Source organism: Hyaena hyaena, unplaced genomic scaffold (assembly GCF_003009895.1).
Source record: "Hyaena hyaena isolate Hyena2069 unplaced genomic scaffold, ASM300989v1 scaffold_199, whole genome shotgun sequence".
Classification (NCBI taxonomy): Eukaryota; Metazoa; Chordata; class Mammalia; order Carnivora; family Hyaenidae; genus Hyaena; species Hyaena hyaena.
Genome location: NW_024080831.1, coordinates 2,222,273 through 2,356,377, shown reverse-complemented (window position 1 = coordinate 2,356,377; position 134,105 = coordinate 2,222,273). Strand labels below are relative to the sequence as shown.

The following is a 134,105-nucleotide window of genomic DNA, read 5'->3' as shown; positions in this document are numbered from 1 at the left end:
ACAGCTCCGGAGTGCCGGGCGGCGGCGGCAGCGACTCCAACCCGGAGTCGGCGCGGCCCTGCAGCCCCCGCCCGCGGGCGCCTGGGCCGGGGCGGGGGGCGCCGGCAGCCGCATCGCCGGCCCGCGCTCCTGGCCGCTGCGGGGCTGGGCCCGGAGCCCGCCGCCCGAGCCGGCGCGTCTACACTCCGGACGGCGGCTTCTCCCCCATCCCCTTCAGCACGTCGTCTATCCGGTCATCCTCGATCACCACTGCGCAGGGAGAAAGCGCGTCAGCCGCGCGGCCTCGGGGGGCGGCGGCGAGAATGGGCCCCGTGTCCTCGCGCCCCGCTCAGCTACTTCGCGTGGCCCAGCGACGCCCCTCGGACGCCCGTGCCACCGTGCCCTCCCGATCCGAATCCTCCTGCCGACTCGACCCACTGCCGAGCCCAGCCCCCTTGGACCCTCGCTCTCTCCCCGTGGAGGAACGCCCCCCTCTTCCAACCAGTTGTTCTAGCTCCCGGTCCGAACCCTCCCGCCTCTGGAGCTCTCCTCCATCCGAGCTGATCCTTCTTTTGCTAGTGGGAGCCCCCTCTTCAACAGACCCTCTTCTCCAACAGAATTTTCGCCTAGTCCAACCCTCTCCTCACCCTAACCTCGCCGCCTGAAGCCCTCTTAAGGTCCTGGCACCAACAGAGCCCCCTCCCCATGCAGACAACGAGGACAACCGACTCCCCAGCCCCGCCGTCCTCTCTGCAATCGGACGTCCCTTCGCACCCGAGGGTTCTTCCGTAGCATCCACCGCCTCAGCTTTGGATCCTGAAGAAACGGCCCGTAGCCCCACGTTCCCACTTCAGGCAGCCCCCAAATGCCCCGGACGGCCCCTCCCCCTCGCCCGGGTGTCAGGGCTCTGCTTCCAGAGGTGGAGAGCATCGAATCCGGGGCACCGCGTTCCCGGGAGAGGGGAGGAGAGGGACACGAGACTGCAGCGGGGACACCCCCCCCCCCGAAACCCTGGCCGGCGAGCGGCTGGCTGCGCTGGTCTGCGGCAAGAGCTGCGGGCGCTCGGCGGGGAACCGCAGCCGGGGGGCGCCGGCGAAGGGTTTCTGGGTCAGGCGGCGACTCCGGGCCCCGGCCGCATACCTCTCTTGGCTCGGCCGATCTGGCCCAGCTTGGGGGGTCGCTTGGCTTGATTGCCCGCGAAGAAGGAGTTGGTGTCCTGCAGGCGGCAGCTGAACGAGAGGTCGGAGCCCTCGGGGTCGGCGGCGAAGCGGCCCATCTTGTCCTCACTGTAGGGCAGGATCTCGGACATGGCGGGCGCGGGGCGGGCGCGGGGCGGGCGCGGGACTGCGGCGGGGCGCGGGCGGCGGGCTGGCTGCCGGACCGGCCCTAGCTCAGCGGGGTAGCCGGCGGAAGGATGAAGTCATGCAGCATCCGGGGCTGCGGAGCCGAGCGGGGCCTCCTCCCCCGCGCCTCCGCCTCCCGGGCCGCTGGGCAGGCGGCGGCGGCGGAGGTGGTGACGGGGACCGGGCGGGGGCGGGGGGCGGGGGCGGCGGCGGCGGCAGGAGCGGAATGACGATGAGCGCCCGGCTGCCGCAGAGCGCGGCAGGCGGGGCGCGGTGGAGGCGGGGCGGGCACCGGCCCGGGGAGAGAGGCGGGGCGGGAGGCACCGGAGCGCGCCCAGCGCTCAAACGAGGGCAGAGAGCGTTAGTGGGAGGGTTCTGCACAAAGGCGGGAGTGGCGGCTGGGAATCGTACCGGCCAACGGGTGCAGGGTCTGGTCGGGAGAGGCGGGACTGGGGAGGCGCGGGGCGGGAGCGAGCCCCGCAACCGAGGAGAGGGAGGAGGGTCTGGCCAAGAGTCTAGGGAGGCGAGCTAGGGGGACTGGGAATTGGGGGGCAGGTCGGGGCCTGGAGCCTGGAGCCTGCGCGGCGTTTGAAAGAGGGGGCCTGGGCAACTCGCTGGGAGGGGCGGCTGGGTCCTGTACTGAGGGCTGGACCGGGAGAGAACCCGCGGATTGGGGAAGAGCTCAAGCGGGCGGGTGAGTGGTGTCACCGCCGTTGGCGCGTTTGCGTCGGGTTGGTCTTTGGGTCTTAAACTGTTTATCTGGAGTATTTCTCTGCCCTCCTCTGTCTGTCTCTGCCTATCTGTATATCACTCTCTCTGTGTGTGTCTGTATCTGTCTCTGCGCCCCGTATCGCTTTGTGTCATGGTCTACATCTGTCTCTTAGGTGTCTCTGCCCTTCCGTCTGTCTCCACGCTTGGCCTCCGTACCGACGTGCCACGGTTTCCCCTCCTGAGTCTCTGTGTATTTCGGTCTCTCCTAGGAGGAATCTCGCTACTGGACCCACGGGCCCTCACCGGGGTAGACCCTCAACCCTGCTGCGCTCAAGCCGAACTCCAACTCCAAGCGCCTGCCGCGCCCCGCAGATCTCCCGGCTCTGGAGGCTCAGGCTGCGCGCGCTGTGCAGGAGGAAATGAATGGCGGCGACGCGGGGCGCGCCTTGGCTGCAGGTGGCTCGGGGAAGCCCGGAGCGCCTGAGGACGCGGCGCAAGCCTGTGGGTATCCAGAGGCAGATGGGGAGGGACAGAGGGTACGTCTGCCGTCGGTGCGGGGAATCACATGGCAGTTCTCGCTGCACCGACGGGAAGGCTCCCTCGTCTCTCCCTTACCCCCAGCTGGCCGTCAGCGGCAGCGTCACCTTCTTGCTAGTGCGCAGGGGCTCTGGCGCAATCACTGGCCTTGAGGGGGCGGGGTGACGACAGCAATGATCAGGGTAATAATCATCTCGTACATTCTGTCCATACCCCAGGCGGAGGGGTCTCCACTTGCTGGGATCCACTGTCTCCGAAGCGCTTTACTTCCTTCCCTTCAAATTACAGTTAGTGAAGCTGCCTGGTGATGGGTCTCCTTCTTCCCACAACTCCTCACCAAGTGCTACCCCTAGGGATGCAGAGGTTAATGCAATTTTGGCTGCCTTCAAGGACCAAGATTGGGGGTGGGAGTAGTCTCAGAGAATACCTCTCTGGGTGTTCATTCAGGACCCCAGACCTGGAGTCCCATCCCTATCAAGTCCTCCTCAGCTGCCTCCTGCTCTCTGGGATGAGGGCCAAAGCTGGAGGTGGAGGCCCAGCTGGAATGAAAGGAGCCCTGAGACCTGGAAGGGCAAGACCCTGGAGCTCAGGGTCACTAGGAGAGAGTCCAGAAAATTCTAACCCCATTGGAAGTTGTCTAGCAATAGGTTCCAGTCTGGCTCTGCCACTTTCTTGTGACCTTCAACTTAAGGCTTTACAATTATAGTTTTAAAAAATACATTCATAGGACCCTGAATTGTTTTCATAATGTAATAGAGCATTAACACTGAATATGTAAAACAAAAATCTTTCAATTATTTTAATCTAAAAAAATACATTCATTTTGGGGCATCTGGCTCAGTTGGTGGAGTGTGAGACTCTTGATCTTAGGGTTGTAGGTTCAAGCCCCACTTTGGGTGTAGAGATTACTTAAAAATAAAATGTTTTTTTAAAATTCGTTGATTTGTACTAGTAACATTTCAGGAAAACACAGAAAATCACATGAAACTTTAATATATATCCTTCTAAGCTTCTCATGTGTTTGCATACTATGTATATCTCTGAGCCTCTGAAACATTAGAGATGATAGAAGCTACATTAAGGACAATTTTGTAGATGAAATTGTTGTCCTGATGTGAGGTGGGTTGTCTCAGGGGGTAATGAGCTTCCACTCACCAAAAGTGCTAAAAGGACCATGAAAGTTCTTGCTAAGTATGAGATGAGAGTGCTGTTGGGGAATTGCAGTTATTCTCTTGTCTGCCTCCAGAATGAAAAGATTGGAAGAATAACAATTTAACTTGGAATTTATTTGGTTAACTCCTTCTTAAATAATCTTATTCCAGGCCCTGCTGTGTGTGCTAGGTCATGATTAAAGCAAAAGACCTAAGTGCAAAATCTGAATGATACAGCATTATATAAGCTACAGTTATGTTGTAAAAATGTTGGACGGGGGTCCTTTTTAAAAATTTTTTAATGTTTATTTATTTTTGAGAGATAGAGACAGAGCACAAGCAGGGGAGGAGCAGAGACAAAGAATTTGAAGCCAACTCCAGGCTCTGAGCTGTCAGCACAGAGACAGAAGTGGGGCTCGAAGTCACAAACTAGAAGATCATAACCTGAGCTGAAGTTGGGCACTTAACTTACTGAGCCACCCAGGCAGAGGGAGGTCTTTAAATTATTATCCTCTACTTAGAATTCTAAAGTTTTGCATCCCTACCATTGCGATGAAATTCATTTTCACAGCTAATATGAAATTAAGTTTGTTTGAACTTTTGTGACAGTGCATTGAATTTCTCAACTGGAAGTTCCTCAAAGCCTAGTGGACTTGATCCATATGTTCTAAACAGAATACTATGCTTTTTGTCAATTGAGTAATATTGCCACCTTTATTAAGGTGGAAACTTTAGACCTGTGTAGCAAGTTGAATAGGAGGCCCCTAAAATTCCTGTCCACCTAGAACCTCAGAATGTAACCTTATTTGGAAACAGGGTCTTTGCTGATGTAGTTAGTTCAACTAAGATGAGGTCATACTGGATTAGGGTAGGTCCTAAATCCAGTCACTGATGTTTTTATAAGAAGATAGATGCACAAAGACATACACACAGGGTGAAAGGTTATGTGAGGAAGGGGAGCCAAGACAAGGAGCACTGACGATTGCTAGCAGCAAGATGGAGCTGGAAGAGGCAAAGAGTCTTCCATAGAGCCTTCCCGGGGTGTATGGTCCTGCCACTACTTTGATTTTGGATTTTTCACCTCCAGAACTGTGAGAGAATAATTTTCTGTTGTTTTAAGCCACCCAGTTTGTGGTACTTTGTTACTGCAATCTGTTACAGAATACAATCTGTTACAAATAGGTTTGGGTCATCTTTTTACATCTCTCATGACTATGTTTCTCTTTTCTTAAACTCTCTCTGGGGGCTGTTTGCTCCCAGACTATCAAAGGAAGTCCATACCATGAGAGTATTTCTGGGACTCATTTTATTTAGCAGAAGCTGATAAATCACACAAAAAAGAATAAGGCAGATTTGTGTAGATTGACATGGTAAGGTCTCCAACGCCTGCCAAATGTCACCAAATAATGAGGGTAGAGTGTAATTTCATATATGAGGAAAAAGTATACACACACATAGATGCATACCCACACATACACACAGTGTGTTTAGGTATGTAATTGCATATAAATTATAGAAAGATCTTTTTTATTACTTTTGCAATAAAAAGGTTTTGATGATTTTTAAAGGTTTAAAACCAATGATATAGTCCATTTACCAAACACTACACTCTGGTCCCAGACAAATCACTTGACTTAGAAGAAAGAATAATAGTTAAAAGAGCATAGAGTTTAGAATCAAATCAAGGATCTGCCTTCTACCTGATGTGTGACTTTGGGTATGTTAGTAAGCTTCCCTGTGTCTTAGGTTCCTCATCTGTAAAATAGGGACAATGATACTGATAGACTATATCTTATTGGGTCATTGTGAGGAATAAATTAACATATGTGAAGTGCTTAGGTTAAGTGCAGGACAATAGAATTGTTAACTGTATACAGGAAAGCATAAGGAAGAAGTTAAAAGTACTCTCATCATTAGCTATATTAACATTTTATTGCTGTCCTTCCCATCTCTTTTTTAAAAATTTCTTTTAACATTTATTTATTTTTGAGAGATAGAGAGAGACAGATCAGGAGCAGGGGAGGGGCAGAGAGAGAGGGACACATAGGATTCGAAGCAGGCTCCAGGCTCTGAGCTGTCAGCACAGAGCCCGATGCAGGGCTGAAACCCACAAACTGTGAGATCATGACCTGAGCCAAAGTCGGATGCTCAACCGACTGAGCCACCCAGGCGCCCCATCCAATCTCTTTTTAAAATCTGTGCTTTTTAGGGGCACCTGCATAACTCAGTCAATTAAGCAACTGACTTGATTTCGGCTCAGGTCAGGATCTCATGGTTCACTTGGTGAGATCAAGCCCTGCTCAGGCTCTGTGCTGACAGCTCAGAGCCTGCCTGGGATTCTCTCTCTGCTCCTCTCCACTTGTACTTGAGAGATGTTCTCTCTCTCTCTCTGAAAACAAATAAACAAAAAAAAGTAAATAAAATCTGTGCTTTATACTTTTTTTGCTTCACAAAAATAAGATTTTGTAACCCTTTTACTCTCGCACTTAATTCTATATGGAGAAGATTTCCCCATAGAATTAACTCTTCCTTTCAGTCGTTTGTAAATGTTGCATGGTTATCCCATTGTATGGATGTTTGATTAATTCAAAAAGACCTATAATTTTTTTTGTTCCCTTTCTACTTGTTTTTGTTGTTATTACGGACAGTGCTGTGATGGACAAATGTTTTAGGAAAAAAATGTTCCCAGTCAAGTAGTAAATTCTGTTTCTCCCTTCCTGAATCTGGGCTTGACCATCTTACTTGCTTTGCCCTGTAGGGACATTAGCAAGTGTCGGGCAGGCAGAGGCTTGAAAACTGTTTATGTACTGAGGCTTGCCCTATTTTTTGTTACTGGGAAGCCTGACACCACCATATGAAGGAGCCTGGTTTTTCCTACTGGAGAAGGAGACACCATATAGAGATGGGGTCTAGTCATCCCGACAGAGGCTCAAACATGTCAGTGAAGCCATCCAGATAGGCCATCCAGCTCTAGCTGAGCTGAACTGAACTAAACAACCACCCAATTGACCTGCAGAACATAAGAAATAATAAATGTTTGCTATTTAAACCCACAAAGTTTGGAGAGGGTTGTTATGCAGCAAAAGCTAATTGATAGAAAGATCATATGGACGATGATTATTTCCTGGAACAATTTCCCAGAATTAGACTCTCTGGTTCAAAGAGTTTATACACTTACATATTTTGATTCATATTGCTGAAAAAGTTATATCAATTTATAAGCTACCAGCAATGTGGAGAGTGCCTTCCCATTTTTGTCAACACTAGACATTAATGTGTCTTATTATCTTCATCACTACATTGTTCTTGTAAATTTAGCACATAAACCATTGTCCATTCCCTCTCAATTCAGTCAATTTAGAGGGAAAAAAGACCAAAAGAAAGATTGTTCCTATAGGTAAAGAAGAGCAGAAAAGAGAAAGAGAAAAAAATAATAGAATGAGAGAAGAACAAGAGTCAAGGGTGATAAACACAGAGGAAAGAAAATAGAATTATAGATTAGAGCAACCCCTGAGCCTCTCATAGTAGAGTATTTAACATGGAATCCAGACTAGTTATGAACCTAATAAGTGATTTGAATCATGAAAGAGGCATGGATAGCAAATGATCATTTAGGCCAAGCCTAGTGAAACTGAGAACACTGTAAAACTAGGTACCAGTCTTTCTCATATGTGGCTGCATTTAATTCTCACAGCAACCCTCTGAGACACTGACCAATGTTCCCATTTTACAGATAAAGAAAGTTAAGGGTCAGAACTTTCAAGTAACTTGATAAAGATCATACAACTGATAATAAAGAATTGAGCCCAGATTCACGTTCAGATCTGTCTGGCTTGAAAACTGATGTGTTTTCCCTTCCCCTTCCAGAGAAAATGTGGCAGAAGACAAGCAACTAATGTTGGAAGGAAGTATAACCTCCTTATGATTCATCTTGCCAAAGTGCTCTCCAGAAAGGAGCCAGACTGCCTGGGTTTAAATCCCAGCTCTGCTACTTATGAGTTGTGTGACCCTTAGCTTTTCTATGCCTCAGTTTCTCACCTGTAAAATGGTTTCATAAGTGCCATAAGGGTAAAAGAGTACATAGATGTAAAGCACTTAGAACAGTGGCTGGCATATACTAAAGTGCTATATAGGCTTGCTATTTCCATTATGGCATTGCAGTAGGCATGGAACTATTTCTTTCTTTTTTTTTTTTTAATGTTTTATTTATTTCTAGGAGAGAGAGAGAGAGAGACAGCGTGAGCAGGGGAGGGTCAGAGAGAGAGGGAGTCACAGACTCTGAAACAGGCTCCAGGCTCTGAGCTGACAGTCAGCACAGAGCCCGACGCCGGGCTCAAACCCACAAACCGCAAGATCATGACCATGACTAAGTCGACTAAGCCACCCAGGCGCCCCGGCATGGAACTATTTCTAATGAGGCTGTTACCAGATGCGCTTATATAGTAGCTTTGGTTACACTCACATAGTCATACCATGGTGGAATATCCCATGGGCCAAGACTGCCTCTGCTACATGTTTCCCTTCATCCAGCCTTGGGGGAGATAAAGGGAAGAAGCAAGTGCTGCTGCGATGCTGCACTGTCATCAGAGTGAACGTGAACAACTCCAGAAACTTGTTGCGAGTGGATATCCCAAGGCCTTGCTGCTGCAGACCCCACTATGGCTAGATGTGAAAGATTCTTGCTCAGGGAACCCATAAACAACCTAGAACCCATCTACCTACTCTACCATCTGGGAAATAGAACAGGCTTCCTCCAGCCTTACAGTTCTCATTTCTACCTACAGAATTTTAACAACAATGACACAAAAATAGCAGCTAACACATTGAGTGCCCTTTATGTGCCAGACACTGTCCTTTGAAGTAGGTACTATTCTTATTTCAGTTTTACAAGTGAGGACATTGAGTCTGATTCCAGAATCTTTCATCCTGCCTATGACACGACTGTCTCTTATGTCTCCTACTTGAGAACATGCAATTGGGGGAGAGGGGAGGGCAAGGAGGTGGAAATGGCAAAGAAAGCAATCCAACATTCTCAACCTGATCTCTTCATCATCCACCCTTTCTCAGCCCCAAGAGCAACCCATGTTAGAACCTTAGGCAGCAAGCTGAGGACTGATGTGAGTGTTGAGAACTGATAATGCATTGCCCCCATTCTAAGCCTTCTCAGGTCAAATTCATGTCCTCTGCTGGGGAAGACAGAGACGAGAATGAGGCACTTAAAAAAAAAAAAAAAAAAAAAAACTGTGGCAGAAAACCTGGGCACTCTTCAGTGCAGCAGACTGCAACACCACCAGGCCTGATTAAGGAATGACAATATGGAAGGCAGATGGCAGATGCGTAGATGCCACACTACTGCCTCTCAGTTAAATATTGCTTGGTGTTTTTTTTTTTTTTCCTTGTAAACTTCCCAAATAAAATGGTTTGCTTTCCTCAAGTTAGAAGTGTTAGCACGTCTTTTCTTTAAATATCTGTACATGGCTGTTTTTTTCCCTGCCAATTTGTCACCATCTGTAACCCTCCCTTTGTGAGATGATCTGATGACAACAATTATCTTGGGGAGTAAAAGTGCAGTCTTGAAGCAACATGTAAGAGTGAAGTCAGAGTGTGGGTGTGTGGGTTATGTGTGTGTGTGCTGCCCATGCACTTTGTGTGTGCACTATATATGCGTGCTGCATGTGTAGAGAGGACTGTGTAGTTTGTGTGCTGGCTCTGGGTGCCTTATAGAGGTATACGTGGTGAGTGTGCAGTGGGTACACTGTGTGTGTGCAGACATGTGCTGGGCTGAGTGCCTGCCTGTGTTACTTTGGGTCTGTGTGCTCTCTGGGTAGATGCTGTGTGGACTCCCTGAATGTGGGTCGACCCCCATGTTCTGCTCTGCCTGTGCTGACCGAGGAGGGGCTGTGTGAATTGCTGGGGGGCAGATGTTCCTCCTGAGAGCGTAATTTTCCAAAGGTGTTTAAAGGGGGTTGGGGAGGGCCTGCAATTTGTGGAATTGGGCCAAGAAATACTACCAGGGGTTGAGACTGGGTCAAAGGCATGGAAATTAAGGGTGGCTTGCGGGAGGGTGTTGCTAGGAGGGGGTAGGCCGATCCTGAAGAGGAGAGGGGTCCTGGCATTGCCGTCGGCACCCGAGCGAGGTCCGGGCGCGCAGGAAGGGTGGCGGGCAGCGGCGGGCGCGCTCCTCCCCCCTCGTTACCCCCACCCCGGGCGCTGCGCCGCAGCGGGAGGGGGCTCGGGCAGGCCGGGGCGGCGGCGGCGGCGGAGCGAGGGGCTGCGGCAGCGGCCTTGATGGCGTGCGGCGGTGAGGGCTGGGGGCCCGGGACTGAGGCCGAGGCCTGGGCGAGGGCCAGCCGCCGGGAGCCCTAAGGTGCCGCCCGCCCCGACTCCACCATGAACGTTGCGCTGCAGGAGCTGGGCGGCGGTAGCAATGTGAGTGGGGGCCCCGGGCTCCGGGGAGACGACTGGGTGGAGCGGGTGAGGCCGAGGGAGCAGGGGCTCGGGCGACTGCGAAGGAGCCAGAGCGGGGGGCGCGGGTCGGGAGGGCCCCAGGCGGGCGAGCCCGGCAGGAGAGAGGGGGCCCTCACTGCAGACAGGAGGGGACCTGGCCAGGCCGGGCCCTGGGGCAGGGCCGGGGGCAAAGAGCCCTCTCTGCCTGACCTCGGTTGACGCCCCCGACTGTCTGGCAGATGGTGGAGTACAAACGGACCACGCTGCGGGAGGAAGACGCACCGGAGACCCCCGTAGAGGGCGGGGCCTCCCCGGACGCTGTGGAGGTGGGCAAGGGGGTTCCCCCTTTCTCACCAGGCCCCAGCCCTGACAGGACGCCTAGCAGACCCAGGAGCTCTGGGCTGTCCTGGAGGGTCACCTGCCCCCACCTCCCCTCCATCTCTGGCCTCTGCGCCAGGACTATGGTGAGGCGATTGTAAGCCGTGACTTTGCACTAAACAGGCTCAGGGCTCAACTCAGACTGCCTCATTGCCCCTGTGCCCAAAGTTAACCCCTTTAGCGTCTTTGCTCCGTGGCTCTGGAAACTGGCCGTGTCTTCACCCTTTGGGAGGACTTCTGTGATCTTGGATCCCAGCCTGCAGCTTGGTAGCTCACTGTCACCCTGTGTTCCCAGGTGGGATTCCAGAAGAGGACAAGAGACCTCTTGGGCTCGCACACCCGATTGGAGTTGGTCTTAGCAGCTGTCTCTCTACTGCTGGGTGCACTGCTTCTGGGCTGCTTCGTGGCCCTGGGGGTCCAGTACCACAGAGGTAGGTGGGCCCACACCTGTCGCCGGCTCTCCTAGCTGTGGGGGCTTTGAAGGCTCAGGGGCCACTAAGGTTTTCTCTGGTTGGGGGGGGGGCAGTCTTCCCCCAGCTTTTTTCTCTTCTCTCAACCTTCTTGAGGTCATGGCCCCTCCCAAAGCATTGCCGTTCCCAGACCCACCGACCGTCCCCTGCCCCTCCCCCCCCCATGTCCCCTGCCACAGACCCATCCCACAGCACCTGCCTGACAGAGGCTTGCATTCGAGTGGCTGGAAAAATCCTGGAGTCCCTGGACCGTGGGGTGAGTCCCTGTGAGGACTTTTATCAGTTTTCCTGTGGAGGCTGGATTCAGAGAAATCCCCTGCCTGATGGACGTTCTCGCTGGAACACCTTCAACAGCCTCTGGGACCAGAACCAGGCCATACTGAAACACCTGCTTGGTGAGTAGGGCTGTCAGGGAGCCGTTCTGCCAAGTACAACTCATGCCTGGAACAGGGATTCACATTTAGGTACTCAGTAAATGTCCATGACTGAATGACTAAGTGGATGACTGCAAATGCTCCTGGGTAGGGGATGCAGAGAGCAGGGGGTCCTGAGAGGTGGAGACGGCTTTGAGGGGACAGACCTCTGAGTATGATGAAAGGACTCTTCTCTGCACTCTGCTTGGACCACTGTTGAGACATGGCAGGCACGAGGGGGGTCTGTGGTGCTTAGAGATCTATGAGGGTTTCCAGGGACAGGGGAGAGGAAGTCATGCTTTGCTGTTCCAGATGGTCTTCCCGAGTCTACGTTAGAAGGACTGCCCCTTAACAAGGCAAGGAGAGAGACCAAGCAAGGGCTTAGGACCCCTCTCAGCAGTTAACACAGTTGCCAACCACCCCACAGAAAAATGTGGTCTAGGGGCACCTGGGTGGCTTGGTCGGTTAAGCGTCCGACATTCGCTTAGGTCATGATCTCGCGGTTCGTGGGTTCGAGCCCCGCGTCGGGCTCTGTGCTGACTGCCAGCCCAGAGCCTGAAGCCTGTTTCAGAGTCTGTGACTCCCTCTCTCTCTGACCCTTCCCTGCTCACACTGTCTCTCTCTCTCTCCTAGAAATAAATAAAACATTAAAAAAATTTTTTTTAAATAAAAAAAAAGAAAAAGAAAAATGTGGTCTACCCCACAGAAAACACCACCTTCAACTCCAGCAGCGAGGCCGAGCGGAAGACACAGCGCTTCTACCTATCGTGTCTGCAGGTGGAGCGCATTGAGGAGCTGGGAGCCCAGCCTCTGAGAGACCTCATTGACAAGGTAGGAGCCCTGGGGGAGGTCAGGAGAGGTCCTGGGAGAGGACAAGCCTTGGGAGCCCCTATGCCACAGCTTCTGCTATGGTCTCTACCCAGATTGGTGGTTGGAACATCACAGGGCCCTGGGACCAGAGCAACTTCATGGAAGTGCTGAAGGCAGTAGCAGGGACCTACAGGGCCACCCCTTTCTTCACTGTCTATGTCAGTGCCGACTCCAAGAGTTCTAACAGCAATGTTATCCAGGTACCAGTCTGGGGAAGGATTGAGAGGGACTGATGGACCATTTGCTGAGCCCAGATTCCCCTTCCCTATGACAGGCAGGCTGGGGTGGTCCCACCCCCCACCCCTGCACAAGAGTCCAGGTGTGTGAGAGGGGAAGGCTCACTCCCTTGACTTGCTATTGCAGGTGGACCAATCTGGGCTCTTTCTCCCCTCTCGAGATTACTACCTAAACAGGACCGCCAATGAGAAAGTAAGGAGCATCCCCAGAACACCCCACCCCACCCCTCTGTTGAGCTGGGCTGATTCTTGTTTACTTTCCCCTTTGCTGAGGGTCGTAATGGGGAAGGTGAACCTGTCCTGTCACCTAGTGGGCCTGCTACCCTGCCTTCCGTCTTTCTCCCTTCACGCTTCCCTCATTTTTTTCCTTCCTCCCTTCCATCTTTCCTTCCCTCCCTCCTCTCTTTCCCGTCCTCTTTTCTTTCTTTCCTTCTTTTCCCTCTTCCCTCTTTCCTTCCTCCCCTTTATTCTTCTAGGAAAACATTGTATTGGCATCTACCGTGTGCCAGGTGCAATGAGAGAATTCTGAGATATACCTCCAGAACCACTGTCACACAAAGCTTTCAATGTAGATGGCTTCATGGGCTTAGATAGCTGAGGACAGGCTCAAGAGAGGGTCTCTAGGTCTCAGGAGAGACTCAGGTAGTCAGAGCTTTCCTAATAGGATTGGATTTGAGCCGGGCTCTGTAGAATATCTAAGAGTGGGCAAGGTCATGTTGGGTAATGAGAACAGTTTAAACAAAGTCTTGAGGAAGGAAAGGCTAAGGCATGTTTGAACCATGAGAAGAGGTCCAGTTTGGCAAAATGTGGAGCTCAAAGCAGATGAGGGGCTGGACAGGTGAATAAGAACTAGTTGCAGAGGAGACCTGGAGTGCCACACTGAGTTCATCGTATAGGTATCAGAGAGCTGCTGTGTGCTCCAGAGCAGGAAGGGAGCAACCCTTTAGTGAGCAGTGCTTTAGGAAGCCAGTCTGGCTGAGGTGTGACAAGTAGATGCAAGAGACGGAGCCTGGGAGGTGAGTTAAGAGTCAGCCGTACTCTGGGGCGCCTGGATGGCTCAGTCAGTTAAGCATCTGACTTAGGCTCAGGTCATGATATCACAGTTTGGGGGTTTGAGCCCCATGTTGGGCTCTGTGCTGACTCAGAGCCTGGAGCCTGCTTCGGATTCTGTGTCTCCCTCTCTCTCTGACCCTCCCCTGCTCATGCTGCCTCTCTCTCTCTCTCTCTCTTTCTCTCTCAGAAATAAATAAAACATTAAAAATTTTTTTAAAAAAGAGCCATAGTCCAGGCTCTGAGTCTGTAAGGGCCCAGATGTGGCCAGTGGCAGAGGGAATGAATGTTAAGAAGGGGAGGATGCAAGGGACATGACCAAGTGCAAATCATGAATTGCTGGTGGCTGGGTGTTTGAAGAGAGGAGTAGAAGGAGGAAGAGATAAAGACAGATGAAGCTGTAAGCCTAAGTGATGGTGGAATGGAGCTGTCTTTGGAGAACCAGGGGTGCCTGTAGGAAGAACCAGCTGAGGGCACATTAGGGAAGAGGAGACAGTGTGATGTCCCAGGAAAAAGGAAACTTTGAGGTCAGACCTTGATTTTGATCCCAGCCCTGCAGCTTGGTTCAGGTTGATTAAGCTCTCTTTACATCTGTAAAGTGGGGATCATAGCATTTACCTCATATGGTGCTTGTTTGGTGGAGGGATACAAGCTTATGCAGACACTCAGGGAGTGGGAGCGACTTGCTTTAGATGTGTGGTTGTGAGGGACCTGGGCACTGTCTAGAGGTCTAGTCGGGAAGGTCAGCAGGCAGCTGTGGAAGCTGGATGGCATCCTGGAGAGAGGATGAGGCTGGAGGGAGCTTCAGGGGCATCTCCTTCAGTAGGACTTCAGAAGCATCTCCTTAAAAACCTACACAAAGGCTTAGGAGAAGTGAGAGGCAGGGTAGAATACAGAAGGGAAAGAAGAAGGTCCCTGTATTTTAAGGGCAGTGGGAGAAAGACAGCCAGCAAAGTAGGCTGCTGTGGAGTAAAACAACTGCTTGAGTCACTTGTCCGTTCAATGGTTTTCAAATACCGAGCATTCCTCAGCCAGGCCCTTCTCCCGCCATGTGGTCCACAAGACATTGCCTTTGACCTCTAGGTCTGGGAGAAGACAGGAAGTGGCTCATTGCCCAGTTGTCCCGTGTGAAGTTGTTGGGACTGCCACAGAGGAGAAGTGCAGTATTCTAGACTGAGCATCACAGGGACCCACCCTAGTCCTAGGGTAACAGCAGGCTGCAGTGAAGGGAGAGGGTTCAGGCAAAGGGAAAAGCTTGTGCAAAGGCTCTGAGGTGGGGAGGCATATAACCTATTGATGGACCAGAAAGGGGAGTAGGAGGGAAGTGGAGCAAGTCCTTCCAGGCAGGTATGTAGATTCATATTATGCATGACCAGTGTGGGTCAGATTTAGCATTTATCCCAAAGAAATGGAAAAAGAAAACTCATCAAAACTGAGATTGGTGGGGCACCTGGTGGCTCAGTCCGTTGGGTGTCAGACTCTTGGTTTTGACTCAGGTCATGATCTCACAGTTCATAGGATTGAACCTCACATTGGGCTCTGTGCTGACAGCATGGAGACTACTTGGAATTCTCTCTCTCCCTGTCTTTCTGCCCCTCCCTCACTCATGCTCTCTCTTGCTCTGTGTCCCTGAAACTAATTTAATATACATTTTAAAAATATCAAATTGGGAGTGGCATGAACAGATGTGTGGTTTGATATCACCTGAGTCGGGAGAGGAGAGAATTTTGAGAATTCAGGAGAGAACCACATGGTTCAACAACCAGGAACTGGCAAGAGAAAGCTCCAATTTGGCTCTCAGTGTGTTGCTGGGTTGTCTGTGCCAGCATCTAGTGGAAGCTGTAGCATAAAAGGTTCACATAGGATAAAAACAGGGTTCGGGAAAGTCTCAGTGTAAGTCTTCAGCTAAAGTAGGGAGACAAAGGGTAAGTGAAGTGGGTGGGGGCATGGTCAGGGCGACTGGCTGAGTCAACCATTCCCCTCAGGACCTGGGATGACTGGTCCTCAAATCTCTTCCTCTGATACCAGCAGCAAGCGAGAGGAGAGGTAGGAGAAAGACATTTTGAAGTACAGGGAATGGATCTAAAACTTTTCAGCAGAGTGGAAGAGGAGATGGCTTTTGGAGGTTAAAGGAGCTTAGGGTGGGGCTAAAGGGCCAGAGTGAGGAGTGGTCCCTGGGAGGAGGGCCACAGGGAGTTGGTGCTCAGCAATGATGCGGGTCTGTTTGCAGGTTCTCAGCTTTTCATTCATATTTATTGAGCATCTATTATGTGCCAGATGCTTGGCTAGAGCCTGAGACTACAGAGAAAATAGCCCCTACCTCATTCAGCTCAAGTGCCAGCAGGGGCTGGAGCGACATAAGCCCCTCCTGGGCCTGAGTAGTGCTGGGGCGCCAGCCCTGGAACTGTCAGGCCTGAGCTACATTCAGATTCTCCCCTCTGCTAGCTTGTGCTATGAGTCAAGTCATGTAGCCTTCCCAACCTTGTTTCCTCATCTGGAAAATGAGACTAATACCCACTTTATGGAGTTGCTGTGAGAGGGAGGCAAGATACATTACCTATAAAGCCCCAGCAGAGTCTGATATATGTGTTTATATGTGGTCACTATGTATTTCTCTTCTGCTCTCCTACCCCCTCCTTCCCCCTTGGAGACTAGGGGGAGCTGAGAAAGCAACAAGGTGGAGGCCTGACTGGATGGGAGATGGAAGGCTATTTATTTATTTATTTATTTTAATGTTTTTATTTATTTCTAGGAGAGAGAAAGAGACAGCATGAGCAGGGGAGGGTCAGAGAGAGAGAGGGAGTCACAGACTGAAACAGGCTCCAGGCTCTGAGCTGGCAGTCAGCACAGAGCCCAACGCGGGGCTCGAACCCACGAACCGCGAGATCACGACCTAAGCGAAAGTCAGACGCTTAACCGACTAAGCCACCCAGGCGCCCCGATGGAAGGCTATTTAAATTACTGTGATCAAATTCCACTTGGGGTCCACTCAACTGTTAAGTGAAGGCATGTGGTCACTGATGTGCTGGAAAACTAGAAGGGCTTTAGGAAATGAGAAGGCAGAGCAGTGTGGGAAGCAGGTCTACCTACTGGATGAATATTTACAGAGCACCTATTTTGTGCTAGGCCCCATTCTAGGCCCTAGGGGTAGAGGGGGGACTAAGCTGCTGTAGCTTGGAACAGTGCTCTCTTGCACTAACCTTCTCATTTTGGAAATAAATGATCAACAAGTGTACAAATAAACAAACAAGATCCTAGCAGGTGTTGGTAAGCAGTATGACTGAAACAAAACACGATCATCCAAGGAAGCTTCTGTGAGGAGAGGCATCAGAAGAGTTGGTGAACAGAGGTGGAGGCCAGAGCAGACCCTCCCAGCCTTGGGCAGGACCTGTTGCTGGGCTCTGGGGATGACCCAGGGCCTTGACAGGTGCTCACTGCCTACCTGGACTACATGGAGGAGCTGGGGATGCTGCTGGGTGGACAGCCAGCCTCTACGCGGGAGCAGATGCGGCAGGTGCTGGAGCTGGAGATACAATTGGCCAACATCACAGTGCCCCAAGACCAGCGGCGGGATGAGGAGAAGATCTATCATAAGATGAGCATTGCGGAGCTGCAGGTGGGGCTGGTGAGAACAGAGACAGCTGGGAGGGGCCAGCCCAATCTGTTCCTCATTTGCTTGCTTTTGTGAGCTTCCCAGCCGCACTGTTACTATCCTGGAAAGAAAAGTGGTGTCCATTGTAGGCTACCTCTCCCTAGGCCATCTCTTGGTCCTCCTTCATGTTGCCTGGGGATGCATAGAGGGATCATGTTAAAAAATCTGTAACAATTTGTACAAGATGTCCACAAAACAATCAGAAGAAATTTGAAAGCATCTCCTTTAGTTGCCAGGAATCAACACTTTAGTTGGATTATGGAGTGGTTGGATAAGATGTGGATCTGGAAGGAGAGACCAGTTATATAGGGACTCTGGGTGGTGTCAGGAGAGTAGTATTTTATCAATGGTTATGAAAATATTTGAATATCTATGCCCCAGGTGAGTATTACATAGGATGCTTTTTCTTGTATAATAAGTTACTGGGCTCCCAGACTGAGGAGCACTTAGGCCAGGGGGAAAAGGGTTTATTGCAGGAAGGGGCTACCAAGAAGCTGATAATGTTGCCATGGCAATGGGAAGGGCTCCCAGGCTTCAGCATATCAATGGGGGGGAGGGAGGTCTGCTGGAAGCCAGGAGGGTAGGCAAGGAGGCTTGAGATTTGTTTTGTTTTGTTTTGTTTTGTTTTGTTTTGTTTTTTGACTTGTAGGTCCTGGCGCCCTCTGTGGACTGGTTGGAGTTTCTGTCTTTCTTGCTGTCACCACTGGAGCTGGGTGACTCTGAGCCCGTGGTGGTGTATGGAACGGATTATTTGCAGCAGGTGTCAGAGCTCATCAACCACACAGAGCCAAGGTTGGGGGGAGCCCAGAGTGTGGGAGGTGGGGCTCAGAGCTCCATGCAGGTCCAGGCAGGGACTGGGCATGGGGGACTGGCACAGCCAAACACATAGCAGCATTTGACAAGGTCCTGAGGTTTCCAAACATCAAAAGAGGATATCTGCAGGCTATTCCCCTAGGCTGGGGCTTCAGGGAGCCCATTTGCGCTCTTTATTCCCACACCTTCTCCAAAGTGACTTCTGCAGGCAGGTGTGTGGTCCCAGGGGCGAGAGGGGAATTCTGGGACAGGTCCTCCATATGCCTCTCAGGGCTTCTGCTGTCTGGGTATTCATGGAGCTTGGGGGTGAAAATAGTACCCCACTTGCCCTTCCCTTATGTTCTGGTCTGGATGCCAGCATCCTGAACAATTACCTGATTTGGAACCTGGTGCAGAAGACAACCTCGAGCCTGGACCACCGCTTTGAGTCTGCGCAAGAGAAGCTGCTGGAGACCCTCTATGGCACCAAGAAGGTGAGCTTTCTGACTCTATCCCCACCTTCCAGTCCAGTCTAACTGTCAGCAGGCACCATTTGCCTCGTGGTATAGTATGGAGCACAGGAGTAGGAATCAAGATGACGGGTTTCAATCCCAACTCCTTCGTTGTTTAGCCTATGGGACCTTGGGCATGTCACCCAACCTCTCTGACTCTCCATTTCCTGGCGTGTGAAGCAAAAGTATCTTGTAGGGTTGTCTTTAGGACTGACTTCATGTAAGTGAAGCACCTACCCAGTACATGCTATGTAGAGGTGCTCAGCTTTGATGATGATGGTTAAGACGACGAATAAATGCAGTTTTTAGTTTCAAGATGCCCCATTAAGTGGGGAAAATGGATATGTAAACAAACATTGTATTTTGTGGGGGTAAGTGCTCACACTGTGTGAAAGACCTTTATGCTATAGAACAAAGGAAGGGATAGCACCCCCTACCTGGTGGAGGAGGCTTCATCAAGAAAGACTTTTATGAAGAGGTGACATTTGAAGTAGTTCACCAAGGGAGCAAGGGAGAAGGGCATTCTAAGCAGAAAGAACAGCATGTGCAAATTCTCAGAGGCCAGGAGCATTGTGGGGTTGCACGTGCTCTGGTATGAGCTCGCAAACAGGGCAACTGAGAGGCTGAGGGTGGTGAGGTGGGCCTGGGGCAGTCCATGAAGGGATCTGAATGCTCTGTTAAGAAGTCAGGCCTTTAAAAAAAAAAAAGTCAGGCCTTGATTGTTTCAGTTATGCAGAACCATGAGATGATTTTAAGCAGAAGCATAACCCAGTTAGATTTGTGTATTGGATACTCTTTCTGGCAGCTAAATGGAAGATGGAGGGGAGTGTCACGGGAAGGGGAGGGGGATGAGAATGGAATCAGAGTGTCTAGTTAGGAGGTGACTGCAATCTTTGGGCCAGAGATGAGAGTGTTGTAGGGCAGGGAAGTGGTAATGGGGTGGACAGGGGAGATTACTAAGAAGTAGAGGTAGGAGACACTGGTGATAGATAGATTGAATGTAGGGGTAGGGAGATGGAGAATTTGATGACTTGCAGATTTCTGACATGAGGGACTGACTGGATATAAGGCTGGTATATGGAGCTGAGCTAAGAAGCTTCAGGACTGAAGTGGGCCTCTTAGAAACTTAAGAGGAGGAGAGTACTGAGCACAGAGTAGGCAGCACACGTATTCCTCCTGCAGTTTTGGTGCTGGAATTGGCACACTTTTCTACTCTGCCCTTTATTTTCCCTGGAGTCTGAGGGAGAGACGACAGCACCCCAAACCCAGGCTTCCATTGTTCATAGCTGAGAGGGCTGGCCCCAGAGACAGAGAGGAGAGCGGCCCAGACGGAGAGCACAGTCATCTCTGGGAGGCCTGGCTCTTTGTCCCTTACAGTCCTGCACGCCAAGGTGGCAGACCTGCATCTCCAACACTGATGACGCACTTGGCTTCGCTTTGGGCTCCCTCTTTGTGAAGGCCACATTTGACCGGCAAAGCAAGGAAATTGTGAGTCTTCAAGGTTCTTCCAATAATACCCCTTGTTTTAGTTAAAATTCACTGTTCGTTCATGTGTGTACATGGACGGTGTGAAAAACTGAAAGGAAATTCATCAATAAATGAACAGTAATTACTTTGGGTGATGGGATTTTGAGGTGTTCTTTTTGTTCTTTAAAGTTCTCTGTATTTTCCAAATGTTCTGCAATGAGTTTATGTTGCCTCTCCAGTTACAAAAATAATACTTATTATTTATGAGAAGGTGATAATGAATGTGCTTAAAGAATTGTCTACAAGAATGTTTATTGTAGGATAGTTTATAATAGGTGAAAATGAAAACTTAAATGTCTAATCATAGGGGACTGGAAGAAAGATTGTGGTTAGAGTGGGTTGTGAGGCAGCCTTAAAACTCATGATATATTGTTAAGTGAAAAGAAGTAGCTTACAAAATATATGTATGTTATACAGCATAATTCTGGGTTATATATGCATATCTGGGCAGGGAAAGACACTCAAAGTATATAATCGAAATGTTAAAAGGACTTATCTCTGAGTGATGGGCTTATTAAGTGGTCTGTTTTCTTCTTCAACTTTTCTCAATTTCCTAAATTTTCTTTTTTCTTTTTTTTTAAGTTTTATTTGTTTGTTTATAGAACACACACTCATGAGTGTGTAGGGAGGGGCAGTGAGAGAGGGAGAGAGAGGCTCCCAAGTGGGCTCTGTGCTGTCAGTGCAGAGCCAGACGTGGGGCTCAATCCCATGAACCGTGAGATTGTGACCCAAACCAAGATCAAGAATTAGCCACTTAACCAACTGAGCCACATGAGTGCCCTTAATTTTCTACTATTAATGCCTTCCTTTCACAATCAGTTAAAAATCAATGTACTCTATTAAATTATATTTATTCAATTAACTTATTGTCAGTTAAAATTCTTGATTAATTGGAAAAAGAGCCACCCACCATCTCAGCAGCTTCACAAGAATGGTGTTTGCTTTTCATCTTCCCAAGATGCTTGGTCTTATTTCAAGAGTTTGGGCACTCCCCTGAAAGAAGGGGATGAGACACCAGGGTGCATGGGGAGAAAGAATGTATCAGTGTGAGTGGAAGCCGACTGGTGCCTGCTCTCTCCCAGGCTGAGGGGATGATCAGCGAGATCCGGACTGCCTTTGAGGATGCCCTGGGGCAGCTGGTTTGGATGGATGAGAAAACCCGCCAGGCAGCCAAGGAAAAAGTGAGCCGTGGCAAGGGTTGGGGCGCCATCTTCAGGTGGGGATGGAGGATACAGTTTTTTGGGGGGAGCCTGGGAAGGGAAACCCTTTAACCTGGTCTCTTCAGGCAGATGCCATCTATGATATGATTGGTTTCCCGGACTTCATCCTGGAGCCCAAAGAGCTGGATGATGTTTATGATGGGGTGAGTACCTCTGCTCACCAGCGCTGAATTTCATCCCGGGGAGAGGGGGCCTCTATTCTTGGCTCAGTAATTGGGGCTCAAGCACTGGGAGGGAAGGAGGTGGTTGCTGGTTCCTTTCAGAGGCAAGTGTGGGCAACTGACGTTATTCAAATGCTGGCTCTGTGCCAGACTACAGGCATTGGTAGAATGCAGTGTTCACAAATCCTGTTTCTACTTCTACCTGACTGTGTAACCTTGGACAAGTTATATAACTTCTCTGGGCCTCGGTGTCTTCATTTGTAAAATGGGGATCCTAGTAGTACCTACCTCATAGGGTTGTTGTGAGACTAGAAGGAGGTGGTATGTAAATATTGGCAATTATTATTTCTTAAATATTTTACTCTTACTTTGCAGTTGAAGAAACAAACTGAGGCTTAGAGAGGTGCTAATTAGTAGCCAAACTGGGACTATTATCTTCTCCAACATGTTGTCTTGCTTGCTTTCTGCTTCTCACCACTCCCACAGTATGAAGTCTCTGAAGATTCCTTTTTCCAGAACATGCTGAATTTGTACAATTTCTCTGCGAAGGTGATGGCTGACCAACTCCGCAAGCCTCCCAACCGGGACCAGTGAGAATGGGGGGCTGTAGAGGCTTGGGGCAGCAGGGGAGATAAAGGGGATTTCCAGGGCTGGGGAAGGGGGTGGCAAGACATTTCAACCAGAGGTGCAAGGACTTTGCAGGAGATAGGTCAGGGCTGCTGGGCTGGGCATCAGGAGAGCCTCAGCCTCTCCCTTTTGCTCTGCCAGGTGGAGCATGACCCCACAGACAGTGAATGCCTACTACCTTCCAACCAAGAATGAAATCGTCTTCCCTGCTGGCATCCTGCAAGCCCCCTTCTATACCCGTAACCATCCCAAGTGTGTCTGAGGCAGGAGGAGCTGGGTGCTGGGGCCTGGGCCTGCTGATGAGCTGGGCACAGGGCTGGCGGTGGGGTCCAGAAGTTCCCCTACCATGTCCTCATGCAGCATTCCTCACCTCCCAGGGCCCTGAACTTTGGTGGCATCGGTGTGGTGATGGGCCATGAGTTGACACATGCCTTTGATGACCAAGGTAGAGGAGGCCCACGGAGTCGCCCCCTCCAGCCTAGAATTCCTGGTAGTTCTTTCAAGGCCTCGGGATTTTGGGAACAGGCCACAGGGGCCCTGGAGTCTGTGCACTAGGGCTGGTGGAGGGCTGCTCTGGTCTGAGTGTGGTGCAAAGGTTAGCTCTCCTCAGGGCGCGAATATGACAAGGAAGGGAACCTGCGGCCCTGGTGGCAGAATGAGTCACTGGCAGCCTTCCGGAATCACACAGCCTGCATGGAGGAGCAGTACAGCCAGTACCAGGTCAACGGGGAGAGGCTCAACGGCCGCCAGACACTGGGGGAGAACATTGCTGACAACGGGGGACTTAAGGCTGCCTATAATGTGAGTGGCCTGGTGGGCCTCCAGTGGACGAGGCCCATCCACCCTGGGGGCACGGGCAGTGGTGGGCAAGCCCTGATGGACTTGCCCGCCCTGTGCCTGACCCCAGGCTTACAAAGCGTGGCTGAGGAAGCACGGGGAGGAGCAGCGGTTGCCGGCCGTAGGGCTCACCAATCACCAGCTCTTCTTTGTGGGATTTGCCCAGGTATCGCCCTCCTAGGAGGCTTGGGGCCTGCCCCTCTCTCCCGCTCCCTCCTGGGCATGTCGTTAGAAGTCTGGGGCATGCAAGAAAGGAACTGGGAAATGAGGCCGAAGCTGGAGTATGAAAGTTGGTCTGGGAGGGCCTCTTGCCCAGAGCTTCTCAGCTGGGGCTTGTGAGAGCATGCATAGGGGAGGCCTGTGGAAGGAGACCCCTTCAGGCTTTTGCAGATCTCTAAGGACAGGGCTGTCCGGCTTGAGGGGTGGCCGGTAGGGAGCAGGGTTGATCCCTGCCATGTTCCTATAAGGTAGCTATGGAGGAGGCAGCTGAAGCTTGGGGACAAAGTGGGTCATCCAGGGCTACCCAGGAATAAAGGAAATGGCAGAGCAAGTCCTCAGGCAGGGTCTCCTGAAGTACTTCGCACTCCGGCAGGCAGCCTCCAGGAGCCATGCTTCTTCCCCTCAGATGCATCCAATCTGGGTAACCCAGTGTCCAGGGCACCTCTGAAAGGCCTTCAAGGAGTTTAGGAGGGAGGGCACGGTTCCCTCCCTTGGTGCTGATGGGGGGGTGTGGGTAGGGCAGTAGCTGAGACGATGGCTGTGTCCCGGACACCACTTGAGCAGAGGGGCTGGGGTAGAGGTTGTTTGTGTCCCTGGGATGGCTCAGCTGCGGCCAAGTCTGTGGCCCTGCCTGCACTAGACACCATATGTCCCTGTGTCTGTCCTGGCCCGCAGGTGTGGTGCTCAGTCCGCACACCCGAGAGCTCTCACGAGGGGCTTGTGACCGACCCCCACAGCCCTGCCCGCTTCCGCGTGCTGGGTACTCTCTCCAACTCCCGTGACTTCCTGCGGCACTTCGGCTGCCCTGTCGGCTCTCCCATGAACCCAGGGCAGCTGTGTGAGGTGTGGTAGACCTGGGACTGGGGAGGAGGGCCTGGCTGTTGCCGGGGCCTGGGGCAGCTTGCCCAGCAAGGCTGTTTGCTCCAGGTTTAGAGAGGTCAAATGCCAGGTCTACACCACAGGTGACGTGAGTCCCGGTCCTCCCTCAAACACCACATTGTGCCTCTGCTTTGGGGGTATCCCTGCCTCCAGCGGAGCCCCCACCATTCACTGTGACATCCTTCCATGTCACCCTGACTGTAAGAGGCCTGGGTGGGGGGAACTGGTTCCCACAGGAAGGAGTCTGCTTCTTCTGGTCCTAAGATCACTTGATTGGTGGCCTTGGGACCTGCTGTGCCTGCTGTACTCTGACCACACAGGGCCTGGGTGGTGTGCCTCCCATACTTCTCCCAGAGGCTCACTCAGTGTCCGCTTGGGGGTGGATTCAGCTCCTTACAGCCCACCCTTGGGGGCTGCTGCCCACCCATGTTCTTCATGCTGCTGTTCCCAGTACTCCTGCCAACCCTCCCTGACAGACCAACTATACTCAGCTCTTAGTGGAAGCCTGAGGGCCTTTATGAGCCCTCCTGCTGCCTCCTGGTTTCCCTGGGCTCAGAGGGGAAGTATGTACGGTGTGTATGTATGGGGATGCTGGTTCCTGTGTCTTGGGTCACTAGTCTTAGGGGATGGCTAATCTTCCCTAGCCCAAGCAGAAAAGCAGATAGAACAGAGATAGAGAGAGAAGGATAGAGTTTATTTTTACAGGGGAGAGGGTGGGGAGGGAGGGGTCTTGGCCCTGTAGGACCCTGTGCCAATAAATAGACATTAGTCAGCCTGTCTCTTCCTTCAGTCCTGTTTTCATTTATTCATTTACTCATTCCACCAACATTTATCGAGTACCTACTACATGCCAGGCACTCTTCTAGACACTCATTTACTCAGTCACCAGACACCGGGGACAGAAATATGAAGCCCAAGAAGTCAGAGAAGGAGAGTCAGGATGAAGGAATGGAATGAAGTTGAGTTTTGCTGGGTGGAGTACCTTCTCTGGTGGTCATATCCCCATCACTGGAAGGATTTGCCACTGTCCTCCGCTGGTGCATGAAGCCAGGCCTAACACTGAGTCTGGGTAACCAGGGGCCAAGGTCAGCTTGGAAGATGGGTGGCCCTTACTCTACAGTGGAGGAAAGCCCTGGCCAAGGTAGCATGCCATTCCCTGGAGCTCAGAACACCTGTTTCTGCCTGTGGCTGAGAAGACATGCATTTCTCCATAGCCTTGAAGGCTCAGTACTCCCAAGAGTCACTTATCCACCACACACCCTCATCGATGCCTACCAAGAGCCGGGCAGAGACCGCAGCTCTGCCTTACACTCCCGAGCAAGGGAGGGGAAAAGGAACATTTGTTGAATACCTCTTGTGTTCCAGGCACTTCTGTTAGATGCCTCATTTTTTTTATTCATTCATTCATCTATTAATGTATGCATTCATGGTTTATTATTATTTTAAGCATATTTATTACCAACAGTGTGCCAGGAACGGGAGACACAGAGATGAATACGATGGTTCTTTCCCTCAGGTTGTTCTTCTATTGGCGATTTCACCTTCATGAGCTCATCTGATCCCCATAGCAACCATGTTTTATAAGTGCTCTAGTTTCCATTTCACAGATCTAACCCTAAGTACTTCACTACCGTTAAAGAGGCCTGGATTGAAATTGAAGCTCGGATAGCTGTATGAGCTTAAGCTTGTTCCCTCTAACCTCTATGAGCCCCAGTTTCTTTATCTGAAAAATGAGAACCAGAGCAAGACAGTGGAAAGAGTTATCACAGTTGTCTTGAAAACTCAGCATTCTCCAAAGTCTAAGCAGAGGTGTGTCTGTTGAGTTTGGAAGCATAAGTGAAGCTCTGGCAGTGATTACTGCTGAGGCTATGATCCCCGGGTATTGGCACATGCGTCCCACAGTCTGTATCCTGCCCCTGTGTCCTGTCCCCATAAAGAGCTGTATGTGGGCCCCTGTCATGTTACATGGAGGTGCTGGCTGCTCAGAAAGGAAGACAGTAGTGGCTTCAGGATCTCTAAGACTAAGGGAAAACATGGCTGAGCCTCTGAAAGCAGGACTCTGGGGAGAGACAGCAAAGTGTATTGAAGAGGGCCATTATGCTTGGAGACCTGGTTCTGCCTCCAGCTCTGTCACTTCTTAGCTGTGTGACACTAGGCATGGCTCATCCCCTCTTCAGGGCTCCGTTTCCTTAGCAGTCTGTAAAACAAGGGGCTTGGACGAGATGATCTGTGAGGACCAGTTCAGCATTAGTGTTTTAAGCAGTGAGTTCATGGGCTTCACAAATATCCAGAAATATTAAGACATGCATGTGAAGTTTGGCTGTTGTACAGAGAATGAGATTTCTAATGTCAGAGATCATAATAGGTGAAGAGAGAGGCTTGGCAGCTCTTCCCTTTACATCTGATTTCAGAGGCCAGTTTAGGGTGCTGGCTAGTGAGCCACTGTGGCACTGAAGCGCCACATGTGCAAAAAGGTCAAAGGTCAGCTTTCATTTACGGAGTCCCTGTTTTGCTAAGCCAGTGCTTTAAGATCATCTTGTTAAATTCCCACAACAACTTACAAGAAGGTTCTGTAATTGTCTCTATTTTACAAGTGGAGAAACTAAGAAAAAAAATCACATAATTTCCAATGTCAGATAAGACAGACTGTGTTAAAGTCAGACTTGGAGCTCAGATGCTCTTAATCACCACCATTTAGTCTTCTAGGTCATGACGGAGTTTAGACTCATGCATAGACATCTGTCTTCTGGTCAGTGTCATTGCACTTTGATGTCAGACCATCACCAGCAGGTGCATTTCCGTGACACTTAGCTACCCCGGGCCAGGCATATGTGACAACCAGGCAACTGCAGGGAACCTAAACACGTGTCGAGCTGAAATTAAGCCAGGTAGCACCTGCTTGTTTAACACTCTGCAGGTGCTTGGTTCCAGAGGCAAGGCAAGGTGAACATCAGGTGACAGATGTAATCTTCACCCTTAGTGGCCCTGCCAAACTGATGAATATGCATCTGTGATATGCTCCGATGTGTTAAGGCAGAAGGGGAAATAAAGGATACTTCTCCCAGGTGGACACGTGAGAACAGTTGTTGGTAAGGTGTTGGGCCATACCCTACACTGTCCCATTGAGAAGTCTAATTCCCATGCATGATGAGGCACATATGCCAAACAATATGATTTCACACTAGGAAGCACTCTGGAAATTTTAGGTTGGAAGAGAGTCCCTCATAAAATAAGTACAGTTTCAGTGGGCCTATCTATCATGATGCACAAATGGAAAATCCAAAGTTTCTTTTTTTTTTTTTAATTTTTAAAATGTTTAGTCTTAGAGCAAGCATGCACACATGAGCGGGGGAGGGGCAGAGAGAAGGAGACACGGACTCTGAAGCAGGCTCTGAGCTGTCAGCACAGAACCCAACGTGGGGCTTGAACTCACAAACTGTGAGATCATGAACTGAGCCAAAGTCGGATGCTTAACTGATTGAGCCACCCAGGTGCCCCACAGAATGGTTTCTTGATGCCCAGCTCTGAGCTCCAAAGAGACTCCTGATGGGCCATTATTTTACATAAAGATGACCTGACTGAATGCAAAATGAATTCATTCATTCAATAAATATTTGTTAAGGCTTACCACAAGCCAGGCATTAGGTTGGTGCTAGGGGCAAAAGATGAATAAGAAGCAGTTCTTGTCTTCTAACAGCTCAGAATCTAGGGAAAGAGAGACATCTATCAAGCATGGTGGGAGCACAGAAAAGAAATGAGTAACTTGAAGAGTAGAACAGGAAAATCTTCTTAGGTGACACTGAGCTGGAGTGCAGAGAATGGGAGAATTTGGTAGCTAAAAAACAGTGAAGGGCATTCTATACAGAAAGAATAGCAACGTGAAAAGGTCAATCATCTTGAAGGGACAGGGCATGTTCAGAAATGAAAGGTTTAGGATGATCAGGTGAAAGAGGCATGATGAAAGGTGAGAGTCTGGAAAAGGGAAGTTGTAACAGTACTTATGAAAAGAGGAGACTGTAACATCCACTGTCAGTACTGGGAATTAAAAGTCAGAAGGGCCACAGTGCAATCTATTTGAGAAATATCACACAAAGAAAGTAGCAACCCAGTGGAAACAGTGCAATGCTGTGTCCTGCCGGGAGCACTTCCAGTGTTATGTAAATCATGCTTTGTGTTAAATGGTTCTCAAAGGAGTGGAGCCATCCACAAGATGTGTAGCTCTATAGCTCAAGCCAAGAGTTTGGGTGGCTTATGAACTCAATGTGAAGGAAGGTAGTAGGAAGGGCCAGGTGATGAGATGCCCTTAATTAGAGAGTAATATGGCCACAAGGCTGGGAGTTTGGCCAAATGGTAGGAAGGACTGCTTCTAGGAGGGCAATTTGACTGAAAAGAAGCTTGAGGCAGGACATCAGTATTATCATGGGGCCTTGGAAATAATTGCCAGACATTTGTATTTGGCTAAAGAGGATTGGGGCTTGCGTACTTGGAAGTGGGGAGCAGGGGACAAGCATGTTTATCTCAGCCCTGAATATTTGAGGTAGTTGGAAAATGACAACTGGCTCCTTTCCAGTTGCCAGGCACCCAACTAGGCACTTTATATATATTGTCTTATTTCATTTTCTTTTTTCTTAAAAAAATTTTTTTTAACATTTATTCATTTTTGAGAGAGAGTTAGAGTGCAAGTAGGGGAGGGGCAGAAAGAGAGGGAGACACAGAATCCAAAGAAGGCTCTAGGCTCTGAGCTGTCAGCACAGAGCCTGACACAGTGCTTGAACCCACGAATGGTGAGATCATGACTTGAACCAAAATCAGATGCTTAACCCACTGAGCCACCCAGGCGCCCAGTCTTATTTCATTTTCAACACACAACTTATAAGAGATACTTTATTACCCACGTTTCATAGAGACAGAAACCTGGCTGAGAGAGGTTAGGGAGCCTGCTTAAGTATTATAGCTAGTGAAGGGCAGAATGTGGTTTTAAACACCAGGTCTGTTGCTCTCTAAAGCTTATGTTCTCCTCCTCCTCCTCCCCCAGCCCTCCACAACTTTTCATTGTGAAACATTTCAAACCTACAAAAAAGTTGAAACATAGTACAATAAACATTCACTTACTTTTCATCCGGAGGCACCAGCCATTAATGGCCTGTGCGCTGTGCCACATCAACCCATCTCCTCTAAGATACTTGATTGGGATATGACTGGTATAAAAGACAAAATCTGAGATCTGATAGAAGGAAGTAATGGAAAAAGGAGAGACTTAGAAGAAATACCTCTACAAATGACTGAAGAAAGCATGACAATGTGTGGATATCTTGGGAGCCACAGATAGACTAGGCAGAACAGCTATGGACTGCCCAACTTCTTTTCAGCAGACCAGAGCTAGCCATTGGTGAGGGAAATGGAAGGTCATCCCCAAAATCCAACACTGAGTGAAAAAAGCAATAGGTTTTAAAATGGGCTTCAGACCTTTTACATGTATATCTATACAAATATTTAGCCAACACTCATTCAGTGCTAGCCACACTGTTCTAGATGCTTAAAAAAAAAAAAAGACAAACATTTTCTGCATTCTTTAATGCCTCAGAACCCATAATAAAGATCCCAGGCCAAAGTAAGTGTTCCTACCAGACAAAGGGGAGTTGTTACTTCCTCTTTTTTCACTTTCTAGATGCATACACATAGTCCAAACTGAAGAAGAAACTTGGAAGTTTGCTTAAGCGATTGTGAGCTTGGAAGACTGAATGATCAAGGTTCAAATCCTGATTCTACTACTTACTACGATTTCCTCTGCAAAACGGACACAACCTTACCACATTCAAAAGGCTGTGAGAACATCATGTATCATTCATAACCAGTCCTGATATAAACAGTGTTCTTCACACCTCTTCTAAATCATAACAAAGAGAGGAAGACCAAAAGACAGATTGAAGGCAAAGACCTTGTCTTAATCTGATTTTGGTTCCAGAATTTAGCATTGGAGTATAGGACTATTTTATTCTACTCGAAATGGCACTACGGGTGGATTTAAGAATCACGGTATCCTTAAGGTAATAGTAGAGCACTCTCCTTCAGTTGGGATAATGTTATGACGTTAATATTCCACCGTGGTGTGGGTGTGTAGGGAGGCAGTAGATGTAGATTACAGATTTCACACAGTGCGGGATTTGAAGAATCTCGTCCGTATGTCCCACTACGGAGCCAACTGGAGTGTCAATGTGTGTACTATTCACACCTCTATGAGGAAACCTATGGGCGGTCTCTTCGGCTCGTTCAGCTCCAACCACAGCTAGCTGACCCGGATCGAAGACTGCGCGATCGCGTGGCGTTCAGGAAACTCCTTGCCCAAGCCCAGGCCGCGCCTAAAGCGCGCTGGGGGTTGGAAATTGTAGTTTTCGAGCGACTTCCGTGGGCGGGGTGCGAAGGCTGGGACTCCCACGCCGCGGGAGTGGGTGGGTTGCAGCGGCGTTTCCGGTCGCCTGCTGGCTGGGGAGGAAGAGCTCCGTGGGCCACCCGCGCAAGGCCGTGTGGGAAACGGGGCGGTGCGAGCGGTGCGCGCGCAGCTGGCCGGCAGTGGCTGTGGAGATGGAGGAGGGTGGACGGGATAAGGCTCCGGTGCAGCCTCAGCAGCCCCCAGCGACCGCACCGGGCTTAGCGGACGAGAAGCCGGGGGGCAAGGAGCGGCGGGATGCCGGCGACAAGGACAAAGAGCAGGAGTTGGTGAGGCGCGGCCCTGGGAGCAGGCGGAGGAGGCCGCGGGGCTGAGTCACGGCGGCTCCGCAGGCCCTGCGCCCGACTCCCTACGGCCCCGCAGCGTCTGGGAGAGGGCGGATGGGGCGACCCTCGGGACTCCTGGCACTCAGCTTCTCTGCCCCCATGCTCCATTCCGCGCTGTGTTGCCTCCGCCGAGGCCACCAGTACTCACCACCGACTCCTGAGGTGGGCCCTGGGAGGTCCTGTCACCCAATTTATTAGTACTGTATTCAGGCAGCCTGGCCCAGAAGCCAGGTTGCCTTCCCTCCTGCCTTGCAGCCAGGGTGCCATTCCTGCTCTCTTTTCGTGTCCACCTGGTCCCTCCTAAGAAGGCAGCAGGTTCACTCTCTACCTGCCCCAGGGTGAATGGGAGGAGGATATTTTTGGGATTCTTTCACTTGATGAAATTCTTCCCCCAACCCTTCAGTCTGAGGAGGACAAACAACTTCAGGATGAACTGGAGATGCTCGTGGAACGACTGGGGGTGAGTCATGATGTTGACACGAGTGGGTACATGTTTGGCTCTTTCCTGCATGTTGCTTCATTCCATTTTAGGGCAGCAATTCCTATGTGAGGTATAGGGAAAGATGGGCTGTTTAGGGTTACCATTATGGTGATATTGTGAGAGAAGAGAATTACAAAGGATATTTGAAAGATTTTGTAGTTTACTCTAAACTGTCACTCAACTGGGATCATTTGTTTTTTGTACCAGGCAGTGAGCAGGGAGTTGGGGAATCACAGATGAATAAGACAGTTACTTTCCTAGTTGAGTTGTTAAACACCTGTGTTATGACTTGAGAGATGTGGCTTCTTTTTGTCTGAGCCCTAACATCTCCTGATCAGGAGAAGGACACTTCTCTGTACCGACCAGCCCTCGAGGAACTGCGGAGGCAAATCCGATCTTCTACAACTTCCATGACATCAGTGCCCAAGCCTCTCAAATTTCTGCGTCCACACTATGGCAAACTGAAGGAAATCTATGAGAACATGGCCCCTGGGGAGAATAAGGTAAAACTGTCTCAAGCTGGTGGAGGTCTAGCTTAGGAATTCCTTTTCATCTAGACCATGGGGCTCATGGTTAGTCACAGGAAGCTTAAGAGACTTGACATCTGAGCTAGTTGAACAGAGCTGATGATGCCAGTATGTTTTTTACTGACATAAAGGCTGACAGGAGGGTTGCCTTCTCAGAATACACTTTTTCTCTCATTTATGATGGATCTTGGGATTTCTTTTACATGATCTATTTTTTTTTCTTTGAAGTAATCTCTGTCCAGTGTGGGTCTTAAACTCACAACTCCGAGATCAAGAGTCACGTGCTCTACTACTGATTGAGAGGCACCCCTCATGGTCTATTTTTAACTTATATTTAACCTTGATCTTTCTGTTTCCTTCATATCCCATGTACATTCACTTGTTTTATTTCTTTTTTTTTTTCCCCACTTGTTTTATTTCTAAAATAAACCCCTCGTTCAATCACTTCTCTGTCTAATGGTACAACCCTAATGCAGGAAATCTTCAGTTCTCACCTAGACACCTGCAGCAGTCTAACTGGCTGGCTTCCTTTTGTTCTTGACTTACACAGTTTGTCTTTCTTATAGCAGCCACAATGATCTTTCTAGATGTGAAAGTCTTTTCTTCTTAAAACCTTTTAATAGTTTAATATTGCAACTAGAATAAACTTCAGAGTCTCCATCTTTCTCCATTCTCCCCTTGTTATTCTTTGGCCATGTTGGTTTCAAAGGGAGATAGCAGCACTTAACCTTAGGATTATTTTGAGTCTTAGCTTAGATAAAGTATGTAAATTTCTAATACAGAGATTGGAGAAGAGTTACAACCTAATTTGAGGAATAGTGACCTTAGTCTTGACTTCATAATGTCCCGCTACCCTTACCCCGGATTTGACTTTAAAGCACTGGTTTCTTTATAGCGTTTTGCTGCTGACATCATCTCTGTTTTGGCCATGACCATGAGTGGGGAACGTGAGTGCCTCAAGTATCGGCTGGTGGGTTCCCAAGAGGAATTGGCATCATGGGGTCATGAGTATGTCAGGTAAGACCTTTCTTGAGAATCTAAAAGCGTTCTGAGACACAATTCTGAGTTCTGCCTTGGAGTACTGTCTATCTTGGAAGACCCGTGTATTGCATTTCCCAAATACTGAATTCTTGAACCATAGAAATGCTTCCTGTGAGGCTGTACCCCCTTAATGGTCTGGGCCTATCTGTAGGCATCTCGCAGGGGAAGTGGCTAAGGAGTGGCAGGAGCTTGATGATGCGGAAAAGACACAGCGGGAGCCACTGCTGACCCTGGTAAAGGAGATTGTTCCCTACAACATGGCCCACAACGCAGAGCACGAGGCCTGTGACCTGCTCATGGAAATTGAGCAGGTGGACATGCTGGAGAAGGACATTGATGAGAATGCATATGCCAAGGTCTGCCTCTATCTTACCAGGTAAGTGAACATGGTAGTGATGGGTAGCAGGCCTACCATCCCCAGTATTTCTCTCTCAGTTGTGCCTCCTCTGTTCTCTCAGAGCGTCTTTAGCATCAGGCTGCTGTTGACGTTTGTGGCTTCTTGAGGACAGAGATTTAGTCTCTTTAGCAGTCCAGCATCTAGCATGATACCTGGTATACAGTAGGGATTTAGTATTTATTTTGGATAAGTGAATTAAATGGGGTAAATGAATGTTCTAGAACTTCCTCACTCCTTTGTTATTTCTGTCTCTGTAGCTGTGTGAATTATGTGCCCGAGCCTGAGAATTCTGCACTACTGCGCTGTGCTTTGGGTGTGTTCCGAAAGTTCAGTCGTTTTCCTGAAGCTTTGAGATTGGCATTGATGCTCAATGACATGGAGCTGGTAGAAGACATCTTCACCTCCTGCAAAGATGTGTATGTAGGGAAGAAGTTGGCAAAGGAAGACATGAGCTCATGGATGGGGCATGTGTATGAAGAGCTAGGACTTGTAGTTTCTGGTTAAGGCTGGAGGGGCTTTTCTGTCCCCTTAGAGGACTGGGGCTGAGCTGATATGATGGATCTCTCCCACAGGGTAGTACAGAAGCAGATGGCATTCATGCTTGGCCGCCATGGGGTGTTTCTGGAGCTTAGTGAAGATGTGGAGGAGTATGAGGACCTGACAGAGATCATGTCCAATGTGCAGCTCAACAGCAACTTCTTGGCATTAGCTCGGGAGGTTAGACCCTTTGCCCTTTTCCATCAAGGCTTTTTTTGGGTTGTGGTTCTACTCGGCATTTCACCACCCTGACTATAACTTTGACGAGATTTCTCATTGGTTAGAATTGCCATTCAGTGGGAAAGCAGAAGGGGACAGCTGGGGGAGTACTAGGGGAGCAGTTGTGACCCTCTGACTTCTCTTCAGCTGGATATCATGGAGCCTAAGGTGCCTGATGACATCTATAAAACCCACCTAGAGAACAACAGTGAGTAGCCTTCTCTATGTGTGTGAGGACTGAAGGGCTATTATTATTGTTTTTAAATGCTTGTTTGTTTATTTTTGAGAGACGGGAAAGAGCAAACAAGGGAGGGGCAGAGAGAGAGGGAGACAGAATCCCAAGCAGCTCCACACTGTCAGCACAGAGCTTGATGTGGGGTTCAGACTCATGAACTGTGATATCATGACTTGAGCCGAAACCGAGTCCGATGCTTAACTGGTTAACTGAGCCACCCAGGCACCCCAGGACTGGAGGATTCTTAACTATGAACCTTGTATTTGGAGTGGTGGCTTGGTCCAGCATATTTATCTCTTAGAGCTAAGAGTTCCTACGTACCTTTTCTCCAGGTCACTGCTCGGGGCATAGATAGAGGTTCCTCAGGGGCCAGTTCAGAGCTAGAGACCAGCCACCATACTGTGTGCCTTTATTGCCCTACTCTAAACCTTTCTGCCTTTCCTCTCCTCTCCCTCCTGTGCAGGGTTTGGGGGCAGTGGCTCTCAAGTGGACTCTGCCCGCATGAACCTGGCCTCTTCTTTTGTGAATGGCTTTGTGAATGCAGCCTTTGGCCAGGACAAGCTGCTGACTGATGATGGCAACAAATGGCTTTACAAGAACAAAGACCATGGTATAACTTTATGCCTACTTTATCTTTGTGTTGCTTTGGGCGCTTCTGTTGTCCTAATTTCATGTGTTAATGTCCCCAGGGCAGTTTTTTAGAGAGCTCTTTGTAACAATTTTCTTAGGGTAGGGATCATTTTAAGATTGATAACATTTTTCCTTGGTGTAGGAATGTTGAGTGCAGCTGCGTCCCTTGGCATGATTCTGCTGTGGGATGTGGATGGTGGCCTCACCCAGATTGACAAGTACTTGTACTCCTCTGAGGACTACATCAAGGTTGGTCTGGGCATACCCCATTAATGGGGACATTCTCCTACCATCTTCTAGGTCCCTCAAGGCCTCCCTGTCACTGGTAAGGTCTCTCTGGTTTTTAACTCCAGTTAAGGTAGAAGCTACAGTGAAGTCCATGTTGTATCCTCGTATCCATGTGGTGAGGAAGGGAGAGTAGCCTGAGTGAAGAATCTGTTTGCATTTTGCAGTCAGGAGCCCTTCTGGCCTGTGGCATTGTGAACTCTGGAGTCCGAAACGAATGTGACCCCGCTCTGGCACTGCTCTCAGACTATGTCCTCCACAACAGCAACACTATGAGACTTGGTTCCATCTTTGGGTAAGGCTTCCTTGCTGCTTTCTCTGCTAGTACTTATCCTGTAAGCTCTGTGAAGACAGGAACTGGGTCCCTTTCACCTTTGTTTTGCCAGGACTACCCCCATATCTGTTGAGTATTTGGCTGTTGGTGACTGTTGAAATGATGAATAAATGAACAATTCTCTCTTTGTTTCTTCTTTTTCCTATTCTTGGTTGTGTGTTGGGGACTGCCTTTCCTTGGTTTCTGCAGGCTAGGCTTGGCTTATGCTGGCTCCAATCGTGAAGATGTGCTAACACTGCTGCTTCCTGTGATGGGAGATTCCAAGTCTAGTATGGAGGTGAGGAGAGGCTGTTGGACTTTTGGGGGAGGTAGGGAAGGTGCTCTGAGTCCTACCGCTCTCTGTGATGAGTAATTGTGTGTGTGTGTGTGTGTGTGTGTGTGTGTGTATGAGAGAGAGAGAGGGCTAGAGAGAGAGAGAGAGAGAGGTGTATCACTTCCATGAAATCTCTTAGAACTGGAATTTTAAGCCCCAGGTGGTGTTGAGGTTAAAGAGCTAACATTTTGGTATTGAGTTCCAGCCCTTGGGGTTCATGAGGAAGTACTTGGCTTAGAGTGGGGAGTAGCTTAATCCAGCTTGGGATGGCTGATATTCATTCATTGTTTTACTGATTGGCCAACTTTAAGTTTTCTTAATTGTGGAGAGTCATTTTATCAGTAGATAAATATAATATGGTGGCTAAAAGTAAAGCTTTAGTTGGACAGACCACGTTCAAATCCTGTCACCTCTGCTTATAAGCAGTGTGATCTTGGACATGTTACTCAATCTCTTTAGGTTAACATTTTCTTCATCAATGAGAGAATAACAATAGTAGGACCTATTTCGTGGGGTTGTGAGGATTAAATGCTAATAGCAGACAAAGCAATTGATGTGGCTGATAAATCATAAACATTTCAGTGAATGGTTGCTCTTTTTATCTTGACATACCATCAGAAAGGGATTATTACCTGGTGTGGTTCCAGTGGCCTGTAGGAATTGGCTGTCTTGAATTGAGATAAACAGCTACTTTAATAACAATATGTACGATACCGGTTCTCCTGTTTCTAGGTGGCAGGTGTGACAGCTCTGGCCTGTGGAATGATAGCAGTGGGATCCTGCAATGGAGATGTTACTTCCACTATCCTTCAGACCATCATGGAGAAGTCAGAGACTGAGCTCAAGGACACGTATGCCCGTTGGCTTCCTCTTGGACTGGGCCTCAACCACTTGGGTGAGGGGATATCTCTCTGGGCAAAGGCTGACAGTAACTGGATACAGTGGGGGTCTTATGTGTTAGGCTGTGCTGGATGGAAACAAGTGTCCTCTTGACTCCTTGAATTTGTCCCATAGGGAAGGGTGAGGCCATCGAGGCAATCCTGGCTGCACTGGAGGTTGTGTCAGAGCCATTCCGCAGTTTTGCCAACACACTAGTGGATGTGTGTGCCTATGCAGGTCTGTGTCTTTATGCTTCCCCAGTGACTCCTCACTTCTCTCTTGGACCTTTTTTCAGATTTTTTTCCTTTCTTAGCAGTCCTTTATTTATTTGTTTGTTTATTTTTAAGTTTATCCTGAGAGATAAATAAATTCCCTCAGAGAGAGGGAACATGTGCATGTGCACAGAGGGGGGGGGGGAGAGAGAGAGAGAGAGAGAGAGAGAGAGAGAGAGAGAGAGAGAGAATCCCAAGCAGGCTCCGTGCTGTCAGCACAGATCCCCATGTAGGGCTTGATCTCACAACCGTGAGATCATGATGTGAGCCCAAGTCAAGAGTCAGACGCTTAACTGACTGAGCCACCCAGGTGCCCTCTTTCTCAGTCCTCATTTGCTTTGGATTCTTAACTTCTATTACTAGAGTATACTTTTCTTTGGTGCCTTCTCCTTTCTACTCTTTCTCACCCTTACCACCATGCTGCAGGCTCTGGAAATGTACTGAAGGTGCAGCAGCTGCTCCACATTTGTAGTGAACACTTTGACTCCAAGGAAAAAGAGGAAGACAAGGACAAGAAGGAAAAGAAGGACAAGGACAAGAAGGAAGCCCCTGCCGACATGGGAGCGCATCAGGTTCTGTGGGCAGTTGGGCACTCTCTGAGTCAGGCTGAGAACAGATAAGTGTGCAGAGGAACCGGGTTTAGATTTTTGTTACAGCCCCTGTGGGTGGTACTGTATACTGAGAAGCATGAAGGAGGGTCCTGTATCTAAGGGGTCAGGGTGTGCCCCACAGGACAGCTTTTTCTTTTCATTTGGGACTTGAGTCAAGGGTGAGTTTTTTTGTTCCTTGAGCTTATTGGATTCTGCTACCTCTTCACTTGCAGGGAGTGGCTGTGCTGGGGATTGCCCTCATTGCTATGGGGGAGGAGATTGGTGCAGAGATGGCACTACGAACCTTCGGCCACCTGGTGAGTATCACATGGAGGAGATTGGAATATATACTGGTTTTGGTGCCTGGAAGTCCCCAGAGGAGACCTTCCTGATGGGTTTTTCATTTCTCCTGGTTGAGAAATAGTCTTTTTGCTATGCCGTTTCTATAAGATTTGATAAAGGCTTCTATTACTTATTAGTCTCTTCCTATAACTGAGTTTGTACTGCTTTCTGATTCTCTTGTTATTTTCTTTTGTCACCAGCTGAGATACGGGGAGCCGACACTCCGACGAGCTGTGCCTTTAGCACTGGCTCTAATCTCTGTTTCAAATCCACGACTCAACATCCTGGATACTCTAAGCAAATTCTCCCATGATGCTGACCCAGAAGTTTCCTATAACTCCATCTTTGCCATGGGCATGGTGGGCAGTGGTGAGTATCAGAAAAAGATCAGAAGTAGCTTGAGGGAATGTTTGAGGACCATTTTTCAACTCTGTAATGGTTAACATTTCCAGGTACCAATAATGCCCGTCTGGCTGCAATGCTGCGACAGTTAGCCCAGTATCATGCCAAGGACCCCAACAACCTTTTCATGGTGCGCTTAGCACAGGTAAAGAATAGAACTGTTTTCCTGAAAGTGTGCCAAGGGAAGTATCCGTGGTGATGGAAGGGGGACATGTAGTGAGTGACGTGACGGGACTTTGAGTTCAGCTGGGAGGAAGTATGTGAATGAGTTGTGGTCTTTTTATATGACCAGGTTAGGTGATGTCTCCTCAGATGTGATCTTTACTTCTTTCTCTCTTTTTTTCAGGGCCTGACACATTTAGGGAAGGGCACACTCACCCTCTGTCCCTACCACAGTGACCGGCAGCTTATGAGTCAAGTGGCAGTGGCGGGGCTGCTCACTGTGCTTGTCTCTTTTCTGGATGTCCGTAACAGTGAGTTCCTGTCAAGAGTCTCATATAGTGGCACATGACCCTGTCTCCACCTTTACCAGAGCCACCTTGTAATTTAGGAGCAAGACTCCACATTAGCTCTTTACCATTCTGGGTTCCCGATGTTCTTTGGGCCTGTGATGGAACTCACCTCCAACATTTTTGATCTGGCTCAAAGAGATTATTTTTGAGGATGAAGAGCTGAGCCCATTTTTGCTCCAAAGTGACTGGGGAAATTGATGATCAAGTCTGAGGGCTGTGGACTAAGGTGGGGCATCTCTGGTTTGTAGTAGGGGTACATGAGGGGAGGAGTGTTGGTTCAGCTGAACGACTAGGGTTAGAGAGTCAGGGCTGGAGTGGGGTCCCAGGGTTCAGGCCAGGCCTGCCTTGATGCCTCTAACTGTTCTGTGTTCTTTCCTCAGTCATCCTAGGCAAATCACACTATGTATTGTATGGGCTGGTGGCTGCCATGCAGCCCCGAATGCTGGTTACATTCGATGAGGAGCTGCGGCCATTGCCGGTGTCTGTCCGTGTGGGCCAGGTGAGGGGTTGAACCAGACGAGAGGGCTCTAGTTCTTGGAGAATGCACACGTACCTGCTTCTCTGAAACTGGTGTGGGCACCGGGTTGTTACTACACTCCCATCTGCTACACCATTTCAATTTTCTCACCCTACAGGCAGTGGATGTGGTGGGCCAGGCTGGCAAGCCTAAGACTATCACAGGGTTCCAGACGCATACAACCCCAGTATTGTTGGCCCATGGAGAGCGGGCAGAATTGGCCACTGAGGAATTTCTTCCTGTCACCCCCATTCTGGAAGGTTTTGTTATCCTTCGGAAGAACCCCAACTATGACCTTTAAGTGGCTACCAGGGCCTCTGAGCTGCTACTGATACTTCAGCGGGCCATGCTTCTGTTGTCAGGCATGTACACTGCTCCAGACCCTTTGGGGGAATTTGTTACCTCCTGTTATTTTGTTACTGAGTGAGATAACTTTGTTGAATAAAGACCTTTATCCCTGAGGTCCCTCTATGTCTATTTTCTGGGGTGTTGTGGCTGGAGGCCAGACTGGGGTGGGGAGTGAATTTGAAAAGGCATTGTTTATAGCAACTCTGAGCCTAGGCTAACAGGGAAGCAATTTAACTCCTTGCTCTTCTCCCCTTCTTCCTAATCATTCTAAAATAGCAGTTCATCTTTAGAGGCATGGACCCCTGAGAAGCTGATAAGTGCAATGGATCTTCCTTCTAGGAAGATTTTAATACCAAAATTTAATACATTTTACTACAAACTGTTAACAAATAACATTTTTAAAAAAGTTTTTTTGTTGTTTATTTTTGAGACAGAGAGAGATAGAGCGTGAGCAGGGCAGGGTCAGAGAGAGAGAGGGAGACCCAGAATCGGAAACAGGCTCCAGGCTCTGAGCTGTCAGCACAGAGTCTGACACGGGGCTCAAACTCACAAACTGCGAGATTATGACCTGAGCCGAAGTCAGATGCTTAACCGACTGAGCCACCCAGGCGGCCCAACGAATAACTTTTTTTTTTTTTAATTTTTTTATTTATTTCTAGGAGAGAGAGAGAGAGACAGCGTGAGCAGGGGAGGGTCAGAGAGAGAGGGGGAGATACAGACTCTGAAATTGGCTCCAGGCTCTGAGCTGGCAGTCAGCACAGAGCCCGACGCGGGGCTCGAACCCACGAACCGCGAGATCATGACCTAAGCGAAAGTCGGACGCTTAACCGACTAAGCCACCCAGGTGGCCCCCAACGAATAACATTTTAATACAAACTGTTACAAATAAATTTCTGAGGGACTGTGGATCCCATTCCCACCCCCACTCCCACCCTGTCAATGCACATCCACCTCAAGCCCATCATTCCCTGACGCTGGGCACAGAACTCCTGTTCTAAGAAGCAGCAGGTCAGCCTTACTTTCTAACTTCTATGTGCTAAATAAAAGGGATAATTTTTTTTTTTTGACTGGACTAAGTGGCTTTACTGGGGAAAGCCAGGATTAGAATGGACTTAAGAGTTGGCATTGGGCCTTTCTTGCCACAGGTGGGCACAACATTGACTAAGTGCTGGTTGTACTGCATCCACTGCTTGGCTCGGCCTGTCTTCTTTTTCTCCTGTTTGGGTACCTTAGAGTCTGCCCTCTTACTTTTCTAGTACAGCTCAGGAAACTATGGACTTTACCTCTAAGCCTGCAGCCAGCTACTTCCAGGGTGGTGAGAGCCTCCAGTCCACACTGATCTAGGGTAGCCTCATCCTCTAGGGGCATGCTTGCCAGAAGTATGACTTGATCTTCTGAAGTGATACCCTCCAGAGAGGCTACATGGACCTTGATCTGAGTGACTGTCTCCTGGCTGGTGACCTTGAGGCTGTATAGCTCCTGGGCACAAAGAGCTGCATGTCTATGACTGAACGGCTAGGGACATCTTTATCTCCTGTGATCCTCTATCCCTCTTGGAAGGCTGATATTGGAGATAGCATGTTCATATCTACTGGACTATCTTTGCAGAAGTTGGACGTAAGAAAACTTGACCCTGACTTTCCTCTTAGTATAGCAGTGGGATAAAGGAGTGGCCTTCTTCCTGGGATGTAATCACTTGATCTTTGTGCTCCTTCTTTGTGGGGTTGGTATGAATACAGTTATGCTGCCAGTTGGGGCCTGGACCCCTGTGGATGCAGTGCAGAACATATGGCCCTGCCAGGTAATCATAGCTAGCTAACCAACACTTTTCTGTGGGTTTAGCTTATGAGCAGTGCCTGGCACTTAATAGGTCTATAAATGTTGTTCTACATACTTCAGATATCTCAAAACATCTTTGAGGGGTAGGTATTATCTCTGTTTTGGTGAGGGATACAAAGTTTGGAAAGAGGTTCACTAACTTACCCAAGATCACAAAGTAAGTGTTGGAGCCAGGATTGGAATCTCTGTTTGACTCCATATCTGTCTGTGTAACCTTGGAAATTTGTGGACCCCATTGTAGTCCAAGGTTTTGGCTAGCTAGAGAGTGTCAACTTTGGATTAGCGTCTCTGTTATCTTTTTTCTGTTCTTATTAGGCAGCCTGTATAAAACCTGTATGAAAAGTTGAAGTACTGGACCTGGGAGTCAGTAGACCTACCTGTCATAACCCTTTAACAGGATTTTCTATAGTACTGAGCAAATCAGCATGTCTGGCGAGCCTCTGTTATGTGTAAAATGGGGATATGGTAATTGTTTTCTCTGATACGCAAAGGTGGTGGTATAAAGATAAATTAGGAAGTGATTTGTAGGAGTGCCTGGCTGGCTCGCTTGGTGGAGCATGCAACTCCTTATTTTCAGGGTTGTGAGTTTGAGCCCCACTTTGGGTGTGGAGTCTACTTAAAAAAAAAATTAAAATGATTCGTGAACTGCAAAACACTCCAAATAAAAGGATAGTTCTTTACCAAATCAGTGATTGTGCTTTAGAGTAAACTTTTCATGATTCTTCTTAAAAAAAATTTTTTTATAGTTTATTTATTCTTGAGACAGAGAAAGAACATGAGTGGGGGAGGGGCTGAGAGAGGAAGACGCAGAATCCAAAACAGTTTCCAGGCTCTGAGCTGCCAGCACAGAACCTGACGCGGGGCTTGAATCTATGAACCACGAGATCATGACCTGAGCCGAAGTCGGACGCTCAACCGACTGAGCCACCCAGGCACCCCATCATAATGACTCTTAACCTTTCACATTCAGGCATTCATTCAGCAATAAATATCAACAGAGCCTTTTACTCTGCATTGGACATTATTTTAGTTTGTGGGGATACAAAGATGGAGGGGAAAAGCCAAAACCCTATCCTCAAAAAGCTTATTTAATGGAAAAGAAAGCAAATGTGATATATTGTTACCAATACCATACTAGAGTGTGAAGAAGCTACCCTGGGATCACTAATATAGAGCCTAAATGCCTAGGTAAGTCAGGGAGAATTTTCAGGGAAATGGGACCTGAAGGAAAAGGAGTTTGTCCAGAAAAAAAAAGGGCAGAATATAGCTAAGGGAGTAGGAAAAGGAGGAAGGCGGAAAAACTATTTATTTTCAGAAACCACGGATAGTTTGCTTTGGTTAAGTGTACCGGGCCAGGAAAAGTGTGGTAGGAGATACAGTGAAGAGACCCAGGCTCAGATCAGGTTTAGAAGAGCTTTGTTGTGCTAAGAAGTTGACAGTATCTCTCAATGGAGACCACTGAAAGAGAGCAGGAAAGTGACATCATCAGTTATCTGGGTGAGAAAGCTCACCATGAAGCCTGGGAGACCAGGCAAAGGAAATAAATGCCTAAACTAGGGCGTTAGAAATGGGGAAGGGCAGAAGAAAGATTTTTTTTTAAAGACAGTCAATAGGACTTGAATTTGATCCAAATACCAAGAGGACCTGGTGTCTGATTACAGGTAGTATGTGGATGAGGAGGAATGGAGGATGAATCCCAGATTTTCAGGTTAGGCACTATTCATTGATAAAGAACACAGGGGCACTTGGGTGGCTCAGTCAGTTAAGCTTCCAACTTGGGCTCAGGTCATGATCTCATGGTTGTGAGTTCAAGCCCCGCATCGGGCTCTCTGCTGTCATCACAGGACCTGCTTCGGATCCTCTGTCCCCTCCTCTCTCTGCTCATTCTGTCTCTTTCTCTCAAAAATAAACTTGGGGCGCCTGGGTGTGTTGTTGGTTAAGTGTCTGACTTCAGCTTAGATCACGATATTGTCGTTTGTGGGTTTGAGCCCTGCATTGTGCTTTGTGCTTATAGCTCAGAGCCTGGAGCCTGCTTCAGATTCTGTGTCTCCCTCTCTCTCTGCCCCTCTCCTGCTTGCTCTCTCTCTCAAAAAAACATTAAAAAATTAAAAAAACAATAAACTTTTAAAAAACTTTAAAAATATGTGAACACCAACTTGTATGGGTTTGAGGTAGAGGACTATTGAGTAAGGAGGGATGACATTTCTATCTGTGCATAAACAATTTGAGATACCTGTGGGATGATCAGGTGGAGATGGCTTTGAGGTGGTATTCTAACAAGTTCCAGAGAGAAGTTTCTGAGTTAGAAACAGATAGGCATGTAGGTAGTAATTGATTTTTATTTATTAGTTTGCTTAGGGAGGAAGAGAAATGAGAAGGGTAGAGAGAGGAGACATACATGATCAAGTCACAGAACTAAAATGAAAAGTCAGAGAACACGAGATACACATTTTCACTCTCACTATGGTTCCTCTGCCATGTGTCTGTCTACTTTGTTTCTTTGGAGCTTCGGTTCCTCATATACAATGGGAAGAATAATACACTCTGTTTTATGGGAAATTGTGACAATCGAGATCACATAGGTCATATATATTGAACAACCACTTTATCCTTGGAACAGAGAAAATGTTTTCTTAACCTTCTGAGATTATACACACACCTACACCCACACCACATATCACATAGGAGTGAGTGAAAGCAAGTGTGTCTTTGTAAGTACACAGGCACTGTTTCAAGCCCTTTCACATGAATTAACTCCTTAATCTTCACAGTCCGATAGAGTGAGATGTTGTCATTGGTAAAGAAAGCAGAGTGGTTAAAAGCTTGAGCCAGACTGCCTGCTTTCAAATCTTTCCATTTTTACAACAGTTAAGTAGGTAGGTAGTAGGTACTTGGGCAGGAAGCAGCAGAGTTTGGATTAAAATCCAGGCCATCTGAGTACGTGTATTTGGCCCTAGGACGATTCCTCCTGGTGCCAAATCTTTTGGCTTCAAGGAAGGGGTTTTGGGATTTCTTCTTTCATCATTATTCTGAACTTTCCGTGATTGACTTTTGTCCCTCTCCTGGGAGTGGCTGATTTTTGTGACGCAAATCTACTCATAGTAATTCCTCAGAATGTTTCAATCCTTTTAGCCTCATATTCAGTTTAATAGGTATTTTAATCACCTTATCTTCAAAGGTTGCATAATTTATATTTCTTTTCGTATTTGAATCATGATTTATTTAGGCAGGACTGAGTCTTTAATGAATTTCGCTATTTTCACCCTCTAGCCAGCACTTCGCCTAGTACTTAGTATGCACTCAATAAATGCTCTAAGTATGAATGAACTAAAGAACCGCGGGACAGAGACGCAGAGGGGGGTCAGTCTGGAAGTTCCAAAGTTCGGGAGGGGACACGGGGGCGGGCAGTGACTGTCACATGACCAGGCGGGGCAAATCTTCTGTGCTCCGCGGCGCCGGGCGTGGCTCCGCCCTCTGCGCCGGTCACGTGGGGGCGCCGGCTGCGCCTGCGGAGAAGCGGTGGCCGCCGAGCGGGATCTGTGCGGGGAGCCGGAAATGGTTGTGGACTACGTCTGTGCGGCTGCGTGGGGCTCGGCCGCGCGGACTGAAGGAGACTGAAGGTAAAGCCGCCATGTCCGGGCCCGACCCGGCCCCCCCACCCCCTCCCCCCGCATCCGCCGCCATCCGGGCCGGGACCGGCTACCCTGCGCCGCCGCCCCGGCGCCCTGGCTCCGCGGCCCAAGCCCGGGCCCTGGCCCGCCAGGGCCCGATCCCTGGCCCACGTGTGCCCGGCCTGGCCCGGCCTGGCTGCTGGGTGGGGGTGGGGGAGCGCAGGGCCGGAATATGCGGTCCTCGCAGGCTGGGAGGGCGCCGGGTTCGCCGGTCGCGAAGTGCCACCTCGGCCTGACCCGAGGGGCCCCCGCAGGCGCAGGCACCGCGGCTCCCGACCCGCCGCCCCCTCCCCCCTTTGCGGCCCGGCCGCCGGGAAGTGACACGTTGTTCTTTGGCACTGGCCGGCGCTGCGCAGGGAGGGCGCAGCGGAGGGAGGCGGCAGCGGCGGGCAGGGAGGAGCCCCCGGCCCCGCCCGCCCTCCGGGCCGACCCTCACTTGCTAGGAACCGGCTCCTCTTCGGCCGCCGCCCGCCTGGCCTTTTACGGTCCGCCTCCCGCCCTTCCTGGCCTCCACTCTTGGGCGGCGGCAGGCCTCGCGTCTGGCCCCGCGCGGGTGCCCCCGCGGCCACCCGCAGCAGGCGTGCCTTGTGTGCCCCTGGGCCTGGCCCCGAACCCGGTGTCCCCAGGTGGGGGGTGGGGACACCACGGCCGAAGCTGCTAGCTCCGTTTGTGATCCGGGAGCCTGGTGCCAGCGAGACCTGGAATTTCCGGTCTGGTTGGTCTTGGGCCCCGCGGAGCCAGGTTGATACCCCTCACCTCCCAACCCCAGGCCCTCGGATGCCCAGAACCTGTAGGCCGCACCGTGGACTTATTCTTAACCGAGGGGGTGAGTGAGGGGCCTGTTTCAGCAGACCAGGGGGGTGGGTTGGAAGTGATGCGGGTTTGACAACGTGTTGGTGGGGATATAAGCTGGGTCTTTTCTGCTCCTTCAACCCCTTCGCGCCTCCGGGACTCGGTGTGGAACCCTGCCCTTGCTTCAACCCCTCCCCCACGCCTTTTGCCTTAAGCTTGGGTCCCTTCTCCTTCCTGAGCTCCACTCTTTCCCAACAGGTGCTGGGGGGACCCTGATGTGGCACCAAATGAAATGAACAAAGCTCCACAGCCCACAGGCCCCCCACCTGCCCCATCCCCTGGACTCCCACAGGTAATTAGGGAGGAATTAGCAGAGACTGGGGTGGGGGTGGGGGAGACCAGGCAGCTGGTCAGGAACAGGTTCCAGCCTCTGGATTTTCCCACCCCCATCTATGTCAGGGCAAAGTGCAGTTTCCTGCTGCCAAATTGATACAGGGCCCCTGGGCTGTTCCAGGGGCTGTCATGGGGGAGAGGGGGCATGTGGACTGCTGAGGCTCTTGGCCACAGGTCTGCTCCCCTTACTTTACCAGCTTGGGTTTCTGCCCCACCCGGGTTTCCCCTCTTGCTGAACTCTGGTCTCCCCCCTTCAGCCAGCGTTTCCCCCGGGGCAGACAGCACCGGTGGTGTTCAGTACGCCACAAGCGACACAAATGAACACGCCTTCTCAGCCCCGCCAGGTGAGGGGCTGTGGGGAGGGGAGTAGGGGGCCTGGGGTGGGAGCCATGGAAAACTTAGGCCAGTTTGGGCCTAGGATGGAAACTATGGAGGCCGTGTACCTGCCCCAATTTCCTAACAGTTGCTCTGTGTTCTTTCACGTGCCTCTGCACTTTGTGCTGTTACTTATTTACAGTGACTGGCCCCTTGGGGAGTATGTAGTTGGTGGGATGGCATTGGTAGGGGTCCTGGTGCCTTGAGAATCGGGAGCAGTGCTTTGGGCCCTGCTGCCAACTACTGTTTTCCTATTTCCTTCTTTTACTGGGAGGTTGTGGTTGCTCCATTCCCCTTCCCTTCTTTCTCTTTGGACTATGGCAAGGTAAATACTCCAGCTAGTTCTTGCCTTTCTCTGTTCCCTAAATTCTTCCTCACTAAGTGGGAGCATTCTTGTCCTACTTCCTTCATTTTTCCCCCTCATCACCTTGGGGATAATTCTCTTCTTTCCTGTCCCCATGTGCTCTCAGGGAGGATTCAGGTCTCTGCAGGTAATACCCCTTTGCTAATCCTGGACCCTCTCATGGTCTCACCATTATTCTCCACCCTAGTCAAGGGCTAGATAGAGGGACTGGGGGTCTTCAGGGTGGGGACATGTTTGCTCTTACGGTCCTCGGCCTGAAGCTGACTGATGCATGTTAGAGGCTAAGTCTTGCAGAGCGCATATCTGGGAACTGGGAGACTGTTGCATGTTAGTGGTTAGCTTCTCAGTACCTTAGGGTGGAGCAGTGCATGCTGGGGAGTATGTTGCCCAAAAGGGCTTTACTTAGGCATGATGCCTCTGGGTGTTAGGAAGCCTCTGCAGAGGGGTAGCCAGGTGGAAGTGACATGAGTATGCACGGCAGTGAGGAGTATATTCATGGAGTGCGAAGTGTATACCTGAATGTAGAGAGTATGTGTGAGTATAAGAGGCCACTGAGTCATCAGTAGGTCAAGTGAGTTAGGGTTGGTCCCTGTGCTCCAAAGCCCCTAGTATTTCTCTCCAGACTAGAGACATTGTGGAGTGGCCATTTTGCTGTCCACTTCCTCCCTTTCCCAATGCCAACTGCCTTCCTCGCTCTTGACAGCACTTCTACCCTAGCCGGGCCCAGCCCCCGAGCAGTGCAGCCTCCCGAGTGCAGAGTGCAGCCCCCGCCCGCCCTGGCCCAGCTGCCCATGTCTACCCTGCTGGATCCCAAGTGATGATGATCCCTTCCCAGATCTCCTACTCAGCCTCCCAAGGGGCCTACTACATCCCTGGACAGGTGAGGTTGGAGGCTTGGGGGCTGGAAGCCATGGAACCTTAAGCCCGAACCCTCACCTCTCCTAGCCTGACTGTCCAGTCCCGTCTCTTCTCCAGAGGTGGAACTTCTTTTGGTCATTGCCCATAGTTGGCTTGTCCTGTCTTGCCCTGCGTTCTCTTTGTAGTCTGATATGGTACTCATAGCTCCCTCAACTGCTCTCCCCTCCTCCCCCTTCCCCACCAGGGGCGTTCCACGTATGTTGTCCCAACACAGCAGTATCCTGTACAGCCAGGAGCCCCAGGCTTCTATCCGGGTGCAAGCCCTACAGAGTTTGGAACTTATGGTAAGCAGGGAAGGGAGTCAGGTTGAGAGTGAGCCCCAGGGAGCATCTAAACTCATCTATAAATTCCTAGACCCTCCCTAGGCTCATTCCTTGGTCTAACAATGATAGGATTAAGTAGGAATTGGTGCTTAATTTGTAACTTGTTGGGTGGGGGGCAGGGAGTGTTTCATCCCATTGCTGAGAGTTGGGAGTCCTCAGGTTGAAGAATATAGGATCACATACAAGTTTGAGGGCCTATTAGTACATTCCCATACACTTGTTCTATGGTTGGTGGGAGCCCATATAATGTGGATTTGAGAGGTTTTTGTAGCTGTTTTTCATTTATATTCTAGGAAAGGATTAGTCTGTTTTTTATGACAGTGGTTTCCAAAATTTTTTGATCATCTATCGGAAAAATTTTGAGTATGTACCTCTAATACATGTATGTCTTGTTTGTTTATACATATGCATCATTTAAACAAATAACACAGCTGTTTGTCAAAAACAAACAAGTGGAGATTATGGATAAGATTAAAGAATGCATCCCATTTTGGAGACCATTGCTTTAAGGAATTAATTTTTCCACATCCTGGGCCTGGTTCATAATGTTACTCTTTGTTTCTTTGGCCCTTAGTAAAGGGCTGGAGACTGGAACTGGACTCAGGTTGAGTGGAGCAGGGTTGGCAAATCTCTTTTTCTCATTCCCAGCCAAAGACCTGATTCTGTTTCAGGTTAAGTAGTTGCTGCATCCTCAAAATACATGTGTGCATGTTGCTGGGGGTGGAGGACATATGTTATACCTTATAGGGCAGAAGAGAAACAGAAGTCCTGGTAGTGGACTACCTGGTAGTGGTAGCCGATGTGTGGAGGGGAAGGAGTGCCTGCCTACAAGGTGTGTGTGTGTGTGTGTGTCAGTGTCAGGAATTCTTGTAAACGCAGTTCAGACTGGTTCTCCAGCTTTGATAGACACCTAACTCCCTTGGGGAGGTGGGTGGGGCAGGGCAAGGGGCCGGCTGTGGGTGATGAGAGCTTTTGGGGATGGGAGGTGTTTAAGCAGGCATTTGTATATGGTCGGGCCCTGACGCTGCCACCATTCTTCTTTTCTGTGTCCCTTCCTCCCCCCCTTCGGCCCACCCCCACAAGCTGGCGCCTACTACCCAGCCCAGGGTGTGCAGCAGTTTCCTACTGGTGTGGCCCCCGCCCCAGTTTTGATGAACCAGCCACCCCAGATTGCTCCCAAGAGGGAGCGGAAGACTGTGAGTAGCAGCAAGGGGCTCTGGGACATCTGGGAAAGGGAGAATCAAGGTCAGGCGCATTGTGGGTCAGGGAGCAGAAAGTTGAGGAAGGAGATCTTCAGCTGGGGGCGGTTAGAGAATGGGGATCTGAAGTGCTCAGGTTCTCTGTAAGGTACTAAGACTTCAGTGTGGAAGCAGCTCATGGGAAGAACTGAAGTGACTAGTGCAGGAGTTTCTGAGAGACCCAGGTTCGGGATTGGAGGGGTGTCTGTAAGATCTACGTTTGGTTTTGGGTTTCTGGTGGCTTGTCTTGGAAATGGTTTGTTTTCTGTGGCCCCACCCCCCACCTCCCAGTCCTGGAAGCTCTTGAGGCCTCCGCCTCTGCTCAATCCTCAAGCCCTGGGCGTGGTGCCCAGAATAGGGTGCCAGGGCTGGGGAAGCCGCTGAGTCACCCTGGCTCCACCCACTGGATCTGGGCCCTGCCCCCAGAGATCAGGCAGACTAGCCACAAGTGAGCCGGATGGGTGCTAGATGGGGGTCCTGGGCCCCAGGATGTGCAGCCAGTGACTTGGGGACTGTTGGTGGGGCAGCGATGAGGGAGGGAGGGGCATTGTGATGTACGAGATTGCTCTGTGAGGTCAAGGGTCTCTTGGGGTGGGGGCCAGGGCAGGGAGTACAAGATTAGCTGGATGGGTTGACAGTAGAACTCATGGGGTTTCTGGCACCCACCCACCTGCTTCCCAGTGGGGGGTGGGGGGTTGGCCTGGAGTCTTAGGTGTGGGGTGGGGTGGAGAGGTGGCCTCCCCCTGCCTCCCACTCATCCTGAAGCTTTCTTTCCCCAGATCCGAATTCGAGATCCAAACCAAGGAGGGAAGGATATCACGGAGGAGATCATGTCTGGGGCCCACACTGCCTCCACACCCACCCCTCCCCAGGTACTGTCTGCTCTTTGAGTGGGGCCATAGCTAGGATGATTGTTCTGACCTGGACTTCTTAGTCCTTTGATCTTTTCTTTCAACTAAGGGATTTATTTCCCTGTTGCCCTGGATTTTTAGACTGGCTTAAAGTAAAAATGGCTCTAGTAGAGATGGGTTGTGGGCTTCTTGAGGGTAAACTTGGTAACTTTGTGTCCTGCAGACGGGAGGCGGTCTGGAGCCTCAAGCTAATGGGGAGACACCCCAGGTTGCTGTTGTTGTCCGGCCAGGTAGGTAAGCAGGTGGGGCAGAGCTTTTATGGTGAAAAGGAGTGTGACAGTTTCAAATGCTAAGGAGGTGGAGTGACCTGACCTGGGTGCCAGAGAAGAGTGACTTAGGTTTTAGGTAGTGGGATTTTGCGGGTGGATCAGATTTTGGGTGAGAAGGGAAAAGGCTTAGGTAGAAGATTGTGGGGGTGAGTTAGGCTGGGAATGTCTTAGCTGGGAGGAGGAACAATAACATCAGTGAAGACTTGCTTTTAATTACTCGTTGTCTTTCCTGTGGTGCAGATGACCGGTCCCAGGGAGCAATCATTGGGAGCCGGCCGGGGCTGCCTGGCCCAGAGAACAGCCCTTCAGAATCCCGGCCTTCGTCACCTTGTCCAACCCCATCACCACCCCCAATCTTGGAACCGGGGTCCGAGCCTAATCTCGCAGTCCTCTCCATTCCTGGGGACACTGTGACAACGGGGATGATCCAGATGTCTGTAGAAGAATCCAGCTCCATGCCCCATGAAACTGGGGAGCCATATTGCCTCTCTCCAGAACCCACTCCCCTCGCTGAACCCATACTGGAAGTAGAAGTGACACTTAGCAAACCGATTCCAGAATCTGAGTTCTCTTCCAGTCCTCTCCAGGTTCCCACCCCCCTTGCATCTCACAAAGCGGATATTCTGCCTGAACCTAATGGCATGGTCTCGTCTGAGGATCTGGAACCAGAGGTTGAGTCGAGCCCAGAGATTGCTCCTCTCCCTCCCCCAGCTTGTCCCTCTGAATCCCCCATGCCCATTGCTCCAACTGCCCAACCTGAGGAACTGCTAAACGGAGCCCCCTCGCCACCAGCTGTGGACTTAAGCCCAGTCAGTGAGCCACAGGAGCAGGCCAAGGAGGTTCCAGCATCAGTGGCTCCCCCCGCCGGCCTCTCTGCCACTCCAGCTATGGCTCCTCCAGCTGCTTCCCCTGCCCAGGAGGAGGAAATGGAGGAAGAGGAAGAAGATGAAGAAGAAGGAGAAACAGGAGAAGCTGAGGGTGAGAAAGGAGGAGAGGAACTTCTTCCCCAAGAGAGCACCCCTGTTGCAGCCCACGTGCCTCAGAATTTGGAGGCAGCAGCAGCCACCCAAGGTAAGGTGTGATGGGATGGTGGAATTGGGGCAGGCTGAAAGATGTGGGTTTTTTCCTCTTTATTCGAGACCTCTCATTTGTGCCACTGTGCCTCATCATGGACCCTAAGAGCTAAAATTCTTGAGATTAAGGAATTTTAAGTCCATAGTGGGTATGTTGGAAAGAGGAAATATTGAACAGGAGCTGCTTTTTATTTCCCCAGTTACTCCCACTTGTTCCTCATAAGTTGTGCCCATTTTGCCCCCTTAAATAGTGGCAGTGTCTGTGCCAAAGAGGAGACGGAAAATTAAAGAGCTCAATAAGAAGGAGGCTGTAGGTGACCTTCTAGATGCCTTCAAGGAGGTAAGGGAGCAGAAAGTAATGGAGGGGAGAGGGTAGAGTTTGGGTATGGAACAGTGATCATACTGTAACCACAATGGGGTGTCCTGTGTTTACAGGTGAACCCAGGAGTACCAGAGGTGGAAAATCAGCCTCCTGTAGGCACCAGCCCTGGTCCGGAGCCTGAGGGCAACAGTGTGCCCCCCCGGCCTGAGGAAGCAGACGAGACCTGGGACTCAAAGGAAGACAAAATTCACAATGCTGAGAACATCCAGCCAGGGGAGCAGAAGTATGAGTATAAGTCAGGTATGCTAAGGGAAGAGTTGAGAAGGGTTGGATATTTTTGCCAGGGCCCCAGGAGACCAGTGTATGATTGGTTCATCTTGTCTTCCTCGTAGATCAGTGGAAGCCTCTAAACCTTGAGGAGAAAAAGCGTTATGACCGTGAGTTCCTGCTGGGCTTTCAGTTCATCTTTGCCAGTATGCAGAAGCCGGAGGGATTGCCTCATATCAGCGATGTGGTGTTGGATAAGGTTGGTAGGCTTGAGGGGGAGGGTCAGTTTGGGCTGGCTGGCTGGCTGGAGGAGGTGCCTGAGGTCTCGAAAGAGTAGTCAAGAGCCATAACCTGTTTCTGATGCCTTCTGTGTCCTCTTCACAGGCCAATAAAACACCACTGCGGCCACTGGACCCTGCTAGACTTCAAGGCATAAATTGTGGCCCAGACTTCACTCCTTCCTTTGCCAATCTTGGCCGACCAGCCCTTAGCACCCGTGGGCCCCCAAGGGGTGGGCCAGGTGGGGAGCTTCCCCGAGGGCCGGTGAGTGGGACTGGCTAGAGGGGCAGATAGTCGAGGGGATTTGGGGGATGGCTCCCTTGTCTTGCTGAGAGGTGGGGAGAAATCTGCCCTGGAGATGTGTGGTACCAGTGTCACAGGTTGTGCTGATTAGCTCTTTGTCTTCGCTTGTCCTTACCCCTTGCTTAGCAGGCTGGTCTGGGACCCCGGCGCTCTCAGCAGGGCCCCCGAAAGGAACCCCGCAAGATCATTGCCACGGTGTTAATGACTGAAGATATAAAGTTGAACAAAGCAGAGAAAGCCTGGAAACCCAGCAGCAAGCGGACAGCTGCTGATAAGGATCGAGGGGAAGAGGATGCTGATGGCAGCAAAACCCAGGTACTGGCAAGTGCTGCTTTTGGTCTTCATTTCTCCTCTTCAGGGTCTGTCTTCTGAGCCAACTTTGCTCTCTTTGTTTGTTGCCTCCCGCTCCCCCCTTTTTTTTAAATGTATATCAAGAGTGAGAGGGAGAGCATGTTTCCATGCAAGGGAAGCCCAGAGAGAGAGGGAGACAGAGTCCCAAGCAGGCTCCTTTTTGGAAGGTGCAGAGCCTGACATGGGGCTCGATCTCATGAACTGTGAGATCAGACCTGAGCCAAAATCAAGAGTTGGATGCCTAACTGACTGAGCCACCCAACTGCCCGTTTCTTTTCTTTGCTTTTTTTTTTTTTTTAAACATTTATTTATTTTTGAGAGATAGAGTATGAGCGGAGGAGGGACAGAGAGAGAGGGAGGCACAGAATTTGAAGCAGGCTCCAGGCTCTGAGCTGTCAGCACAGAGTCCGATGTGGGGCTTGAACTCAGAAACTGTGATATCATGACCTGAGCTAAGTTGGCTGCTGAACCGACTGAGCTACCCAGGCGCCGCTCAGCTGCCCATTTCTGTCATCCTTATTACTAACATCTACCTGAGTCCCAACCATACTCTACCGTACTTTCCAGTGACCTCTGTTCTTCTGAGAACCTTACTGAATCCTGTGTCTTCTCTGTCCCCTCTGCCAGGACCTGTTCCGCAGGGTGCGCTCCATCCTAAATAAGCTGACACCCCAGATGTTCCAGCAGCTGATGAAGCAGGTGACGCAGCTGGCCATTGACACGGAGGAACGCCTCAAAGGGGTCATTGACCTCATCTTCGAGAAGGCCATTTCAGAGCCCAACTTCTCTGTGGCCTATGCCAACATGTGCCGCTGCCTCATGGCGGTTAGTTTCCACTGTTACTAAACCTTGTGGTCTAGGTTCCTACTTCTCTTCCTGAGACTCTTTGAGTCCAGCTTCTTGGTTCTCTTCCAACCCGTGCTGTTGATGGCAGCCAGAAGGAGGCAGATTGGGGGCCCGAGGTCTTCCTGGGTTAGGTAAAGAGTCTTGGAGGGCCTGCCTTCTTGGAACCAGTGTAAATGTGATGTTCTCCTTGACATACAGCTGAAAGTGCCCACTACAGAAAAGCCAACTGTGACTGTGAACTTCCGAAAACTGTTGTTGAATCGATGTCAGAAGGAGTTTGAGAAAGACAAAGATGATGATGAGGTTTTTGAGAAGAAGCAAAAAGAGATGGATGAAGCTGCTACGGTGAGAGAAAACCCACCAACCCTGCTGTCCGTCTGGATGCTACTCTCCTGTAGAATTGGGGGTAGGAGTAAGGGGGGGGGTGGGGATCATGGTGTTTTGAAGGTTTCTCTGCCTTAAGACATGAGTAGTTGCTGCTAGGTTTAGGAATCCAGATATGGGGGAGGAGGGACGTTTTAGCCCAGTGGCTGGGTGCCTTTTTGACGGGTTTCTGTCCTATAACTGGCAGGCAGAAGAACGAGGACGCCTCAAGGAAGAGTTGGAAGAGGCTCGAGACATAGCCCGGCGGCGCTCTTTAGGGAACATCAAGTTTATTGGAGAGTTGTTTAAACTGAAGATGTTAACAGAGGCAATAATGCATGACTGTGTGGTTAAACTACTTAAGAACCATGATGAAGAGTCTCTTGAATGCCTCTGTCGTCTGCTCACTACCATTGGCAAAGATCTGGACTTTGAAAAAGCCAAGGTAGGGGTCCTGCGATGTATAAGGTACATGGCAGCAGTGCCGGGGCCTGCTGTCCACTGACAAACCCCTTGTTGGGCTGTCGTGTGTGGGCCACTGAGCCACAGTGGTGGAGATGAAGGCCTGAGGAGGGGTCAGGCCTGTAGTTGGAGGTGAGGTGTTATAAGTTCCTGACCTGATATTGTTGCTGCTGCTGCTGCTTTTTTTTTTTTTTTTTTTTAAGTTTAGTTTTGAGACAGCAAGAGAGAGAGTGCATGAGTTGCGGGGGGGTGGGGGGGAGAGCAGAGAAAGAGGGAGACACAGAATCTGAAACAGACTCCAGGCTCTGAGCTGTCAGCACAGAGCCTGATGGGGGGCTCGAACCCACGAACTGTGAGATCATGACCTGGGCCAAAGTTGGATGCTTAACCGACTGAGCCACCCAGGTGCCCCCCATGTTGCTTCTTCTAGCCCCGAATGGATCAGTATTTCAACCAGATGGAAAAAATAATTAAGGAAAAGAAGACTTCATCCCGGATTCGCTTCATGCTGCAAGACGTGCTGGATCTGAGACGGGTGTGTGTCCTCTCCTTCTCCCTGCTAGTCTGCTTCCTGTACCCCATAGTCCCCAATTCCCAGCATGGTTTTGTCTGGCCATCTGATGTAATTAATTACCTTGTGACTGGTCTTCCGTACTCACAGAGCAATTGGGTGCCACGCCGTGGGGACCAAGGTCCCAAGACCATTGACCAGATCCACAAAGAGGCTGAGATGGAGGAGCACTGGGAGCATGTAAAAGTGCAACAGCTAATGGCCAAGGGCAGTGACAAGCGTCGGGGTGGCCCTCCAGGCCCACCTATTAGTGAGTTTGAGGCTCAGATTAAGGAGGGGGCAGAGTAAGGGGTTCAGCTTTCCGTTGATGACTATTTGTTAGTGCCACGTGTCTGGGCCACTGAGACCACATGATGGAACTGAGGATCTGAGGAAGGGAGGCTGGGGCTGCCCCAGGTGATAGGGCTGCTAGGAATTACTCATTGCAGTATGCTCTCCTCCTTGTCCCAGGCCGAGGCCTCCCACTTGTGGATGATGGTGGCTGGAACACCGTCCCCATCAGCAAGGGCAGCCGCCCTATTGACACCTCACGGCTCACCAAGATCACCAAGGTAGGGGTTTGTGTATTGGAGGGAGGGGTGGTGGTCGTGGGAGGGTAAAGAGGGATCACATGGACATTGAGCATAGGTTTGGATCTTGGTGCCCTCATTTTCTGAGGTTGGGAAGGTGATGGTTGACTTTTTCTTGTTAGACTAGCTAGATTGCTAGTGACAGGGCTCTAGTGCCAGCCCTTGGGGGTATGCTCACATCCGTCTGGGCCAGTGTTGGAAACTCACAACGTTGCTTCTCTCTACATTTCACAGCTAAGAAATGGCTTTTGTGTTTTTTTAACGGTTGAAAAACATAAAGTGGGTATTATGTAATAAGAAATTATTAAAAGTATAAATTTCAGTATCCATGGTTTTATTGGGACATAATTATCCTCGTTTCCTGTAAGTATCATGCATGACCGCTTTTATACTACAGTGGCCAAGTGGAGTAGTTGAAATAGAAACTATATGGCCTGCAAAGCCTAAAATATTTACTATTTGGCCTTTTGCAAGAAAAGTTTCCCCTGGTCTAGGCAATTTGCTACTGTGTGGCTGCGGGCTTTGGCCAGATTAGACTCATGACTCCACTCCCCTTTCCTTCCTCAGCCGGGATCCATTGATTCTAACAACCAGCTCTTTGCACCTGGAGGGCGATTGAGTTGGGGCAAGGGCAGCAGTGGAGGCTCAGGAGCCAAGCCCTCTGACGCAGGTATGGAGGCCATTGTAAGGAGTTGGGTGGCTCTTCTCTTGAGGGCAGAGCCTTGTTTATGGGGAAGGCTTTTGGTACAAAGTGGGTAGGTAGTAATAGGCATATGTTTGGGACTAGGGAATAAACTGCATTCTTGTTGGGGCTAGGACCAAGTGTCCTAAACTGATGAGTAGGAGATAGAACGGAAGAGAGTTTGATCTGGATTTTCTGTCTCCCCAGCATCAGAAGCTGCTCGTCCAGCTACTAGTACCTTGAACCGCTTCTCAGCCCTTCAACAAGCAGTACCTACAGAAAACACAGATAGCAGACGTGTGGTACAGAGGTGAGGTTTTCTGGCTCTCTTTGTTCTTCACGCCGAGAGTGCTGTGATTGGGCTTTGGTGGTGCTACAGGAATCCTCACGTGTAATGCTCAGAACCCCTGGCTAGATTGGGGGATGTTCCTGACACCAGGAACTTGGCCCTACAGTTGCTCATCATGTTGGGTAGTTAACACAAGAGAGCAGCTATGCTGTATAGGTGATCATTGACTTGCCTGTTTTTTCTCCAGGAGTAGCTTGAGCCGGGAAAGAGGTGAGAAAGCTGGGGACCGGGGAGACCGCCTAGAGCGGAGTGAACGGGGAGGTGACCGTGGGGACCGGCTCGATCGCTCTCGGACACCTGCCACCAAGCGGAGCTTCAGCAAGGAAGTGGAGGAGCGGAGTAGAGAGCGGCCCTCCCAGCCTGAGGGACTACGCAAGGCAGCTAGCCTCACGGAGGATCGGGACCGTGGGCGGGATGCTGGTAAGGGGCTGGGAGAGGAAGGGAAGGGTATGGGACTAGGCAGTCCTCAGTCTTCAGAGCTCTGGGCCCTTCTTTCTAGGAAAACAAACTGAAATCCTCAATCTGTTTTTCCCCTTTCAGTGAAACGCGAAGCCACCCTCCCCCCTGTAAGCCCTCCGAAGGCTGCGCTCTCTGAGGAAGAGCTGGAAAAGAAATCCAAGGCCATCATTGAAGAATATCTCCATCTCAATGACATGAAGGTAAGCAGTGGGAGGGAGGGGTCTGAGTGACAGCAGAGTGGGCAGGGAGGGATGTGTGCCAAGAGGCATGGAGTGTGGAGTCTGGACCAGACGGTGACCTTCCTCTCCCTCCTGCCCTGCACACCTGTAGGAGGCCGTGCAGTGCGTCCAGGAGCTGGCCTCACCCTCCCTGCTCTTCATCTTTGTGCGGCACGGCATTGAGTCCACACTGGAGCGCAGCACCATCGCTCGTGAGCATATGGGGCGGTTGCTGCACCAGCTGCTCTTTGCTGGGCACCTCTCCACTGCTCAGTACTACCAAGGGTATGCCTTCTGCGGATCTCCTACTTTTACATACCTACAGACTTCCTCTTCTGTAGGACCCGTGGAAACTTGGATAAGAGTATAGTTCCTCAACTGTCTTGGTCAACAGATCTTTTGGCAGGGTTAGGGGTGTACCACGTAAGGACAAGAGTGTGGCTTTAGCTTGAGATAATTGCCCCATGCTTAGGAAGTGTTCTCCAAGGGCTCCACAGTTGATCCTTTAACAGTGCCGTGATGCCCCAGATGGAGGGTGGGAGATCTGGCTTGTCTTTCCTAGAATGCTCTGACTTTGAATTCATTCCACTTGTAGGCTGTATGAAATCCTAGAATTGGCTGAAGACATGGAAATTGACATCCCTCACGTGTGGCTCTACCTAGCAGAACTCATAACGCCCATTCTGCAGGAAGGTGGGGTACCTATGGGGGAGCTGTTCAGGTAAGCCCCCTTGAGTGGGATTCAAGAGAGGTAAAGACGGGGGTGCCTGGGTGGCTCAGTCAGTTAAGCATCCGACTTCAGCTCAGGTCATGATCTCAAGGTTTGTGGTTTCAAGCCCCGCGTCGGGCTTTGTGCTGACAGCTAGCTCAGAGCCTGGAGCCTGTCTTCGGATTCTGTGTCTCCCTCTCTCTCTGACCCTCCCCTGCTCATGCTGTCTCTATCTCTCTCTCAAAAATAAATAAACATTAAAAAATTTTTTTTTTAATAAAAAAAAGGTAAAGACAAAGTTGGGGCGGGGAGAGTCGTATGGCAGTTTCCATGCCTAGGTTTAGGGAGGGATGGGGTAGTGTATTGAGGGCTTTGGGGGCTATCAACACTCCCTGTAATTTTCTTTTTTTGTAGGGAGATTACAAAACCTCTGAGACCCCTGGGCAAAGCTGCTTCTCTGTTGCTGGAGATCCTGGGGCTTCTATGCAAAAGCATGGTGAGAGCCTTTTGGGGGTGATGTGTCAGGATTTCTCTTCCCACCATCTAATTTTGGCCACTTGCTGTGACCCTGAAGCCTTATGGTCCCTTGGTGGGATGGTGTTAATGGTGATGGTAGTGTTGTGTTGGTACCTGGGAGAGGAAATGTCAAGGCTGGCACTGACCAGTTACAAGTTCTGGCCAAGGCTGGAGACGAATGGGGATCCAAGATCCTAAGCCCTTGGTTGTTTGATTGATTGATTGATTGGTGAATTCAGCTAGCATTTAAAAAAATTTTTTTTCTTTTAATGTTTGTTTTAGAGAGAGAGAGCATGAGCAGGGGTGGGGCAGAGTGAGACAAAGACACAGAATCCGAAGCAGGCTCCAGGCTCTGAGCTGTCAGCACAGAGCCCAGTGTGAGGCTCGAACTCACGAACCGTGAGATCATGATCTGAGCAGAGGTCTGTTGCCCAGCCAACCAAGCCACCCAGTCTCCCTGGTTCAGCTAGCATTCTTTAAAAACATTTACTAATCACGTACTAGGCACTGGAGATACCACTGTGAATAAAGACATAGGAAACCAGTTGGAAGAGAAAAGTAAGAAATGACAGCTTAATATAAACAGTGTGAAGTAAAGCATAAAATAAAATAGTCGAAATGGAGTGTCTTGAGTACTGTGAGGTTGGTAATTTTTATGACAGAAAGTCTTTCCAGAAGGGCGCTGGGATGGCTTTGTGAAGGTTAAGTGGTGACTAGCAAATGTCATAGTGGAAACTTGGGAAAGGCAAGTTGGGCAGGGTACTCTGTGGTAGTGAGAGCTGGGAAGTGAAAACCTTTAAGAGTTTAGCTTCCCAGGGCACCTGGGTGGCTCGGTCAGTTAAGCGTTCGACTTCAGCTCAGGTCAGGACCTTGCAGTTTGAGTTGGAGCCCCACATTGGGCTCCGTGCTGACAGCTCAGAGCCTGGAGCCTGCTTTAGATTCTGTCTCTCTCTCTGGCCCTTCTCTGCTCACTCTCTGTCTCTCTTTCTCTCAAAAACATTAAAAAAGTTTAGCTCCCCTGGGACGTGGACCAATGAGACTTTAGTGGAAAGGAATTGTTCTTTCAGGGTCCTTTTAATCCTTTTGAGTAGAAATGTGTAGCAGGATAGTTTGTGTTTAAAAAAGAGAGAAAACTACATTGAACTACTGTGTTCATTGAATCTGTGGTGCAGTAGGTTGTTAAGGATATGTTATTCATGCACTGTTAATAATAAAAGACTTAGGGTCATTTGTGTAAATGTCATACCAACTTGTGAAACAGTTTAATTTTAGTGGTGTTGGAATGAGTATCTTTAAAATTCGTGAAGTACAGTAATCTTGGATTATTATTAAAGATTATATAGTATATATTACCTATGATATATATTAGTAATATATAATTATTAAAAGGATTAATGCCATCATTTTGAGTGTTAGTTATTATAAGAGTAATGTCTTCAGAATGCCTTGTCCCCTAACAGAAAATGGGCTGAGACTATTGTTTATGTGAGGATTTCTGATTTGCCTTAGGGATGGAGGTAGGGGGATAGATCTGCTTCTAAAATTTTCTGGACTTAGTAACCAAAAAGGCATATTTGTTAGAAGTTGTCCTTTCCCATGAGCGTTTAACTTGGAATAACGGAAAACTAAGCATTTTTAGAAAAAGAAATGTAAAGTAATGTGGAAGGCTGGGATGAGGTATTTAGATTTGGTTGTTTACCTTTTTCAAAGCTAATTGACCACTGTCATAGAGGCTCTTAGGCTACTCTCTCCGCCCCCCCCCTCCCCCCCCCGCCTTCAGTTTCCTAGCACTGTGGTAGATGATTCTTGTGTCTTTGGGTGGCAGTACTAGTCTGTAGGCCTGGAGAGACTGTGCCTGTATGGTATGTCTGTAACATCTTGACCCCCTAGCAGGCACCAAAGGGCTTTCGGTAAATATTTGTTGGATGACATTTTTGGAACTAGGTCTTGGAGGGAGAGGGTTGCTGAATTGGTCTTGCATTTTCTAGGGTCCCAAAAAGGTGGGGATGCTGTGGCGAGAAGCTGGACTCAGCTGGAAAGAATTTCTACCTGAAGGCCATGATGTCAGTGCATTTGTCGCTGAACAGGTTTGCAGCTGGAGTTAGGTTAATTCTAGCATTTGGGACTGGCCATTCTTCTCCCTCTTCCTTTGGCACACTCATGTTGTATTTTTCCCTCCTGATTGGGTCTTCTCATTTGTAGAAGGTGGAGTATACCTTGGGCGAAGAGTCAGAAACCCCTGGCCAGAGGATGCTGTCCTCTGAGGAGCTGAGCAGACAGCTGGAGAAGCTGCTGAAGGAAGGCAGCAGTAACCAGCGGGTGTTTGACTGGATAGAGGTAGGTTTTTCCTGGGTGTTAGGAGAGAGGCATATAGGAGAGGCAGTTTTTGGTGTGCAGGTAGGGACATAATTTAGAACATATAGGTCATTTGTTTCTCTTCTGCACAGGCCAACCTGAGTGAGCAGCAGGTAGCATCCAACACACTAGTTCGAGCCCTCATGACAGCTGTCTGCTATTCTGCAATTATCTGTAAGAGGAGCCAGGGAGATGGAGGGGCAAGGGTGGGCCTAGCAGATGAATGGAGAGGGGGGAGGTTTTGGTCTTTGCCTCCTAGTTGTGGACTGGACAAGGCTGAGGGTGCATTATTTTGCTTAACCCCATCTTTCTTCCTGTAGTTGAGACGCCCCTCCGAGTGGATGTCGCGGTGCTGAAAGCGCGAGCGAAACTGCTACAGAAATACCTGTGTGATGAGCAGAAGGAGTTGCAGGCGCTCTACGCCCTCCAGGCCCTTGTAGTGACCTTAGAACAGCCCGCCAGTAAGAGCCGGGCTGCAGGGGTGGGGTGGAGGAGCTGCCAGAGAGCAGGGGCCAGTCACTGAAAGGGTCTCAACCCAAGAAAGGGGGGCTGGTTCATAGGAGAGCAAAATGTCCTGGTGATTGATTCCTTTCCCCTGCACTGTTTGTTTCTTTGCCTATAATGGAAGAAGTTAGACTCATTATGAAGGTTACTTGACTACTCTTTGTGCCAGGTAGGAGCACAGAGGTGAAACGTGGTAACAATTTGTAAATACTGCGTGCTCTAGTGGCCTGGCATGGGGCTGAGATGCTTTTCTTTTCTTGCCTCGTTTAATCCTCACAACTACTGTGTAAGGCAGATGCTGTTACTCTCTTTTTCTTATTGGGAGACTGAGGCTTAGGTTAACGTGCCTGAGATTCATGCATTCAGCAAACAGGTACGTGCCAGGGCACTGGGACATTGGCAGTGATAAAGTCCAGCACAGTTCTGTGTTGGCATAGAGTAACGTGGTGGTGAGGGTCGGAAGATGGGTCCTGGGGGGTGCTCTCTGGGATCACCTAGTCTAAAGGATAATAAGTGGGAAGTGACAAATGGTAGCTAAATGACAAATTGGAGGGGGAGACTTGAAGGAACTGTGTGTGTAAAGGAAGGCCCTGAGGCAGAAGGTACTTGACACAAACTAAGAGAACTGTTCGAGAAAGGCTACTGTGGGCTAGCACAGCAGCCAGTCGTATGTGAGGTAAGATGGGGCTGGAGAGAATGGACGTGGGCTAGGTCATGCAGGGCTGTCTAAGCCATGGGACAAGTTTTGGCCTTCAGCCTAAGGGCAGGAAAAGGCTTTGTGGGATTTTAGTTTTTAGCTCATCCTGGCCATTAGTAGGAAGAGTGGTTTGGAATGGATTAAGTGTGAACGTGGCAAGAGCAGCAAATAAGGAGTGGGTTGTGTTGGTGGTGGCAGTGAAGCTGGGAGGGGCGTAACTGTAGTTAAGACAGAACACTGGCCTGGTGGGGAGAGGTGAAGAGAAGAGGGTAAGTTAATACGTGACTTCTAGGATGCTTTGCGCGGGTGAGGTGATAGTGTGGTACCATTTGCTGGCGGGTTGGGACCTCTGGATCAAGTGGAGTTTGGTCATAGTTGAGTTTGTGGGCCCTGGGTGGGGGTGATCAGAGGTGTCAGACAGCTGGGTATGGGAATTCATTTGCAGATCTGTGAGAAGCTGGTACAGGGCAACACATGTGCAGGTCCTCAGTGGATATGGGATTGCCTGAGGGAGAGCGATGAGAGTATGGGATAGAGCCTTGAAGTGGAGGACAGGGCCCTATGAACAAAGGGCAAAATAATTTTAGGAGAGGGAAGTGGTCAGTAATGCTAGATAATGCGTGAGAGTCCCATATGAGCAGAGCTGAATGTTTAGGGCCTTTGGAGCATAAGAACACAGGCCACTCTGGCATAAACAGTATTTGGTAGAGCAGGGGCCACTCTGGTTTGGAAAGGGCTGAGGAATACTTGACTGAGATAGGAAAAAGGAAAAACAGCAAGTGTAGACAAATGTTTGAATTTAATCTCTTGTCCAAAGACAAAAATCTTTTGAGTGTAAGAGATAGTGGCAGTAAAGGAGGCCTTTTGTGTTTAGGTGGGAGAAACTTGGGTTTGAATATACAGGGCAGAGTGAATAATTGATTTTGTAGGGTCCCCAGGGTGGGCATGCACCGGATTTGGGATGAATGCTCTGCTTCTGTAGGATGGGGCTGGGAAGCTTCCACGGGTGGTGGTTGTGGATTTGAGGGGGTGTGTTCCCTGAAAAACCACCTGGCTTGCAGCTTCTCATAGATGACTGTCTGGGTTTAACCCAGGCCTGGACTCTAGATTCTGCTTTATTTCTTTATTCAGAAGAAATGTATTCACTACTTGGCCCCCATTTGCCTTTGGAAAGATTGGCAGTGCAGTGTGGGGAATGGGATAGGTTGTATTCAGGCCTTACAGGACAAGTGCTTGATAGGGCTTAACTAGAAGCCAGGTTGGGGGAAAAGAGGGTCCGAGGAAGGGGTGCTACAGTTGAACCTACAGGGATTCATTAGGAAGGTGACCACAAAGGATGTGGCACACATAAAGGTATCAAGGCTGTTCAAATGTGTGCAAAATAAGAGGAAATTGGGGTCCAGAGCTTGTCAGGATCTGTAATGGGGTCCAGTGAATGTTACAGGTTATAAACCCTTGACTTTGGAGAGTGATATATCTGGGGCTTCTGTGGTTCCCAGATTCAGGAGTACCAATTCTGTGTATAGTTTTCTTCATTAAATATATCATGAGTGGAGAAGTTGCTGAGGTAAGGGAGCTTTGTGAAGTTTTGCCGCTGTGATTCATTCCTGTGTGTGCAGCAGTCTTCGATCGTAAAGTAAGATTAACACCTTGTTAGAGACCTACCTAGTCATGTGCAAACAATGGTCAGACACACAGATGTCAGGATGGTGGGTCAGGGCCTTGTTTTTTAACAGTGGAGCTTGGGAGTGGGTTGGGTGGCTGTGGGCAGCACTCCTTAACTGCTGTCCTGCCTGCTTGCAGACCTGCTTCGGATGTTCTTTGATGCGCTGTATGACGAGGACGTGGTGAAAGAGGATGCCTTCTACAGCTGGGAGAGTAGCAAGGACCCCGCTGAGCAACAGGGCAAGGGCGTAGCCCTTAAGTCTGTCACAGCCTTCTTCAAGTGGCTTCGTGAGGCGGAGGAGGAGGAGTCTGACCACAACTGAGGGCGGGTGGGGCCGGGGACTTGGAGCCCCATGGACACTCGGATGGCCCGGCCAGCCGCCCGGACTGCGGGGGGGAGGGGGGGCGGCAGCAGCGGCGGTGGCAGTGGGTGCCTGTAGTGCGATGTGTCTGAGCTAATAAAATGGCTGAAGAGGCAGGATGGCGTGGGGCTGCCTGGGGCCCCCCTCCAGGATGCTGCCAGGTGTCCCTCTCCTCCCCCTGGGGCACAGAGATATATTATATATAAAGTCTTGAAATTTGGTGTGTCTTGGGGGGAGGCACCACTGCCTGCCCCTGGGGTCCTTTTTTATTTTCTGAAAATCACTCATGGGACTGCCGTCCTCGCTGCTGGGGGCATATGCCCCAGCCCCTGCACCACCCCTGCTGCTGCCTGGGCAGGGGGAAGGGGGGGCACGGTGCCTGTAATTATTAAATATGAATTCAATTAAGCTCACTGCCTCCCTGCTTTATGGCCTGCTCCCTCTGGAGGAGGGGTATGGATAGGTGGGCAGCCTCCTTTCCAGAGCTGGCATTATAACTGTGTTCCCTGTGCCTGGCACCCCTCTTGCCTCTTCCCCTGTCTAAGATTATGGGAGTTGGAGGGTTGTTTGCTGGAGTGTTGGACCCTTGAAGCAGACATAGTGGGATGCCCTGTTGCTTGGTAGGGGAGAAGAGAAATACCTGTGGGGTACCTTCAGAACACACTGGACTTCCTCTCCTGGAAGAATATGATCCAGACCCCTGTATGTGGAGGAGGCCCAGGGTTTCAAGCTATTTATTGCTGGAGAATTACTTTATGGCTTCAAGGTCTGATCTGTAAAAAGATGGGGCTGGATGCCTGCCAGCCCGGCGGGCCTGGGGCGTTCCCGCCCACCCTTGCCTTCGGGTCGTTCCGCAGTCTGGATTGGGAGGAGAGGACGAGGGGTTTCCGGACTCGGCCCCAGGCAGCCCCTGCGTGGCTGTGACGTGTTTCGCCCCGCCTGTCTTGGGTGGTGACGCGAGTGGCCACGCCCCTGCGCTGACGTCACCGGCCCGGTTCCCTCTCCGGGGAGCGGCGGCGGACGCGCGGCTCCCACCCCCCTCCCCTCTCACGGGCTCTCCCCTCCCCGGTGGCGGCCGCGGCCCGACCCTCTGCAAGACGATGGCCCGAGCCCCGAGCGCGGGCTAGCGTGCCTGGGTGCCCGGCCATGGGCTGTATCGGCTCTCGGAGTCCAGCGGGTCAGGGTAAGAGGCGGAGGCCGGGCACGGGTTGGGGAATCGGCTGCGGCTGCCCGGTACGCGGGCCGCGGATGGGTGGGGGCCTTGAGGAGGGGGCCGGTGTCGGGAGAGGGAGGAGCTTGTACCGGGGAGGCGGGTCTGGTAAGAGGAGGGAGCGGGAAGGAGCGGGGAGGGGGCTAAAGCGACTCGGCTTCGCGACCAAGGCCTGCCTGCTTTTGGGTTTTGAAGGGTAGACTCGTGGTCTTTCCGCCTAGATTCCCTCTGCTGAAGGTGGCAGGAGGTGCACAGCCTTGGGAGGGGCAAGTTGTCCATAGCAACTGGCCATCCACGCCTACACACTTGCCGCCCGCCCCCACCCCCCCTCCAGCCCACACCTCTTCTTTCATTGCCCTGGGAGTGGCCCTATGCTGGGAACCTGCCTCTTCTAGCTGCGTCCCAATCCCCTTAAGGAGGTAGCCGGCAAAGCCTGTCAAGCACCCCAGCACGGAGTTTTTGGCGAAAACTTACAACCTCCCCGCCCTTTCAGGTAGTTTATGAAGGAGGCCGAGGGCCCATTTGGGGCACCTGTGAGCACCCAATCGCCTCTCACCTCTTAACTACTATTTTGGTTCCGTTTCCCCACTGGCAACAAAAACATTATCCTACCTTGTGGAGAGAAACATGAGCCAAGAGAGAGGCCATCAGGGCTAACTACAACTGCTGATCCCTGCTGCTTGGGCCTTGGTTCCCATGGACGATGGGTGGTGCATGCTGGGGCCTGGCCATACTCCTATGCATCTGAGGTCCAGTAGCCTACTTAAGTGTCATGGGTTTCTCCAAGCCTAAAGCCAGGCAGGTTTTGTTTTGTTTTGTTTTTTGTTTTTTTTTTCTTTAATGACGTTGAAAGCAGGGTTTTGGAACGGGTCCTGGGCTTTCAAGGCAGATGGTCAGTCATACAGGCCTTAGCGTGGTTGGTACTTGAGATGTTTTGGAGCAAAGACTAGCCGAGATTTGTACTTTCCTTGGTTCCCATGAGGGATTCTGGGATTTGTAGTCCTAAATTAACCTCATGGCATTTGAAGCTGAGAAGCAGCAGGCTGCTCTGATCCCTCTGGCCCTGCTAAGGCTTGGGGTTCAGGAAGTCATTCCTCCTGTAGTCGGGGGAGAGTTTTGCTGACCTTAGGAGTGGCTTTGAGAGCCCTGATTAGGTACCAGCTGGGGGCCAGGGATGGCCTGTAACCTTGTGTCTTCCTTCTGGTTGGTAGCATTTCTGGGGACCACCAGCTGGCTGAGGCTCAGGGACAGAGACGGCTGCTCCAGCTAAAGGTCAGTTGTGATGTACATTGCCTATTGGCACTGTCTAGGGGATGGGCCTCAGCTCCCTGAGCTTCAGAGAGCTCTGCTGGGCCCCTGGCACTCCCACCTCCTCAAAGCCATGAGGCAGGAGTGTTCTCCTTCTGTGACTAGGCACAGGTTCCAAGTGGGGAGGGGACTGGCTCAGCATCCGGAGCCAAAATAAGAATAGAACTGGGAGCTGAGCCTGGAGCAGTTCTGGGCTTTTGGTTCTCTGCATCAACACAGCCAGCATGCCTATGATTTCGGTGCTGGGCAAAATGTTTCTGTGGCAGCGTGAAGGGCCTGGAGGACGATGGACTTGTCAGACAAGTCGCAGAGGTGAGACAGGGACTGTAGATGTGATTTGGGAGGTAAGGGGAAGCTGAGGAATTGGGTGCTCAGGTGGCAAAAGGAAAATTACTCCGGCTTAGATATTAGGAACTGGGATGATACAAGAACAGCCAGCCTGGGGCCAGACGGGGCATCAGGCAGAAAGCCTTAGGGGACTGGGGCGAAAGTAAGAAAAAATCATGGGTTTGTCGGAAGAGAAGAGTAAAGAGCTGCATACCAGCTGATGCTGGCGAGAGGAAAGAACCAAGAGAAGGAAAGCAGCAAGCCTGTAAAGGGTCCAAGGTAGTGGTGGGAGGACAATGGCGATGGTGGTGGTGGAAGATCGCGGTGTGCTTTCCAAGAGGAAAGGGTAAGGCCAAGAAACCCAAAATTCAGAATTGATGAAAGTTTAGGTTTCATCCCTAGGGTTCTGATGGTAAAATCTATCCAGAGGAGGAAGGGGGCCAGTGGGCTGCCACAAAGTGGCCCCCAGGGTCCTGAAGTTCAGCAATGTGGGATAGGGGCTTTCAGAATTGTGGAGAGCACCAGGTGGTTGCTGATATTGGGGGGCGGGGGGAAGGAGAGTGGTAAGGAAAAATGATAGGGCATCACGATAGAAATGGGGATTTTGGCAGAAGTGGGAGCCCATGTGAACAGCCTTTCCCCCACCCCTCAGTGGCCTCGGACCCTGCTTGGGCTGTGGAGTGGATCGAACTTCCTCGGGGCCTCTCTCTATCTTCCTTGGGATCTGCTCGGACCCTCCGAGGCTGGAGCCGGTCCTCCCGCCCTTCCTCCGTGGACAGCCAGGACTTGCCAGAGGTGCTGGGTCCCTGGTGCTGGTAGGGGGAGGGGGGGGGCCGCTTTCACATGAAGGAGATCTGTATCCCGCACCCCCGCCTCGGCAGCCTGCTTCTGGCACCCTTTTCCTGCGAGCGGAGGCGCTATCCGGCCGGCGGGGCCCAAAGCCGCCCCCGCGCCGGTCTGCTCTGCTAGGCCTGGTGCCAGCGGGCGGGCTCTGCTCGAGCCTTGGGCGCTGACGTCAGCGCATCCCAGGCCGTATCCCGGGAGATCCTGTTGCATGGTGATGGGTTGCCAGGGAGACACACACCTTTTCTCTGGGTCTGGGCCGCAGCTGCGCGGAGCGCCCAGCACGGATGGGGGTGGCTGGGGGCAGTGAGGGGAGGGAGGGAGAGCAAGCCAGGAAACACCCAGCAGGTGCTCCTCCCCCCAGGCCTGGCTGGAAGCTAACGGCGCCACCCTGGGGCCCCTGTAAGCCAGGTACTCGGGGTGGTGTGGGCAGAGGGTGGATCTGAGGTCAAGGGAGCAGGTGGAGTCCCTCTTGTGAGGGGTGGGAACCTGATCTGGAGAGCTAGGCAAAGCCAGGGAGGGGGCATGTGCCTCCCACTTCATTCATTCATTGAGGGAAACATTTGCAGGGGCTTGCCAAGGAGAGCTGAGCCAGGCGTAGGGTGGAGGTGGGAACCTAGGTGAATCAGAGTCAGGCCCTGCCATCCTGAGATACCTCAGGAGAGATGGAAGGGCATGCCTGAGGGTGGGGGTGGGGATGGTGGTGTCTAAAAAGAGACAGAGAAAACTGGACTTAAAATAGGAGGTGATACTTGAGTCAGGCCTTAAATGGTAGGGAGCATTTTGTTAGGCAAGGATGGCGTTCTTAGCCCAGGTGAAAGCCAGGTTCCTTTGCCTGGAGGCAGGAGGGATGCTTGCTGACAGGAAAGGTGAACATGGGTTTTATTGGACAAAGGAGATCTGTCGTGGATTCCAAGGCCTGAAAGGAGGCAGGGGGCTCACAGAGTGGGCTCCTTCAGTGCCTCGCTGTGAAGCTAGGACTTCATTGGACAGCCGAGGAGCCCAGAAGAGATTTTAAATAGGGACATGTGACCAGTTGCACTCTCGGAAAATTGTTTACATTTATACTTTGCCTCATTCACTCAGCCTGTGTGTTTAGAAAGGTTACTCTGTACCAGGCACTGTGATAGACTCTGGGGTGCAGCAGTGACCAAAGAGACCAAATTCCTCCAAGAGCTAAAGACCAGTGAGGGTGACCGATGACAAATAAGGAAACATGCGAAGTGGGCCATGATTACACACACAGGGTACGTTCATAGAGGATGGTGACTTGTTACAGAGGGAGGATGGACAATTGGTTGGGTGGCCAGAAAGACCCTTCTGATGGAATGATGTTTCAGCCAAGACAAAAGATGAGAAAGAGCGAGCCACCCATGGGGAGGAGGGAGAGGAACACTTATACAACATTCTAGGCTGAGAAAATAGCATGGAGTTGGAGGAGCTTATGGATCCACAACTATGCTAATCTGGACATGGAGTATTGAGGGCTTGAGAAAGGGAAGGCAGTGGCAGTGGGAGCAGAAAGGATGAACAAAGCATAGGGGAGAGTTGATGGTCATGCCAAGGTTTGGAGCCAGACTGAATGGGCAAATGGATGATGCAGAGTAAGAAGCTGGGGAGCAGGACCAGATATGGGAAAAGGTGTTGGGTTGGGTTTGGATCATGCTGAGTCTGTGGCCTTGGTAGGCTGTAGAAACAGCTGGAAGACTGAGAGGAGAGGGTCAAAGAGGAGAGGACCTGGAGGAAGTCCTTGATGCTGTAGCTTTCTCCCTTCCTCTTTTTCCTTCTCAAAGGTTCTTGACTTCCCAGACTGCCCCTTTCCCCTTTGGGAGCTGAGAAGGTGGGGGGAGGGGTGATAGCTACAGTTCTGCTCCTTTGGGTCTGCCTGGATCTCTGTTGCTCCTTGGGAGGACATAGCTTGCTGGTCCTGGCTTCTTAGCCTCCCTCTTACATACCTCAGCAGCCACGGAGACATATGTGCTGCCCTGGCATCTCTTCCCAACTCCCGTATTCCCTTGACACCTTGGGTGGGTGATGGGCATGTAGGGGATGCTGCTGTCAGAGGGGCACTGACCCTCTGGTGCTGTCACCCAAGGTGAATGTTGGAGACACAGTCGCGATGCTGCCCAAGTCCCGGAGAGCCCTAACTATCCAGGAGATTGCTGCGCTGGCCAGATCCTCCCTGCATGGTATGCACCCCCTTCCCACACGTCTGGCCACTCTGTCCTTCCTTCTTCCTTTTGCACATACACTTTGGGACCATATCCTGTGAACTCTTGCTGGGATCTCCCTCTTCCTCCCCTTCTCAGATGGATCCCAGCTTCCTCTTCCCATGCCATGTGGACCCAAACTACCACCACCCTCCACACCCCTCTCAGATGCTCTCTGGCCTGTGCCCTCACCAGGCCTCCTTCTGCCCCACCTGCAGGTATTTCCCAGGTGGTAAAGGACCACGTGACCAAGCCCACCGCCATGGCCCAGGGCCGAGTGGCTCACCTCATTGAGTGGAAAGGCTGGAGCAAGCCGAGCGACTCACCTGCTGCCCTGGAATCAGCCTTTTCCTCCTATTCGGACCTCAGCGAGGGTGAACAAGAGGCTCGCTTTGCAGCAGGTGGGGACAGGAAGGGGTCAGCCACGCATTTGTCATAGGGATGCTCCCATCACCTCAGTCCTAATGTGGAGGTTGGAGTCTTTCCACACCCCTCTCTCTTTCCTCTCCTGTCTCTAAGCTGAGCCCTAGTCTTAGTTCTTCTAATGAATTCTGCTAACGGACCTTCTCTGCTAATGAATTTCATGTCCTCCCTGACAGGAGTGGCTGAGCAGTTTGCCATTGCAGAAGCCAAGCTCCGGGCATGGTCTTCGGTGGATGGTGAGGATTCTACTGATGAATCCTATGATGAAGACTATGCTGGAGGAACTGACTCAGGTGAGGGGCAGTCCATGCTAGTGCCCCTAGCTGGGGTGGGACTGCATGAGAGGCCTTGTGGTTCAGAGGCCTTTGGAAGGGGCTGCGGTGTGGACCCTATCCAGGCAGTCCTTGACATTTCCAGGGGCAAGAGGGCTGTCCCCGCTCATGGGTGGGCAGTCAGCACCTGGAAATGGAGTAGTTCCTTTCCTACAGGTGCGGAGACTTCTCTGCCAGTGTAGCTGGGCCTTGTCCAGAGACGTCGCCCACACCTTGTGTGCAGCTGTGTCTCTGGGAGGGTCTGCTGTGTCTCACCTTTCCCGCCCAGGGCAGCCTCTGGCCAGCTGTGGCAGCACAGATTAACCACAGCAGCACAGCACCTCACAGGGCCGTGGCCCCAGGCAAACAGGAAGGCATGCTGGGCCTGGACTGCCCACAGGGCTGTGCTGGCTCATGCTCCGCATCCTCAAATTCCATCTGAGACCTGCCTGTGGGCCTTTCTCTGGGCCAGTGCTCGCAGAGGGAGGGGGCCCTGCGGGGCTGTGCAGCTGTGCACAGCCCTCCTTTCATCTTCCGATCCCCGGCCCACATGGCTGACTTTCTCTGTAGCTTCTGGGCTCCTGCCTCACAACACTCCTCCCACCCCTACTCCTTTGCCTTTGAAGAATGCCTCTGCCAGTCCCCACCCCTCCAGCTAATTAACAGATTCTTCGAGGGCAATACATTAGAGCAGACTGGCAATACATTAGACTTCTGCTGTGGTCCAGAGGTGACTGATTTGGATGCCTGAGGCCAAGATGGAGCCCGAAACCATAAATGCTCTTGTTTGATTGAGTTCCAGGCCTGCTTTGATCCCTGGTGTAATGATAATAACTAACATTTATTCAGGGCCACTACTACCCCACGTAGAACCTTTGTACAAATTCGAAAAAGCACCTCTCTCTCTGCTGGGCACAGTCCCATGCTAAGGCATGCTGCTTGGTGAGCAGAGGGTGGGCTGAACATCAGTCCACACTCGCTGCCTTGGACAGGCTCCCCTTGTGCAGTGAACCACTGGCACAACCGTGGTATCCCTCCATTTATTACGGTCTTACTTTGTGCTACTTTCTTTTGTTCTCTTAGCACCCCCATACGTAGGTATTTTAGTTTCCCCAATTTGCCATTAAGGAAATGGAGGCACTGAATGGTTAAGTGACTTGCCCAGAGTTACCCAGCTCCTACCCACTCTTCCCAGAGCTAGGTGTGCCAAAGGTGGAGAGAGATGAATGTGGCTTCCAGGTTGGCCAATTGAAATGGGGCTAGTAGGGCTTAATTCTTTTTTCTCTCCTGCAGATATGGCTGGGCAGCTGCCCCTGGGGCCCCACCTCCAGGACCTCTTCAGTGGCCACCGATTCTCCAGGCCTATGCGCCAGGGCTCTGTGGAGCCTGAGAGCGACTGCTCACAGACCGTGTCCCCAGAGACCCTGTGCTCTAGTCTGTGCAGCCTGGAGGATGGGTTGCTGGGCTCCCCGGCCCGCCTGGCCTCCCAGCTGCTGGGCGATGAGCTGCTCCTCGCCAAACTGCCCCCCAGCCGGGAAAGTGCCTTCCGTAGCCTGGGCCCCTTGGAGGCCCAGGACTCGCTCTACAACTCGCCCCTCATGGAGTCCTGCCTTTCCCCCGCCGAGGAGGAGCCAGCCCCCTGCAAGGACTGCCAGCCTCTCTGCCCGCCCCCAGTGGGCAGCTGGGAACGGCAGCGGCAAGCCTCTGATGTAGCTTCTTCTGGGGTGGTGTCCTTAGATGAGGATGAGGCAGAGCCGGAAGAACAGTGACCCAAATCATGCCTGGTGGTGGCATGCGACCCCTGGCTGCTGCTCGGGGCAGAGCCTCTGTGCCCAAGTGCGGGCTGGAGGCTTCCAGCAGAGCTCCAAAGCCTGGAGGGCTCCTGGGAGCACTCACTCCTCCGTTGTGTGTTTTGCATGAAAGTGTTCGGAGAGGAGGCAGGGGCCAGGCTGGGGGCGCATGTCCTGCCCCCACTCCTGGGGTTTGCCGGGGGTTGCCCGGGGCCTCTGGGGCATGGCTACAGCTGTGGCAGACAGTGATGTTCATGTTCTTAAATCAAAAATGCCACATACACATTTCCTCCTTGGATGATGTGAACCCCTAAGGGGGTGGTTGTGACTGGGCCCTGTGGGGTGGAACTGGAGGGAGCCCTGCCCCCTCTCCCCCTTCCCCACGCCTCTCTCTTCTCTGCTTCTCTCCACCTCTGAGTCCATGTGCAGTGCTTGATAGAATCACCCACCACCCCAGGGCGGGCTGGCTCTTACCCTCCTGGAGCCTAGGATTGAGCCGTTCCCCCTAAGGGCCCCTCGCCCAGCTGGGCTCATGCTGTGCTTTGCCTCTCCATCATCTCTAAATCTTCTTCTATTTCCTAAAGAATGAGGGGTTTTGGTCTGTTCTTTCAGTCGGATATTCTCTGGGAGGCACTGGATTGATGACGGCATGTGCCCTATACCCTTTGCCTGGCACCTTGTAGGATGTGTGGGCAGGATCCCAGCGGCTCACGGCCTGCCTAGCTGCCCCCGTTCACCGGGTTCTTGTCAGAGTGGCCTTGGGAGAAGGGATAGCTCTGCTTGCTATGGAGCTGTGACTTCAGTGTTCTTCCTGAGAAGGCCACAAGGGGGCCACATGGGTGGCTGGGCAGTTGTCTGTGGGCGCCTGACTGAGCCTGGCAGGAATTGTGCCAACCAGTGACAGTCATGTGGGCGTGTCTCTCCTTGGGGAGGGAGGAGGGTAGTGCCTTTCTTGGCTGAATGAAAGGCCAAAGCTACAGCACTGAGGGCCTTTGCCCCAGCTCGGGTGTTGAGAACCAAGCAGTGGTGGCCTCTGTGGATCCTGTATTCCACAGACAGTGAGCTCTGGAGTCTTACAGCTGTGGGGGGTTTGGGTGGCTGCAGAATCCCGAGCCTTGCAGGCTCTGGCTGGTAAGAGGGCCCAAGGTAAGAACAAGAGCTGATGGGCACAGGCATTCTATATTTAAGTGGCTCATTAGGTGTTTATTTTGTTCTACTTAAGAATTTGTTTTATTAAATTAATATAAAAATCTTTGTAAATCTCTATATACATCTGGTCATTGGAGGTTCCAGTATAAACCCATCTTAGTTCCACCCCTTTCCCCCTCAAAGGGGGAGCAGGGGTCAGGTGACTCCACCCCATCCTGCCAGGGGATGCCGATCTTCCTGCCCATGGAACATTTGCTGCAGGTGGGCACTGGGTCAGATTCCAGGTAGGATGAACCAGGAGCTTGGCACCCCAAGATTAGAAGGGAGGCTAGGGCTCCAGCCTTTAGTGCAGGTGCCTCCTTTTCCAAGGCAGAAGGAACAGGAGAGCTTCACAGTCTGGACCAATAGCCATAGCCACTGCCATCTCAGTCCCGCCCACTGAGGGGGTTCATTGGCACTTGTCATCACTGTCAGAGGGGCTCCCCTCCCCAGGGAGGCCATGATGGGAGCGGGGCCCCCAGAGTGCATGAACCTCTGTGGTCTCTGTGTCACTGCTGCTGGTGGCACTGTCACGGAAGCTGGCTAGGGGCGGCCGGACTTTGACGCCCTGTGCTGTGACAGAGCCCTCGATAGCCTTCCGGAGCTGGAAAGGGTAGAGGGTCAGATGTGTGGACTCTGAGCTCCCTGCTCAGACTCCACCCCAACACTTACCCTGGGTGAACTGGGCACAAACAAGCCTGCATGCCTGTTTGAAAGCAGAAGTGGTTTGATGGCCATTATCATCTCACCTCCTTTAGGGTGACGATCCCAATGAGTCTGCCAATACTGGTGACATAAGCATGGTCCACTCCCAGTAGTGAGAAGATGGTGTGAGTCTGCAGGGTGGGGAGAAGATACACTGGATGTCCTGTGCAAGGGGACAATTCTAAATTACGGGTCAGAGGGCCCAAGGACAAGGTGGGGACAGGGAATAGAAGGAGTGCCATCCATAGATCGGGGAAGGGAGGGTCAGCAGAGGGAAAAGAATAACAACATTCCTGCAGCCAGGCCTCTGAAACTTGATAGTGGGAATCTTTAGGTTGCTTATTTGATGGAGAAACAGAGAATTCTTTGGCCCATGTTAGAAAGAAGATGATGGAGAACAGCTGTTCAAATGTGACATGTGATGATTGGCCATGCACTGGGTGAGGTCTTTTTGAAATTAGTAACTTCAGTTTTGTTCTGAGATACCCATTCTACAGGAGAGGCAGTATGAGGCTCCATGGTGAAGTGACTTTGCCTTTCATCACACTGTCCGAGGAGGCATTGCCCTAGTCCTGTGCAGATGTTCCATCAGCCACGGAGGTATCTGGGAGGGAGGTTCCGTACCGTCTAGGGTACTGGCTCCGGATTTTGTGCCTCTTGCCCCATTTTAGTAGCTGACATATGCTTCCCATTTGCCTCCAGTGGGCTGGCAGTTAAAATGTCCTTTCACCCTGGCTCTGACTCTTCAATCATGGCCTGAAGCACTCTACATCTCGCATACCGTTTGCCTTTTCTGGGGCCCAACTGGCATCCCAGGTGCTGTTGAGATGTAGCTTGAAGTCCAGGAAAACAACAGTCAACCACAAATTCCCATGTCTTTCTTGCTTTGGGCTCTCCCCCGAGCTTTCAAATGTAATCACCAAGGGCTCAGAAATTGTCAACCAGCTACCCTTGGGTTCTAAGTAGATTTTCTTGGGCCAGATGTCTTGAAAAAAACTCTACCGACACAGCACTTCCTGGAATTTTTGGCCTATCACTTATCGCAGTGTCTTGAGTTTATTTGTAAGCCTCTTGGCTTAATGTTTGAATCAAAATGGGCATTAATGACCCAGCTTTTTGAGTACCACTCAGGACTCATTATAACTGTCTGAAAGCTTTAAAAATATTTTCTTGGGGCGCCTGGATGGTCCAGTCGGTTAAATGTCCGACTTCGGCTCAGGTCATGATCTCGCAGTTCGTGAGTTCGAGCCCCACGTCGGGCTCTGTGCTGATGGCTAGCTCAGAGCCTGGAGCCAGCTTAAGATTCTGTATCTCTCTCTCTCTGACCCTCCCTGCTCACTGTCTCTCTCTCTCTCTCTCTCAGAAATAAATAAAATGTTAAAAATAATTAAAAAAATTTTCTTATACAGTTGCTAAATTATTAAAAGGCTTCCAGAACTGTCCTAACTCTCCATCTAAAGCATGACAGTACTTATACAGCAGTTAGACGTTCATTTTTAGAACAAGCTTTTCTGTGGTCCTTTAATACCTTTGTCATAACTTGTTAGGGTTAGCAAGTTCTTCCTCATATCTAACTTGAATCCTACATGCTACATGTTACCTTTTGGTTTCCTCATCTCACTTCAAAGTTTTTTTTTTTTAATGTTTATTATTTCTAGGAGACAGAGAGCATCCTCATCTCACTTCAAAGGGAAACCTATATTATAAGATTTTCTGTTTTAATAATCCATTAGCTTTGTCTTCTTATGGTTTAATAATCCCTCTAGCTTCTCTCAAGGATCCTATTAAATTGTTCCCCTGGATTTTCTTTTTCTCCACAATCTTAATTAGAATGAGCTTCTGGGAGACTCTATGCCTTTTAGGTTTGCAGACCACTGGTCCCAGGCAGTCACCAAGCCTTGCTGATCTGCTCCCTAAACATGTTTGCCATGCTGACTCCCTCCCTATCCTTACCAGGCCCAGGCCCCAACATCCTCATGGGTTCTGCTTTTGGTCTCCCTTCCCTTCAACTTGGCTTTGCCATCCTATGAGCTTTCTCAAACTTGAGTGAGAACCCAGACTGTCCAGAATAGCCCACAAGACCCTTCCCAAGGCCATCCCAGCTGGTCTCAGATTCTGCCAGGCACTCTAGCTTCCAGCCTCACATAATCACTCATCTTTTTCTGAAAACACCCATTTCTTAAACACTTGCACCCTTCCCTCAAGTTCCCCACTGTCTGCCTCTTAGGATAAACAGTAATAGAAGTCATTCCTTTCATATACTGAACTCCTACTATGGCCAGGCACTGTTCTAAGTATCCCATAGCGAGTCCTTCAAACAAAGAAGAACCTATGATGTAGGTAGTCTGAGCCCCATTCTACAGATAAGGAAAATGATGCATAGAGAGGCGAAGAAATTTGCCAAGGCTACACAGTTAGCTAACACGTGGCAGACTGAGGCTTTAGGTAAAGCCTGGCTCGTCTAGCTTTGGTATCCTAGCCGCCCCCCACCCCCACCCCCACCCCCACCCCAGCTGCTTGTCTGCAGGTGGCCTCAGAATGAATGCGGCAAGTAGCTGGTATGGCTGGCGAGCTAGTCTCATAGGTCCCTAAATAGTCTGCAATGGATTCCCTCTCCCTGTGAATGTTCCCCTCCTGAACTTGACTGGGCTACTACTAATTGATTCTTCAGGCTTGCAAGGACATTTTGAATTCTCATCTTTTACGTTCTTATCACTTCTAGTTCTTTGTACTTTTGTTAGTCTGTTCCTCAAAGGCTTCTTTTCCTCTGATTTTGAAGTTTGTAACAAACACTTACTTTGTTCTTTTCCATTTTAATTTAATTAGACACCAGGGAGCTCATTGGAGGGCCTGTACATCTTGGGCTTGGGAACAGTGAATTGACAGGGAGAGGGACAACATGGCCTTCTGAAAGAATCCTGGGATTGTGGCCAGGGAATCTGGGCTCTCGGCCTGGTTCTGCTGTACTGACTCAGGCAAGTGACCTCTTCACTGCCTCAGTCTCCCCGTACATTAAAATGGTTAAATCCCCAAGCTTTTAGGTCAAACCATCTTGGATTACAGTACAATTGTGCTGCTTACTAGCTGTGTGACCTTAGGCAACTTGCTTAACTTCTCTGAATCTCAATGTCCTCATCTATAAAAACTGGATTATCACAGTGTCTAATACAGTCCAATTGTGAGGATTAAATTACACATGTGAAGAGCTTAGCCAGTGGCTGGCACATAGCGGACACTATAAAAAATGGCAACATTATCACCATCATTGTTACGGGATGTTCAAGAACTAAGTAAGATGAAAGAAAAGCTTTAGAGTTCTTAGGAAGAAAGGCTTTAAATAAAAACTCAGTGTAGTCTCAAGCCTAAATATATTTTTCTTGCAACTGTACTGTAGTTCCCTAGTCACTTTGATCTGATGTCTTTATCCAAAGGCTTATACGTTCCTTCATTATCTTTTGCGTTTTTTTAAAAATTACCTTTTGCTTTTCTGTTTCTGCCCCTTCCTTCCTGGCCCAGCCCCTGCTGGTCTGGGATAGGTCGGCTCTTTTGCACAGCTTGCATCTCAGCAAGCTGCTGGAGCTGCAGACCTGGGGAGTGTTCCTCCACTGCCTGCACCCCCATGCCTTGGAGGCTTGCACGTTTAAATCTGTCAACAATTTGGTTAGAATACTTGGTTTCTACCCCAGCACTCAGTTGGGTGCAGGCTTCCTGCCTTCATTCAGAAGACGGAAGATGCCCAATGAGGCTGCTGACCATGCTGGGGAGCCCCCGAGAAAGTCCTCCACAGAGAGCCCCAACCTCCACCAACCTGTCTGCACTCAGGTTTTCTCCCCGTTTCTGCAGGCCATTTTGCCCTTCTACTGAGCTATCTTCCTGTGTCCCTACCAGTTTTCCTTTGGCTTACATTAAGTCAGACTTTCTGGGGTCTGACATTCCAAGCCCCCCACTGGGTGTTTCTCATCTTTGTTTATCTCTTCTCTGCAGTGTCCCACCCCTACTTGGATGTTTGTTAGCTTGTTTATTAGATTTTCTTATCCTGCCTGTTTCTCACCCGTTTTTTTCAGTGTGGGTGTATCAGCCTTGTTGGGTGCTGGCAGTCTCCTGCCTGGCTCTGACCCTAGCCTGGCCCTCTGGCTTCCACCCAGCTCAAGCCCTGTCTTTGTTGCTGCTTTGGTCCAGAGTTCCCTGGGGGCAAGGCTGAGCAGAGGAAAAATGATGCCTGACTCCACGGTAGGCAGGAACAGGCTAAGGGCCGCTGGCTCCTGGCCTCCCATCCTTTAAGGCAATGTGTCAGAAAACAGCACAGAGCCCACCCTCCACTATCCTGTTTTCCCCTACTGGCCCGAGTCCAAACTGTGGGAGGACCTAGATCCCCACCCTGTGTTAAGAGCCCAGGCCAGCCCCCCTGGCCACCGACGCTACCTTGTGCAAAGAAGTCCGCTCCACCAGCTGGAAGGGGGCAGGGTCAATTTTGCAGTCGCTGAAGTTGACAGGTTCATCTAGTTGCTGCTCCTCCCATTCCAGAATCTGAGAGGATGAGACAAAGAGGATTGGGGGAAGGTGCCAATAGCTGCTCTCACCTCCCCGAAAGCTCCCACCTCACGGCCCCTCCTATGGGGATGGCAGCCAAGATGATGATTGAACACTCCCAGGAAGAAACAGGGTCCAGAGTCCAGTCACACCTTACCTCCTCGGGGGTCATCTCGCCTTCCAAGTCTGAGTCACTCTAGGAGAGAGGGACCGATGTTGGCAGCTAGTGTCTGGGGGTGGGGTGGGGTGGGCGTAACGCCCCCGGCTTGGGGGGGGGCACTCATCCCTCTAGCCTGCAGCCCTTCCTGTCCAGTGCTCCTGAGCTACAGGGAGAAAGGGATCACTTACCGCCAGGGAGATTCGGACCCGCTTCAGCTTGCGCTTGTCACATGATTCCGACTTCTCCAACTTTGTTAGAGCCAGAGAGAAGAGGAGTTGATGTTACAGGGAGGGAGGTGAGGGGTAAGTGGTGGAGCTGAGAGGAAGGGCGCGCAGCAGGGACAGAGCTGACATCTAGGAGGGCAGAAGGGCAGGGACAGTGGAGGCAGGCTCTGCAGGGTTAATGGAGAGGTGTTCTCAGTAGCAGAGAGAGAGCTGGAAAGAAAAAGACAGAGAGACTCCAACTACTCACCTCTGAAGCAGCCTCGGGGGGTGGACTGCCACAGAAGAGGCTCCTGAGGGTGATGCCTGCCTGCTCCATGTTCCCTGTGTTCCCAAACACAAGGCCCCGGGGCAATGTCATCTTTGAGGGCAAGGACCAGGAGAGGTGAGAGGGCAAGAGGAGAGGCATCCGGTTCTACCCCAGGCCCATGTTGGCAGCCGCTTAGCTGGGATGTGTGTGCTCAAGCAAAAACATTGGGTGGGCATCTCACTGGGTCTCAGGGCCGTACTCCGGCTCTGCTAGTGGGAGAGAAGCTTACCTGTGGGACTCTCCCCAAGGTTCATGGTGTTACTGGGCCCTCTCTTGAGAGCAGGCTTCAGGGGCTTGTGAGTCTCCCCCCGGGCTGCAGGGAAACCTGAGTCCTCTGTGTTCACCTGCAGAGGCAGGACGGGGCTGGTGAGGCTGTGGCCCCAGATCACTTCTGTGTTGCCCTCCCAATCAGTCTACGTGACATTTAGGATTTGTGTGATTGTGGGATTCTCCTGCACACCTGGAAGCGGACGGAGGTCTCGGGGCTGGGGGGACTCTCCTGATCGGACGGTGGAGAGGTCTGGGCGGCTCGACGCTCCTGCATGTACTGCCGCCGGCGGGCTGGGCTCAGCTGTGCCCCCAGCAACGCTACCACCTGCGAGCGCTCAATGGAACCCAGGAGGATCATGGACTCTGGGTAGAGCAGGTGAGAGGACTCAGAAGCTGGGGGTGATGCCCTCCTACTCACCCCCTGGGCGCCTTTCACACCCAGAGTGGGCCTTGGACACAGGCCACACACCAGAGGGAATCCTTGGCTGACAAATGCTGGCCCAGCCAAGGAGGCTGGTTCTGAGCTCCTGTTCCCTCCCTCTTCCTGAGCAGCAACCCTGGGGGATGCCCAAGCACCAGCGATCCCTCCTGGTCTCACCAGGGGACTCCACGAGGGCCAACATGCGGCCCTTGGTCCTGTGCAGTGCCAGTCGAAGGTCCCGGAAAGTGCAGCTGAGGGCCACGTGGGGAACATCCCGCACCATGATGTCTTCCACTCGCATCCGGTACTGCCTGAGGGTAGAAAGAGGCACTTAGTTTGTGATCATGATGGGGAAAGTAGCCCAAAGCACTACCATCCCAGGGCCATAAGAAGGTCCCAGAGCCCATGGGCACAAGGGCTAAGAGCCAAGGAGTAGTTCTGCCTTCATTCTAATCAGGTGGGGCTAGCTGAGGCTTCCGTAGAGTGTGGACAGGGCAGCTCTGGCCAGGACAGAGCAAGGTGGCTGGTCTTCCAGCTTCACTGTCTGAGGACCTTGCTGGAGGTGGTCTGAGGGGGGTCCTTCTGACCCTCACCCGTACCCCCCTTGTCGCCCAGCCCTCCATACTGGTGGCGGCCCCAGCCCAGCTCAGGCAAATAGGGCAGTTTCTTGATCCGGATGATGCTGTCATAGAGTGAGGGCTGTAGGCTCTGCGCAACGGCATTGGCCAGGATGACGGCGATCATGACGGGTAGGATGTGGGCGATCTGGCCTGTGAGCTCGAACACGATCACGGCCGTGGACACTGTGTGTGTCACTGCTCCCGCCAGTGCAGCTGCCCCTGGAGATAGCCATCCTCAGTCTCCTCAGGGTGCTCAGGTCCCAGATGACCCTCCCCACCCAGGGATGGTCCTCTGGGGGCCTTCCAGACCACCCAGTACACTACTGAGGACTCGCTTCTGTATCTGAGCGAAGCCTGGTTCCTGCCAGCAGGGGGCACCAGAGCCTCAGACCCTAAAGCCAGGGGTCTTGGGAGGCAGACAGGGACCTGGAGCACTTACCCACCACTGCATAGCCACCAGGCACAATCCGGTAGGTGCTGCCATCAGTGTGAATCCCATCTGGAAACCAGGCAGCCATGCTTTCGCCCACCAGACGCCCAAATGCTGCTCCTTCAGGGAGGGGGGTGGGAAGAGAAACAGGTAGTGGAGGGGGAGGGCAAGGGCACTAGGAAGAGAGAGGGTCAGAAGGTGGGGGAGGGGCCAGTGGGTCATTCAGTACAGGGACAGTCAGGGGGTGGGGTTGGGGCTGAGGCTAGACCAAAACCCGCTCCCAGGCAGAGAGGGGGCAGCCAGTGGGTGGGAAGGGTGCAGGCTAGGAGAACAGGCAGCTGAAGACTCACCAATGACAAAGACCGGCATGAAGGCCCCACAGGGCACTGGGATGGTGGTGGCCAGTGCAGACATCCAGAACTGTAGGCAGGAGGTGGTTCAAACAGGTAGAGGCACCGCCAGGCCCTAGGCAGCCCCCAGCTCCACCCTGAGGAGGCTAGTTGCTTATCAGTCAGGCAAGCTCCCAGCTATCCCAGAATCCCCCAGGGGCAAAGGAAGGAGAAGTACTCTAGAACCAGATGGCTTGGGTTCAAGTCTCACTCTGCCTGTCTAGCTCTGAGCCAATTATGTAACCTCTTTGTGCCTTGACTTCCCATCTTGAAAAGAGGGCTACTTTATGGAAAATGCTTAGAACAATGTCTGGCACCCAGGAAGCCCAGGTCAGGATTAGCTATACATATGTAAGGAGCCCTACCTTCATGAGAATGAAGATGACCAGGGTGAGAAAGACGTTGGCATGTGGTGGGCTCCAGGCCTGTGAGGTTCCCGGTGGCTCTAGCTCCTCTACCAGGCCCTGGCGGACCCACGTCCGGTTGTCAAACAGGGTGACCAGAGTCTCTTTCTGTGAGAGCTGTAGGTGAACAGGATGCCTCAGACTGGGGAACCACCAGGATGAAAGGAAGGGGCCCAAAGGAGAGCAGAGACTGTTGGCTTTAGAGGGGATGTATCCAAAGGGAAAGCACCAGTGTCTGTTCTGCCTGGAGTTACCTGTCCAGCCATGAACTGTCCAAACCCAGGGGGGAAGGTCAGAGTGGAGATGAGCAGGGTCACCAGAGCTGGGAAGAGCAGGCGCCTAGAGATGTAAGTTTCACAACATCAAACATGGGTCGTGTACCTACTACAGATGTGATAGTCTGGCTGCTCTCACATACCTCAGGGCTGAGGTCACAGCAGAGCCTTGTGCTTAATAAAAGCACACAGTTCTGAGAGAAGGTCCCTTTTGCCGTTCATGATATGATGGCCCCAAGGGAGATGGTTGTCTGGGGTTATTATGAGCCCAAATGCCCTTCTGTTGTCTCTTGACTCCCCACGTAGGTAGCGGAAATCCAACCCATTCCAGCCCGCTCTTGGACACCTCTGAGCTGTGACTCTTCTCTACACTTTTAGAAGCCCAGCTGAAGGTGCATTGTGTGAGCCTATGGAGAAGTTTCTGCCTTTGTTTCTCTGTGGTGACTTAGCGTGAAGGTCAGTGTTGGGAAAAGCTATGGTCACTCATGAAGTTGACCGAAGGTGCCAGAGGGAACAGGTTCAGTGGGCTGCCTTTTCTCTGAAGGACGTCAGTCCCAAAAGAAGTCACATCTGGGGCCTTCCCGCTCCCAATCCTCAAGGTCATGAATGAGAGAGTTAGGTTTTGGAGATAAAAAAAAATCTCACCCATTTCCATGCTTCAACAGAGGGGAAACTAAGGCTCAGACACTCTCCAGGGATCACTTCCATCTGTCTAGGCCAAGGGCATAGGGTAGGGAAGTTTTAGGGTTTTTTTGTTGTTGTTTTGGGCTTTTTAAATTTTCTTTTTTTTTTTTGAGAGCAAGAGAAAGAGAGAGAGAGTGTGTGCGAGTGGAAGGGGCAGAGAGAGATGGAGACACAGAATCCAAAGGTGGCTCCAGGCTCTAAGCTGTCAGCACAGAGCCCAATGCGGGGCTCAAATTCATGAGCTGTGAGATCATAACCTGAGCCAAAATCAGATGCTTAACCAACTGAACCACCCAGGCACCCTTTAAATTTTATTTTTAAGTACTTCCTACACTCAATGTGGGGCTCGAACTTACGGTCCCAAGATCAAGAGTCACATGCTCTACTGACTGAGCCAGCCAGGTGCCCCACATAAACCTTAATCTTTAATCTAAAATGCCTTGACTAAAAATTCAAAAGTACCAATTTTGAGGTAATTCATATAAAAGCCAAAATGTTCAATCATCCTGGAAAACACCATTGGCTGATTTTCTCAAAGTGCCATCTTTAACTGGGCTATTCTTTGCCATTTGACATGTCACTGGCCCTCTCATCCCACTGTGACTGTCGCACAACCAGAGAGGAGGAGCCCAGGTCCACTCACTTCTTCATGAGGAAACGGTTGATGGTTTTCTGCTTCCGCATCACCTGGACAATCTTTCGGTTCAGGTAGACAAAGAGTGCTCCCCCGAAACCACTAGCAATACTAGAGAGGGAAGAAGTACCAGGGTAAAAGGGGGTCTTCCCTCTTCTACCTCCTCCTCTCCGATGCACCCCAGCTCCCTGAGCCCCTCTCACCCAATGACAGCAAAGGCTGGCAGCTCCTGGAGATCAAAGGGGAAGTCAAGCCGGAATCGGGTTTTGAAGAGAGCTGTAATGGTCTCTGAAAGGAAAGCAGAGTAGCAGAGGGAGGCAGGTGTAGTGTCGAGGGCCCTCTCTTGAGCCATCTCAGGGGCCCTCCTCATCCCCCAGGTCGCCCCCACCTTCATCACGGTTCCAGACCGCCAAGACCCGGAAGATGAAGGCACTGAAGGTGGCAGCAAAGAAACCTCGCCAGTAGTTCCGCACAGCGAAGAAGGTGGAGGTGACCTCAATGCTGAATAGGACACCTGTGAGGGGGCAAGGCAGAGTGCCACCTGAGGCTTGGGACTGGCCTAAGGACTCAGACCTGGAAGAGAGGGGCAAAGGAGGTGAGGCCAAGGACAGGGCTGAGGGGTGGACTGACCACCTACCTCCAATAGGTGCCGCAAAGCAGCAGCCTACTCCCACGGCACAGGCAGCAGCCAGCATCTCTGTGTTCCGGGATTCATTCTGGCAAGAGTGGTGGAAATGGGTGTCAGCATGGCCTCAGCAGCCTCCCCCTCCCCCTCTGCTTTCCTCCAGGGTCTCCCTTACCTCATAGATGCCCCCAAAGAGGGAAAGGAACTTGCTGAGCAGGGCAGCACACATGCTGGCGATATGCACAAAAGGGCCCTGGGAGTGTGGGGGCAAGTGGTGAGTGGGGAAGGGGCACACCTTGACCTTGGCGTGCCAAGGTCTTCTTCCTCCACTGGGACGGACTCCTTCGGTCCCCAAGCTGGAGTTACCTCTTTGCCAAGGGGCATCCCGCTGCCCAGGGCACAGGTCAGCCCAATGACCTTAGCTACAAAGGTCTTCAGGGTGAGGTATTCCTTCAGCACCACTCCCCGCAAGATGGTCTTCATCTCTGGGATGCCAGACCCTGGAGGGGTTATGATCCCAGGAGAGTCATTTGATGTGCTCATTTCAGAAGATCCCATCACTGCCCTCCCCTTCTTTCTTATTGTACCGACAGCCTGAGGAGCCAGGATCTGTGTGAATCCGGCTGAGAAAGTGATGAGGACGATGGGGTAGGTGACCCAGGCCAGGTACTGGAGCAACAGGCTGGTGTTCAAGCCTTGGGACATCCACTGTTGAGCTGTGGGGAGAAGATGAGCTGCTGGACCTTAGATGCACACACCCAGTCCCCGCCTAGCCACTGGGACACACTGATATGACAAGCTGTCCCAGGGAGAATCGATCCATTGCAGAGAGCCTGGGCATGAGGGGTAGGGAGAAGTCCCACAGGGCATTCACTCGGACCAAGATCACAATAGGGAACAGGGTCAGTTGGAGAGGGGAGGTGAGAGGTTGTGGCCTATGGGAGTGGCAGTCAGACTGGCTGGGGAAAGGGATCAGTAGCCAAGTAGCCAAGATGCTTGGACCAGTGTGGCATGGAGGAAGCAGGTTGGTTCTTCCCAGCCTTCCCCTTGCCAGCCCTTATCCTTACCCTGCAGACAGGCAGCGATGGCATAGTCCATGGCCCAGCTGACCAGAGCCATGAGGAGCCCCAGCAGGACCAGGAAGATCCAGTCTTCACCAACCCTGGACACTAGGAACTTATGACAGTGTACGGAACAGACTGGAAACAGGGAAATGAAGAATGGGGGAGAGGCTAGCACCAAAGTGTTCCAACCTCTGCCACCCAACCCTCAACCTCCCAATGGGTAGCTCTAATGGCCTCTCTCCCCCCTTAGCACAGCACAGCACAGCCAGCTCTCCTGCCCCAACCCGCGTCTTACTGTGGCATCGGGCGCAACGGCTCTGTCCATATTCCAGGAGCTCTGGGGGAGCCCGAGGGGAAGGTGGACCCCTCCAGGTCTCGGGCCCTCCCAGGCGAATCCGAGCAGCTTCCTCTTTGGCAAAGGCCCCAAGGTCCTGAGTATACCGGCCATACATCTGAGGAATAGGGAATATGGGGACATTAGCAGATGTGGGCTGAGTGGGGACCTCTGCATCAATTCTGCTTCTCCCAGCCTCTATATTATATGCCCCTCCTTGAACCCACAGTTCCCACTTTGACTTGGGGTGTGGAAACAATGCACATTGCAGACCGTGGGGGCTGTCCTGGCCAGAGTGATGGGGACAGCCAAGGTACAGTGCACAGCGTTGGGGGTGGCAGAATAATCGTCTTCTTCTCACAGGCCTGCCCAGGAAGCATGGAGGAGGAGGAGTGGGAGGGAAGGCTCCAGAGGAAAAGATGGAAAAACCTAAGGCAGTCTGAAAGTGGGAGGAGGGAAGGTCAGAGAATAAGGGATGGTCAAGGACGGAAGGGTAACAATGAGGGCCTCATGGAGCTGGGGGCAGCTGAGTTGGGCCTAAGAGCAGGCGGGGCCTCAATCCTTATCACGTTCCCACTGGGCCTCTAGCCTGTGACCGACTCAGCTGCACCCTTTCTACCCACCGTAATCCCCTTGTCCCCATTCTCGACCTCTACCCCCCCACCCCCACCCCACCCCAGGCTGCCAGCCCAGCTGGGAGTGGAAAGTCTCCGGGTGGGTGGAGAGTACTGGTGGCCTCAGCCCCACTCTGGAGCTGCCCTGAGTCCAGTGGTGGGTTGGGGACCCGGCAGAAGCTGATGGCTGGGCTGTGACTGGGGATGTTGGGGTGCTGGGACGGGAGAGTTGCTGAGCCTCAGCTAGACCTGCCAAGCTGGGCGTGTGTTGGGGGGTGGGGAGGAGTAGATTCCGGCTGCCACCCGCAGAGCTTCGGGACAACACAAAGGGCTCCTGTTGGGGCTGGGGTTGGGGGGGGAGGGAAAGATAGAGACAGAGCGAGAGAGTGATAGAGAGCGAGAAAAGGGAGGAGAGGGAAAGGGAAAGAGAGGAGAGAGAGGAGAAAGAGAAAAAGAGAAGCCAGGGGAAAGGCAGAGAAGAGAAAGGAGGAGAGGAGAGGGGAAGAAGGAAGGAGGAAAAGAGAGAAAGTAAAGCACAAAGAGGCGGACACAGTGTAGGAGGGGGAGGTGAGTGTGTGAGAGAAAGACAAAGGGATTAGAAGGAGAAGGGGGAGAGGCTGGAGCAGAGAGTGTTGAGAGGCAGCATGACCCTGAGGATTCGGCCCAGAGATAGAGACCAGGCGAAGGAGGTGGAGATGTGCCTGGTGTAACAGATAGACACCATTTCAGAGGTCAGGTGCCTGGCTTCTTTGACCAAAGCCCCATTCTCAGCCAGGACAGATTGACAGACACCTCCCCCACTCTGCGAAGGCTTGCAACCTCTCCCTTGGCTCCGCCCCCTCCCTGCCACCTCTCCCTGTCATCCTGTTTCATCCAGTCTCTCTCTTATAACGGGGCACCTCCCAGCCCCAGCTACAGCCCAGGACCCCTCCTCCTGGAGAGGTTCCCTCCCAGCCTCCTTCCTGAGCTAATTCCAGTCTAAGCTAGTAAAAAGGAGCACAGGGTCCACTCCCTTCCCTAGAGTTTGGGTCCTCCACCCAGTGACACAAGAAGGGGTAAAAGGCTTCTCAAACACTAAGTTACAATGGGAGTCATGAGTCAGCTCACGGCTCCAGGACCCCTGCTTCTAATGAGGTCAAGGGACACCCCTGAAGTGGGTGGGGGCTGGATACCCAGGCAGCATGGACAAAGGTCCCAATTCCCACACCCATTCTTGGTTGACCCATCCTTCCTAAAGCTTCTGTACCAAGAGTGAGGGGCAGTGTACAGGAAAAGCTCTTTTCCCCCCAGAGAATCGCTTCCTGCCAATCAATGCTGGGTTGCTAGCCCCCCCCCCCCACCGGGGGTAAGGGCTGGGGGTTGGGTTTGGGTCTGATCTATCCACGCGCTCTTGTTTCTAAGTCCAGTACAGTGCCACACACTTAGTGGGGATAGAGGGAATGTCTTGGATGGTGGAGATAGGAGGGTAGAGAGTAAGAGTTCAAGGGTGTGAGGGGTGCTGGGGAGGGCTAGTGGGGTGCTGAGACCTCAGCCCTGGTGGTGAGGGGGAGGAGCAAAGAAAGCGCCCGCATGTGGGGATGGTAAAGAGGACACCTGGGACAAGCACCTGATGTCCTTGTCTTACACAGCCTCCTCGCCCCCACCCCGCCTCAGCTGCATGCAGCTTTCCACCCCTTAGCTCTCCAGCCTCTCGGGGCCCTCGAGCCTCAGTTTCCCCAGCTTACTTCTGGAGCGGGCTTAGGGTACGCCCCCGGGCCTCGAGCTTCCAAGGGGAGCCCACAACAGCTGTGCCGGGGTGCATTCCGGAGGGTTCGGCTCGGCTTCTCTTACCAGGGTCTGCTCATACTGCAGCGCCCGCGGCTCCATCCCTTCCGCCACTGCCGCCGCCGACGCGGCCGCCATCTCCGCTCACGGTCCTCTGGCTTCCCGGTGCGGCTCGGGCTCGGGCCCGGACTCGGCTCCCGGCCGGCAGAGCCCGCGCCGGCACCCGTCCCGTCCCCGCCGCCCGGGCGGCCGAGTGCAGAGTGCGGCGGGCCCTGGGCGGCCGCTGCTGGCTCAGCCTCCAGCTCGCGTCCCCTCCTCCGCGGGCGGGCCGGGGGCGGTGCCCGCTGTGCTGCTCCGCCCGCCGGCCCCTCCGCGGGGGCCGGCCCCTCCGGGCGGGGGTCTGCGTTGGGGCCGCCTCCGAGGCTCCCAGGAGGCGGCAGGGGGCGCTTGGAACTTGCTAGCCTGCGCCCCCTCTGCGCAAAGGCCAGGAACTGAGAGGGGCAACTGGGGCCGGAGCGGGGGCGGGTCCGTCGGCACGTGGAAGGGCAGGGCCGGGTCCGCGGCGCCCAGTGCCGGGGGCAGGAGCAGTTGGAGACGTTGGGGCTCAGTAGGTCCGGGTGCCGGGGTCTGCAGAGCCGGTTACTCAGATTCTTTGGGCTCAATCTCTTAGGAGGGGCGCCCTCTCTTGCTTCTCCGGAGAGGGCAGACGGGCCTGGCAAGGTCCCTCTGCTCCGTCGAGGGTGAAAGCAAAGCTGGGGGGCCGGGGGGTGGGGACTCGATGGGAGACGCTAGGCCCAGAAGGCGGGAGTGAGGAGGTGATGCTCGGAACTGAGACCCTCGATCTCTCTCATCCCCTTCCTCCTCTGTCCCTTCCCCGCTGGTCCCCTAGGAAGTCGCACCTGGAGCAACCTGGCCTGTGGGGTGCACCAGGGTGGGGGTGGGGAGGGAAAGTGAAGGGCCGAAGCCGGAGGGAAGAGATGTCTAGGTGCGGGGAGGCCGCTCCTGGGAAGAGGGTGTGGGGGTACAGAGGTCGCTTTTTCTTGGCAGGGCCCAAGGAGAAACTCGAGTAGCTATTGACATCTCGTCACTCTGGGGGAACAGCCTGCTGGGGCTCTGCGTTCTGTATTAGGGTCTGAAGAAGGATAGAGCAGAGGGTGGGGTGAGCACAGAGTAGACCAACAGTGTAAGATAGTGTCAGGGGAGAGGCCCGGGCCCAGGAAACAGGCAGTGTGAGGGAGGAGGCAGGATCAGGATGAAGGGGCGTGTGGGAGGCAGAAGCAGTGCCCAGGAGGCAGGGCAGTGCCCAGGAAGGGGGCGATGTGAGAGGAAAGGACAGTATAAGGGAGGAGGTGGTATTCGTGGGAGAGGACAGCGTCAGGATGAAGGCGCACATAGATCAGCGTCTGGAGGGTGAAGGCAGTGGTGGGGCAACAGGCAGTACCAGGCGGAAGGGGCCGTGCTCAGAAGGAGAGCAGTGTGATGGGGTTAATGCCAGGCTGAAGAGGTCGTGTGGAAAAGATTAGGGCCCAGGGGAAGAGGGCAGTGGGAGGGAGGGTACCCGGGGAGGAGACAAGTGCAGGCTTTCCTCTTCCCTATAGTGACATCATGGCAAATTCCCAAACTGGACGAACCCGGCTCGGGTGACATCCAGCAGGGCCAAGTCAGTCCGGGCCAGGCTGGTGGGCCTCGGTGCCAGCTGGAGGGACTGGGCTCTGCGCAGTGCAGGGTCAGCGCGCTGGGGGCGGCGTTCTGTTCCGCCTGCTCTCCGCGCGGACTGTGCCGTCGGCGGGCACGCGGACCAGCACGGGAGGGCTAGGGTCAGGGTTCTCTGGGCCAAGGATCAAGGTCCCTGGCTGGGGTAGGCTCCCATGCATTCTAGTGTTCCCAACCCGGACTCTCAAGAGGGCGCAGTAGAGCCTCTTCAGGGAGCGAGAAACCGCGCCGCCACGGCCGGAGGTGGGACTAATCGTGTCCCCGCCCTAGGGCGGAGTTATATGGCCCTGAGACCCGCCCTAAAGCCTGAGGACTCTCGGAAGCAATCGTTCGGGGCGGAAGTTAGGAAGCCCCGAGAGCCGGGCGGCGGAAGTGTCGGCGTTACCGCTTGTCCGCACGCATGCGTTATTCTAGTCCCTTGCTGCCACTCTGTAGGTGCTCTCTTTCCCTCTCTCTTACTCCACGCGAGGGAAAGCGCGTACACCTTAGTCGTGGTAGCGGTCTCAGCCACTCCGCTACTCTCGCGGCTATTCCACCATGGCGGGCATTCTGTTTGAGGATATTTTTGATGTGAAAGACATTGACCCGGAGGGCAAGAAGTTTGACCGAGGTAAGTGAGGTGTACGTAGGGGCGGTTTAGGAGAAGGGGCTAACCTCCTCGGGGACACGCCCCTGGGCCCCTTGTTCACTCAACCCACGTGGCCTTCCCCTACCGGCAGTTCCTGATCGAGGACTCTCCCTCAGGAAACATTTTTTTTTTTAATGTTTTATTTATTTCTAGGAGAGAGAGAGAGAGACAGCGTGAGCAGGGGAGGGTCAGAGAGAGAGGGAGTCACAGACTGAAACAGGCTCCAGGCTCTGAGCTGGCAGTCAGCACAGAGCCCGACGCGGGGCTCGAACCCACGAACCGCGAGATCATGACCTAAGCGAAAGTCGGACGCTTAACCGACTAAGCCACCCAGGCGCCCCTGGAAACATTTTATAGTTGGGAAAACGGAGACTCCGAACTCTGCCTGGCTTGACGTAGACTGTGCCCTGTGCCTGGCTGGCCTTTTCTCATGGTGTTGATAAACTCCTGGGCATCTTTCTAATCGCTCCTCACTCTGAGCTGGGCGCTGTATCGTGCACCTTACACTCATTTTGTCCTACCTATTCCTTTCAAGAGCCTCCATGAGGTAGGTGGTGTCTCCGAGAAGTTAAGTAACCTACCCAAGTCTACACTGTGAGCAATGGGACTTCAGAGCTTGTATTCTTGTACTGTCCTAAGAATCTTTAGGCTTTTTTTTGTGACGTTCTTCTTTAGTTAGAATTGACTGCTTGCTATACACCTCTTTATTCTGTTATTAATCAGCAATTATTGAATTGCTCCTCCTTGATGTCTCTTCCTTTGCCTGGAGACTGGGATGTTCTTCAAGACAAACACCGGTTCATACAGTCCCCATAATCCACTCAGCACAGCACCTGGCACAGAAAGACAAAGCCTTTGGATGAATGAATAACTTGCCCAAAGTCAGGTTGTTTCTTAATCACCTAGGCAGGCCTAGAGCCTGGATATTGTTTATTGCCAGGGGACCTTTGATTTTTTTTTTTTTCCCTGGGATTCTGTCCCATTTGCCATAGTTTTCTTCCCTTTTCTTCTGGCATATCAGGTTCTGATGCAGTCTGCACTTCTCTGAGAGCATATGAGAGGCTAGTGGATGCAAACTGGGTTAGACCGAGTGTTAATTACATATGATCCCCCAAAGTGGGGTCTGTAGAGTCTGCCAGGACCTGGCAATTACCAATGCCACTCTTTCTCTGCTTCCCTCCAGTGTCTCGACTACATTGTGAGAGTGAATCTTTCAAGATGGACCTAATCTTAGATGTAAACATTCAGATTTACCCTGTAGACTTGGGTAAGTATTGAACACAGACAATAGCCGGAACCGTTTTGACATTTCAGCTGTTCTTCACTCTCAGATATTGCCATTATTTTCAGGAGACAAATTCCGGTTGGTCATAGCCAGTACCTTATATGAAGATGGTACCCTGGATGACGGTGAATACAATCCTACAGATGATAGGCCTTCCAGGTGAGGAAGTGAAGAAGGGAGTACTTGAAATATACCTGAGGACTAAGTAGATAAGTAGTATGGAATATTTGATTTGTGGAATAAATGATTATCAGCAGAATCTTAGTAACCTTAAGGAAATTGCTGTGCTTAAGAATTCAAACAACCAGGTGTTTATGCAGAGCAGTGTTTATATGCTTGTGGGTTGTAGCTTATTGATGGCTAAGGGAATCAATCACTTAGACCACCGAGTGACCTAAGCTGGGTGTGGGCCTTGTATTTTGGGAGGGAGTTTGGTGTGATAGAAAAGTTTTGGGAGTTCCACTGAGTTCAAATCTCAGCCTTACCGCTTATTTGTTGAATAACCTAACCTCTTTCAGCCTCAGTTTTCTCATCAGTAAAGTACGGATGGTCCTGCTTTGCTCTTTGGGTTGCTGTGAGGACTAAATGGCATTGTATCTGGAAAACGCCCATTGTTATAATGTTGACATTTAGTTACCAGTTACCATTTTTAAAGGGCCTCTTATTATTGTTAACTACTTTTACGAATAACCTTGGCACTATTGTTCCACAGGGCTGACCAATTTGAGTATGTAATGTATGGGAAAGTATACAGGATTGAGGGAGACGAAACTTCTACTGAAGCCGCAACACGTCTGTAAGTTCCATGGTCTTGTGAGAACCCTTGTACCCCTACCTTGGTCCGTTCTCATGTTTCCTATGTTGGGTCTCTCTCCCCAAGCACCTCAGACCTAGGCGAAACCCAGAAGGAGACTGTTCTGGGGACAGTTTCCAGTCTGAAATGTAGATTGCTCACTTGGCCCATTGTCAGGACCTCAGGGCCCAGGGGTCCAAATGAGAAACCGATGATCTTGCTATGTGAAGTGCAAAGGAAGGTTGCTTCCCCAGGAACCAAATGCAGCATTAAGTGATTAAACTGCTAGGCTTTTTTTGTTTTTGTTTATTTGTGTGTGTGTTTTGCTAGTCTGCAATCCAATCCCTAGTTCTTTGGTTTCCCTGCCCAACTATTTTTTCTGTTCTTTAAAATCTTATTAAAACAATATGTGCTCTTTGTAAGCAATTTGAAAAGCAGAGAAGTAATGTGAAGAAGCAAAAAAAAAAAAAAAAAAGTCACCTATAATTCTATACTCAAAGGAAACCTTTTACACAAACATTTTTGAGTATTCTAGGTTTTTTCCTGTGTACTTTTTTCTTTGAGATCATGTTGTTTATTACAATGTTTTCTTCTGCTCTTTTTTTTTTTTTTAAGTCTTGTTTATTTAGTTTTGAGAGAGAGTGCAAGTGGGGAAGGAGCAGAGAGAGAGAGGGAGAAACAGAATCCCAAGCAGGCTCCGTGCCGTCAGCGCAGAGCCCAGAGTGCATCTCCAGCTCATGAACCATGAGATCATAACCTGAGCCGAGACCCAAGAGTTGGATGCTTAACCAACTGAGCCATTCAGGCGCCCCTTCTTGTTCTCTTTTTGCTTTAAGTTATGTAAAGCAGGTTTCCCCATGTCAGTTTAAGGCTTTTCCTAAACATTTTAATAAGCATAACATTCCAGTAAATGGATATATCTTAATTCATTTGATCATTTCCATTACTCTGGGCATGTAGCATTTTCCACCTTTGTTGATATCAGGAATAATGCCGTGCACATATCTGTGCATTCATTTTTGTCTGAATTTTGGTTCCTAATGACAAAACACTAGAAGGGTACCTCTCTTTCTTAAGCTGGGATGGAGAGCCACGGGGTGACTGCTCCAGAGCTTAGACTCATGGGACGGGGGCCTTCCGTTTCAGCTCTGCCTACGTGTCCTATGGGGGCCTGCTCATGAGGCTGCAGGGTGATGCCAACAACCTGCATGGATTTGAAGTGGATTCCAGAGTTTATCTGCTGATGAAGAAACTGGCCTTCTGAAGCACCCAGGAAGCCAACCTTGCTGCTTAGTCACTTAGGGCTGGGACATTCATTCATTCAAGCCCGAGGAGCAGTTATTGTTGACCACCTGTTCAGGAAGGGCTGTCTGTCTGCCCCCTGTGGGTGCATCTTTAGGTGGTCTGGACTCCATGGGAAACTTGCCTGTGAAAGACCCATTGGGAGAGCTTAAAATGGATCAGAAGTTGTTTTGTGTGTGTATGATTTTTAAATTAAACTTTACTTTTTCAGACTCGTTTTCCGCTGCGCCCTTAAAAAAAAATCTTTTCCATTTACCCTAAAGTCATTTTTTCCACTTTGCCTATGGTATATTATATTTCTGGCCCACAGCCAGATGATCACGTGTCACTTTAGGCTCTCTCCCAGCCTTTTGGTGTCTGGGTTTAGGGTTATCTCAGCCCCCTGGCTAACTACCCCATTTATCCTCCAAAGTGATTTTCTGTTTGGGAGAGTGTTGTGCTTTTGGCTCCTGAGGGCACCCCAACCCCGGAAGATACCACCCATTTGGCATAGAGTTTTGAATTGGCAAGGAGCCTTGCTTGTGTCCTTCCAACACTTTGAGTCTCTTAGGAAGTCAGATCACGTTGATTTAAATGAGTCACTTGCGTATCCTGGAAATGTTCATCATTTTTGTGGAAGCTTTGGGTGGAAGCTTTTAGATACAGGCATGGGACATGCCTAGGAAGAGAATAGGAAGAACAGATCTGGTGGTTATAGGAACAGGTGGGGGAGCTAGGTGCCTGCTCTACATTGCATTGGTGGCCTGGAGGGAGGGTGAGTGGTGGGGGTTCTCACCAGTGACGCCGAACAGGCAGCTGCTGCACAGACCAGTGAGGTGGACAAGGCGGCAATACCAATGAGGCTGGCAGCCCAGCACCAGTCCCAAGACAATGGAGCAGACCGATGGCAGTCACTAACTTAAACTGGGCGAAAACAAAATTGAGGAAGTGGTGATGCTTGTAGAAGCTCTCCAGCGTATGAGCTGGCTTTTCAGCGTGGCATTTGAGGTCTCTGAGAAAGTGTACTGGACTCTTATTTCCCCTGGGAAATTCAGGGTAATAACCCAGAAAGATAGTGAGTGTGTATTAAGCACTTTTCTCTTTTGATCTCCTGGTTTTGCCTTGGGAGCTGGTCCCCCTGCTGGGATGCCTGGGGTATTTCCTTCCCTATCATTTTCAGATCTTTACATGAGGTGTTAGAAACAGTATTTAGGGAAATGGGTTGAAAATGGATGGCCTCTGCAGGGGGGAGGAAAAGGTGTTTTGCTTTACTATGGGTGTGCGGGGGGGGGGGGGGGGGGGGGGGGCGGTAAAAGGTGCAGTGGGGGTTGAATGAATTTTTATGGACTCCTAGAACTTTTACATGGAGTCCGATTTTAGGTGTTGGAGAAGGCTGGATTTAGGTTAGAGTGGGAAAACTTCATTACCAATAATGGTTTGTGGGGTAGCATAGCAGACTATCCTGGCCATCCCGGGGTAGCAGAAGAGAGAAGTGGCATGCAGTTGAATAGAAAGAGTATTCTGGTTGTCACAGTGTTTTGCTTTTGTGTAAAGGGAAGAAGGGATATAATCAGTCTGACAGTATTTTGGGAAGGGTAGTTTCTCAATAGGGACAGATTAGTTCACATTGGAGAAGCCCACAAGTTATTTACATTTGCCCTAAATTAAGTCCAATGCCGATACTGGATGCCTGGAACTTCCTGGCTATATACTTTTGCAGTTTTGCCATCCTTGTCTCTCATGCGACTGTGCTTCTCTGAGAACCCTTATTAAGCCTTCGCCTTTGGTCCTTTCGGCATATCTTGTCCCAGGTGCTGACTCTTTCATGTGCCAGAAAGTTCTTCATTTCAATCATTATATTTAATCTAGGTTAGTATTTCAGTAAATTACAGTTTCCACTTAACCGTTCCCTTGACTGCATGCTGGAATTGGTAGTGTGGATGAACTATTCTCTCCCGTGCAAAAACTGACATCATCCGAGATGTGGACTCTTTTGAGCTTTGTGCATTTGTTGATTCCTTCTCCATGGCAACTGTGGCAACTGTCCTATCCATGATGGGAGAGAAGGACACCTGGAGGTGTCTAAGTTCGTCACCCCTCCGAGAGCTTTTGGTTTTCTACTCAGAACTCTTTTAATTGTTGGTCTGTGTACTCTCTCAAGACTTGGAAATCTTTCCTGATAAATAGAATCACGGAATGATCTGTTGGGCAGTACACCACACTGGGGGCTGTATGGGCTCTAGTCAGCCTAAGGTTTCTTTTCTTGCTCACAGGCTGTGTAAGTATTGAGAAAATGCCTGGCTTCTCTGAGCCTCAGTGTCATCATCTGCAAACTAGAGGTGATAATTCCAAGGTGATAGAGTTGTGCGAGCTGTATAAAAGCTAACATATGTAAGGTTCCTGGCACGCTGGCTTTCGTTTCTTCTATTTTGGAATACCTTTAGTGATCCTGGGGTGTCTGTGGCAGTGTTTGGAACTCTGCGTTCCTGGCTCTTTTACCTACATGGTAGTCTTTCCTCTCCATTGGGGAGTTGGGGGGAGGGAAGAGGAAAAAGCTGCTGTTAGTTTTCCTACAGGAGCCTCTGGAGGTAATGTTGACCTTTGCAATGGAGTTTTTGTTTTGGGCAATAATAAACCTTTTCAGAGGCGCCACAGCGGCATTTATTTGCAAGGCCCCATAAGCCTGGCTTCTCTAGAGAATCCTTGGCAGAGTTCATGGTGGTCACATAGGGCAGCTTATTAGATACCATGTGCTTCTGGGATTGGGAAATGAGCCTTCAACTTGTACTTGTCCCTCCCGCTGTGTGAGCCCTAGGAGACTGACTCTTGCCACTTCCTGCACTTCCCCCTGACCTCCACAGGAGGGAGGCAGGAACCCGTGCCTGACGAAGCTTCCTGCTGAGCTGCTGAAGCTCTCCCTGTTTGCTCAGCTGTCACATCCAGGTTTTGTCTTGACTCAACTGTCTGCACAGCCTTACCTGGGGTGTGAGGCTCTCCAAGGCTTCCTGTTAACTTTTTGGGAGGGGAGGGAAGGGGGACAGCTATTACCCCCTGAGAAGAACATCTCTTTCCTTTGCTTTTCTGTTAGCTTTTGGGTGTCCTTATTTATCTTTTATTTATATAGGCTCAGTTTTGTTGATTATGTAGAGATGGTCTTTCTGAGAGACAGCTTCTCATTCATTTTTCAAGAGTAAGGATCTCCGAAGAAAAGGAGATCAGAGCCCCATTGAGAATGATAGTAAAGGGGATAAAGACACTACTAACCTTAGTTCTGAATTTAAAAAAAAACAAAGCTCTTTTTTTCTCTGTTTTCTGACATAAGGTTAGTCTCTACCTCTGTTCAGAAGCCAGGCCAGACCAGCCCTTTGCATAATTACCATATGAAAAAGAGTATGTAGAGAATTAGTAAGCTGTAAATTTGTGCAGAAAATAGACCAAAGATAACTAGATGCTCTAGTGAATGTTATTGATAGCTTAAAAAAATAGCTTCTGAAGTTTTACATTATACAGTGAAAAATGATCCCCTTTTGTGTCCTGCGTATCCCCCTTTAGCAGGGCTTTGGGTTTCAGGTGCAAGCAGGAAATCTGGTATAACTTGACTCCCAGGGCCTCCCCTCTGGGTAAGGGAACTTTACATGGGAGACAGTGCCAGTACCTTACTCCTCCTGAGTCAGATTCTGGAAGTGACGGTGGGATGCAGTTAGGAGAGGACTGGTAGAGTTGGGTGTGACAGAGGGGTCAGGAAGTAGAGGCTGGAGCCGGACGGGGGGAGTGGGGGAGGGAAGTGAAGGAGAGAAGAGTGTGTATTGCCCAGTAGGAGGATGGGTTGGGGAAGGAGAATATCCAGGCCAGAGGTCAGGTGGCATGGAGCCCATGTCTGAAGTCCCTGAAGGGATGTCTGGGGCTCCTAGGGCCCTGGGTGAGGGTCCAGGAAAGAGTCCAAGAGTTCCAATCACAGGTGCATGTGTCCTGTTCAGGTGTCCAGGGATTTGGTCTAGGGACCTGGAGGTTTGGTTCAGCCGACCAGGAATCTTGGCTCTGAATCCCTGCAGCCACTTCAGAAGTCCAAGGCCAGTAGTTCTGGCTGAGAAACTGGAGTTTGTCTCCAAAAATCCAGAAGTCCTGTTTGGGAGCTTGTGCAGTGTGAGGAAGAGAGAGGTATTTCTTGGGCCAGCTGTAGTGGGCAGGGCCTGCTTGGCACAGAGAGTGGGCCCTACTACAATCAGCAGGAAGCGCACCTTTCCTCGGAGCAGTTGTTGGAAGGTCAGGAATATGGCATTGGGGTCCTTGTGAGCTGTGGTCCTGCCCTGTGGAGGAAGCTGAGGGCAGAGGATGGGCCTGAGGCCAGAGGCCTGGGCCAGGTATCATATCTCTCTTGTCTACAGGGAAAGATAAGGTACCAGCACCCAGACTTTATGGCTCGGAGAAAGCGCTCCTTAATAGGTCTCATGATTCCCAGAATTCTCCTTTCTTCCCTCAGGTCTTCCAAGGGGGCTAGTTCAGAAAAGGACAGTGTCTGTAGTCCCCTTGGCTCAGGAGTTACTTACCTGGGTTCCTAGGAGGCCCTGCAGGGCCCCGAGGAGGAGGCGGACCTGTCCAGAAAGCTGTCCTAGGAGGGATGAGAGGCAGGTGGGTCCCAGTTGTCCCCGGGCTGCCATTACTGCCTCCAGCAGAAGGGTCGTGGCTCCCAGAACGTCCTGTGTCTTGGTCTGCTCCTGCAAAAGAGATGGAAGGGAGAAGCGGCCTGCTTCAAAGGGCATGCTAATAATGGGTGGGGAGCCCGAAGGAGTAGCCAGGGGAATGAATCATAGGAGCTGAGAACTGGACAGGACCAAGGTCCCACCCAGCACAGGAATTCCTTCAGAGTCTCCCGACAATTGGTCATCAGCCTCTACTTGAATAGCTCCAGTGTCCAGAGTTATTGTCCAGCCTGGCCTTACACTTAATTTCAGTCAGAAAAGTTCTTCCCCCTCCCCTTACATTATGCTGAAATCTGCGCTATTACAGCTTTTACCTCTGGGTTCTAGTGGTGCCAGTCCACTCTTTCTGCTACAAAATCTTAGGGTTATATGATTTTTTTAAATGTTTTATTTATTTCTAGGAGAGAGAGAGAGACAGACAGAATGAGCAGGGGAGGGTCAGAGAGAGAGGGAGTCACAGACTGAAACAGGCTCCAGGCTCTGAGTTGGCAGTCAGCACAGAGCCCAACGCAGGGCTCGAACCCACGAACCGCGAGATCATGACCTAAGCGAAAGTCGGACGCTTAACCGACTAAGCCACCGAAGGAATGGCCCTTCGTTCCTGGCCCAGTCCCCCTAGAAGACCTGAGGAAAGAAAGGGGATTCTAGGGATCTTGAGGATAGAAGAGCTGATTTTGCAAGGCGTGCTCCCTCCCAGGAGGTTTCCGGAGCCTCAGACTAAAGCACTTCCAGAGATACCACAAGACTACCACCATTTCCCTCCTCCACACTAATCAGACTGCTCCCCAACCCCCACCCCCCCGTTTTTTAAGCCATTCCTCACATAGCCTGTTTTCTAACCTCTTACTATTCAGGTTGCTTCTTCCTTCTGGACACATGCTAGTTTAGTATGGTCCCTCTGGTCCCTCTGAATAAATTAGCATGTGTCTTGAGGAGGTACCCAGTCCAGTACTGTTAAGTGCAATCCACTTATTGTTTTTTAGGAATATTTCCACAATGTGGATGCTAGACATCTAAAGCCACCTAGAATCACTAGCTTTTAAAATAGCTGTTACATGCTGAGTTTGAGGTCAACTCCATCCTCCCAGATCTTTTTCATAGTAAGTTTTAGGGCTAGAAGTTTATATAAACGAAGTGGGGGCATTGTGGCCTGGAAGTTGGAATAGGACTTTACTCACTTTGAGTAGATGTACAGTTTTATATATATATCTGTTAAATTTTACCTTGTTTTTGACCTAGTCTTTCAACAAGTTGAATCTTGATTCTGTCTTTTGTTATTTTAGCTGAGCTTCCTATTTTTTTGTCATCTGAGGATGACAGATCAGACTTACTTCTTCATGCCAACTTAAGAAGGTTTCATGGGAATAGGTCAAGGCATGGCCATAAGCGACTTCCATCCAGTTTTACTTGGTGTTCAGCTTTGAATCTATTTTAACATACTGGGACTGTAAATCGTCCTGTCCAGAGGATACCATCATAGTAGAAAGTAGATTAGGTTAGGGTGGCCAAGATGAAGGTGAGATATTTTTAGGGAGCTCAAGAGTTTTGAAGAATCCATGGGAAGCAGTACAAAACTGATGAAGACAGAATTTAGGGAAACCAAAGGAAAGAAGGACTTTCTTACCTTCTGGGTTTTCCATTCTCCCAGGGTAAAGTCCACAGCAGGCAGCAGGACAGGTGTAGACAAAGGGTTAACGTCTGGGCACTGGCTCTGTTGAAAAAGATTGGTGGTGGGGCGCCTGGGTGGCTCAGTCGGTTAAGATTCTGACTTCAGCTCAGGTCATGATCTCACGGTTTGTGGGTTCGGTTTGTGGCTTTGAGCTCCGCGTCGGGCTCTGTGCTGACAGCTAGCTCAGAGCCTGGAGCCTGCTTCGGATTCTGTGTCTCCCTCTCTCTCTGACCCTCCCTGCTCATGCTGTCTCTCGCTCTCTCTCTCTTTCTCAGAAATAAATAAAACATTAAAAAAAAAAAAAGAAAAAGATCGGTGGTGGTGGCGGCAAGGTGGAAAAGGGAGCTCAAATAAAGTGGGGGTTGGGGTATGGTGACCTGATGACCAAGAGAGGCTTCCATGAGCGATATATATCCAGACTAGAGCTTTTAAAATGGGCTAGATTGCAAATCATAATCCTTGTCAAGGAGTGGTGATTGGGAGGTGGTGGTCTTACCAAAGATAATATGGGAAGAACAATGATTGGATCATGGAGTGAGAGGCAGTGACGGGAGTAAGGGTGTGTAAGCAGTTAATGGGTAGAGGAGTGAGTGCTGGGAGATTCTCACCAATCTGCTGTGAAGGACATGGGAGTCACGAAGCAGTTTATTTAGGAGACGGGGGTCACAGGCTGGAGGAGCTGGGAGGCACAGATCCAGTCTTGCAGTTAGGAGAAACATGACCACGAGGTGCAGCTCTTAGATGAGGAGAAGCGAGGTTGAAAAAGAAGAAATCATTGTTAGGTGGTGGTCCAGGAATTCCCCTTTAAGACCCAGACCTGAAATCCAGGGAATTTGCCTTTCAGAAGCCTTATTGCTGGGAGATTGGGTTCCCTCAGCCCTCCACCCCTGCAGCACATCTCCTTTCTCTTTCCTCTCTAACCATGTTGATTTGGCCCTAGGCCCCTCAGCTGTGTTCTTACCAGTCGGCTCCATTCTGGCCACGCTGTCTGGTTGGAGTGGCTCCCTGGTTGGGGCCTCTCCCCTGAATCCTTCCTGGGGCCATGGAGGCGGCTTGGGCTCTTGCACTTCTTGCACTGTGGGGCACAGGTGGGCTGAGGAGGAGGGTCTGGAATCTATCCTGCAAGTGACAGAAATAATGAACATTTAATCAGGTGTCAAGGAAAAGACTTCCTGGCTGGTGGGGGAGCAGCTGCTGGGAGGGCGTGAGATGCCAACCAGCCTAGAACTGTTAGAGTTCTGACTGCTCCCAGGTTTCCTTGTGAGTACAACATAGGGCTCCTCCTTTGTGTCAGGGTTCCTCAGTGACTCTGCTGTGGGGCTGGTGCCCCTGCCCCCTGCTGAGAGCAGGACAGAATCTGTACACACACACACACACACACACACACACACACACACACACCCCTTACATCTTAACTGGCTTCAAATTCTGAGCAACCTTGATTGTTTGGTTGGAGAAAAATCTAGGACAGGGAGGGGGAATAGAAGTATTGTGGCATAAGCCCTGGAGAAGAGATTGGAAAGCAGGATACAGGGTCAAGGTGAGGAGCTAGCAAACAGTGCAGTGTGTTGAGGGGTAGCTTGGGGAGTGGGGCTGAGGAGGGGAGTTAAGTGAAAACCAAACTGGACTACTAGGCATAGGGGATTACAAGATTATGAGAAGGTGGTATGGGAGCAATGAACCTCTCATTCTCTTTCCATTTACCTCCACCCAAAAACCTCTTGGAGTTTTTCTTTACATTCCCAGTTCTGAAATACTGGGTTATCCAAGGTGAAGAGATGGGCTAACAGTCTTGGGACTTGACACCTGAGGCAAGTTGCCGAGGGATGGGCACCTACTGAGTGAGGTACCGACCTTACGTGGCTTACCTTGCCTTGGACACCCACCGTATCCATCTCATAGCCCATATCGTCCTCCCTGCCCCCTTTGCAGAGCCCTTCCAGTTCCTCTGCAGGACCCCCCACATGGCCTCCTCCTTCTTTGACGAGTTGTGCAAAGAGGCCTGCACCTGATTCAATATTGGGATTTCCTGTAGGTCTGTCAACATGCGTGAGCCCTCCTCCCATTACCCTCTTCTTCGGCCCAGCTTCCCCAGTCCCACGATTCGGAACTTAGAGCTAACTGGGAATGGCTGGGTAAGAATGGGGACTGGGCCTGTGTCCAGCTTGATGCGATGTGCCCTAAGCCCTAAATGTGCCACCTTTCTTATTTTCTCCCAGGGCACGTGTCCCCTTTCCTTAGGGCCCACCAGGACAGTGCTATATTTCTCCAAGTTTGTGATCAGTCCCTCAGAACCCAGCTCCCCACCCCCTACCCCTGCTCTGTCCTGCTCCTCCCATTCTGGGAAGGCTACACTCTTCTCGACAAAGGTCAGTGCCTGTAGGTTCCAGTTTGCCTGCCCCTCCCCCAGCTGAGAGCCCAATTCCTCTCTCCTGTCCTTCCTACCCTCACTTAACTCCAAACCCTGCTTGCCACTCACCGGGTGGAGAAGGGCTCCAGGACCCAGGTGCACAGCAGGCAGCGCTCTGGGGAGCAGATGGGTAGGAGAACATGTAGTGTTGGGGCACAGCCCCTCCACAGCAGTAGGGTCACACGCCTGCCCAGGCCACTTCTGCCCAATCAGAGAGCAGGGAGCTACCAGACACTGGCGAAGGCCCCCGGAAGTGACGCCTTCTCCTCCCACCCACACTGAACATGGAGCCCCTGCCTGGACCATGGTCCACTAGCCGGACCCGGCTCTTCCACCCACGCACACCACAGAGAGGATTTGAACAGAGGGATCCATCTTTTTCTAGGAGCTGGGAAACCTGGGACCTGGGAAGGAGATGAGAGGGGAACAGGGTGTTTTTTCTAGGAGGAATCTGGCAGGACATTTTTGTTCCTGGGGAAGAGTCACAAAGGTCTGGTTCTGGCTTTAGATATACTGGTGGGTTTTTCAGTTCCTGACTGGCTAAATTTCTTTTCACCTGCTGCTGAAATCCAGTAGGGCTCTTGCTTTTCTCTCCTATAACCCCCTAGGGGTTGTGTCTTAGTTCCCTTTTCCCAGTGGGATGTGGGTATTGCCCGTTTTAGAGAATGACCCTGTCATCGGTCAGTGTTATGGGGAAAGGGTTTGGACAATTTGAGAGGACTGCAAGGTGAGGAGGTGAGGGCTGTTTGTGGTGGGGGGTGGGGGTGTATGAGGCTGGGCTTAGGGCCCAGTGGCTCAGACAGCGAAGGCCATTCACCTCTGTGCCCAAGCTCTCCTGCACTTGCCCTGTCTCTCCCCCCCTTCCATCCCCTACAACTCCATATGTGACAAGAGGAATAACCAGGCCCATGTGTCCCTGTCTTAGGAAAGACAGCTGCTGAACCTCCCCCGCAAATACCTCCTGCTGGCCCCCCTCTTCCTTTGGCCCTGGCTCTAGTTCCTTTGCTTTCCCCTCAATCCCAGTCTCCTCACAGTCTCCGTCCCCGGGGGCCTCCTGGCCTGACCTTGTTCCCATCACCCCCCACCTCAGCTCTTCCCCTTCTGCTCCTCCTCCCAAGGATGGGGCTGTCAGCTAAGGAGTATGGCCTAGATCCCGGAATTCTCCGGTTCAGCCAGATGAGATGCCTCCCAAGATTAGGAAGGAGGGTGCTGGGGTGGTTGGGAGGACGGTGGGTGAATGGGGTGTGGGAGGGGACAGGGAGGCAGTCATGACCAGGAAACCAAGACAAAGGAGGTTGGGGGTGGGGTGGAGAGGCAGAGGGTGCCCCCGCTGAAGGGGTGAAGGAAGAAGGCTGGGGATGAGGATGGTTAGACGGGCCTCCAGACAGGTTACTGGGAGGGAAACACTGTCACCGGACAGAAATGGGACTCTGAAATGGGACTTCCTGGGGAACAGTAGAGTGAGGAGAGACCTCAGAGAAGAAGTGGGGGCACAGGCTAGACAGGGAGTGTGGGTAGTGTGGGGTCTGAGAGGTGCTGTGGGCCCACAGTAGGGGAGATCAGTTGATGGGCCTTTGGTGCACGTTGTCATCCTTAAAAGACAAGTCTTCATCCTTCCGGCAGTTACCGAGTACTAGCCCAGTGGCCGGCGCAGGCCTCAGGCCCAGTCTCTGCCCCTCCCTGGCCTGGGGCTCCCGTCCGGGGCTGGACACGCACCTCCCGGTGCAGCCGCCCAGTGGCCGCCAGCAGCGGGGGGCTCCAGACCCGCCTCTCCTCCCCTCTTCGCGCCCCCTGTCCCTCCCCTCCCCCTCCCCCCTCCGTTCCCCCTTCCCCTGCAGCCCCTCCCTCCTCCCCTGCCCCGTCCCAGCCCCTCCCTCCCCTCCCCCACTCGCGATCCGGGCCGCTGCTGCTGGGCCGGACCCCCCGGGCTCAGCCCGGCCCCTCGCCGAGCCGCCGCCGCCGCCCCGTTTGCTGAGTAGGAGGCCCCCGGCCGGGGCGCCAGGCGCGGGGCATAAAACGGGCCAGAGCCGGCGCCCAGGGCACTAGAGCCGCGTACGGCCCGGGTCAGCGCCCGCCCGCCCGCGCTCCTCCCGGCCGCTCCTCCCGCCCCGCCCGGCCCGGCCCGGCGCCGACTCCCGCCGCCCGACGAGCCCCTCGCCGCACTGCCCGGGCCCTGGCCCCGGCCCCCTCCCGCCGTACCGCCCCCGGCCCGGCCCTCCTCCCACCTCCCTCCTCCTTCCCCGGCTCCCTCCTCCCTCCCGCCTCCCCAGCTGTCCCGTTCGCGTCATGCCGAGCCTCCCGGCCCCGCCGGCCCCGCTGCTGCTCCTCGGGCTGCTTCTGCTCGGCTGCCGGCCGGCCCACGGCGCCGGCCCCGAGCCGCCCGCGCTGCCCATCCGGTCCGAGAAGGAGCCGCTGCCCATTCGGGGAGCGGCAGGTAGGTGGGCGCCTAGGGGGACGCGCAGGCAGAGTCCGGCTCGGGGCAAGTCCGCTCCCGCCCGGAGGGGGCGCCGAGCGCAGGTGGCTCAGCGCGGCAGGCGGCCTGGAGGGGTGGGCGCGGGTCTCGAGGCGCAGAGTGCCGGGGGACCCAGGGCCCGGCCGGCAGCGCTCGGGGCGGGCACCCCGCAGGAGCCGGACAGCGGCCGCCAGCCAAGCCCGTCCCCGCAGGCTGCTCCTTCGGCGGGAAGGTCTATGCCTTGGACGAGACGTGGCACCCGGACCTGGGGGAGCCCTTCGGGGTGATGCGCTGCGTGCTGTGCGCCTGTGAGGCGGTGAGTGGACCGAACGGCCGTGGCCGGGGCCCTTGCGGGTGGGGAACGCTCGCGTCCCGGGATGTCGGAGTGGGCTGGGAGCTGCTGAGGATAAAGAAGCGAGTCTGCAGATATATGTGTATACACACACACACACACACACACACACACACACACACACACACACATACATTTGGGGAAGTGCCCCCTTCAAGTCTCAGGTGTTGACTGTTACTGATCACCCACTACGTGTCAGGCGCTTTGCCAACGGTTTCGTCTGTTACTCACTTAAATCCTAGAACAACCATGCTAGCTACACATTATTATTTCCAGATAGGGACCCTAAGGCCCAGAGAGGTGAAACAAATTGTCTAGGGTCACGCAGCTTGTAAAAAGAGTGGTCTGACTCCATGGGGTGACCTTGCTCTGGTCCATTGACTCTCCCCTGCTAGCTCTCGGTCTCCCCCATTGGCGTCTTGCACTCACTTGGTTTTCGCATCTTCTCCGCGAGCAGCCTCAGTGGGGTCGCCGCTCGAGGGGCCCTGGCAGGGTCAGCTGCAAGAACATCAAGCCCGAGTGCCCAACCCTGGCCTGCGTGCAGCCGCGTCAGTTGCCGGGACACTGCTGCCAGACCTGCCCCCAGGGTAAGGCCGGCTCCGCGGTGAGGGGAGGGCGGCAGGGCAGTGATACTTGGTCCTGAGCCACACGGTTGGATGGGGCGGATGGAGCAGAGGAAACACCCGACTGCCCTCTCAGTGCCCAGATGAAGCCCGTGTTTCCCACTCCCGGGTTAGAACGCAGCGCTCCGGAGAGGCAGCCCACGGGCCTGGCCTTTGAATATCCGCGGGATCCAGAGCACCGCAGCTACAGCGACCGCGGGGAGCCAGGTTCTGAGGATCGGTCGCGTGGAGAGGGCCACACGGGTAGGTAGGGGCCAGCCAGGGCTTGGGGTTGTGACTGGGGCTGGGCTGCCCCAGTGGGTGACGATACTAGGGACATCTTTTCCTCACAGACTTCGTGGCGCTGCTGACAGGGCCGAGGTCGCAGGCCGTGGCACGGGCCCGAGTGTCTCTGCTGCGCTCTAGCTTGCGTTTCTCCATCTCCTACAGGCAGTGAGAAAGGGGAAGGTGGGAGGAGGGGCCAGCTGGGGACTGGGGAAGGAGAGTTGGGAGAGGCTGGAGGAGCTGCTCCTGGCCAAGGCTCAGAACCCATACTCACCAGACCCTCATTCCCAGGCTAGACCGCCCTACTCGGATCCGCTTCTCAGACTCCACTGGCAGCGTCCTGTTTGAACACCCTGCGGCCCCCAGTCAAGATGGCCTGGTGAGATGATGCCATTTATGAGTGCTTATCCAGTCTGGGCGCTATGCTGAGGGCGTGCTCTGCATTGCCTCCTTCGGTCCTCACAACAGCCCAGTGAGAGGAAGGCACTGACATTATGATGCCCATTTTACAGATGAGGGAACTGAGGCTCAGTAGCAGAATGTGATTTGCTCAAGGTCACACAGCTAGTAAGTGGTTGAGCCAGGATTCGGACCCCAGCCTCTGGCTCCAAAGCCCCTTCTTAAGCTTCCTAGGAGGGCTTGAGGGCTCCTTCATCTTCCTTCCTCACCAGAGCTGGGCCTCTCAGCTGGCCTGTTTTGCATACTGTCTGAGTAGGGCCTTCTTGTCTCTCTGCTCCAGGTCTGTGGGGTGTGGCGGGCAGTGCCTCGGTTGTCTCTGCGGCTCCTTAGGGCAGAACAGCTACATGTGGCACTTGTGACACCCACTAATCCTTCAGGGGAGATCTGGGGGCCTCTCATCCGGCACCGGGCCCTGGCTGCAGGTGAGGGGAGTGAATGGCCCCTGGACATGAACTTCTGAGTCTTCTCTATCCCCAGGAGTGGAGTGGGGTGAAGAGGGGACTTTCTGATGGGTTCTCATGGTCTTCCCTCCCCCAGAGACCTTCAGTGCCATTCTGACTCTGGAAGGCCCCCCACAGCCTGGCACAGGGGGCATCACCCTCCTCACTCTCAGTGACACAGAGGACTCCTTGCATTTTTTGCTGCTCTTCCGTGGGCTACTGGAACCCAGAAGTGGGGGTAAGTGGGATGGGGCAGGGCATGGGAGGAGAGTAGGCAGGGCACTTGTCTCTCCGAGGCATCCACATGTATGGCTGTTGCAGGGCCAGCCCAGGTTCCCTTGCGGCTCCAGATTCTACACCAGGGGCAGCTGCTGCGAGAGCTCCAGGCCAATGCCTCAGTCCAGGTGAGTGAGGGTCTGGCTCTTGCTGCCACCTGTGCTGGTCACTTGTTGCCCCCACCATACTTTGCCCTCTCTCCAGGAGCCGGGCTTTGCTGAGGTGCTGCCCAACCTGACAGCCCAGGAGATGGACTGGCTGGTGCTGGGGGAGCTGAAGATGGCCCTGGAGAGGGCAGGGGGGCCAGGGCTGCGCATCAGTGGACACATTGCTGCCAGGCAGAGCTGCGATGGTGAGGCAGGGTGGGGCCTGGCACCCCAGGGAACACACAACCAAGAGGCACAAGACAGGTGGCCAGGGTGGGTATGGGAGGAACCCTGAGGGCTGGGCATATGAATGGCTGTGGGACAAGCCCACCTACTGCCCTTTGCCCCTCTGCAGTCCTGCAAAGTGTCCTTTGCGGGGCCGATGCCCTGATCCCGGTTCAGACGGGTGCAGCCGGCTCAGCCAGCCTGACACTACTAGGAAATGGCTCTCTGATCTACCAGGTAAGAGGGGGCTGCAGGAGGGGAGAGGGCAGCAGGGTGTGGTAGGGCTTTGGCCTGCGTGGTTCAGGCCCCAGGCCTTTTCTGCTGCTCCAGTTTGCCCTCCCCAACCCTGCCCACCAGGTACAGGTGGTGGGTACAGGCAGTGAGGTGGTGGCCATGACACTGGAGACCAAGCCTCAGCGGAGGAACCAGCGTACTGTCCTGTGCCGCATGGCTGGAGTCCAGTCCGGAGGACACACAGTAAGTACTTCAGGTGGAGCCAGGTCACAGGGCCCACGCAGCAGAGTTAACAGGGCAGGGGTGGGGGAAGCCAGGCTGGATGAGCAGAGATATTCAGAATCATTCACTCACCAACAGATTCTCTCACTGGCACATTGATTCACTGGAAATATTTTCAGTGAGCCTTAGGCTAGAGACTGGAATACAAAGAAAATCAGATGTGGCCCCGGTCCTCAGAAAGCTCACATCAAATGAGAGGAGAATTTGGACAGGGAGACCACATAATTATAAATGTGGTAGCAATGGCTGCCACTTAGTGAACGCTTCTTCTTCTTTTTTTATGGTTAACATTTTTAAATTTTTAAAGAAGTTTTTGAAAATTTTTTAATTTATTTTGAGAGTGAGAGAGAGCAGGAGAGGGGCAGAGAGAGGGAGACAAAATCCTGTTGGCATGGAGTCCAGTGCAGGGCTTGATGTGGGTTTGACCTGGGGCTCGAGGTAGGGCTTGTAGCAGGGCCTGACATGGGGCTCATAGTGGGCTGGACGTGGGGCTCAAACTCACAAACCATGAGATCGTGAGCTGAGCTGAACCCAAGAGTCAGAGACTTAAATAACTGAGCCACCCAGGCGCCCTTCACTGAGCCTCTATACGTGCTACATACTGCACTGGTTGCCTTACTTATATTATTTTTGGTCCTTACAGTTCCCACTTTATAGATAATGAAGGGAAGGATCAGACAGGTTAAATAACTCCTCAAGATTGTTACATAGGTAGGAAGTGGCAGAGAAGGGACTTGAACCTGGGCTTGCAAGGTTCTTATCCAGTGTTATGCATGTGTAGAAGTGTGTTGGGTGTAACAAAACATGGAAGACATTCAGAATCTTGGACTTATGTGACAGCTGAGGAGGGGTTCATCTGGAATCTGGCAGACTGAAGCTAGAGCATCTAAGTCTAGCATCCTCCCCTGTCCCCCAGGCTGTGGGTGTCTGCCCTGGACTGGGTGCCCGAGGGGCTCATATGCTGCTGCAGAATGAGCTGTTCCTTAATGTGGGCACCAAGGACTTCCCAGATGGAGAACTGAGGGGGCATGTGGCTTCCCTGCCCTATAGTGGACACAGCACCCGCCATGACAGTGAGTGCCCCGGGATCTGCCTGCCCTTTGGTGTCCTGCAATCTATGACTCCAGCATGTGAGCATAGTGCCAGGGGGCCAGAGCCTGGTGTGTCTTTCGCTGTGCCTGAGCTCCAGGTTGGCATCTGGGGAGGGTGGGGATGCATAGTGTGGCCCCTGCTGGGAGACCTTCTCTGTTGCCGTGGTGCAGGGGTCTAAAACTTGCTGCCTGCCTCCCCCTCTGCCCAGCCCCGGGCCTAGGGACAGCACCTGCCAATTTGTGGAATGCATGTTCGGGGAGATTGGGGACTTGGGGAATACCGGGATGAAGTGAGTGGCTGCTCTAGGCCACCTTTTCATCTGTCACCTCTCCTCTGTCTGGATCCAGCACTGCCCGTGCCCCTGGCAGGAGCCCTGGTGTTGCCCCCTGTGCAGAGCCAGGCAGCAGGACATGCCTGGCTCTCTCTGGATACCCACTGTCACCTGCACTATGAAGTGCTGCTGGCTGGGCTTGGTGGCTCAGAACAGGGCACAGTCACTGCCCACCTCCTAGGGCCTCCTGGGATGCCAGGGCCCCGGCGGCTGCTGAAGGGATTCTATGGCCCAGAGGTGAGGACATGATGGTGGAGGCAGGTTTGAAAATATCTGCTTTTTAGCACAAAGGGCTGTGTGGGCCTGTGGCAGGGAAAGCAGAGAGCAGGAAGCCTGGTATGGCAGAACTGACATGGGCTCGGGAGTCAGACAGACCTGGGTATGAATCTGACTCAGCCTTCTGTTATCCATTCTCCTTCCTGTGTCCTTCTCTGATGGGATCTCTTGGCTAGTATGTAACATCCTAGACCTCCACAGGAGCGGTGGGATGGAGCAAAACCCTTCAAACGGGATGGGCTGCCATGGACTTTGAGTCAGAGAGACCTGGCTTTCTGAGCTCCGCACCACCACTAATGGGCTCCACTTCCTTGAAGACTTTATTTAACCTCCCTGTGTCTCGGTTTCTCATCTGTGACTTACGAGGGGTAGGCGCAGCCCTAGAATGCCTTTTTCCCATCCCTCATCCCGGCTCTTACAGGCCCAGGGTGTGGTGAAGGACCTGGAGCCTGAGCTGCTGCGGCACCTGGCACAGGGCACTGCCTCCCTGCTGATCACCACCAAGGGTAGCCCGCACGGGGAGCTCCGGGGGCAGGTAGGAAGGCATGTGGGCCAGTTGGGGATGGTTCGGAGTTGAGCAGCACTGTGTGCTCTTGCCTGAGTCACTTGCTCTCTCTGAGCCCTGGGGTGGTAGTATCGCATTCCCTGCTGATTGGGAGGATAAAACCAGACAAGGTACATGATGAGGCTGGCAGCAGACCACCGTGTCTCTGATCCTTGGGGTGACTGCTGGCGCTAATAGCATCCTCCTGCGACCCAGGGGTGCTCCGGGCGCGAGGTGTCTGGGGCAGGCGGGCTGGCCTGGCCGAGGCTGGTGGAGACGCGAGGGGGAGCCCGGGCGCAGCCTCAACTCGCCTCTCCTCCCAGGTGCACATCGCCAACCAATGCGAGGTGGGCGGCCTGCGCCTGGCGGCCGCGGGGGCCGAAGGAGCGTGGGCCCCGGACTCAGCGGCGCTGCCCGCGCTACCGGCCGTGCTTGGCCAGGACGCCCCCGCGCCGGCCAAACCCGGCGGCCCCGGGCGGCCGCGAGACCCCAACACGTGCTATTTCGAGGGGCAGCAGCGCCCCCACGGGGCTCGCTGGGCGCCAAACTACGACCCGCTCTGCTCGCTTTGCACCTGTCAGGTAGGACGCCCCCGCGGAAGGGCGCACTGGGGTCTGGATTCTGGGGCGAGGGTCCCAGCCAACACCCCTGCCTCTCTGCAGAGACGCACAGTGATTTGTGACCCCGTGGTGTGCACGCCGCCCAAGTGTCCCAGCCCAGTTCAGGCACCGGATCAGTGCTGTCCTGTGTGCCCAGGTGAGTGTCTTGTTCCAGTGGAGGGGGTAGTGGAAAGTCCACTGTGGGGGATGAGGCCTCTAGGGAGGGAAAGGGGGCCATCATCCTCTGCCTTCAGTATTTCTTTGGCTCCACAGAGAAACAAGATGTCAGAGACCTGTCCGCACTGTCACGGACCAGAGACCCTGGAGAGGGTGAGCTGGAAGTCTGTGTGCAGGGGTGGGAAGTCCAGAGGAGCTGCTGGGTGGGACCAGGAGGGGGGCAAAAGGGTGAGAATATGTGGGGGGAGTGGGGGGAGACTCAAGGGCACAGGTTCCAAATGATACCCGAAGGCTTTGTTAGAGTCACTGGTCCACAAATGGGCCCTGGTATTAGTATGGGTTCGGCCTGAGACTCCAGCCTTGATTGTGGGCCCAGCCAATGAGCTCAATGCTCATGCCAGCTGGGCACTGTCCCCCCAACCCCCAGGCTGCTATTTTGATGGTGACCGGAGCTGGCGGGCAGCGGGTACCCGGTGGCATCCTGTCGTGCCCCCCTTTGGCTTAATTAAATGTGCTGTCTGCACCTGCAAGGTATGGCTGCCCAATCCTCTCTGGTGCCATTACCCAGCAGGGTCTGCAGAGATGGGGAGGGGGCTGCCAGAGGGGGAAGCCCAGCCTTTTTGAGGGAGGCTCAAGGATTACAACACTGAAAAGTCCTTTGAGCTTTGAGAATCAGCTTCTTGCAGGAAAAGGGAAGGGCTGACGTGGGTGTGAATTCTGGCTCTGCCAGCTGACTAGCTCCATATAGCTCTGGCACTTTCTGTACCTCCTCAAGCTTCCCTTTCCGCTCCTATAAGCAGATATGATAGCAGCTACATTGCGGGGCTACGATGAGCATTTGAGTTCAGGTAGATAAAGCACCAGCCCAGGGCCTCTGAGTGAAAGGCCATGGAAATATGACATTTGAGGGATAGAAAAGGAGCGGGAGGAAGCAGGAGGCTCCCCTTCCTTTCTGACACCCCTCCCTCAATGGATCCCTACAGGGGGGCACTGGAGAGGTGCACTGTGAGAAGGTGCAGTGTCCTCGGCTGGCCTGTGCCCAGCCTGTCCGTGCCAACCCCACTGACTGCTGCAAACAGTGTCCAGGTGAGGGGGGTGGGCACTGAGGCCTCTTGGGGCAGTTGAGGTGCTTCACTGCCTTGTCCTGGGTGAGGGGATGCAGGGTGAAGGTGGATGGAAGGAACTTCTTAGCTAATTCAACGTTTACTGAGCACTGCTCAGTGCCTAGCCTGGAGCTAGGGCTCTAAACGCATTGGAAAGAAGGTGCATGTGTTTATTAGTGGGCAATGATGGGTTCCAGTTCCTGCCCTTCCCTCCCTCCCTATCTCCGACCCACCCACCCACCCACCCATCCATCCATCCATCCATCCATCCATCCATCCATCCATCCATCCTCTCATCCAAATTTGTCACCTACTAAGTGCCAGAAACTGCTAGGTGTTGGCGATTCAAAGACAAATAAAACCTGGGTGGCCCTTAAAGAGCTCACATCTGCTGATCTCTTCCTCCCTCCCTCCCTCCCAACAGTGGGGTCAGGGGCCCACCCCCAATTGGGGGACCCCATGCAGGCCGATGGGCCCCGGGGCTGCCGTTTTGCAGGGCAGTGGTTCCCAGAGAGCCAGAGCTGGCACCCCTCAGTGCCTCCCTTTGGGGAGATGAGCTGTATCACCTGCAGATGTGGAGTAAGTGGGGAGTGGGCTCTGTGTGAGGTGGGCAGTGGGGGGCCTGGCCTGGAGTGGGGAGACCTTTCCAGGGAGGATAGGCTCCTGGGAGTGGGCTTCCCTAAGGAGGATGAAGGCTGCTGTTCCCCTGTGCTTCCGGGTACCCTCAAAACCTACTGTGTTCTGCACCAGGCAGGGGTGCCCCACTGTGAACGGGATGATTGTTCACTGTCACTGCCCTGTGGTCCAGGGAAGGAGAGTCGCTGCTGTTCCCACTGCACACCCCGGCGATGTAAGTGAGGTGTCTGCATGCAGGGTGCCCGGGGAGGGAAGGGGGCACCTGCTGCCTGCCAGTAGCAGCGCCGTCTACTTCTCTGGTGACTGAGTCACACCGCTTGTGTGTGCTGACTTGTTTAAAAGTTCTGACCTTTCTGGGCCCAGAACAGAGACACTCAGCTGTGTCCTCCATGCCACCCAATTTCCTCTCTCTTCCTCCAAAATGTATCCCCGTTGTCTCCAGCAGCCCTGGAGACCAGGACAGTTCCAGAGCTGGAGAAAGAAGCTGAAGGCTCCTAGGAGGCAGCCAGAAGGCCACATGACCAAGAGGACGGGCCTGGGTTGGGGGAAGGAGTGGCGCCAAGGGCCCTGCGTTCTCCTGTGGGAAATCAAGTGCCTTCGGCTCCTCTTTTCTGCCTCTTCTCCCTCCCCCCACTACCTCTGGGAACCACAATTCCATAAGGGGAAGGGTCAGCCAGGGCAGACCGAGGCCACGGCCACTCTGTCTCCTGCCAGGTCACCCTCCAGCCTCTGCCTTAGAAGCCCAACCCCTTTCTTTCTGTACATAATGTCACTGGCTTATTGGGATTTTTAATTTATCCTCACTCAGCACCAAGGGTCCCTCCACTTCACTCCTGCTGCCCCTGAGCTGAGCAGAGTCATTATTGGAGATTTTTGTATTTATTAAAACTTTTTGTTTTTCAGTCTCAGGGCTAAAAGTTGTTTCTTTGTGGCCAGGGACCTGAGTGGGTCCCAGTGGAGAAGGTCTGAGAGTGGGAGCCCTGGCTCCGGGGGCTTCCTTCTGAGCCTTGGCGAATGCGAGGAGACCTGGAGAAGGAGGGGGGAGGCGTAGCTGTTGGCTGGCATTCTGGAATTCTGCAGAGGGGCCTGGCACTGTCACTGAGATGGACCAGAGCCTCAAGAACTCAGGCAACCTGAAGCAGGATTTAGACACAAGTGTGGTTTCCACTGGTCTACTCATGGTTGGCATTTTGCTGACCCTATGTTTTTTTTTTTTAAAGTTTCTTTATTTTGAGAGAGAGAGAGAGAGCAGAGGAGTGGGAGAGAGAATCTGAAGCAGGTTCCGTGTTAGTGCAGAGCTACATCCAGGGCTCGAACTCACGAACTGTGAGATCATGACCTGAGCCAAAATCAAGGGACAGATGCCTAACTGAGCCACCCAGCCGCCCTGGTGACCCTATGTTTGAAGTGGCTCCAAAGAGACAAACAAAAGTGCCATCAGCCTCTGTCTTCTTTCTCTAAAGTGAGGGAACTAAGCCCCTGTTATTCTCTTCTGGAAAAGAATTGCATTTGGGACCAGTTCTGGGGCAAATCTGGATCCGAGTGGACTGGAATCAGCCCTGGCCCCGTTCTTGACTGAGCTTATCTAGGGACCAAGTGTTGTGCAGAATAGGATAAGACCTATCCCCCCATCCTCCCCATTTCTGCCATCAGCAACTGGGCATTCCCACAGAGCACAGGGGCACAAGGGAAAGATGAGTGTCAGGATAGAGGGCTAGCAACTATATGTGCCCGCAGATCTGTCTTTTGTATAAACAATGTAGGATAAAGTGAGGATGGAATTTTATGACCTAGTCAGGTAGTGGGAGAGCAATCATAGCCTTCTTGTTTAGGATGAAGTATGCCGTGTGTGCTTAAGTGGTTTTCTTAGCCCACTGACAGGTTAGCTAGCTGAGTTATTTAACCTTCGGGAGTCAAATCCCTGCTTCCTTTCTGCGAAACTGGTGTGTCCCTCACAGGATTCGATCAGAACACGTGAATCCCACAGCTCTGGGCCTGGCACACATTAGCTGGAAAGGCACTCTGGCTGAGGTCGGATTCCTGGAGCTCGTTTGAAGTGAAAGGCAGGGAGAAGTCTGGGAAGTGTGGCAAAGGGTTTCCATTAGGCGAGATTCTGCCGAATGCCCAGGGGGAGTGGGGAGGCTGGTTGGAGACGAAGGGATGATAGGGATGGGGAAAACTGGACTTGGCCCAGAGCCCTAGCTGTCAGCAGGGGGATCGTGAGGGTCAGACAGGGAAGCCAAACAGCAGGATTGGCATGGGGCTAAAGGCAGAGAACAAAGTACAGGGCCAGGTGTGGTGTGATGGAGGATTTGGCCCAGAAATGGATGTGCTGACAGTATTGTCCTCCCTGGTGAGGGAGCTTCATGGGAAGAAGGGTTGGTTGAAAAGGACATTTTGATCCTCAGTTTAACAGGGGTTTGCTGCTGATGCTCACAAGACGAGAAGAAGGGCAGAGGCAGTGAGCGTCCACTGTCTGGCTCCATGGGCTTACCCCAGGGACCCTGACCCACAGGACCCATCAGGGCGTTAGTGCAGTGTCAGGGTGTCAGTGAGCAAATGAACGGACAGCTAGCGGCCCAGGCAGAGGAGGGCTCTCCTCAGACGCCAGCCCCCGAAACACGCATCATAGCCCACATTCCCACCAAAGCTGGCTGGCCCCCAGGCCCTGCTGAGCCCCAGGAAGGTGGTGTGGTGACCACAGGTGTCCAGCCCTGTGCTGTGTGTGAGGAACACGTCAGACAGACTGCAAGCCCTGACCTGCAGAGACCTCAAGAGGGCACCCCAGCTGTTCCCCTTTAGGGAACCACAAAGACCCAGAGAGCCCTTTCCCTTTCTAAAAACACCACCACCTGAGGAGAAGCCCATTTTCCCCGGGGCGGCGGTAGCCAGTTTCAGTGTTTCAAAACAGTTGCCGGGGGGACTTAAACTTTCATCTCCAGCCGTGGGTCAAGTCAGGCCTTCTACTTCGCAGAGGTTTTGACAGAGCCTCTGCGCTTCTCAGGCAGAGCGAGTTGGAAGGTAGGACACGGGCTCCACTTGGCCAGAGGAGAAACGGGGGTGGTTCTGACACATCCGCTTTGTGAGAAGAAAACTCCACGTACAGCCCTCCACTTGGCGGCTTTTGCTTGTGAGCCGCCGCAGAGGCATGCCGGGTGACACCATTTGCCAGCTTTTATGCGGCACTTCCAGATTTCGGTGTCAGGTGATGGACAGCCACTTGGAGCCATCGCATGGTGGCGCTGCCGGCACCCACCAATTTAGGTTGGGCCAAGTCTCAGGGCAGTGTCTGGGCGGGTATTAGAATAATTGATGGTGATGACTTTTCAGACCCTGCGAGGGAGCGCCTGAAGGTGTCCCCCTCTGGGCAGAGGGAACAGTGGTGCCTGGAGGGCGGAGCCGCCCGGGCGCTTCCCGGGAGTGGGGAGCCCAGGCCTCCACTCTGCTTCCATTTGGCCAGCACTTCTGTGAGAGCCTGCATTCCAAAGAATTGGTTGCCTTGGAAAAAGTTTCAGAACAACTGTTCTATTTCATTCCACCTCTGTTTACAAAGATAACGGGAAACAGAAAGTGTGACTCTTTTGATACAACAAGAATAACAGAGGGGGAGGTTTCATAAAGTAATAAAGTTGGGACAAGCAGGGAGCTCACTAGGTGAGCTGGGAGGGACACATTTTTGCTCACCATATTCTAGGTAGAGACAATATCTGAAGGAAAAAAGCACAGAGAATGTATGTATGGACTACTGGAAATATTCTGTTGGTTTTTTATTTTTATGTTTTTAATGTTTATTTATTTTTGAGAGAGAGAGAGAGAGAGGCACAGAATCTGAAGCAGGATCCAGGCTCCGAGCTGTCAGCACAGAGCTCGACGTGGGGCTCGAACCCACGAACCGCAAGATTATGCACTGAGCCACAGTTGGACAGTCAACCGACTGAGCCACCCAGGCGCCCCTGTAAATACTTTGTTAAAGATGTCAAAAATATTGTACACTTGACGCTGATGTAATTTTGTGTGTCAGTTATAATTCAACTAAAAGGAAGATGACACATGGGGGGAATTCTTAAGGATGGTGTAGCGATTATGCACTGAGGATGGAGCCGCCCCTTATAAAATTGCTGGCCTTTGATATATGTTTTTATTTAAAAAAAAAAAAGGAGCTGCCAGAATTACTTGCACTCATCAGAAGTAAATCATTGTGAGCAATTATGGCAGTACACAGACGTGTGAGGAAGAAAGAGAAAGTCACTTGTTAGAAAGAAAGATTTCCAATCCCTGGATAACCACTGTTTAAAAATCCCTACAATTTTTCTAAGTTGTAGTTTACCCTGCATACCGCTCTCGGTCCTGTCCCTGCAGCACCTCTGTCCCCAGAGGTGAGTGATATCTGTCCTTGACCCAGTGGAGGTATTTGAATACCTCTGGAGATGGAAAACAAGCAAATTTTCACAACTAGGGAAAGGAGGGGGTTGCGTTTAAGGGAAATCTGACCCTTTGCATTTAAAATGCCAGTGGATGGGGCACCTGGGTGGCTCAGTTGGTTAAGTGTCTGATTTTGGTTCAGGTCATGATCTCACCGTTCATGGGTTCGAGCCCCACATTGGGCTTTGTGCTGACAGCCTGGAAGCCTGCTTCAGCTCTGTGTCTCCCTCTCTCTCTGCCCCTCCCCGACGTGTGCTCTGTCTCTCTGTCTCTCAAAAATAAGTAAACATTAAAAAAATGCTTTTTAAATGCCAGTGGAGGGAAAACCCCAGAAATTTTGAAAAAGTCCTCACCAACTTCGAGAACTTGGCAAACTGGCATTGAGTGATTTGATTGTCAGCAAATTGACTAGAGCCCACCAGTGGGGTCCCAGCTCCTCAGCTCATGGGTGTTGGGTGGGTCTGAAGGTTGTCCCATCCTCATGTGGGCAGCAGAGGTTGGCCAGTGGGGCTGTCTCCTGGTGGCCAGGGCCCTGGCTGTCCCTCGGGAGGAGTCATTTGCCGTGTTTTCTTGTTCACATGCCTTGGCTGGGCTGGCTCCTTGGCTGAGACGCAGCTTCCTCTTTTGGAGTCCCGCGCGCCTTGCTGAGTCCCTGGTCCTACTGCAGGGGAAGACTCCTCACTCTCCAGTTGTGTGGTGGGACAAGAAGGGGGATGGGTGAAGGGAACAAGTGACAGTGGAAGGGGAGCTGCCACTAAGCACCCCACTGAGTCCTTCTCCATGGGGGGGGAGGGGCAGAGAGGCTGCTGTCTGCATTCAGCACCAGTTCTAGGAAGGCAGCTCTGCCACAAACAGGTTCTTCCAGCCCAGTAACTGGTGGACCAGGCGAGCCTGGCTGGTGAAGCAGCACATGAGACTGGCACAGGTGGCCGTGGCTGCGACTTTGTACATGCGTGGCAAGGATACCCTGGGGAGCTATGTAGCTATGTGCGCTGCCTGCTGCTGCTGCCGCTCTTCCTGGTGGCCCTGGTGCCAACTATGGAGGCCTGGGTCCTGACCGACCCCTCTCTGAAGAGAGATGAAGGAAGATGAGAAGGGAGTGGGTGCAAGCTTGTGTCTTTTACGGTGCTTTTTGGGGAGCATTGACATATGTATACATGTGTGCATGCACACACACACATCTGAAGTGTGTTATGTGTGAGAGATCGAAGAGGTCCACACTGCATTTGTCATTTACATCCATGTTTGTTTGAACACAGAGTTTTCAGTTTCCTTTATTTCTGTTTCTTTTTCCCTTAACATGAATCAGTGACCTTGTTCTTTAAAACCCAAACCTGCTGTAGTCCCTTCTGCCTGCTAAGTGGGTAGCAGTAGAGACCTATTCTTTATACTGACTTGGGAGGGAGTTGCGGTGGGGGATGGTAAGCAGTAAGACAAGAACCTACAGAGAAAGGAGGCCCAGGAGAAGCGTCCATGGAGAAGTAGCAGAAGGCCTTTAATTATGTGCTCTATCTTACAAGTAATCAATTTAGTCACTTTTATTTATTTATTTTTTTTAATATTTTTTTATTTATTTCTAGGAGAGAGAGAGAGAGACAGTGTGAACAGCGGAGGGTCAGAGAGAGAGGGAGACACAGACTCCGAAATAGGCTCCAGGCTCCGAGCTGGCAGTCAGCACAGAGCCCGACGTGGGGCTCGAACCCACGAACCGCGAGATCATGACCTAAGCGAAAGTCGGACGCTTAACCGACTAAGCCACCCAGGCGCCCCAATTTAGTCACTTTTAAATAGCTACTAATTGCATGCAAAAAGCACAACATGATTCCTAGGGAATAGTTGTTTCCTACCATCCCCATTCCCCAGGCAACCTGATTCCCTCCCCAGAGCCTACTGTAACCTATTTCTTGCCTATACGAAAGTCTTTTAAGAACAGAGATGTGTAAGATCCAAGGTTCAGTTGTTTGCATTATTGTGATACAAGCCAGTGCTTTTCTTTTCTCCTCCTCCTCCTCCTCCTTCTTCTTCTTCTTTTTTTTTTTAATATTTTATTTATTTCTAGGAGAGAGAGAGAGAGACAGCGTGAGCAGGGGAGGGTCAGAGAGAGAGGGAGTCACAGACTGAAACAGGCTCCAGGCTCTGAGCTGGCAGTCAGCACAGAGCCCGATGCGGGGCTTGAACCCACGAACCGCGAGATCATGACCTAAGCAAAAGTCGGACGCTTAACCGACTAAGCCACCCAGGCGCCCCTCCTTCTTCTTCTTTCAATGTTTATTTATTTTTGAAGGAGAGAGAAACAGAGCATGAGTGGGGGAGGAGCAAAGAGAGAGGCAGACCCAGAATTTGAAGCAGGCTCTAGGCTCTGAGCTGTCACTGCAGAGCCTGATGAGAGCCATAGCATCATGACCTGAGACAAAGCTGGAAGCTTAACCAACTGAGTCACCAAGGCACCCCAGGCCAGTGGTTCTCAAGTTTTATTTTTTTTTAATTTTATGTGTGTGTGTTTGTGTGTGTGTGAGAGAGAGAGAGAGAGAGAGAGCGTGAACAGGGGAGGGGCAGAGAGAGAAGGAGATACAGAATCTGAAGCAGGCTCCAGGCTCTGAGCTAGTTGTCAGCACAGAGCCCGATGCAGGGCTTGAACCCACGAACTGTGAGATCATGGCCTGAGCTGAAGTCGGATGCTTAACTGACTGAACCACCCAGGTGCCCTGGTTCTCAAACTTTAATGTGCATATGAATCATCTGAGGATCTTGTTTAAATGCAAGTTCTGATTCAGCAGGTCTGATGTGAGGTCTGGGACTCAGCATTGCTGGCAAACTCCCAGGCCATGCTGCTGCTGCTGCTGGTGGTGGTTAGGACACTTTGTGTGTAACAAGGATGTAGACAAGTCTATCACATTTTCAACAAATCTGCCATGCCACCAATGTCTCATGAGAGTTTATTCACTCAACGAGTATTCATTGAGCATCTTTATTGTGCCAGTCACTACTCTAGATGCTGGGGACTCAGCAGTGAATCACACTGACAAAAATCCCTGTCTGTATGGAGTTTATAATCCAGTTGGGGAAAACAGTCAATAAATGCAGTAAATGTGTTAAACATATAGTATGCCAGAAGAAGACGGTGCTATGGGGAAAAAAAATAGAGCAGAGAAGGGAAGGTGAGGAAGGAGGATCTGGGGGTAATTTTGATGAGGATGGTCACAGAATTCTCTGGTAAGGTGACATTTGAATAAAGTCTTGAAGGAGGGGGAGGGAATGAACCACGGGGCTATGTAATAATTTTTATAAAATTATGAATGGGGCTAAGTTCCTTATTAGGAGAGGAGAAAAGAAGAGACCTGTCACAATTGTGAGAGACATGTGAAATATATGTGTCTGTATATATCCAAATTCTGAGGGAGAGGTGACTCTAAGAAAAAGAGTCCCTTGGAATATTAGGGAGAGAGCTGGACCCTCATAAGAATAGAGGATGGGCTCTTGATTCAATTGTATTAAATCTCTTCTTCTAACATTTGAATTATATTCTATATAAAAATGAAATATGAGTAGAGTAAGAATTAAAGAAATATCTACTACTGGGTACAATGAGGTCACATGCATTAATGGGTCAATTATACCTGCACGAGTTTGCTTACAAGATACAACCCACCCAGGCATTTGTGAGTCTGGAAAAGGAGGGAGAAGGGAGGAGGCTCTATCCACAGAAGGAAAGGAACCTTACAGTAAAGTTTCTACCAAGACAGAGGTTGCAATTTGAGCGCATATTTTGTGGTTGGAAATGTTAGAGGCCAAAATGTCACATGAAACATAGAGAGGTTTCCAGGTTGGCAGACCAGGCAGGCTGGAGTTTGAAAAATCTCATGGAATGCCACCTAAAGAAACTCCACGCCAGAAAACAGAAATGGGCTCCTGGAAACTCTCACGAAGGGAGCTAATGTGAAAGAAGGGAGCAGAGGAAAGATGGCGGGGGAGGTACCAGGTGGATTCCTCCTGGCAAGGCAGACTCCAGATGCTGGAGGACCCCGAATGCTTCATTCTCTCCCAGGAGCTCCAGCAGCTGGAGCCAGACCAGTGCCAGCTTGTCTTCCCGGGGGGAGTGGAGAGCCCACCTGAGGAGAGGCAGAGCACCGTTCCTTCTGATCACCCCCATCAGGTCCCAGGATATCTAACTCAGATTTACTCCCAGGACACATCCCCCTCTCCCCTTGACATAAACATTCGTGCACCTGCTGGCTGATGCCTGAAATTCCTTTAGTAGATGTTTTTCTTTCCACAACTGGAAGATGAGAGTTTTAAAATGCCAACGACTGGTTAAGGTGTTAGGTCATCTGCTAAAGTATAACCTACCAGTCAACAAGCATAAACGCTACGGTCAGATCCTGTCCCTTTTTGACAAGGAGAAGGTTAGAAAAAAGTTAGAGGATGGATGGCTGAAGGGCGAGGGGGTGGAGAAATGGGAACTTGACAGCCGGCCTTACAGGCAGGGACACTGACGAGAGCCGGGGGTATTTACCTTTAGCAGCTCTGTGGAGGGACAGCCGGTGGGTGAGGGGGAATTTCTGTTCTGCACATCTGTGCAATCTTCCGGTTTAGCAGGAACTTTGCCACTCAGACATATGATTCACATCAACTGTGTTTTTCACAAATTTTAGAGGTTTTTTTTCTTTTTCTTTTTTTTAAAGCAAGGCTGAGGTCATTACAAAGGAACTTTTTTCTCATAGGTTCCAACTGAGGTATCAATGGAAATGGCACTATTGAAAACCTTCAGAAGAGCTTTTTTATTTCCCCCCTTTCTCCGGAGATAGATGAATGAGGGGACTTACTGATGGGATAAAAAAATGGTAATGTTTTATTTTTGTCTGACTATAAATGTAATGAATCTTCACTAGAAATGTTTTGGCAAACAAAACAGCATAACATGAAGGAAATTTAATGTCAATTACTTAGTAAAATTTAAATGCCAGCTCAAAAGTAATCCTCACTTACCTATATTATTTTTTTTAAGTTTATTTATTTTGCAAGAGAGAGAGAATGCCAAGCAGGCTCTGCACTCTCAGTGAGGAGCCTCATGTGGGGCTCAAACTCACAGACTGTGAGATCATGACCTGAGCCAAAACCAAGAGTCAGACTCTTAACTGACTGAGCCACTCAGGCGCCACAATCTTCATTTACCTTGGATTTTTTCCCCTAATTTTTTTTCCTGAATGTTAATATACCATGATTTATTTGAAGATTTCAGATGGTGTTTCTAGTGAACCATATTTTTTAATTATAAAAATAGTGTTTGCCTGAAGTAGAAAAATTTGGTTGAAGAAAAGCCCAGGAAAAATCCTTTGTGGAGCATACAAAGTTTTCTCAAGTATTTTCTTCCATGTGTGTGTTTTGTTTAGTTTACCCTGTGTTTATATTTTTATATCCCTCTTTTCTTCGCTTGGCCCTATTGTCACACATCTCCTGAGCTTTGCTGTGGACTGTTGGAGTTTTGAGACAATGCCTGTTTTTCCATATCTGGGTGAAGCACGGAGTGGAGACTGAGGCCTGGGCGCCATTGTGGTGGGACAAACTGGGCCCTCAGTCCTGCAGAGTAAGGGCGGGCAGTTGTTGGAATGAGTTGGGACACCCACAATGAACTAAGTTGGAAGCGTTGGGAAGCCATGGGGGCTGGAAAGTGGCAGTCAGAGGGAGTCAGGATGACAAACCAGAGGAGGAGGGGCAGCTCTCCCTGAGATCAGCCAGGAGCTGCTCCAAAGCTGAACCAGCTCTCTCCACATAGCTGTGGTTACCTTAATAGTTTGCAATGTGTGTATTCATTTTGGTTGCCAAGAAGACTCAGCTGGGTGGGTTTGGGTTCAGTAGGTGACATTTTGTGAGGAGAAGTGAGGCAATTGTGGGAAGAAGGTGCAGGAAGGAGGGACCCAAGGAGCGAGACAAGCCTGCTTTGCTGGTCACCCTCTTGGTGTCTTGGCTTCCATTACCTCAGGTTACTTGCATGTGAAAACTTCTCAAAAATATGGCGAGTCTTGAATGAGCAGCAGCTTGGTATAGTGGCTTGAATCCAAGCCCTGAAGTTTTTTTTTTTTTTAGGCCGTGTGAACTTGGGCAGGTCATTTGACATTTGACTGAGCCTCAGTTCCTGCAATGGTAATCTGCCTGATTGTTTTTTTAAAATTTTTTTTTTTAATGTTTTATTTATTTCTAGGAGAGAGAGAGAGAGACAGCGTGAGCAGGGGAGGGTCAGAGAGAGAGGGAGTCACAGACTGAAACAGGCTCCAGGCTCTGAGCTGGCAGTCAGCACAGAGCCCGACGCGGGGCTCGAACCCACGAACCGTGAGATCATGACCTAAGCAAAAGTCGGACGCTTAACCGACTAAGCCACCCAGGCGCCCCAATAATCTGCCTGATTGTTAAAAGGACAGTGGAAAGGTATGGAATATGCTTGGTATGGAGTTGGCACTCAGTGACAACACTATGGTTGGATCTGATGGATGTGAGAATCTTTAGGGAGGTGTGAAGTGTTCTGCATGCCCATGAAAGGGTGAGGTTATTTTATTTATTTTTTTTTAAGGGTGAGGTTATTTTGGAGTAAACTGAGCACTCAGGTGTCCACTAGGTGAAGGGCCAAAAAATATTACTGTGGGCGCTGACCACAGCCTTTCGTCTGTCAAAGAGAGTTCTTCGTCGGGAGCCTAATCCTCATTCCCTTTTCCAACCCAGAAAGGAGGCATTCTTATTGAGAGTGAGGCTCAGCCACTTGCATGGGGGTGAAAGTAGGGTGCAGGGCTGAAGTCTCCAAGGCTGGGATGGTGAATGTTGAGAAGTGGTATGTGGGTGAGAGGGGAGTACGCAGGGGAGCAGAGATTCCAACATGTTATTGTGGGCTGTGTTTATGGTTGTTCTTTGTTTTACTTGTTTATTTGTTTGTTTATTTATAGAAAGAGACAGAGAGAGTGGGAGTGGGAGAGGGCAGAGGGTAGAAGGGGAAGAATCCCAAGCAGGCTCCATGCTGCCAGCACAGAGCCCAACTCAGGGCTCAATGTCACAAACTGCGAGATCCTGACCTGAGCTGAAATCCAGAGCTGGTTGCTTAACCCACTGAGCCACCCAGGCACCACCCCTGGTTGCCCTTTAATATTTTTTAAGATACGAATAACAAACAGAATATTTTTTTTTTGTGGTAAAATATAAAGAACATAAACTTTTTAAGTGTACAATTCAGTAGTATTAAGTATATTCGCAGTGTTGTACAACCATCACCACTATCCATCTCTAGGACTTTTTCCTCATCCCAAATTGAAGCTTTGTATATATTAAAAGATAACACCCCAGGGGCACCTGGGTGGCTCAGTCGGTTGAGTGCCCGACTTCGGCTCAGGTCATGGTCTCATGGTTTGTGGGTTCAAGCCCCGCGTCAGGCTCTGTGCTGATAGCTAGCTCAGATCCTGGAGCCTGCTTCAGATTCTGTGTCTCCCTCTCTCTCTGACCCTCCCCTGCTCACACTGTGTGTGTGTGTGTGTGTGTCTCTCTCTCTCTCAGAAATAAATAAAAATATTAAAAAAAAAAACATCTCATTTCACTCCTTAGTCCCTGATAATCTTAGTTATACTTCTGTCTCTATGAATTTGCCTGTACCTTATAGAAATGGAATCATACAATTTTTGCCTTCTGTGTGGGGTGTTGCTATGAACCTTGATGTACAATATCCGGGTGAGTCCCTGCTTTCAATTCTTTGGATATATATCAGGAAGTGGATACGTGGATATCCATATATGTGGATATATATGATAATTTTATGTTTGAGTTTGGAATTCCTCTCTAAGTGCCTTTGGCTGAGTATCTTTTGTTCTTATTGTTTCTCAAATCTTTTCATTCTGTTTTAGTCCCTCCCCTTCTTTATTTCATTCTGTTGATTTGTTGGGGGAAACTGGATTATTTGTCTCTACAGAATGATCCACATCTAGATTTATTTGTTGCTTTCTTGTTAGTGCATTTTAGTTTGTTCCTCCATCCCCTATATTACCCATAAACTAGAAGCTAAGTAGTATACAATCTTGAATAGATTATGGTTCAGCTTTCCACAAGAGTATTTCATGGGGGAGCCCTGTAATTCCCTTTGGATCACATCCAGAGGCACGAATTGTATTTCCTTTATTTATTTATTTATTTATTTATTTATTTATTTATTTATTATTTTGAGAGAGAGAGAGTGAGCAGGGGGAGGTGCAGAAAGAGAGGGGGACAGAGGATCCGAAGTGGGCTCTGCACGGACAGCAGTAAGCCTGATGCGGGGCTCGAACCCAAGAACCTCGAGATCGTGACCTGAGCTGAGTTGGATGCTCAACCAATTGAACCACCCAGGCACCCTGCAAACTGTATTTCTTAAACATAAATCTCTGAGAAGGAACCCACCGGGTATCTGGGCTTGTTAAGATTGGTCAGTTCTTGGAGCTGCACTTCATGGCAAAGGAGCAGGGCCAGCAAGTAAGTCAGTGGCTGCAGAGCTCCTGCTCCAGGTTCCCTGAGGGGGAGTGTGCCCTCTCCACCCACACATCCTCAGGACATGGCCTGGCCCAGGGCTCTGCACCCTGGATAGGAGGGAAGAGTAGAGAGTGAGAAGGGAGGGCCCTATGCCCATCTCTGGGCTTTGTACACAGCTGATGTCTAGGGAATATTTGTCCGTAGGGATGATAGTCTACGGATGAAGTGAGGAAAGAACAGAAAAGATGCTTTAGACAAATGCTGGCGGGGATGTGGCACACCAGGAACTCTCATACATTGCTGGCAGGAACAAAAAAAAATGGTATAGCCACTACAGAAAACAGTCTGGTAGTTTCTTATAAAATTAAACATGCATTTACTGTACAATGGGGCAATTGTACCCAAAGGTACTTACCTGGTGAAATGAAAATTGTTGACACAAAACATTGTGCATGAATGGTTTTAGGAGATTTATTAATAACTGTCAACATCTGGGAACAACCCAAATGTTTCCATGAGGTGAGTAGATGAACACATCATGGTCTGTCATTCAATGGGACAATACTACTTGGCAGTAAAAAGCAATAAACTGCTAATACGAACAGCAGTGTGGATGAATCTCAAATTCATCATCCTCAGGGAAAAGAGCCAGACTTAAAAGGCTATGTATTGTATGCTCTTCTATATATGTCATTGTAGAAAAAGCAAAATTATATGGACAGAAGAGAGATGAGTGGTTCTCAGGGACAGGGGCTTGGGGAGAGGTTGATTACACAGGAGCACAGTAGAATTTTGGGGGTGGGTGATGAAACAGTTCTGTATCTTGATTGTGGTGGTATTTACTTGAATGTATACATTTGTCAAAATCTCTCAGAATTGAATACTAAAAAGGGTGAATTTTAGTGTTTGTAAATTATGCCTTAATACAAATGGAGAAAAAATGGTAGTGTAGCGATCACTTGCTATTTTGAGGCTGCAGTCAAATCTCCCAGCCCTCTTAGCTCCTGGATCGCCTGGGTGATCATCCAGCTCAGAGATTACCCACCATCTCTGAGTTCTCCACTCAGAGAGGTCCTGATAAAAGGCATGCCCACAGTCTAAGAAGAGAAAGGTTAGTAGAGGCAGGCAAAGTTCAGTGATGAATCCAGGGCACACACATATCAGGGAGGCCAGTCACTGGTACAAAGGAGGGTGTTCAATCTAGTCTTGCTACTGCTAAGTTGCAGGCAGTGTTATCTGATTCCCCAACTGTTGTGGTCCATGAGGTGGTGGTATGTTTGGGGCTTTGTTATGGTAGGTGTGCTAATGTGCTCATTCTGTCCTTCCTGGTGTGGGGTAAAGATATAAAGAATAGCAATACCTATCATTTATTAGGTGCCTGTCCTGTGCCATGGTTTCTTCATTTCATCCACAATGCCCTGGGGTTGTACTATGATTCCCACTTTATAGAAGAGAACACTGAGGCATAGAGAGGTTAGGTAAGGTATACAAAGACACATGATTTGTATGTGGCTGAGCAGGAGTTCGGATGCAGATGTGACTCATGGAGCATGGAGTCAAGGATCATTTCAGTTTTAAAGGATTTCAGTGCCCAGGATTCAGGTTGTTCCGTACCTTCCCCCCACCGCCCTGGCCCCGCTCCCCAGGAGGGCTTCATAGGGCTTCATCCAGTTTATGGCATTCTCCACCAAGTCGTATCTGTTTCACTGCAGGTCTTCAAGAGGTCTGCAAGGTACAGATTATGTAGATGGGTAGTTCTGACCTGGAGCTTTTACAACACACCTATGCCCTGCCCCTAAACCAGAGTCTCTGGGTGGCAGGGGAGGGTCCTGGCAGCAATGCTTTAAAAAAGCTTCCCAGGGGACTGTGCTGCAGGTGAGGGATGAGGAGAAAGGCCAGCCTCAGCAGCGTGGTCAGGAGATGTGCTGACCCTTCCTCGGAGCAGAGCTCTCTCGGGAGGAGCCAGCCAGGGAAGGTGCAGCCACCTGGGTACACCACGGTCAGGAGAAATGGTCACACTCTGTTGTCTGCGCCCATAGGAAGATTGTCCTAGGGTGGTACCGGCGGGCTCACGGACCTCCCACGGAAGGCTCCTAAACCCCTCACACTGTGGGTTCTGGGCAACTCTGCTGGTTCATACCCCCAGGGTGCCAAGTCAGTTGCCATCACTTGCCAAAAGGTAGGGCCAAAGCCTTTGCCCTTATTGTTTCTCTTGGTATCTGAGGGTCAAAAAGGGCTGTGTGTGTGTGTGTGTGTGTGTGTGTGTGTGTGTGTGTGAAATTAGAACAGCCCCCTGCGGCTCGGCCTTCTGCATCTCAGTTGCTGCTTCTACCATTTCTCTGTTCTGCTGTCCTCTGTCTCCCGCTTTCACGCCATGGGTCCCTGTCCCTGCTGTTTGCCAGTCACCTCTGACCACCAGTCTCTGGATCCTCCTGCACCTCACCTTTGGTGCTGGCTGCCCGTGTACAGAAGGCGACCCACGTTCATTCTCTGTCTTTGGGTCGTGGGGCAATGCTCACTCTTCTGCCCATACTTGTCACCTATCCCCAGATTTCTGGGGCTCTCAGTCCCCCATTTCAGTTTAACATTTTTTTTGCTTAGCATTTTTTTGAGAGAGAGAGATTGAGAATCTTGAGCAAGCTCCATTCTCATCATGGAGCTTGACCCGGGCCTTGATTCCACAACCCTGAGATCATGACCTGGGTGGAAATCAAGAGTCGATGCTCAATCGACTGAGCCACCCAGGAGCTACTCAGCTTAGCATTTTTTTTTTTTAAATATTTTTATTTATTTCTAGGAGAGAGAGAGAGAGACAGCGTGAGCAGGGGAGGGTCAGAGAGAGAGGGAGATACAGACTCTGAAATAGGCTCCAGGCTCTGAGCTGGCAGTCAGCACAGAGCCCGACGCGGGGCTCGAACCCACGAACCGCGAGATCATGACCTAAGCGAAAGTCAGACGCTCAACCGACTAAGCCACTCAGGCGCCCCTCAGCTTAGCATTTTAAGGGGGAAGTGTATGTATGTGTCCCTTGGTTGAGTTCCTAACGGTGGCTTCCTTCTCCCACCTCCTGACCCTGGTTTTACTCTGTAGTCTCTGGGATGAGGCATGCCTTTTTCTCCTCCATCCTCACCACCGTGACCATTTACTGAATGTTTACCATGAACTGAGGGGCACTATAAGAGCTTACATGTGGTCCTCCAAACCACCACATGATGCCATTAATATTATCATCCCATCCCCCTTTTGAAGATGAGGAAAACAAGGTACATAGAAGTACTTTTTTAAATGTTATTTTATTTTTGAGAGAGAGAGAGAGAGTGAGAGAGCAGAGTAGGGGCAGAGAGAGAAGGAGACACAGAATCCGAAGCAGGCTCCAGGCTCTGTGCTGCCAGCACAGAGTCTGATGCAGGATTTGAACCCACAAACCATGAGATCGTGACCAGAGATGAAATCAGATGCTTAACAGACTGATCCACCCAGGCGGTCTATAGAAGTAATTTTTGAAAGTAACAGGGCTGAGTAGGCTCCTGCCCTACCTCCCCTTTTGTCTCAGGTCTTTGCATGCCAGGAGGAGGGAAGTTGGGAATATTCAGAGCAGCCTCCCAGGGACCTTCATCTCACTACTACACCTGACCTTCTCACTGTGGTGTGGAGTCTGACCTTCTTCCTCCCTCGTGGTGATTTCTTTCCTGGGGTTCCACTTGTGCGCCCCTGTTCTTATGGGATCCCTTCACTACCCACCTACGTGTGCATTAACACTGTCTATACACGGGTAAACCCCAAATGAGATTATAGTTCATTTCCCATGCAGTATGAAAACACTTAACTGTCTCCAAGCATTTTGTGACAACTTAGTTGGCACAGGGGTACCTACAGGGTGGTATCACTTACTTCACAGGTCCCAGAGTGCACGTGTGTGCACGTGCATGTGTGTGTGCATGTGTGTGAGAAGCCAAAATGTTAATAATCATGATCCCTGAGCATCAGGATTCCTGCTGAAAAACATCTGTTGTTTTTCTTTACATTTTTTACTGTATCAATTATTTAGTACTTGTATAATAAAAGTCAAATAAATGTAATCTGGGAACAATTTTAAAAGCTTATAAAGAAGAAAACTAAAATCATCTGTAATCTCAATATCCAGAAATAACTACTGTTGAGATTTTGGTATAACCATGTAGACTTGGGGTGCCTGAGAGGCTCAGTCAGCTAAGCGTTCTACTCTTGGTTTCAACTCAGGTCATGATCGAAAGGTTTCGTGGGTTTGAGCCCCACATCGGGCTCTGCACAAGCAGTGTGGAGCCTGCTTGGGATTCTCTTACTCTCTTCTCTCTCTTTCTCTCTGTTCCTCCCCCACTCACACTGTCTCTTTCTCTCAAAATAAATAAGTGAACCTAAAAAACCCCACCTAGACTTTTTCTTATGCTGTTTTAGGTACATATGATTTGGGTTGTCTTGCTCTCCTGGTCACAAAGAACAGAGATTATCCTCAATAAGATTAACCTAAAGGAAAAGATGTATCTGGGGATGCAGGGATTGCTTGGGGTCCTGAGGCTGTGAGGAGCCAGGCATTGCTCTCCTTGCTCTGAACGGACTGCGGTCAGTGGACTGTGGACTGCTCACCTTGCTTGCCCAGACTTGACCCCTGCTCATGCCTGTGGGATGATTCTGCCAGCCCTCCGCTCCCAGATGCACACGGATCTGTGGGGGGGGGGGGGGGGGGGGGGCGCCAGCCTTCTCTGTCTGCCTCTCCACTCAGGGCTGGCGGGAGGCCCCAGCAGCGGCAGTTGGCCTCCCATGGGCAGATCTGTGGACAAGAGGGGAGGAATTTTGATCTCCTCGCCACCTCCAGGGGCCTCTGCACCTGTGATGGGGAAGAGCTGGAGCCAAACAGAGTCAAGAAGTGGAAAGAGGGACAAAGGCCTGCCACATGGACATAGCTGGACCTGGTGGAAAGCACTCTTCTTTGTGCTTGATGAGCCAGAGCTTCTGTTTCGCTCTGGCTAGTTTGAGCTGGGTTTCTGTCATTTGTTTCTTTTTTTTTTTTTTTTTTAATTTTTTTTTTTTTTATTTCTAGGAGAGAGAGAGAGAGAGACAGCGTGAGCAGGGGAGGGTCAGAGAGAGAGGGAGTCACAGACTCTGAAACAGGCTCCAGGCTCTGAGCTGGCAGTCAGCACAGAGCCCAACACGGGGCTCGAACCCACGAACTGCGAGATCATGACCTAAGTGAAAGTCAGACGCATAACCGACTAAGCCACCCAGGCGCCCCCCCACCCTCTCTTCTTACCAACATGCTGCCCAGTAGAGACCTTGCCTTCTGGGTTCTTCTGGTCGGGAGAGAGAGACTGGTGTTGTGCTTGAAGTCCCCATGACACGGAGCAGGGAGTGATGAGGACAGCACGTGAGGCCACTGGAGATCTGGGGACAGACATTCTCCCAGCTGGGGCAACAAATCATACCTCAGAGGAGGTAGCATTTGAACTGAGCCTTGGAGGATCCCTAAGCTTTAGACATTGCAAGTGGAGGGAAGGCCTCAGGGCCCTGGGGTGGAAAATTGCAAGGGGAGAGTGTGGATTCAGTGGGGTTGGAGGAGGGATATGAGATGGGGGGGATGAGGTTGGAGACAGGCTGTGGCAGCCTGGCTTGGAGGTAAACTGTCTTCTTGGACCACTACTGCCCTTTGATGTAGGGAAGCAGGTCCCTGCCCCAGGCGGGACCTCAGAGGGCCCCATGCTTTTGAATATCTTTTTCAGAATGTTTCAGTCCCCTCTTGGGTGTCTGGGCTGGGCTGGCTTTTGCTGGGTGCCCTGAGCCAGGGCTAGGTCTGTATGGGTCATGTTATCCAGAAGCCTGTTCCCCTCTGATGACAGAGAGCTGTCCTCCTGGTAGATCCCATGCTAGGGCCAGGACCCAAAGGAGCCCTGGGTCCTACTACTCTCCTGGAGGGTGTTTCTGACTCTCTAGTCCAAGTGTGGGTGAACCAGGGGCCCTGAAGAGCTCCAGAACTCATACCAGTGGTGTCGTCCTGTGGGCCCCACTTCCAGGAAGCGGTGTGGTGAGTGAATCGCTCCTGCTGGCCAGCACGGTATTTTTTTTTTTTTTTTTTTGTGGGATCACATGAGTTTGAGTCACTTGGGACACAGGACAAATTCAAGGCTCTGGGTTGCCGATGGACAACTGCCAACCCTTGGGTTTTACTGTGTGTGTGTGTGTGTGTGTGTGTGTCCTTGCTTTGGCTCTCACCCAGCAGCAGGCTGATCACAGCACTGCCTTGGGTGTGCAGCACCCAAAGGTGGTAAGGATGGCAGGAAGTGTTCCCTCAGCACCCTCCCCACCCTGTGAACTGCACTAGGACATCACCCCAGCCCTCTCTGGCCTCCACACAGCATCTCAGGCAATCTTCTGGGTGTCATTCATCTCTTCCAAGGACTTTCAGCACCAGCCCACAACAAGAAGTCTTTACTTGCTGTGATGCTTATGGTGAGCATGAATGAGACTGTTCTTTTTACTCTGGCCATAGGGCCCCTCACCTTTCCTTCCCCTGGCCTGTGAAAGGCAGGGGTGTGGTCAATCGGGAAAGAGAGATGATTCTAGGAATTCAGTGATTATAGCCTGAAGAATTCTAGAGAAGTCATGGTTGCAAGACGTGTGCTCTGTGTTTATTCTATAAAATCCCCAATGGCAAATTTAACATAATCTGAAAACAAAATAAATAATTACATATATGTGCGTGTGTGTGTGTGTGTGTGTGTGTGTATGTGTGTATAGCATACTCTGGGTGAGACTTGTAGGTTTGATCACTTTCAAGGAAGCACCATTACGACCTTTGAGAGAGTCACTGGAAGCCAGCACTCATGGCTGCACTATGGTTGATGCAGCGTCACAAGCAGTGACATTAGAGAAATGGTACTAGGGAACGGCAGAGGCAGCAAGGTTCATATTGTTTCAATCTAAACAGGTTCTGAAGAGCCAAGGCATGGTGAGTAATGACACCCTTGCTACCTTTTCCTCACAGCAAGATTCATGAAGTTGGCCAGGAATGACAACTTTAACCATGAACAACGTGAACAGATGGTTCTTGGACTGGACAGGAAGGGCTGGTGCCTGTATATTATGGAGAATCTTTCTGTACTCTCACTGGACAATAATCAGTAGAGCTCAGGCGGGCCCATGAATTTTCACAATACATTATAAAATCAAACTGTTTGTACTGATAGGAGCTCTACAGAAATTATTTGCCAAGGGCCTGGCTACTGTAGGCAGTACTTGAGAGACCACAGGTCATACCCCTCACCCCCATGGGCAATTCCATCCATCTGCACTGTCAGTACACTCGAGCCTGATGCAGGGCTTGATCTCACCAACCATGAGATCATGACCTGAGCTAAAATCAAGAGTCTGACACTTAACCAACTGAGCCACACTGGTGCCCCTATACTACTAGTTTCAATGAAACAGAAATTTCAGAACATCTAGAGACAGAAAGAGTCAAA

At 51.3% G+C, this 134,105-nt stretch overlaps 10 protein-coding genes and 2 non-coding genes across 23 annotated transcripts in view; 9 read left to right on the top strand and 3 right to left on the bottom strand.

The window, feature by feature from the left end:
- Window positions 1–1,494, bottom strand: part of CAMK2N2 (calcium/calmodulin dependent protein kinase II inhibitor 2) — a 2,295-nt gene extending 801 nt beyond the window's left edge. Inside the window, exons 1-2 of the mRNA XM_039241715.1 lie at window positions 1,120–1,494; window positions 1–249 (exon numbers count right to left, since the gene is read on the bottom strand). The exon at window positions 1–249 is cut by the window's left edge and continues 801 nt beyond it. Of these exons, the coding sequence (XP_039097646.1) occupies window positions 179–249; window positions 1,120–1,288 (240 nt within the window). The 5' untranslated portion in view covers window positions 1,289–1,494 and the 3' untranslated portion in view covers window positions 1–178. The remainder of the gene's footprint in view (window positions 250–1,119) is intronic.
- The window catches only part of LOC120238117 (endothelin-converting enzyme 2), a 32,204-nt gene extending 7,489 nt beyond the window's left edge, over window positions 1–24,715 (top strand). Inside the window, exons 3-20 of the mRNA XM_039241714.1 lie at window positions 10,408–10,494; window positions 10,842–10,977; window positions 11,196–11,411; window positions 12,136–12,260; window positions 12,353–12,499; window positions 12,663–12,728; window positions 17,013–17,201; window positions 17,887–18,029; window positions 18,409–18,523; window positions 19,919–20,029; window positions 21,151–21,249; window positions 21,354–21,431; window positions 21,936–22,039; window positions 22,218–22,328; window positions 22,454–22,521; window positions 22,687–22,877; window positions 22,984–23,079; window positions 23,808–24,715. Of these exons, the coding sequence (XP_039097645.1) occupies window positions 10,408–10,494; window positions 10,842–10,977; window positions 11,196–11,411; window positions 12,136–12,260; window positions 12,353–12,499; window positions 12,663–12,728; window positions 17,013–17,201; window positions 17,887–18,029; window positions 18,409–18,523; window positions 19,919–20,029; window positions 21,151–21,249; window positions 21,354–21,431; window positions 21,936–22,039; window positions 22,218–22,328; window positions 22,454–22,521; window positions 22,687–22,877; window positions 22,984–23,079; window positions 23,808–23,984 (2,259 nt within the window). The 3' untranslated portion in view covers window positions 23,985–24,715. The remainder of the gene's footprint in view (window positions 1–10,407; window positions 10,495–10,841; window positions 10,978–11,195; window positions 11,412–12,135; window positions 12,261–12,352; window positions 12,500–12,662; window positions 12,729–17,012; window positions 17,202–17,886; window positions 18,030–18,408; window positions 18,524–19,918; window positions 20,030–21,150; window positions 21,250–21,353; window positions 21,432–21,935; window positions 22,040–22,217; window positions 22,329–22,453; window positions 22,522–22,686; window positions 22,878–22,983; window positions 23,080–23,807) is intronic.
- Window positions 24,716–30,554: 5,839 nt separating this feature from the next.
- Window positions 30,555–39,759, top strand: PSMD2 (proteasome 26S subunit, non-ATPase 2). Its single transcript, XM_039241706.1, has 21 exons — window positions 30,555–30,728; window positions 31,189–31,245; window positions 31,605–31,769; window positions 32,689–32,810; window positions 32,986–33,210; window positions 33,489–33,647; window positions 33,804–33,948; window positions 34,135–34,195; window positions 34,686–34,832; window positions 34,995–35,101; window positions 35,305–35,432; window positions 35,661–35,748; window positions 36,517–36,679; window positions 36,799–36,900; window positions 37,362–37,507; window positions 37,759–37,842; window positions 38,068–38,236; window positions 38,320–38,414; window positions 38,616–38,742; window positions 39,162–39,280; window positions 39,417–39,759. The coding sequence occupies exons 1-21, from the start codon at window positions 30,594–30,596 to the stop codon at window positions 39,597–39,599; spliced, it is 2,727 nt and encodes a 908-aa protein (XP_039097637.1). The 5' UTR covers window positions 30,555–30,593; the 3' UTR covers window positions 39,600–39,759.
- Window positions 39,760–44,998: 5,239 nt separating this feature from the next.
- Window positions 44,999–65,069, top strand: EIF4G1 (eukaryotic translation initiation factor 4 gamma 1). 5 transcript variants are annotated; one of them, XM_039241668.1, is made up of 33 exons: window positions 44,999–45,105; window positions 45,926–45,982; window positions 46,207–46,300; window positions 46,599–46,685; window positions 47,784–47,960; window positions 48,183–48,282; window positions 49,405–49,517; window positions 50,339–50,431; window positions 50,634–50,700; window positions 50,980–51,810; window positions 52,064–52,152; window positions 52,248–52,434; window positions 52,527–52,660; window positions 52,786–52,944; window positions 53,113–53,298; window positions 53,962–54,159; window positions 54,379–54,525; window positions 54,752–54,988; window positions 55,436–55,540; window positions 55,667–55,826; window positions 56,027–56,127; window positions 56,713–56,815; window positions 57,035–57,137; window positions 57,364–57,596; window positions 57,717–57,835; window positions 57,966–58,138; window positions 58,449–58,574; window positions 58,977–59,058; window positions 61,067–61,165; window positions 61,281–61,415; window positions 61,526–61,607; window positions 61,754–61,894; window positions 64,438–65,069. In XM_039241668.1, the coding sequence occupies exons 3-33, from the start codon at window positions 46,241–46,243 to the stop codon at window positions 64,620–64,622; spliced, it is 4,812 nt and encodes a 1,603-aa protein (XP_039097599.1). In that variant the 5' UTR covers window positions 44,999–45,105; window positions 45,926–45,982; window positions 46,207–46,240; the 3' UTR covers window positions 64,623–65,069. The 5 variants fall into 5 exon arrangements, with proteins under 5 accessions (XP_039097599.1, XP_039097595.1, XP_039097600.1 ...); XM_039241664.1 differs by having other exon boundaries at window positions 53,110–53,298; XM_039241669.1 differs by lacking the exon at window positions 46,599–46,685 and having other exon boundaries at window positions 53,110–53,298.
- LOC120238140 lies at window positions 55,040–55,116 on the top strand. The gene has a single exon (XR_005530152.1). It is a non-coding gene; the product is annotated as a small nucleolar RNA SNORD66 (small nucleolar RNA).
- On the top strand, window positions 55,876–55,951 carry LOC120238139. The gene has a single exon (XR_005530151.1). It is a non-coding gene; the product is annotated as a small nucleolar RNA SNORD66 (small nucleolar RNA).
- Window positions 65,070–65,136: 67 nt separating the features above from the next.
- FAM131A (family with sequence similarity 131 member A) lies at window positions 65,137–74,337 on the top strand. 4 transcript variants are annotated; one of them, XM_039241673.1, is made up of 6 exons: window positions 65,137–65,844; window positions 68,159–68,301; window positions 70,445–70,538; window positions 70,778–70,960; window positions 71,159–71,275; window positions 72,587–74,337. In XM_039241673.1, exons 1-6 carry the CDS (start codon window positions 65,808–65,810, stop codon window positions 73,060–73,062), a joined length of 1,050 nt encoding a protein of 349 aa, XP_039097604.1. In that variant the 5' UTR covers window positions 65,137–65,807; the 3' UTR covers window positions 73,063–74,337. The 4 variants fall into 4 exon arrangements, with proteins under 4 accessions (XP_039097604.1, XP_039097605.1, XP_039097606.1 ...); XM_039241674.1 differs by lacking the exon at window positions 68,159–68,301 and adding an exon at window positions 67,083–67,143; XM_039241672.1 differs by lacking the exon at window positions 65,137–65,844 and adding an exon at window positions 67,216–67,491.
- An 88-nt stretch (window positions 74,338–74,425) lies between these two features.
- CLCN2 (chloride voltage-gated channel 2) lies at window positions 74,426–88,907 on the bottom strand. Of its 2 annotated transcripts, XM_039241670.1 has the most exons (24): window positions 88,792–88,902; window positions 86,309–86,465; window positions 86,017–86,148; window positions 85,537–85,665; window positions 85,316–85,449; window positions 85,125–85,202; window positions 84,962–85,040; window positions 84,713–84,838; window positions 84,528–84,612; window positions 84,334–84,435; window positions 82,986–83,070; window positions 82,693–82,848; window positions 82,289–82,358; window positions 81,948–82,058; window positions 81,514–81,727; window positions 81,066–81,199; window positions 80,658–80,830; window positions 80,427–80,541; window positions 80,138–80,211; window positions 79,855–79,914; window positions 79,664–79,702; window positions 79,399–79,503; window positions 75,021–75,107; window positions 74,426–74,875 (listed from the first exon to the last, which is right to left on the bottom strand). In XM_039241670.1, exons 1-24 carry the CDS (start codon window positions 88,861–88,863, stop codon window positions 74,681–74,683), a joined length of 2,712 nt encoding a protein of 903 aa, XP_039097601.1. In that variant the 5' UTR covers window positions 88,864–88,902; the 3' UTR covers window positions 74,426–74,680. The 2 variants fall into 2 exon arrangements, with proteins under 2 accessions (XP_039097601.1, XP_039097602.1); XM_039241671.1 differs by lacking the exons at window positions 74,426–74,875; window positions 75,021–75,107; window positions 79,399–79,503; window positions 79,664–79,702; window positions 80,138–80,211 and having other exon boundaries at window positions 79,870–80,100; window positions 88,792–88,907.
- A 371-nt stretch (window positions 88,908–89,278) lies between these two features.
- On the top strand, window positions 89,279–94,658 carry POLR2H (RNA polymerase II, I and III subunit H). Of its 2 annotated transcripts, none has more exons than XM_039241732.1 (6): window positions 89,279–89,332; window positions 90,874–91,048; window positions 92,250–92,333; window positions 92,417–92,510; window positions 93,064–93,147; window positions 94,291–94,658. In XM_039241732.1, exons 2-6 carry the CDS (start codon window positions 90,976–90,978, stop codon window positions 94,406–94,408), a joined length of 453 nt encoding a protein of 150 aa, XP_039097663.1. In that variant the 5' UTR covers window positions 89,279–89,332; window positions 90,874–90,975; the 3' UTR covers window positions 94,409–94,658. The 2 variants fall into 2 exon arrangements, with proteins under 2 accessions (XP_039097663.1, XP_039097664.1); XM_039241733.1 differs by lacking the exon at window positions 89,279–89,332 and adding an exon at window positions 89,524–89,540.
- Window positions 91,737–103,459, bottom strand: THPO (thrombopoietin). Of its 3 annotated transcripts, none has more exons than XM_039241731.1 (6): window positions 103,274–103,459; window positions 101,756–101,913; window positions 101,403–101,530; window positions 100,750–100,836; window positions 98,973–99,140; window positions 91,737–91,899 (listed from the first exon to the last, which is right to left on the bottom strand). In XM_039241731.1, exons 2-6 carry the CDS (start codon window positions 101,766–101,768, stop codon window positions 91,888–91,890), a joined length of 408 nt encoding a protein of 135 aa, XP_039097662.1. In that variant the 5' UTR covers window positions 101,769–101,913; window positions 103,274–103,459; the 3' UTR covers window positions 91,737–91,887. The 3 variants fall into 3 exon arrangements, with proteins under 3 accessions (XP_039097662.1, XP_039097659.1, XP_039097661.1); XM_039241728.1 differs by lacking the exon at window positions 91,737–91,899 and adding an exon at window positions 97,871–98,744; XM_039241730.1 differs by lacking the exon at window positions 91,737–91,899 and adding an exon at window positions 97,871–98,732.
- A 2,031-nt stretch (window positions 103,460–105,490) lies between these two features.
- LOC120238106 (chordin-like) lies at window positions 105,491–108,311 on the top strand. Its single transcript, XM_039241701.1, has 9 exons — window positions 105,491–105,638; window positions 105,869–105,972; window positions 106,466–106,595; window positions 106,746–106,874; window positions 106,964–107,063; window positions 107,187–107,274; window positions 107,635–107,776; window positions 107,892–108,032; window positions 108,116–108,311. Exons 1-9 carry the CDS (start codon window positions 105,491–105,493, stop codon window positions 108,289–108,291), a joined length of 1,158 nt encoding a protein of 385 aa, XP_039097632.1. The 3' UTR covers window positions 108,292–108,311.
- On the top strand, window positions 108,259–114,620 carry LOC120238072 (chordin). The gene is made up of 14 exons (XM_039241648.1): window positions 108,259–108,422; window positions 108,572–108,678; window positions 108,799–108,918; window positions 109,874–110,030; window positions 110,397–110,617; window positions 111,078–111,191; window positions 111,524–111,781; window positions 111,863–111,956; window positions 112,073–112,129; window positions 112,404–112,507; window positions 112,960–113,062; window positions 113,504–113,658; window positions 113,830–113,929; window positions 114,158–114,620. The coding sequence occupies exons 1-14, from the start codon at window positions 108,320–108,322 to the stop codon at window positions 114,211–114,213; spliced, it is 1,749 nt and encodes a 582-aa protein (XP_039097579.1). The 5' UTR covers window positions 108,259–108,319; the 3' UTR covers window positions 114,214–114,620.
- Window positions 114,621–134,105: the final 19,485 nt, after the last annotated feature.

Bases quoted from the DNA above. Each gene is read 5' to 3' on its own strand.
- PSMD2 (XM_039241706.1), top strand. From the start codon at position 30,594: ATGGAGGAGGGTGGACGGGATAAGGCTCCGGTGCAGCCTCAGCAGCCC. The intron at 32,811-32,985 runs GTAAGACCTTTC...GCCTATCTGTAG, and splicing joins TGGGGTCATGAGTATGTCAG to GCATCTCGCAGGGGAAGTGG. The intron at 35,102-35,304 runs GTTGGTCTGGGC...TGCATTTTGCAG, and splicing joins CCTCTGAGGACTACATCAAG to TCAGGAGCCCTTCTGGCCTG.
- EIF4G1 (XM_039241664.1), top strand. From the start codon at position 46,241: ATGAACAAAGCTCCACAGCCCACAGGCCCCCCACCTGCCCCATCCCCT. The intron at 54,160-54,378 runs GTTAGTTTCCAC...CTTGACATACAG, and splicing joins TGTGCCGCTGCCTCATGGCG to CTGAAAGTGCCCACTACAGA. The intron at 56,816-57,034 runs GTATGGAGGCCA...CTGTCTCCCCAG, and splicing joins AGCCAAGCCCTCTGACGCAG to CATCAGAAGCTGCTCGTCCA.
- FAM131A (XM_039241672.1), top strand. From the start codon at position 67,404: ATGCCTATGATTTCGGTGCTGGGCAAAATGTTTCTGTGGCAGCGTGAA. The intron at 68,302-70,444 runs GTGCTGGGTCCC...CTGTCACCCAAG, and splicing joins ACAGCCAGGACTTGCCAGAG to GTGAATGTTGGAGACACAGT. The intron at 70,961-71,158 runs GTGGGGACAGGA...CCTCCCTGACAG, and splicing joins AGAGGCTCGCTTTGCAGCAG to GAGTGGCTGAGCAGTTTGCC.
- CLCN2 (XM_039241670.1), bottom strand. From the start codon at position 88,863: ATGGCGGCCGCGTCGGCGGCGGCAGTGGCGGAAGGGATGGAGCCGCGG. The intron at 85,041-85,124 runs GTAAGGGAGACC...CACTCTTGCCAG, and splicing joins TCTTTGGGGGCATCTATGAG to AATGAATCCCGGAACACAGA. The intron at 80,212-80,426 runs GTAAGCTTCTCT...TTGGGAACACAG, and splicing joins CCTTGGGGAGAGTCCCACAG to GGAACATGGAGCAGGCAGGC.
- POLR2H (XM_039241732.1), top strand. From the start codon at position 90,976: ATGGCGGGCATTCTGTTTGAGGATATTTTTGATGTGAAAGACATTGAC. The intron at 92,511-93,063 runs GTGAGGAAGTGA...ATTGTTCCACAG, and splicing joins ACAGATGATAGGCCTTCCAG to GGCTGACCAATTTGAGTATG. The intron at 93,148-94,290 runs GTAAGTTCCATG...CTTCCGTTTCAG, and splicing joins ACTGAAGCCGCAACACGTCT to CTCTGCCTACGTGTCCTATG.
- THPO (XM_039241728.1), bottom strand. The intron at 99,141-100,749 runs GTAAGAAAGTCC...TCTCTTTTGCAG, and splicing joins GAGAATGGAAAACCCAGAAG to GAGCAGACCAAGACACAGGA. The intron at 98,745-98,972 runs GTAAGTAACTCC...CTCTGCCCTCAG, and splicing joins AGGGCCTCCTAGGAACCCAG to CTTCCTCCACAGGGCAGGAC.
- LOC120238106 (XM_039241701.1), top strand. From the start codon at position 105,491: ATGCCGAGCCTCCCGGCCCCGCCGGCCCCGCTGCTGCTCCTCGGGCTG. The intron at 105,639-105,868 runs GTAGGTGGGCGC...CCGTCCCCGCAG, and splicing joins GCCCATTCGGGGAGCGGCAG to GCTGCTCCTTCGGCGGGAAG. The intron at 105,973-106,465 runs GTGAGTGGACCG...CTCCGCGAGCAG, and splicing joins TGCTGTGCGCCTGTGAGGCG to CCTCAGTGGGGTCGCCGCTC.
- LOC120238072 (XM_039241648.1), top strand. From the start codon at position 108,320: ATGGACTGGCTGGTGCTGGGGGAGCTGAAGATGGCCCTGGAGAGGGCA. The intron at 108,423-108,571 runs GTGAGGCAGGGT...GCCCCTCTGCAG, and splicing joins TGCCAGGCAGAGCTGCGATG to TCCTGCAAAGTGTCCTTTGC. The intron at 111,192-111,523 runs GTAGGAAGGCAT...CTCTCCTCCCAG, and splicing joins ACGGGGAGCTCCGGGGGCAG to GTGCACATCGCCAACCAATG.